At 37.4% G+C, this 144,179-nt stretch overlaps 10 protein-coding genes, 1 long non-coding RNA gene and 1 other non-coding gene across 19 annotated transcripts; 7 read left to right on the forward strand and 5 right to left on the reverse strand.

Moving 5' to 3' along the window:
- Positions 1-18,367: 18,367 nt before the first annotated feature.
- On the forward strand, positions 18,368-22,194 carry LOC141693729 (membrane magnesium transporter). The gene is made up of 4 exons (XM_074498888.1): positions 18,368-18,551; positions 18,655-18,707; positions 18,908-19,008; positions 21,811-22,194. Exons 1-4 carry the CDS (start codon positions 18,479-18,481, stop codon positions 21,899-21,901), a joined length of 318 nt encoding a protein of 105 aa, XP_074354989.1. The 5' UTR covers positions 18,368-18,478; the 3' UTR covers positions 21,902-22,194.
- A 2,223-nt stretch (positions 22,195-24,417) lies between these two features.
- Positions 24,418-26,370, reverse strand: LOC141690374 (transcription initiation factor TFIID subunit 8). The gene is made up of 2 exons (XM_074495180.1): positions 26,168-26,370; positions 24,418-25,934 (listed from the first exon to the last, which is right to left on the reverse strand). Exon 2 carries the CDS (start codon positions 25,873-25,875, stop codon positions 24,772-24,774), a length of 1,104 nt encoding a protein of 367 aa, XP_074351281.1. The 5' UTR covers positions 25,876-25,934; positions 26,168-26,370; the 3' UTR covers positions 24,418-24,771.
- Positions 26,371-26,603: 233 nt separating this feature from the next.
- On the forward strand, positions 26,604-28,769 carry LOC141690377 (uncharacterized). The gene is made up of 3 exons (XM_074495183.1): positions 26,604-26,800; positions 28,302-28,380; positions 28,502-28,769. The coding sequence occupies exons 1-3, from the start codon at positions 26,649-26,651 to the stop codon at positions 28,565-28,567; spliced, it is 297 nt and encodes a 98-aa protein (XP_074351284.1). The 5' UTR covers positions 26,604-26,648; the 3' UTR covers positions 28,568-28,769.
- Positions 28,770-28,969: 200 nt separating this feature from the next.
- Positions 28,970-32,231, forward strand: LOC141690375 (thylakoid lumenal 15.0 kDa protein 2, chloroplastic). Its single transcript, XM_074495181.1, has 6 exons — positions 28,970-29,566; positions 30,191-30,294; positions 31,083-31,173; positions 31,293-31,361; positions 31,495-31,604; positions 31,961-32,231. Exons 1-6 carry the CDS (start codon positions 29,365-29,367, stop codon positions 32,051-32,053), a joined length of 669 nt encoding a protein of 222 aa, XP_074351282.1. The 5' UTR covers positions 28,970-29,364; the 3' UTR covers positions 32,054-32,231.
- Positions 32,232-33,260: 1,029 nt separating this feature from the next.
- Positions 33,261-33,602, reverse strand: LOC141691734 (auxin-responsive protein SAUR71). The gene has a single exon (XM_074496493.1). The coding sequence runs from the start codon at positions 33,600-33,602 to the stop codon at positions 33,261-33,263; it is 342 nt and encodes a 113-aa protein (XP_074352594.1).
- Positions 33,603-35,050: 1,448 nt separating this feature from the next.
- On the reverse strand, positions 35,051-35,961 carry LOC141690376 (uncharacterized). The gene is made up of 2 exons (XM_074495182.1): positions 35,651-35,961; positions 35,051-35,568 (listed from the first exon to the last, which is right to left on the reverse strand). The coding sequence occupies exons 1-2, from the start codon at positions 35,858-35,860 to the stop codon at positions 35,302-35,304; spliced, it is 477 nt and encodes a 158-aa protein (XP_074351283.1). The 5' UTR covers positions 35,861-35,961; the 3' UTR covers positions 35,051-35,301.
- A 4,863-nt stretch (positions 35,962-40,824) lies between these two features.
- On the forward strand, positions 40,825-53,223 carry LOC141689736 (uncharacterized). 6 transcript variants are annotated; one of them, XR_012562496.1, is made up of 7 exons: positions 40,825-40,982; positions 42,128-42,383; positions 42,494-42,623; positions 42,740-42,939; positions 43,027-43,122; positions 51,916-52,108; positions 52,637-53,223. It is a non-coding gene; the product is annotated as an uncharacterized LOC141689736 (long non-coding RNA). The 6 variants fall into 6 exon arrangements; XR_012562498.1 differs by lacking the exon at positions 51,916-52,108; XR_012562495.1 differs by lacking the exon at positions 52,637-53,223 and having other exon boundaries at positions 51,916-52,335.
- Positions 42,038-45,034, reverse strand: LOC141689734 (glucomannan 4-beta-mannosyltransferase 1-like). 2 transcript variants are annotated; one of them, XM_074494090.1, is made up of 9 exons: positions 44,738-45,034; positions 44,111-44,209; positions 43,783-44,035; positions 43,486-43,596; positions 43,245-43,381; positions 43,045-43,158; positions 42,724-42,923; positions 42,420-42,617; positions 42,038-42,297 (listed from the first exon to the last, which is right to left on the reverse strand). In XM_074494090.1, exons 1-9 carry the CDS (start codon positions 45,032-45,034, stop codon positions 42,144-42,146), a joined length of 1,563 nt encoding a protein of 520 aa, XP_074350191.1. In that variant the 3' UTR covers positions 42,038-42,143. The 2 variants fall into 2 exon arrangements, with proteins under 2 accessions (XP_074350191.1, XP_074350192.1); XM_074494091.1 differs by lacking the exon at positions 43,486-43,596 and having other exon boundaries at positions 44,738-44,869.
- A 7,441-nt stretch (positions 53,224-60,664) lies between the features above and the next one.
- LOC141691735 (uncharacterized) lies at positions 60,665-66,337 on the reverse strand. The gene is made up of 8 exons (XM_074496494.1): positions 66,071-66,337; positions 65,444-66,019; positions 64,046-65,266; positions 62,910-63,310; positions 62,438-62,786; positions 61,755-61,960; positions 61,208-61,349; positions 60,665-60,748 (listed from the first exon to the last, which is right to left on the reverse strand). Exons 1-8 carry the CDS (start codon positions 66,335-66,337, stop codon positions 60,665-60,667), a joined length of 3,246 nt encoding a protein of 1,081 aa, XP_074352595.1.
- Positions 66,338-69,427: 3,090 nt separating this feature from the next.
- On the forward strand, positions 69,428-75,848 carry LOC141693586 (transcription factor-like protein DPB). 2 transcript variants are annotated; one of them, XM_074498729.1, is made up of 9 exons: positions 69,428-69,853; positions 70,243-70,319; positions 70,435-70,478; positions 72,476-72,538; positions 72,657-72,803; positions 73,192-73,260; positions 73,759-73,857; positions 74,542-74,612; positions 75,345-75,848. In XM_074498729.1, the coding sequence occupies exons 1-9, from the start codon at positions 69,657-69,659 to the stop codon at positions 75,580-75,582; spliced, it is 1,005 nt and encodes a 334-aa protein (XP_074354830.1). In that variant the 5' UTR covers positions 69,428-69,656; the 3' UTR covers positions 75,583-75,848. The 2 variants fall into 2 exon arrangements, with proteins under 2 accessions (XP_074354830.1, XP_074354829.1); XM_074498728.1 differs by having other exon boundaries at positions 69,429-69,853; positions 70,240-70,319.
- A 31,158-nt stretch (positions 75,849-107,006) lies between these two features.
- LOC141694773 (small nucleolar RNA R71) lies at positions 107,007-107,113 on the forward strand. Its single transcript, XR_012564056.1, has one exon. It is a non-coding gene; the product is annotated as a small nucleolar RNA R71 (small nucleolar RNA).
- A 14,423-nt stretch (positions 107,114-121,536) lies between these two features.
- LOC141691737 (uncharacterized) lies at positions 121,537-122,268 on the forward strand. Its single transcript, XM_074496495.1, has one exon. It carries the CDS (start codon positions 121,537-121,539, stop codon positions 122,266-122,268), a length of 732 nt encoding a protein of 243 aa, XP_074352596.1.
- The last annotated feature ends 21,911 nt before the right edge of the window (positions 122,269-144,179 follow it).

Here is a 144,179-nt window from a genome sequence, read left to right on the forward strand (position 1 = left end):
TCCAGATTAGGTAACAAAGCTAATAGACCACATAACATCTACTTTGCTAGATTCTTTATATTATTGGCTAACCATGTTGCTGAAGGTTTGGTTATATCCAATGAGAATAATAAACTCAAATGCTGGGCACAAGAGAAAAGGGTCCTTGCAGACCTTTTGAGAATGAACCTCAACATCCAGGTGTCATTGGTATACTTGCCAATCATGAATGCACCACAGGTAAGTGAGGTAAATGTTTCTATAACTCCTACAATTTCCAACCCCAATGTTTCTTTGCCTTCTAGTGTGGCTATGGAACCTGTGTCATTGTCCAAACAGGCTCCTACCAAAGCCACCAAATCTAAAATCTCCAAAGTCAAGTCAAAGAAACCTACCTCTGTTGTTTCTCAAAAGACAACAGTTATAACAACTACCATAAACCCTGAAGGGAGTGAACAGGGTGTGAGTGGTGAGGGGAGGGGTGAACATCAAAAAGCCCCAGGATAAGGTGGGAGAGGTGAGTGGTACCCAATCCAGCCAAGCCACAGTCTCTCAAAAGACTGTAGTGGTTCAAAAGAAGTCCAGCACATCCCTAGTTGCATCCTCCCAAAAGGATGTAACTATTGAAAATAGTCCCCAACCAGGGACACAGAACAAAAGAGGGAGGGACACTGAAGCTACACATTCACGAATTCAAGCCTTTTCAAGGAAGAAGAAGGCCAAAACCCTAGTTTCCACACAGGGGACACACACAGCACAGATACACCCACCAGTATCTGTGCCTTCTCAAATTCAGCTTGATGTGATTCCAGCAAATGTGGAATCACAGCCCCATTCTCTCAATATAGAAACACATCATTCCTCAAACTCTCCAACACCCTCTCTGGATGTGGATATGATATTCACATCAATTCCTGATTCTCCCTCATTAAAACTCAGGGAGGAGCCCCACTCAAAAACTAGTGATCATCGTCTTTTAGATGATTTGTTGGATCATCAGCCAATTCTTTCAGATGTAGTTGCAGAATCTGTGTCACCACACTTAAAATCAATCTACACAGATTCAACAATTATATCACTTTCTATCTCTACATCATTTCCTTCTTCAACGGATATCTCTCATCCGTTGACAAGTGGTTGTTCTTCAACGGATAAGCTTAACAACAGTTATCCGTTGATACCATCAGTTTCTACTTTAACGGATACTCCCTATCCGTTGATGGCCTCTACACACTTAACAGAAACAACTCCAACTGTAGAGGACATGGCAACTGTACAATCACTTTTAGGCTTGAGGGAAGGGAGTGATTTTTTGAGTGAGAGGCTGGGTTGCTCCCAGGCAAAAGGAGAGGTTGAGCGTCACCAAATGCATGCTATTTCTTCCAGCATGGCAAAAGTAAGTGAGAGGAGTGCCACCTTAGAAGGTGAAGGTGAGGGTGTGAGGGTGTGTGTGAGCCAGGGGGAGCCCCTGATGCAAGAAAAGAGAGAAATTGAGAGAAAGGCAGGTACAGAAGCTATAAGGGTGGATCCAGCCATTGCTAGTGAGTTAATGAAAGTGGATGATGCAGATAAGGAAAGACAATTTCAGCAACACTACAAAGCTGTCATTGATAACATTTCCTTGGATGCTGACACTTTTACTCACCCTGTTTCAGCCTATCAATTATTGGCTGCACAGGGCAATGTGGAGGCAAAACAGACACTACACATTGTACACACTTCAGAATCTCTTCTCAGAGACAAAGTTGCTGTCAACAGGTTGCCTTCTCAAGCTGGTGAGCCATCTGAAGAATTTGGAGTAAATTCTAATGATGATGACTCTAATTCCTTGAATGAGAGCATGAACTTAGGGGGAGTAGCAGGCCCAAGTTCTGTTCCTAATCTTCCTGCATGGGCATGGGCAAAACCATCAACACCAGGAGAGTTTGGTGTCACTTTGGTCAAACAAGTCATGACAATTCAGCAGGCCATTCAGGAGACTCAGGATGCTGGTACCAAGGCAATTCTTCAAGCTCATCTGGAATCTCTGCATCTCTTGCATTTGCAGCATTACCAGCAAAATCTAAGTGTGGATGAGCTCAAGCTGGACATTGCTGATCTGAAATCCTACAATGCTGAGAAATTGGATTCAGTTATACCCTATGGTACTATGCAAGATTTGTTGGGGAGACTAAGGAAGGCCTCTGATGCTGACAAGAGGCTGGCCAGATTGGAAGATAGGGTTCAAATCATTGAAGACTCTATGGTCACCATTCTTCAGAATCAACAAACTCAAACAAATCTACTCATGCAGCTGGCACAAGCACAAGGCTTGACCCCTACCCTTGATGATAACAAAAAGGGGGAGAATAAAAGGGAAGGGGAAGGAGAGCCATCTACAACAGTTCAGATTTCTCAAGTGCTAGTTCCTGTCATCACAACTTCTCCACCAATTCAAGTCAAAGGAAAGCTAGATGGAATTGATCTAATCCAGATAGCAGCAGCTGAATTGCAAGTCAAAGAGCAAAGGAAGAAGATTGATGAAAAGATGCAACTAATATTTGGTTCTACAACTTCTCAATCACAATATGTGAAGCATAGCACAAAAGTGGAATCAATTATTATGGAACTCAAGCCATTAGGGAGGCATAAGGATGGAGAAACTTCTTCTAAAGATCTGCAACCTATGGTTCTCAAGCCCAACAACAGATCCAATAAGGACTCTACAAAGAATCCTCTAAAAGAGGTGGATTTTCCTCTTTCAAAAGCTGATGAGGACAAGCTTTTAGGTAGAAGTATTGCATATCTCAAAGAGACCATGGATGAGGCTGTAAGGAGAAACATGGCTATTATCTTCAGAGAGGGAAAGAGCATATGTGTGATGCAAGGACATCCCAAATTCTCAATAGCCAAGAGGGAAGAAACCAAAAGGTTGAAGGAAGAAGCCAAATAGCTAAAGGCTGACAAAAGAGCACAAACAAAGCTTGAAAAACAGCTAGAGTCAAGTCATGCTGAAGAACAGAAAGAATTGAAGACAAAGGTGAAGATGAAGCTATGGGGGACAAGGTTGGTACTGAGATGGAGGAAAGAAGTAAGGAAGAATGGCAGAAAGGGAAAAGAAAGAAGGTCAATGCAAAGAGAAAGAAGGTAGATAAGACTGAAGAAACCCAATCAATATCCAAACCACTACCCTCTATTCCTGAACCCATTGTACCTGACCCCTTCATGAACATTCATGGTGAAACAATCATTCCCAAGGAGGAACCAATTGATTGGGACACCATCAAATTGCCCACCTTCCTAACCTCTTCTCCACCATCAAAGAAGCAGAAAAGAAGAATCAAATCAACACCCTCCAAAGCCTCAATCAAATTCACACAGAAATCTAAGCCTAAACCTCAAACCTCTAAAGATGATTATGTTCACATCTGTGACATAAAAGAATTTTCAGACATTGAACTCTATCTGGATGAGCTGGAGGATGTAAGGGGAATAGCTGCCTACAGACAGCTACCGGAAAGACTAGTGTTCAAATACAAAGGAGCTGGGGAAAGAACATGGCCTCTTCACAGAATTCTGAATGAAGGCTACTCTACCTTGATTAGAGTCTACTCAGCCATACATAAGGATTCTGGCTTTACCAGAACTGCCAGGACTGAGATTCTCAACAAGATTGCCATCATAAGGAAAACTTGGAGGGAGCCCAATGCCTTGCCTAGAACTTTACTCATTCAAGAGAGAGGTATTACAATTCACAAATCACCTCATTGGTTGATGGAGTTCAGAGACAACAAAGGAGTCAGAAGATTTTTCAGAATTGAAGATCAGCTAAAGATTGCCAGTAATGAAACTCTCAAGGATATGCAATCTAAGTTAGATATCAATGAAGAAGATGAAGCTGAATTCTACAGACAACTTCAACTTCAAATAGAGGAGAATGACAGGAGGCTAGGAAAGAAAACCAGGGATCAAAGGAAAAGAAAGTAATTTGCTCAGGCTAAAGGAGCACCCTTGGAAACAATGTATTTCTTCAATTTCATCTCAGCATATACACTTTTGCAGCACTTTTGAATTTCTGCTTTGTTACAGTTTATATATTTGTTAAGTGTTTTGTTATCATCAAGCTAAACCCAAATTTATGCCTACAGTTCTATTAGACATAAATAGGGGGAGATTGTTAGGAATATGTGTATTAGTTTGATGATAAGTTCAGCAAAACACTTGAGTAGAAATCTAGTGTTTGTAGCCTCAACGGATAAGACCATCTTGTCTATCCGTTGAAGGAGTAGCCTTACTTAGCAATAAGTTTGGTATTGTAGCACATCTCACTTTCTAATTTCAAGCTGTAATTCTTAGATGTTATTAGGAGATAATCAATCATGTTGACTGCTAATGGATGTACAAATAGGAGGGCTAATTGTAAATATTTTATGTCTTGTAATTTTGTATAAGTGAAGAAGTGTCAACGGATGTTGAAGACCTTCAACGGATAAGAAACTAAGCTTCAACGGATGTCTCTAATGCTTCAACGGATAATATCCATCAACGGATAAGTGCTTCAACGGATAAAGCTTCAACTGCTAGAGCATCAACGGATAAAGCCATCAACGGATGAAAGCTTCAACGGATGCACTGCTAGAGCATCAACGGATAAAGTCATCAACGGATGAAAGCTTCAACGGATGCTCAGTCTCATAGCAGTTGATAGTGACAGTTAACAAAGCTGACAGAGGCACATGGATTGACAGAGATGTGGTAGCCTATTTCAGGAATAGCAGAAAAAGCAGCCGTTTTTAGTCTGGTTCATAATGAAAAGTCAACAGATAATTCCTTATTACACTGGATAAAAATGGAACAGAAATAAGTGGAGAACTATTGTCTTATTGTACTTTATCTTTGTCTTCACTTGTAAACTTGGTATTATATAAACCAAGTAGTAGCTAGTAATTAGGTATGAATTTTCCCTGAGCTGTTTAGAAATATCAAGAGAGAAAATCATCTAGTTTGTACTAGGAAGCAGCTGTGATTTAATTTTGAATCACAGATTTTCTGAAATAACACATCTCTGGTGGAACAACAAATCCACCAGAAAAGTTTTTAAGTTCTTTGTGTTCATTACATTTGTGTTTAAATATATATCTGTATGCATCAGCTCCAAGCAATTCACACACATTTGATCACTCAAACACTTAGTCTTACAAATTGCTCAAAACTTGAAAAAGTTTTGAGATTTACATTCAACCCCCCTTCTGTAAATCTCGTTGTTAGTCCACTGGGAATAACAGAGAGATGAAATATGCATCACAGATTACAGTGAGCACGGGACTGGCCTTGGATGCATACAGTAACCCCTGAGAAACAGTTGTGGACAAGTAACAAACTAACTTCAAGGCAGCATGCCAGTGAGTAGACTGTAGAGAATTCATGTATTGGGCAAGTACATGGATCGAGTAATATAGATCAGGACGAAAAATAGTAAGATATATAAGTCGACCGATCAATCTTCTACATGCAGTAACATCCTCAAGGTAAGGACTATCAGAAGTATGAAGTAAAGTATAATGTTTTTACATTGGTATAATAGTTATAGTTGTGCAAATGGACTCAAAATCCTTAATAATATCAGCCGTATAATTTTGCTGATTTATGTAAATACCAGTTGTAGTACGAATAACTTGGATACACAAGAAATAGTGCAAAGGACCAAAATCCTTGACTTTAAAATGAGTGCTTAGAAAATCAGTAACCTGAGATATGAGAGAAGTGTCACTCCCTGTCATGATCATATCGTCCACATAAATGAGAAGATAAAATTGAGTAGAATCACGTGAGTATACAAACAAACTAGGATCACCCAATATTTGAACAAATTCAAATGATAAAAGGGCATGTGACAATGCAATGAACCATTGTCGATGCGCTTGTTTAAGGCCATATCATGATTTAAGTAATCGGCACGCCAAATGATGATTAAGGTACTTAGCCCAGATATGCTCAGGAATTGTATAACCTTGGGGACATGACATATAAACCTCTTTTCAAAATTACCATGGAGGAATGCATTAGTAACATCAAGTTGAGTAATAGACCAGTTAAACATGACAGCAAGGGCAAGTAACATCCGGAATGAAGTCATCTTGGCAACCGCAGCAAACGTCTCAAAATATCAAGATTTTGAGTTTGAGTAAACCCCTTGGCAACCAAACGTGCTTTATAGCGATCAATTTTTCCATCTGGTAAGTATTTAATCTTATATAGCTACGTGCATCTGACTGTCTTTTTACCAGGAGGAAGAAGAGTAACTTCCCACGTCTCATTAGCCTCAAGAGAAGCTAATTCAACGTTCATAGCCTCACACCACTCTATCACATTAATGGCATGCTTGTAATGTTGTGGTTCATCAGTAGGAGTGCTGGGCGCAGAGGAATTAGTTGATGATAAAGAGGTACCAATACAGAGATTACAATGATGAGTTAAACTGGAAGGAAAACCAGTGAAATCACGAAATTTAGCTGGAATGGTCTTAGAATGACGAGGCCTGGTAGATAGTATAACAGGACAAGGAACTGATGCAGTATGTCCTGAATTATCTGCAGACGGAGCTGTAAAAGGAGTCGGCTCATCAGAATTATCTGCATATGACACAACATAGGAAGTCCCAGTGAGCTCATCAGTAGTTTCGAAAAAAGACAGAACAAAGTCATCACTCGTTGAAACAAACTCAAAAGATCCTCATCAATAACCAACGAAGTGGCTGGAAATAACTGATGCAGATCAGCAGCTGTGGTTGTTTTAAATGGAAATATATTTTCCATAAATCGAACATCACGAGAAATATGCATTTAATTCATTTCTAAGTTTAAAAGTCGATAACCCTTAGTACCATATGGGTACCCTAAAACACCCATTTAACAGCTCGAATGGCAACCTTATCAGGAGATTGTGGTACCACTGTTGCATAACACGGGGAGCCAAAAACACGCTACTCATCATAAGATGGGAGTTTGCCTAACAGAATCTCATATGAACTCTTATCAAGAAGTGTAGCAATATGATGTTGGATTTTTAACGCAGCGGGACATGGCAAAATACTTTTATACATACAAAATCCAAATAAAAGCATATAAATCGTGAATAAAAATTCGAGGGATCGAATCTAACCTTTTAAAATAATTCGGAGACAACGATCAGAGATCCTTAGCAGTTGCTCCTCAAGTGTGAAGCACTCCACCGGTATCCACCAAGAAAACGATGTTAAGGAGGAGGAAGGAGGTGGAGAGAATTGGGTTTTCCAAACTTTTTGGGTTTTCGGGTTTGATGTGGGTTAGAATAAAATAGGGTCTATAATAGTGTATTTATAGGAAAAAATTTCAGCTGAAATTTTCCCATAAATAATATTATTATTATCCCATTTATTATTCTCATTAATAATTAAAACACCTTTTAATTATTAATCCTTTTTCTAAACACTTTAGAAATAATTCTCTCTCATGATTTAATTTTCAAAAATTAAATCCTTAATTAATAATATTAAGAACTTTTCTTAATTAATTTATAATCAATTAAATCTCATTTAATCAATTATTAAATTTACCAATTAATTATTTACTTCACAAATAAATAATTATTAGCCATTATTAATTAATTCCTCCACCATTAAATCATTCTCTTTTTATGGTGTGACCCTGTAGGTTCAATATTAAGCCGGTAGTAGAAATAAATAATAATAAAACTATTTTATCATTATTTATATAAATTCTCTAATTTATTAAATATGATTAATTAATTAATCACATTTATTCTACATCGTGAGGGATACTTCTCAGCATATCGCGACTATCCGGATAATATGAATTCACTGCTTAGAATACCAAGAACCTATTCAGTGAATAGTTACCGTACAATAAACTCCTTCTACCCTACAATGTCCCGATTAAATACAAGGCATGGATCTCGTGTCAAGCCTATCTAATTCAATCACTTTGCTTACCATTTATTATGCGTAGTTCTATGCAAATTAGAAACTCCTTTCTAATTTCATTTACTCTGGCCAGAGATTCCTGAACTAGCATAAGTGGATCAGCCTTGAACATTCGCTTCCTTCACTGGAAGGGGTAGATCCTTTATTGATCATACACTATCTTCGTGTACAAATTCCTATACCTAGAAGAGCCCTAATAATTGTCCCTGGAGACTAAGAACTAAACCAAAGCATAGTTCAGTGTACACAAGATGACTATGATGACCTCAAGTCTAAGGATACTTGTACAACTATCACTATGTGAACAACTGCTGACACGTGAGTGAACTCCATCAGTTGTTCAGCTGTGCGAGTCATGTTCAGTGAACTTATTCTATAATAAGCACCTACATACTAGCTATAGTGTCACCACACAAATGTCTATGAGAACAGACATCCTCATAATGAAGCAAGCATAGTATGTACCGATCTTTGCGGATTATTAATTACCAGTTAGTAATCCTATGACCAGGAACTATTTAAGTTTAGAGTTATCATCTTTTTAGGTCTCACTATTATGATCTCGTCATAATCCATAAAAATCTTTACTCTAAACTATGGTATATCTTATTTAAACACTTAAATAGATAAAGCCCGTAATAAAAACAAAACAAGTCTTTTATTAAAATCAATGAAATCAAAACAGATTACGTAAAAGTTATTCCTAAATCCTCATACATGATTGGACTTAGGACATATTTCTTTCAATCTCCCACTTGTACTAAAACCAATCACTCTGGTATCTAATACCCATCTTGTCTTTATGACGATCAAAGTGACTTTTATAAAGTAGCTTTGTGAGTGGGTCTGCTATGTTGTTATGTGTGTCAACTCTAATTCAATACAATACAAGAATGTTATCGCGCTCCCACTAACCCTTTTGTAGACGCATGGTTCATCTGCGTTTTTGATAAAATCAAACTCTTTGATTGTCTCATCAAAACGAATGTTCCATCTTTCGAAAAGCTTGCTTTAAACCACACATGGTTCGCAGCAGCTTATACACTAGGTTTTCATTTCCCTTGGAAAAAAAACCATCTGGCTATATGACAGATCTCATAGTCGTAGTAAGCAGCAATCGCAAGCAAAATCCGAACTGATTTTAACAGGGCTACAGGTAAAAGGTTTCATCAAAGTCAATCCATTGCCTTTGTTTGAATCCTTTTGCCACAAGCATGGCCTTATAGGTCTCCACCTGGCCATCTGCTATAATCTATCTTTTGTATACCGTATACATAGATTCCATTGTGGATTTCATGGCACTATGCCATTTCTCTGAGTCAACACTACTCATAGCCTCATTATAGGTTACATGGTCGTCATCATCAATGATCGATAACTCATTGTCATTCTCAATGACAAGGCCATAATACCTCTCAGGTTGGCGAGACACTCTCCCCGTTCTATGAATGGGCTGTTCCACAAAAGGTTGTTCAGTCAGAACAGGTGTTTCCTCTTGATCCGTAGTAGTTTGTGCTTCTTGAACTTCATCAAGTTCAATTTTGCTCACACTGTTTCCTTCTAGGATAAACTCCATTTCCAAGAAGGTAGCATGTCTGGAGACAAACACCCGATGATCGGTGTAAAAGTAATACCCTAAAGTCTCTTTAGGATATCCCACAAAACTACATTTTACGGATCGATATTCCAGCTTATCTGGGTCAACTTTCTTGACATAAGCTGGACATCCCCAAATCTTAACGTGTTTAAGACTCAGTTTCCTTTCTTTCCATATCTCATACGAAGTTTGAGGAACAGATTTGGAAAGCACCTTATTCAGTAAATATGCTGAGGTTTCCAATGCATAACCCCATAGGAATACTGGAAGATTTGCATAACTCATCATGGACCGAACTATGTCTAACAAAGTTCGATATCTCCTTTCAGATACTAATCTGGAGGAGTCCACTGTGAGACTATACCATTTACTTTGAGATAATCCAGAACTCTCCATTCAAGTATTCACCACCTCGATCTAATCGAAGAATTATAATACTATGTTTGGTTGTTTCTCCACTTCATACTTATACTCTTTGAACTTTTCAAAGGCTTCAGACTTGTGTTTCATCAAACACATATCCGAATCTAGATCTATCATCTATGAAAGTAATGAAGTATGAAAATCCACCCATGGCTTGCGTAGACATCGGTCCACATACATCTGTGTGTACCATTCCTAGCAAATTTGCAACCCTCTCTCCATGTCTACTAAATGGAGACTGCAGTGCCACAACGAAGTGAGATTTTCATCATCCCTTTTCTTTTATTAGTTTGTTCAATCTGAAGTAAATTATGTCACATATATTCAGACCATTATTTAAAGTACCACGTCCATAAAGAATATTATCTCTAAGAATAGAACATTCATTATTCTCAATAATAAATGAAAATCCAGCCAAGTCTAACATGGGAATAATATTCCTCACAATCGAGGGAACAAAATAACAATTATTTCAAACAATAGTCTTGCCCGTAGGCATATGTAAATGAAATGATTCTACATTTTCAGCAGCAACTCTTGCTCCATTTCCATCAGTAGAATCACCTCCTCTTCCTCAAGAGTCCTACTTCTCCTTGGTCCCTGCAACAAATTGCAGATTTGAGAACCACATGCGGTATCTAATACCCAAGTAGAAATTTGATTTAATGACATATTCACTTCTATCATGAACATTCATGAATCAGAAGCGGTAGTCTCACTACCCTTCTTCTTCTTCAATTCTGCAAGGTAAACCTTGTAGTTACTCTTCCAGTGCCCCACCTTGTTACAGTGAAAGCAAACAACTTTGCTCTTGGGGTCTTCAGCTTTTGGTGGAACCGGCATTTTTTCACCTAATTTCTTCTTCTTGGAAGCGTTCCTCTTCCTTTTCTTAGGATTGGAACCTTCACCAATTAGAAGAACAGAACTCTTCTTAGGGGGAAAATTCGATTCCGCAGTCTTCAACATGTTGTGGAGTTCAGGCAGGCTGACATCCAACTTATTCATGTGAAAGTTCACAACAAACTGCGAGAACGAACCCGGAAGCGATTGCAAGACCAAGTCTTGGCTCAGCTCCCTATCCATGGCAAAACCAAGTTATCCAAGACGTTCAATCAAATTGATCATCTTAAGTACATGGTCATTCACAGATGATCCCTCAGACATCCTACAACCGAACAACTCCTTCGATATCTCATATCGAGCTGTCCTCCCCGCCACATCATACAACTCTTGTAGATGCATGAGGATTGTGTGAGCATCCATATGCTCATGTTGCTTCTGTAGCTCAATGTTCATGGAAGCTAGAATGATGCATTGAGCAACATTTGTATCATCTATCCACTTACGATACACAACATGTTCATCATTATGTGCATCACTAGCAGGTTCAGTAGGCTTAGGTGAGTCAATCACGTATTCCAGCTTCTCAATCCTGAGAACAATTCTCAAGTTTCGAAGCCAGTCAGCATAATTAGGACCAGTCAATTTGTGAGCATCTAGTATGCTCCTGAGTGATAGTGCAGAAGACATAACGTACAAAGTAAATCTGTAAATGATAAACACATAACAACATTTAGCAAATATTCAATTTCATTTCAAAACACTATATGAATCGGGTCTTTATTCATAAGTGGCTCCCACAAGTTTTCCTAATTTATTCAACCCCTTACGTGAAAAATTAAGCATTCATAATGCTAGTGGGAATAGGGATCCTACATTCCATTACACAACCCCGGCTGTAGCACGAACCGCCATGCAATGTTCAATAGGCAGACAACTCTTGTCAATTACATCTCATGTTATTCCCTAATCAAACTTTAGCCTCTTGAATAATTGAGTCTCGGCTGTAGCACGACAAACTCAATATTTTAAGTCAAGTCTAACCCAACATTCCGTACAGTTGAATCAGTCCCCAAAGGCCCACGGCTGTAGCACGTACTGACCTTTAGATTCTTATTCAATGTACACATCTCTATGTAATAGACAAGTATTTCTTATTTCGAAATCAAAGCCCTCGGCTGTAGCACGAACCGACAATGATTCAAAAATAAGAACTACTTTTCTATCATGTTGGAAGGCTATGACCGACACAAGCCCATTGTGTCATTGGCCAATTACTACTTGATATTATTTAATTTTAGAGGGATTATATTACGTTACAATCATAATCATATTATAAAGAAATTCTTCCTTTTAAATTAAATATTTCAAATCAATAATCAATAATCAGATGATTCCCAGATCGGGTGGAGCATTGTCAAGAGGCGTCACTTAATAACCCTTTCTTACAGATAGAAATCTGTTGTTGACAGAATCATCCTTTCTCTCATATCGAAAATTCATATTCAATTACGTGTTTCATAAACACAAGAATCTCATGATTGTATTCATAATATTGTTATTAAGGTTATGAAAAAATTTCACTATACTAGGTTGTCTAACAAACGCCTTATGTTCATTCAAGTTCACCTAAATCTATCATCGCATAATAAACTAAGCATATATCACATATATCAACATGAATAAACATTAAGGTAGGCATGTTACATCATCTAGCACATTAGTCTAAGCATTATACATCTCTATGTATCACATGAAGCATTTAAAAGCAATTAAAACAGTCAAAAACATCTTTAAAACACTTTATGGAATATAATCAGTTCAAAACTTTTATATAAAGTAAAATTGATCACTCCATTAGATCCGTCTCGGAAAAACAAATCCAACGGTATATTGTACGCCTAAAACGGAGTTACGAAACTCCCAGAAAATCAATTTTAATATGGACAGTCGGGCTGTAACGCATTACAGGAACGCGTTACAAGCCCTGTAACGCATTCTGGTAATGCGTTACACCCCTTTTAAGCCATTAAAGGGTGTAACGCATTCCGTGAATGCGCCACAGGTGTGTAACGCATTACACCCCCTATTTTTTTCAGCAGCCGACAGCTTATTCTTCTCGAACGCCGTGCATCTGACTTCTCTGTCTCTTTCCTGCTGTTCTTTCCGTGCCGCAGCAGAGCAGATGTATATAGCAGACAATAGTACAGATATATACAAACATATATATATATATACTTTATATACATATATTTATACTTATTTAATTACGAATTTAATTACAAGAACTTTAAAAATTCATAATAAAAAATCTATACATCATAAAATTATGAAAAAAATACCCAGACGATCTACAACACTTGTAGAACCCAGATCAACATTCAAAATTATTATGAGAAACGATTTCTCATCAGACAAAATTAATCCATAATATAACTTGTAAAAATCATAATTAATTCATAAAAGCACATAAAATTCTGAAATTTTTACCACGGATCTATATGCATACAACCTATGCTTTGATACCATTGTTGGATTTTTAACGTAGCGGGGCATGGCAAAACACTTTTACACATACAAAATCCAAATAAAAGCATATAAATCGTGAATAAAAATTCGAGGGATCGAATCTAACCTTTTAAAATAATTCGGAGACAACGATCAGAGATCCTTAGCAGTTGCTCCTCAAGTGTGAAGCACTCCACCGGTATCCACCAAGAAAACGATGTTAAGGAGGAGGAAGGAGGTGGAGAGAATTGAGTTTTCCAAACTTTTTGGGTTTTCGGGTTTGATGTGGGTTACAATAAAATAGGGTCTATAATAGTGTATTTATAGGAAAAAATTTCAGCTGAAATTTTCCCATAAATAATATTATTATTATCCCATTTATTATTCTCATTAATAATTAAAACACCTTATAATTATTAATCCTTTTTCTAAACACTTTAGAAATAATTCTCTCTCTTGATTTAATTTCCAAAAAATAAATCCTTAATTAATAATATTAAGAACTTTTCTTAATTAATTTATAATCAATTAAATCTCATTTAATCAATTATTAAATTTACCAATTAATTATTTATTTCACAAATAAATAATTATTAGTCATTATTAATTAATTCCTCCACCATTAAATCATTCTATTTTTATGGTGTGACCCTGTAGATTCAATATTAAGCCGGTAGTAGAAATAAATAATAATAAAACTATTTTATCATTATTTATATAAATTCTCTAATTTATTAAATATAATTAATTAATTAATCATATTTATTCTACATCGTGAGAGATACTTCTCAGCATATCGCGACTATCCGGATAATATGAATTCACTGCTTAGAATACCAAGAACCTTTTCAGTGAATAGTTACCGTACAATAAACCCCTTCTACCCTACAATGTCCCGATTAAATACAAGGAATGGATCTCGTGTCAAGCCTATCTAATTCAATCACTTTGCTTACCATTTACTATGCGTAGTTCTATGCAAATTAGAAATTCCTTTCTAATTTCATTTACTCTGGCCAGAGATTCCTGAACTAGCATAAGTGGATCAGCCTTGAACATTCGCTTCCTTCACTGGAAGGGGTAGATCCTTTATTGATCATACACTATCTTCGTGTACAAATTCCTATACCCAGAAGAGCCCTAATAATTGTCCCTGGAGACTAAGAACTAAACCAAAGCATAGTTCAGTGTACACAAGATGACTATGATGACCTCAAGTCTAAGGATACTTGTACAACTATCACTATGTGAACAACTGCTGACACGTGAGTGAACTCCATCAGTTGTTCAGCTGTGCGAGTCATGTTCAGTAAACTTATTCTATAATAAGCACCTACATACTAGCTATAGTGTCACCACACAAATGTCTATGAGAACAGACATCCTCATAATGAAGCAAGCATAGTATGTACCGATCTTTGCGGATTATTAATTACCAGTTAGTAATCCTATGACCAGGAACTATTTAAGTTTAGAGTTATCATCTTTTTAGGTCTCACTATTATGATCTCATCATAATCCATAAAAATCTTTACTCTAAACTATGGTATATCTTATTTAAACACTTAAATAGATAAAGCCCGTAATAAAAACAAAACAAGTCTTTTATTAAAATCAATGAAATCAAAACAGATTACATAAAAGTTATTCCTAAATCCTCATACATGATTGGACTTAGGACATATTTCTTTCATATGAGTCATGTTAATCAAGTATGTTATTGTAACACCCCCAAATCAGGGGTCGGGGATTCGGGTCGTTATGGTCTTTATTCCCATTCATAACACTTTACTTCAATTAAACAAATAACTACACAATGTGACCCCACAGTAATACTCACGCCACAACACGTTGTAGTCTCAGAGATGAAACTGAAATAGGTAATAGTCATTGAATCCATAATTTATAAGTTACTACAACCCAAAATAATTACTTAATAAAATTACAGTTCTTTGCCATAATCCAACAAAAGTTATAATTATACATAAGTTGATTTCCCCAAAAGTTGACCGCCTAAACTACAAATAATTTTACATGTGCAGCAATGGCGACTAGGATATCAACGAGAAGACGATGGGCGCTTCCCACACTCTTTTGGTGAGTCTGCTTTAGAATGACCATCCTTCCTAACTGTTGTTGTGTGATGAAGAAATGAAGAAAGAGTGAGCAATAAAGCTCGCAAGATAATATATACTTTAATCAATAATACAAGTATCTTAATCGATAACTTACTGAAAATCTTTATCAAATGTAAGATAATTACTTACTAGATATAAGCTTAAAAAGATGAAGTTACAAAATACTAAAATATACTTATATCTTTTTAGAAAAACTACTTTAACTACCATTGTTCAAACTATAAGAAGTTTTCAAAAATTCATCATATAGATGAGGTTACAAGATAAAGCTTGTATAAGATCAATCTTTAAAATATCATTTAAAAGATGAAGTTACGAGATACTTTAGTTTCAAAACATCATTTTGAGAAGAAATTCTTTAGAACCTCTGTGTGAAAGTAAACACAAGATTTTGTTCAAATACATTTGGGAGAAGAATACCACTGGAATAACGTGATAACTTTACTGATCATGCAATGTATCACTCTCTATAATTCTCTACTAGTAGAAGGACGAATTCCTTTTGAGTCATCACCCTGGCCACATGAGGGCGGCCACATGAGGGCATTATGCTGGACTGTCCAACAGCCTCCTACGTTTTGATGGACTGTCCCATAGCCTCTTACACTTTGATGGACTTCCCCGCAACCTTTTACACTTCCTCTGGCACACAAGGTGCTAGCCCATTCAAGTTCCTTGAAAACCCTATCCTTATAATTGGAATCCGAATTTAATCGACATTCCCCGAGTGTATAATAACTCGTTGATAGGTACAATATTATATATATACAACTACTTCCCGAATGTGGGCAAGTAACCAAAACTTTCTTTTATCAACACAACAACCTCGTTGCGAATATAAAAATACATCACGGAGTCGGATCCCTCGAATTTTTGAGCGAGTATTTAAATTGCCTTCGAAAGGAAGATTTTAAATTTGAAAACAAGTTTTAGGACCCGCTCTATCTTTTAAAATCATTTTGAAGACTTAAAAATATTTTTGAAAACGTTTGGGATAAGGTTGATCTAATAAAATAAATCAGTTTCAAAATATTAGAAAAATATCTGAATATTATTCTTTAAATAATATTCAAATAAAAAATAGTTTTTATAAAAATAAATGAAGTAAAAGTTATGAAATTAGTACTTAACTAAAGAAAGATATACTTATACGAAAGTAAAATCTTTATTTAAAAAATCGAAAATAAAGTTTGATTATTATTCAAAACTATCGAATATACCTTATTCGATTAATAGTTATAGAAAGCTATATATATAATATACTCGGGAAAATCGTCTCCCAGTTTAGAAAAATGTTCAACTTTGGATCCCCTATACTAAGGGTATACGCAATTACTGCTTATCTCTAGCATATGTATTATTATGCAGCTTATAAGCAATTGTATTGATAGTGAAATATCAAGATTTCAAAACATGCATGCATATATATATATATATATATCATATCAACATGTTTACCAAAATATACATGCAACAATATATCGCAAGATTTGTTAACAATACTCATGCATACTGGGGGAATTAAGCAACCAAGAAGTAAGCATATTGTTGCATCTCAACCAGTACACTAAAAGAACAGATGTACTAACAGGCTTGACATATGAACCATCGATAAAACCTAATTTCAGTTTTGAAAACAACGCAATTTCCATAGATCGCTGACATTGATAATTATTACTCTCGGTAAGTACTACAATAATAATCTGCATTCCCGGGTTATCTGATGGATGCAGATAGTACGGATGGTGACAATCAAGTGTGTTTGGGAGTGAAGTAGAACCTACTGTAACTGCGAAATATGATGCACTTGTAGACATACTTGACTAAATAGACACAATATGTGTTCAAGTAGAAGCAATCGCTAATTACACACCGAGATAACAATTCAATTGACAGTTCAATTGATGAATATCTTCATGTAGTAACAAAGAACTTACAGATCGAGTACCACTGAAATCAGAAAAACTCACAAATCTGTCATTGATGACGAAAATTAACAAGTGTAATCAGCGCTTTTAACACTAAATCTGATCAAGTGAAGCTTTGATACCATGTTACAATACACAATCTTCATCAAACACTTCATCTCTATTAATTTTTCATACCGTAATCTATTAATTAGGGAAGGAGGGAGAGAGAGATAAAATATCTATTTTTTATAAACTGAATTTGTTACAAGCCACATATTGAATCTGTATATACACTATGTGGCAAGTCTAACATAATTAGATGGGAATAACTAGATTGGTAGACTTCTAAATTCCGGCTATAATGTCATGTCACTAACAAAAACCCTAACTAAATTCTTACATGCTTGTTACCGAATAAATTTCTTGAGAAAGTGGTGTCAAACATGCTCAATATGAATACATTATTATATTTTAATTTATGAAAAAATAATAAAATATTCATAAATAAGAAAGTTTGAAATTAAAACAGGTTCATAAAAGGTTCGGTAGAGTCTCGAATCCATCTCTCCCTCTAAAATTTTTGTTTCCCAGTAATTAACTTTTTCCAAAAAAAGGTAATCAACACAAAACTAAAAACCACTCTAATTTATTATAGAGAAAATCTAAACTATATCGAAATGTGATATATTTTGTTTTAATAGGTATTCCCTTATTTTGATTATTAAAAAAATAAATAAATATCATTATACACATGTTTAATTATTAATTTGTTAAATTATTAAATATAATCTCTTTATATCGTTAAATTACGATCAAAACTTATTTTACTAAATAAGGATCACAGTTCATTCCTAATTTTTATTATTATTTTTACCATAAATTTATAATTACAATATATTTATATAAATATAATGAAATTAGTATATGATTTAATAAATAAAATTTCAAATTTTTTATTTAAATATTAACGGAGGAAGGAGCGCATTGAAGCTGGTATAAGTAATAAGTAAAATCGAACAAATAAAAAAGGAAGCAGTAAAGTAAACTAATCCCCCTCTGTCTCTGGATCTATCAAACAATATAATCTGAATAAACGGCCGGCGATCCAAGTGAAGAAGCAGGGATGAAAGTGGGTTTTATCGTCGGCGTTGTAGGAGTTCTGTTTCTCTCTCACGCTGCTTTTTCTACCATTCAATGTATGTACTCTTATCATCCCCCATCCTCCACTTTAGTCCTCGTGTTTGCATATATGTATTCATCATATTCACCTGTAACTTCTTGTTTTTTGATTGATTGCAGATAGAGCTTTGCTCAAGATCACTGAAGATGACTTCTCTGGACCCCCTATTCATGTATTCTTACTACCCCTTTATGCGTTCTTGATTTTTTGTTACGAGATTGTTGAGTTATTTGAGATTAAGGGCTTTTATTAGTTCTCCTTTATCCCTAATTCATGTAAAGCTACTATCTTTTTATTTCATTCTTGATGGGCATATAGATTTTGTTTACTGATGGGATCTGGTTTTTTTATTTTGATTAATTTTGGGGGCAGGTGATCGGTGAGTTGATATTAGGCTTGGTTTTGTGCTTGTGGGCTGGCCTTACCGTGCCCGGAAAATTCCTTTCTATACTTCCCGATTCTGATGAGAACAGGTACTTGTTGCTCTTTTGTTTTGGTCTCTATTATTACTTGACTATATTATCTTATTTTACTTAAATTTTAGTTTCTATCACCTTATTTTTTTGGTATCTGATGTTTCAAAGTTAGTTAGCTTTTAATTTCATTGTTGAGTACCGTTGAGATTATTGGAGCTAGAGATTTCAATGTAGATTTATAATACTTTTTTTAGATACATAGGCTTGATGAATTGATTGTAGTTATGTGTTGGCTCAATTTTATTTGAAGTAGTCTGAGAATCCTGATACAGGATGGGATTTTTCTAATATGTACAAAATCATTAAAATTTTAGTTTATGTTTTTGCACTAAAATTCTTTATAAGAATCCGAATTTTTTAAGTACCCCCTACACATACGATACACTTCTGATTATGTGAATATACTATTTTTTAAAAAGGTGATACCTTTGATGCTATAAAACAAAAATACAAAACTAGTAAAAGGTTATTGGCTTTTGTTGGTTGGCTTATTTAGTGAGTTTAAAAGGTTATGAACAATAGATCCGCAAGCTCAGCTGAGTATATGTAACACCCCGTCCCACATCGAGGAGATTTGGGGCTTCTGTTCAGTTTATAAGGTGAAGTATTACTACTATGTGCACCAACAAATCATGATCTTTTGGGGGACTGTGGTGGGCTAGTCGTTACCCAAGTTGGCTGCATTTGGGATAGTAGGATTCGACTTATTTCGGACTCGGAATCGGGACTTGATCCGATTTTCGAAAAAGACTCGGGATTTGACCCGGGTTGTCACATATGGTATCAGAGCCGACTCTCGAAAGCTTGATGCGTCAAGTTGCCGGAGGTGGGGACACGAAAGCTGGTGGTATTATCCCACAATGGCAAGAGGTTCGGAGGTGGGGACACGAAGCCAGCTGGTATTATCCCACTATGGCTAGAGTGGCTAGAGAGGTACGATCTTGGACCTATGGGATGTCTGTTTCGGCCCTGACGAGGACGTCAGGAGTTTAAGTGGAGCAGTTTGTAACACCCCGTCCCACATCGAGGAGATTTGGGGCTTCTGTTCAGTTTATAAGGTGAAGTATTATTACTATGGGCACCAACAAATCATGATCTTTTGGGGGTGTAGTGAGCTAGTCGTTACCCAAGTTGGCTGCATTTGGGGCAGTAGGCTTCGGCTTATTTTGGACTCGGAATAGAGGCTTGATCCGATTTTCGAAATCAGAGCCGACTCTCGAAAGCTTGATACGTCAAGTTGCCGGAGGTGGGGACACGAAAGCTGGTGGTATTATCCCATAATGGCAAGAGGCCCGGAGGTGGGGACACGAAACCAGCTGGTATTATCCCACTATGGCTAGAGAGGTACGATCTTGGACCTATGGGATGTCTGTTTCGGCCCTGACGAGGATGTCTGGAGTTTAAGTGGGGCAGTTTGTAACACCCCGTCCCACATCGAGGAGATTTGGGGCTTCTATTCAGTTTATAAGGTCCCACTATGGCTAGAGAGGTACGATCTTGGACCTATGGGATGTCTGTTTCGGCCCTGACGAGGACGTCAGGAGTTTAAGTGGGGCAGTTTGTAACACTCCGTCCCACATCGAGGAGATTTGGGGCTTCTATTCAGTTTATAAGGTGAAGTATTATTACTATGTGCACCAACAAATCATGATCTTTTGGGGGTGTAGTGGGCTAGTCGTTACCCAAGTTGGCTGCATTTGGGGCAGTAGGCTTCGGCTTATTTCGGACTCGGAATCGAGACTTGATCCGATTTTCGAAAAAGGCTCGGGATTTGACCCGGGTTGTCACAGTATATGTTTAGGAAGTTTGTTTTTTTAATTCATAATGTTTTGCGATGCAGCTTGTTGCCATGTAAGTTTTCCCAATATTCTATTAATTAATTTAGACATTATTTGAAAAATAGATTTATTTGTATTTAAAGAAGAAAATGAAAACAATGTGTAAAGATGAATTTGCTATCTTCCACTAGCTATAGATATGAAGGCGGAGAATTTGTAAATACAGATACCAAAATTAATACCGAAATACAAGTTGGACCATGTTATGTATATAAGCAGATTTTTAAACTCTGATGCATGTGGTAGCTGCAAAAGTGTTTAATCTTTTCACAACCCGTCATCATTATTGAGATGCTGTCCAGCCAATATTTTGAATCATAGTGAAGTATTGATTGCATTACAATAACATTGTCTAGGGGAGAACTGCATTACTTTGGGGCTTAGAGTTAACATTTTTCATTTGGCCTTTTGTTCAGAAATTAAAGAAAGAAAAGTAGCTTCTTTTGTTGAGAAATTAGCTTAAATAATGTTTATTATGGCTTCATGAAATTAGAGAAGCAATTGAAGCTCAAATGTGTATGTCATATTGGAATACGCTCCTCTTGTTGTAGATGGTAGATTCAGCATACTATAGCCTGGCTATTGCTAATTTTGTCACGGAGTTCTATCTCCAGAATAGTTTGCAAATGTACCAGTTAACCAGCCTTTTTTTTGTGGGGCAAAACCTTCTGATCTTTGTCGGGGCAAAAAAAGATAATGCAGATTCGTTGGTGATTTATGATAGTATTTTTAAATCAATTTTACCAATTCAATACGTGTAAATCTTGCTATATAAAAATTAGTTGGACTTCGGTTCATACAAACGTAGCAGGTATACAAGTATATAGACAATGAATGTACTTAAATAGAATTTGAATAGTACCTGTGACAAAAGTTTTTTAATCACTAGTTCCATTTGTTTTCCTATCTGTTATGATATTTCCATAGTACTGATGTCCTCCTCACGATTTTTAAAATGCAGAGTGGTCTCTTTACCCGCCAATATGGATTTCATGATATTCAATCATCGTGGAAGAGCATTCCCATCGGCACTTGATCTCAAATTGAAGTGATAAAACTCAGAGTCGGGTTGAGTTGCACGGAAGAAAAATTACCATTTTTCTCTTTAAACGACGAACCACTTTATGTTATTTTCTTTAGTAATGATCACAGCATTTTAGTAAGGATATGTTTGCAAATCGAACTGCAAATAGAACTGTTTAGTTTGTATCAAATGGCAAATTTGTGTAGTCTTTGCCTACAAAAGTTTCAGTTGTATTTTAATACAAATTATAGCCCTGGACAATAATTTGCAAAATTCTAATTCGTATAGGACGGATTAATTGGAGTTACATAACTTTTTATATGCTTTGGAAGGTATGAAACAGCCTATGAATACTTCTGAGTGTTTCAAGTCGCATCGACTTAAAAGTTAGACAGGTAATTGTAAATCTGATTCTCAGTTTGGGGAAAAGCCTTACTTGGAGCTAGCAATCTGTCAACTGCAAAGAAAGGACAGTTCTGGATACCCACAATATGAAAAAACGACTTCAAGTAGAGTCTGCAAACCGCCTTTATTGTCCTAATCTTTTGCCAAGTAGTTTGCTAGGTGTTTGTTATTTGCCACAGGCTGCAATTGGGTTGAGACAATTAGCTAGGAGGGTAAAGAAGAGAAGCAAATAATTTTACTTTACTACAGCATTCTCCAAATTTTCTGTTTTGAAGATGAGAGCAAATTTTGAAAAAAAAATGAAATGGAGGGAAATATTTTGAAAATTTATGTGAGAGCTTCTCCTTAACATCCCATTTTTGGGAAAAACTTTCGGGGAGACATTTCCCTATTAATCTTTTATCTTAACCTCATAAAACTCATTAGCACAAGTATAAAAGAAGATTTTAAAAGTTTTTTGCCCTTCACTTCTTTTCTTTCTAAATTTTAATTCGAGAGCATAGCGTAGAGGTAACATGTCATTTGTTATCTTTTTCCGATCTTAGTGCAACTGCTATCTTTGAGGGAGCAAAAATAGAGTTATGCATGTAGACCAAAGATTAAAATACAAAGAAATTACACTGCAGCAACCAAGTAGCATGGAGATAGTCAGTGCCTTGATGAAAATGGTCAGGGCCTTGAAAGATAAATCTGAGTAGCATGTAGTATCATTTTACAGGCATCAGTTTATACATTAAATATCCTGCAGTCATGCTTATCTACTTGCGTATACAAGAGACTCGGTCAAACCGAAGGACTCAGAGACTTGTTTCTCCACCTATGATACAATGTCATGTGATGGAGCCATCCTTTTCCCCAGATTGACAAAATTTCTACCAAACTCTAATTGCCATATTCTCTGCTAATACAAATCTTTTGTAGTTTTTGGTGGCTACCTCAAATAACACCATGACACAACATCAAGAGGATAAAGTTGGTCGTCACAACTGATTATATGGAAATCTCATTTGCTGCTGTATCTAGTGTTTTCGAAAAAAGTGTTTAGCAACCTAAATGGGGACTATGCAACAACGAAGATGCTGGTGAGTGAGATAAAACCAGAACAAAAGTGATATGGATTGTGTTTTAGTCAAGGACTTACCATACTTATTTACAACATAATGCCTCTTCTATTACTTCTATATTCTCCAGAGCAAACACGGCAGTACCTGTTCTCACATGCTGTTGTTGCACACGCAGATCTCTAATCAGTGGTAGACGAAAACAATGACCACGGATTCTGCACATCCTGCTTTTTTCTGTCAGTTAGAGTCAAGGATAGTCTTACGAAAATCTGCTTTTCTCTAGACCGACAATGCATTGGCAGAAAAGCACCTCCTCGCATTTTTGTCTCAACGCACAAACTTTCTTTACTTCAGAAGGACATGCTCCCCCAGTGTACTTCCTCAAGTTCCTAGACTAAGCTAATAATACACAAATCGAAGGTTTCAGACATGCTGCTATCCCTAGGAAGGCAAACAACAAAGTAGAACAATCCAGAACTAAGTAATGGCACTATCATCTACAACCAAAAGATACCAGTTACTTGCCCTTCAGTTACATGTTGCAATTAAGTAATTAACAAAGTTGCTTGAATTTGTTTATATAGAGAATTGGGGCTTTAACTCAAGTCGGCCTGCTATGCTTAACAATACTCGATTTGGCTCAAGTATGTGCCAAACTCGATGAAAGCTTAGTTCAAACTAGAAAACTCGGTTTGAACTAAAACAATATATAATTTAAATTTCTTTAAATTGGTCTAATTTCTAATTTATTATAAGTTTAATCATTTCAATTGCTGAGCAGCATACACAACTCAACTCAAGAGTTTTGAACTCAGCTTGACTCGATTTAAACTCTCTCAACTTGACTCGATTTAAAACCGTGCCCCCAGCCCTATAGAGAATATTTATATAAATTTCTTAAATTCTATATCCTATGATAAGATGAAATTCAAACTAAATTAATTGTTTCCCTCCAAAGCAATATAATTCCACAATCAACTAATAACATAAAATAGCATATGATTATAAGCTACTGATCTGGAACATTAGTTGTCATAACACTAAAAGTTCTTGGTATGGAAATACAATACAATACTAGAACCAACAACCATCACAATTAACATTATCTCTAAAGACCTCTGTGATTTCCGACAATCTACCACTATGGGTTTGGAAAATACATGCATAGGCCATAGTTCAACAACATAGAGCGAAAAGAATAAGCTACAAATTCAATTACTAAAGAAAACCCTGAAGCATATAAAATGCTAAAAGGTCTAAGAAACACTTTCCTACCTTGTAACTCTGGGACTACGAAATATATCTTTAGTAATAATCAGAAAGGCTACTTTGTAACTACAATACAATTATGACTATCGACTCCCTAATCCGCTGCTACATTTCTGAAATCCACAAGTAATCTGGAATAAGCACATGATTTAGAACTAATTTACAACTGAGTAAGCTCCTGTGGGTTATCCATAGACTGTCTAATGATTAACTCAGCTCTCCTCCTTTTGTCATCCCTGTCTTCATCTCTTCCAAACCAAGATGATGATGCCTGTCCACCTTTGTTCAGAAGGCTCAAGTCCGGAGATTCACCTAAAAATGTTTTTCTAGCAGATTTGAAGTTCAAGCGAACAGCTAGCCTCTTATCCGAGACACTAGTTCCGGCACCATCTCCAAATTCTCTAACACCATCCTTTATTGCTTCAATAGCAGGAGCGAATGTCTCTAACAGAGAGGAATGCTTATTTGCATGCCCTTCTTCCAACAGCTTAGATGGCATAACTATCTTTGAAACATCTTTTTCTCCGGCTTGCAAGGGAGCAGCAAGAAACGGGTTTTTGCTTTCACCTTCCACGAAACCATTGTCCAACTTAGCCGAGGTAGAAGCTACAGCTGAGCCATTGCACATTATTCTCTGTTGCAAGTTCAATAAAGAACTCTCAGCCTTTCTCCGTTGCCTAGCAAGCTCAATTTTATCAGCACGGGGATCTGTCTTTCTCTCATTCCACATTGGTGTATGAATATATGTATGGGGATCAGGAAACGCGGGCAACCATGCAGGAACATGTTTAAAAGCTGGCGTCTCACCCATCTGCACAAAACTTGGTATTCCACTTGGTTCCCTGACTATTGGAAAATTGGGTACTGGCTGAACAAACGGAACTTCCTCCGCTGATTCAACATACTCTATAACTCCTCTCACAGTTCCCGACTCTGCTAAACAAACACTATCTCCCGAGGCACCCAAAAATCCAGTTGAAGCACTCAAATCCTCCAACCCTCGAATTATATCAAACACATTACACTCTGACCTACCTGCTAAATTAGAATTAAAACTAGCCGCCCTTCCTAAATCACGAAGGTACCTAACCGCAATATCAGCAAGAGCATCCAATGCCGACTCATTAAAACTCTCAAACCCCACACTTTCACAAATCTGAGCAACCGCAATTCTTGAAACTGCGCGACCAAATTCGTCTCCACCTGCCCTCCTACTCAGGTTTCTATTCTCTCTCTTACTCTCCACTACACCTTCATCTCTCATATTCAAACACCAGTATCATCTAGTGTTTTGCAAAACAACCCCACCATTCACCTCAACACCTGTAACAACAATGCAAATTTAAAGTTCAAGAAAAGCCCAAGAATTCAATTAATTTGAATTCATCTCATCTAGGGTTTATCAAAACAACCACAACCAATAATCTAAACACATTCATTCAATCACAACAACTCAAAATTAAAATTCAAGAAAAACCCAAGAATTTCAATCATGTAGTGCACAATTTACATACAAATCTTCAATAAAATACACAAATCTTGATAAAAATACTTACTTGAACTTAGTAATGCTCCAGAACCCAATTGTCACTAATCAAGAAGAGTCTAATCAATACAATCTTAAAAAAAATAGGGTTTTAAAATCTGAGAATTAGAAAAAAAAAAGGTTTAAAATTTGGGGGTTTTACAATTACAGACTAGTATTTGTAAAAGGGTAATGGAGGGATGAAAGAAAAAAAGAAGAGAGACACACGATAGATATAGATCTTGAATGGGAGCCTCGAGGACTTTATATATAGGCAAGGCCATACAAAAAAAAGGCTGAAAAATAGAAAAATAAAAGAAAATAATATAATTCTTAGCTGGCAGTTTTGTCATGGGTTTAAATCTAACCGTTGAAAATATTATATAACATATTAAATTGGAGGGCTAGGATGAGATATGAGAGTAGGGTAATCAAGAAAAGAGGATAAGTAAAGGAAAGGTACCATTTTTACAAGAAGTTGAATTGAATTAGTAAAAGAGTGTGAGAAGGAGATGGAGAAGTATTTTGGAAATGCTTATAGAGGTGACCCGGGAGTTCCACATGCTGACCCGGAAAGATTTATGAATATATGGATTGGTTCAGCTGCTTTCAATGTCTTCACCTTCTTTAATCCTTATATGTGGCAGCTCTCTAATCAATTCAAGTAAAGTTTTCATCTTTTTTGCTATCTGCCCTCTTTTATTATATCTGGAATTTGTTAAATGTGTGTGTGTGTTAGTGGGGCAGTGGTGAAGTGGGTTTTTCTTGACGGGTTTCCAAGATTGTGTATGTGTTTTGTATTGTGTTTGAAATAGTGATTAGTTTTTGTAATATAGTGTGAAATTGTGTTGTGGGATTGTGAAATTGATACCATATGCATTTCGATGAATCGTAAAATTGATGTGAACAGGGCAGTTGGGACATGGTAATTGTTTCTGCATTTTAACTGACAGAATTCTTAGTGGGATAATTTTGGGTTTCGGGGTGGTGTACGATGAAAATGATCCTCGTTGTTTTGTGTTGGTAATTAGTAAAAATATATGATCAAGTACTTAGATCGTGCAAGTTTAGCATGTACTAAATATTGTAGAGAATATATGATTTGATATGTAATTTATACCCTTGATGGTTTGTGAGTTGAATTGCAAGACAGCAACTGCAGTAGACTATAAAGTAGGATTGTTGTGGTGGTTTGTAGGCATAGCATAAATGCACATATAAAGAAGAAAGCTGGACATGTATAGTGACAATGTTGATATTCATGAAATTGACTTATTTCAGTTTATGGTTTGACTCGTTATACTTGACGAATTTAATCCCCAATTGTAATTGCTTCAAGCTCTTTAAATAAACATTGAGCACTTCCTACAAGTCCACTGCCTGATTTATGAGTAAAAATCTACTATCTCATACATGTACAATCTCAGAGTAAAGTATAAACAGTTTCTGTCATCACCTAGGAATGGATGAATGTTAGTCAAGAAAAATTATGCAAGATTTATTACTTCATATGCCTTTAAATCTTTCACTTGGTTGAGTATATTTTCGTGTGGAAGCTTGACAAAAACTGCAAATACGTTTCCACCTTATCAATTTCATGAAGTTCCCCCCATATGCTTATATGAACATCTAAAGGAATTTTTTCAGTCTTTTATAAAACATTTGTCACCTAACTTAGCAAGTAGTTGATACTCAACTTCATCGCTCAAGAAACTGAATCTCAGTGCATTCACAGTTTCACATATAGAATGCCCTGACGCCAACATAGTCTCAGCACTAGTCCAAAGCAACTTAATGAAATGCTCTACTAATTCTTTATAGTACGTGCTTAGGGCTGTCCCCCCCCCCCTAAAGATATATGACAAGCTTCTTAATAGGAATCATGAAAGAGTATAAACCATCTCCAGTTTGTGATTTAGCAACCATGCGGGTTTGAATCAATAGGATATTTTTCTCATGGTATATAACACTTTTTTTATGTGTGCAAAGATTTATGGTCTATATTTCAACTAGCTGGTCCGCTTTTTTTTCCTTATGCTGACTGAGCTGCTTTGCCCTGTTTCTTTAACTCGAAATTTTATTGATTTACTTTGATTAATTTTCTTAGCTTTGTGTAGAATAGAATTGTCATCCCTGTAACACCTATTCCTTTTTCTAATTTTCAGTTGGCATGACAAAGCAATGCAATTTGAACACTATCACTGGAAAAAGGCACTAGAGAAGAAGCAGCCTTATAAATTTAAGGTAAAAGTCACATTGATCTGATTTATTGTTTTGTACTCAAGCTTTTGATCAATATTTGAAGTGAACCCGACTTTGTTTCGATTTATGTTGTGACTTGTGATATTTTTTTATTCTGTTGCAGTGGAACCAGCAGAGCAAAGCATTCAGGGACTCGTACTACTACAACTGGCCTGTATATTTTCCCTAGGGCCTTATTTGGAATCACAATTTGCATGATTTCCTTTGGATCCCCAATCATAATAGCTTTAAACGAACCTGTTGCTGTTTGATTCGTGTTTGTTAGATAAACAATTCATTCAGTTTCGTGTTAATTATGATGCATTATCCTACTGGTCACAAGTCTTCAAATATGTTGCTCCTCTCAGTTGTGCAGGCAGTTTGAAGTTAGATGCTCTTTGGCTTTGCTATACCAGTACTTTTAACAAGTTTCCTACCGCACTTAAAATTGATATATTTCTTCACTGATCTAAATATCGAATTAATTTTAAAACAAAGAAATTTCTAGTCAGAAAATAGAAAAGCTTATTGTACAGCTGAAGAAAGCTTGTGTCATTAACTTTAAAACCTTGTGCTACCGGTACCAGTTACCCGGGTGGTAGCAAAAGCAAGCATTTTTATTGTTTAAAGTTACTGATTGTGTAATAATATAGAGAATGTATACTTAAATAATAGTTGCTTGCATATAATATTTTTGTGGTTTAGATGGATTTAATTATTTTAGTCAGATTTCAAAGTGAAAAGAGGGAGAAAGAAAACTTATGAATAAAACTTTTAGTAAGAGGAAAAGAAAATGGCAAGTGAGAGTAAAAGCACGCGCCACTGGGCAGTTTGGGATTCAAACAATGATGATAACGATCCATCCTATCCAAACAAAAACACAAACATAAACTACATACAAATAACCAATGTAATAACATAGACAGTGTCTGATACATGCAAAGGTTAATCTGAGTGTGTCAAAGTGAGGTTGAAAAGTAACTAGCAATGGTGGGCTTTCTTGTACAATCCCCTTGTTGTATTCCAACTTCAAAATCATCTTCATTCAATCATCCTGCTGTTGCTTGTGTTGATTCAGACCATTCATTAAAAACCCAACAACATTTCACGAAAAGGGCTGCTTCTTTTCCATCCAGGTCGTTGAGTTTTGCACTTTCTACCACTCTTGCTATCTCTCTATCTCTCTCAGGTTTGTTACAATTATCAACTCCGTATGGTCTTACTTTGCTTCATTATTAATTATCTTTCCGATATTATGCTGTGTGATCGTAAAAGAAATGTTTAGTGGATGAATTCTCCTTGGAACACTACTTTTAATCTACTTATATTGTAGTATGAGTGATTTTGCAAATTACAGGTTCAATGTGCTTTAATCGGACTGAATGAACGACTCAAATACGTAGATGTTTGTGTGTCTTGAATTTGTTGTCCTTCTGTAAAGGGCCTGTTGTAAGGCTTATATTGCAACACAGCTTGTAATATCTCCCGTGTCTCCAACAATCAGGCATTTCTGGTTATTTTGATAACAGAACACTTTTTTATTAGGCACTTCTTTCTCGTTTTGAAGATATAAGCATTGGATTTTTCTTCTCAAGTACCTCCTTGAGATGAAACTATCTATTTGCTTTTCGTTTGTTGAATATTTGTTACTGGCACACTCATGCCTCCACTGAGGTTCAACCCTCAACCTCATTTTACCAAGAACTATATTTCTTGTTCTGTGACTATTTGCATACACTGATATAAATGAAAATCTTGAGTTAGTTATATTGCACGCCTATGAGACTGAAGATTGTTTAAGAAAACTTTGCAGGAGTTGGATTTGCTGAGGCAAAAGTTGGGGTTAACAAGCCAGAATTGCTCCCTAAAGACTTCACTCCAGTTATTGATGTTGCTGGTTTTCTCTCAGAAGGACAGGTACGTATCTTTGGCATGATTTGCTTATTGTATGCAATATGAACTCTTAAGTAATGACTCTACAAATATCTGGATTACCGTTTTTATTTTCTTTTATTTTCATGGTAAATTTTGATAGCATGGGCCATCGTAAATTTTATAGGTTGGGTGCTATTTACTTGCAAACGTTATATTACAGTAATGCATCAGTTCACGGAGCATAAAAGTTTCATTTTATTTTAGCTCATATACATTACCTATTCTGTGCATACCTATTGATCCCTCCAGTCTATTTCTAGGTGGCTCAGAAACCAAAGAGTAGGTTGAATCATTCCTCTATAAAATTAAACCAAAGTCCTTGTCTTGTAATTGAAACGTTGTCGGGAAAGATTTCAGCCCAAATTATCCTGGTACTGATTTTGAGCTCGCAGTCTGTTAAAAAAAGCTCCTCAATACTCCATCTTTTGTTCTTGATATCTCCATTTCTTTTAATTTACATTTAAAGATATTCTTTGGTCTTCATTGTTTACCTTTCCCACATAAATATGAAGGACAGATTTTCTATATCCGGTTGCTTATTCCTTACTTCTTAGTGGGGTTATAAGGCAAACACTCTATGAGCTTGAACTTCTGTTGTCTGCGTTATTTGTCCATTCTAATTATAGTCACAGTGATGTAATAATAGTACCTGTTTTTATGAGCTTTTAAATAAAAGAACTGCTTAAATGATAATGCCTGTCCTATAAAATGGTCCCTCTTAATTGCATGTCAATGTTAGAACAATGTTTATAGCAATTAAGTAATGGCAGGAAAACAGAATTGCACAGGAGATTACTGCTATTGAGAAGGACACTGGTTTCAAGTTGAGAGTTCTTGCTCAGAATTATCCTGATACCCCTGGTATACATGCATGGTGAATTGTCAAGAAAATCCCGGATTTAACAGAATTTCTTCAACTATATCTATTCGATTAATTTTGCAAAAAAATTGTTCGTAATAGATATTTCTATTCTCTTCAGGTTTGGCAATCAAAGATTATTGGCAAGTCGATGACAGAACTATTGTTTTTGTAGCTGACCCTACCTTCGGTAAATAACTGACATATGACACATAAACTTCACGTTTGTTTCCCTCTCAACTTTGTAGTTGACCGTGGTGATTTTTGTTCTATATTTTTACATATCATCTATGACAAGAGATGCACATCCTTTTTATTCTCAGGAAACATACTGAACTTTAATGTGGGAGATTTGGTCGATCTAGACATACCACGTAGCTTCTGGAGTCGCTTGGCTGGAAAGTATGGAAACATGTTTTATTGGAAGGAGAAGGTAAACCTTTCAATATCGTTTTTCAGCCATTTTCTCCTTTTTTTATTGCTATATTTTAGATGGCCATTTCTCACAAAACTTCAGGAGAAGGGCCACTAAGAGGATCTTATACTTAACCCCCCCCCCCCACACACTTAAAAGCCTCCGTTTGGGAGTGATGATTGCATCGCTACAACCCATATTTTGGGGAGAAAATTTGACCTCAGGATCTGAAATGATCTTCAGGAATACTGAGGGTATACGAGCTTCAACTTTAGATATCTTGGTATACCTGAAATATGCTAGATGACAATCCCTACCAAAATATTAATGTGCATAATAAATTATTATGTTCATAATTTTATGTGCTGATTCAGGGTGAAGATGCATCTATAGAAGCGGCTGTCATGGCAATATCAAATTGCTTAAGAGAACCAGTGGGACCAAACAATTGTTCGGAGATAAAATAAGGTGCAACTGCAGTAGTTGATTGCGTAATTACATCAGTAATTGTTACTGTACTGAAGTTCATTTCATGCTATAGTTGTATTGTAAAATTAGTTACTCTATACATGTATTTAAGAAGATATATTATACGGTTTAAAAAGAAGAAGATATTTTATAAAACAGTAAAATTAATTTTGACAATTGTAGAGTCAAAGAGTGTTTTCTTTCCCTTTGATGATCCTATCTTCAGTTACTAGCTCTCGAACCTTAAAGTTGCTGAACATTGTTGTTGAAGTAAGAGAAAAGAACAAAACTATACAGTAGGTAGGCAGACAAGTGAACAGACAAGATTAATGAATATTTTTAGAGATTCTGTTGATCGGGAGTTTGGTCTTGCTCATTTACGATTAGAAAGTGAGGTTGTTGAGTATCTACATATAGGGTCGGTCATATTCGGTTACAACCTCTTAAAATGTAAACTCTACGAACTTTCAGAATTCACCACATCAACAAATAGAAAACTAGGATTCACCAAAAAAATCTGAACCTAAAATTTTGCTTGTAACCTATAGAACAATATTCGGTTAATATAACGCACAATTCACTAAAAAACAAATGCTATTTACCTGGTTTGTAGTTTGTATTTTGCTTCAAATGCTTTGCTTTACATTATGTATCTAGTGATGGAACCAGGTACTAGCTTAGGCTGAAGCCCTTCTGGTCTTAAAATCTGAGTTGAAAATATGTCATGTAGTATTTTAACATCCCCCAGGTCTTTCAGAGTTCTGGTTCTGCCACCTTTAATGTATATGTTGATGGGTGATATTAGATTCTTAAAGAATTAGGAGGGTTAAATTGTTTCTGGGCCTAAATACCCTCTGATTACTAAACCTATCTGCCAAGTGAAAGCCACGGAATAACTGACCCTCAACCAAGATTCTGATTTTCAAGGAACGTGGCGACACGGATTAAGATCACTATTCTGATTCAAAGTCTAGCTGTAACATGTCAGTAAAGAGTAAACACATGTATATGTATAGTGGCAGTCCAATGAAGGAATCTGTTATATTTTTCTTTGGATAATCAGAATTTGTTGTAATCGTTTATATACATAAACAAGTGATTGCTAATTTACAGAAGAATTGATCTCGTTCTCCTAGTAAATAATTATCACACAACTATAATGACAAACTCATGCAGTACTGTACAGCAGTGGCCGACATCATCCTACTAGATCTCCTTACTGTCTTGTAGGATCTTCTCTAGTTCCTCAGCTTTACAAGGGATTTTAAGAACTCCTTTCTGTTGGAATCCATATTCCTCTTCAGCTTGTTCCAATAGCCTCAAAAATGCAGCACTGCTTAGGCAGCGCAGATTGACGACAAATCTCTTTGGCACCTCACCCTTTGCTGCAAAAACAGCAAAATGACCTTCCTTTACATCATGAGGCAGCTTCTCTTTTTTGTCAAGATCTTTGTCAATGGCGATATTGTGTAGGTTTAAACTCCTTTGCAGCAATTTGATGAAAAGCTGAACCATTGCCAACTGAGTGTTCATATATTTAGACACCATAATGTATGTGAATTGTTTTCTCTTTTTTTCCTTCTAATTTTGCTGTTGTTGCTACGGCTGTTTTCCCAAGAGCGTAGGAGGGGATTTTATATATAGCTGCTTAGCTTAGGAGGTGGAAAACAGATGAAATTTCTAAGATGGTCATGGGTCCATTGTATTTCTTAAAAATCCTTGCCATTGATTGTATTATTGCGAGGTAATTTCCTTTTCCTAAATCTGTTAATGCATTGGGAACCTTGAAAAGACATTACGCTGGTAAAAGTTGCGCCGACCAATCTGTAAAACCGTACTATTAAGTTGAAAATTCTAGAGCGGTGGTCAGTAGCTTAGAGTTACGAAACTAATAGATAAGTTCTTAACTAGCAGAAAACAAGACACATGGGTATTGTCTGCTACCTACAAGGCCACAACTATCAGTGCTATGTAAATGTTGACTGTTAATGGTTCTGCAATTTTGGGAATTAGTTGTTAGCAAGCAATGAAATGAATTTGTTGCGGAATTTGATTGACGCCAAGATTGCACATTTATTATCTATAGTACTTGGTGCAATTTGAACAGGGAGTTTGGTACATGTTGAAATTTGTTGTGTGTGGTCCGTTCAGGTTGGTAGAGTTTGTTACAATTTTGTGTGGTGTGTTTAAGTTTGTAGAGTTTGCAACATTGTACTAAGTAGGTGGTTATGCACCACATACAAGGTCTGAAATCACATTAGAGGCTTGTATTATACAGGAAACACGGCATATGTTTTTTTTAAGATTATGAATATAGTCATGTTCTTCTTTTAGTGCTTTAAATACATGTGTACTTCTTGTATCACCAAGAATACATTTGTCATATGTTTACGCCAAGTACTGGTTTACGCAACTCAACAACCAACAGGGCATTCCCGTGTGTGTGTGGAACAATCTGCACTTCCAGTTTTCGCAATCTGCTTTAGCTAAAAGGCTTTGCAAAACAATCTTGGGAAGTCAGTACTGCAAGAAATAACAACAAGATTTACAGTTAAACACATTTGTCAATCATAGTGACATTTCTGGTTCTAGTCATATGTTCTATTAATTCTTTCTGACCTTTAGTCGGCATTTGTTTTACAGTAACGAATGTTATCAATGAGGGAATGCTTCTGGAAATTTGGTGAAACTTTTAATTCTTTAGTACAAATTTTTGGTACACCCAACTTCAACTATCCATTTTCTTGGACAATATCAACTACAAAAGTTTTAAGTATTCATGCTTACATTTGTCTTTGCCAATGAGTGTCAAACTCTCGATCTTTGGAGTTAAAGACGAGAGATATCCGATAAACTACAACTGTTTATCGGGATCTCAGACCTCAATTTTTGGCAATCTTTGATAATCATCCGCTAGACTAAATCCGTCTTAACCGAGACTCAGACCCTCGACAAAGTAAATTGTAGTCACTGACCAGGTTGCTCGCAGGCAGGACTTACAATACCAAGCAAACATAATGCATCTTTTATTGTAACAGCCGTGTATGAAACTATGAAACACATATGGGCTAAGGCACAGCAAATGGTTGTTGTAGTGGTTGAGCTCTTTTCAAGAGTATGAGTTCGACCCAAGTGTAATTGTAACCCATTAGCAAAAAAAAAAAAAAAATACACATATGGCACTGACTAATTCATATTCAGTCCGCAATTGCAATATTAGATTTATGTTGTACAGTTGAGCAAACAATCAAACAGTTGGTCTGCGCTGAAAACCAGAGACTGGTTGATCACTGCTAGGAAAAGAGTGGAAACTAGTTACAACCGCGTGCTGAGGGCCACGACGACATCGTTGCTGCATCTCATCAACCTTATGAGAGTCCCCGGAGAACAAAGCTTCAACTGAGCCATCTCTTCTGTTACGAACCCACCCGTTTACACCCAACTGACTCGCATTTTCAACTGTCCAGTCACGAAAAAACACCCCCTGTACCACTCCTTTTACTTCAACTCTCACCTGCAAATTATCAACAATAAATGCTTACTCGAATTACAAAGAAAGTGAGGATTTCTTTTTAATTGGGTTTATTAGGGTTTACCGTTTTGATGGGGTTGTTGTTTGAGTTGGAATCGGACATCATGTTGACTGAGAAACGACGTCGGATAGGAGGGGGAGTTGTGAGGCGGGAGAGAAATGGAGCGGAATGGATTGGAAATAGCGACGCTGACTTGCTGGTAGTGGCCGTAATTTTACATGTCGCTGGACTTGTTCCCAAAAGTAAACGATTCTTAGACAACAAATGTGCCATTCTTATTCTCACTCCACAGTATACACCGTCACATACCACTTCTCCCTATTCTTTTGGGTAAAACGTTAAACGTTTATTTTATCACCCTAGTATTTAATAACTTGCAAGTCCGCCATTAAGTTGAAAAATAAATCAGTTGCATCATAAAATTATAATTATTTTACCATTATAATACTCTGTTATCCAATTGTTAAGTTTAGTTTTATAATTTTTTTAAAAAATTCAAGTTTCAATCAGGTAAATTGTTGAGATTTAAAATTGTTAGTTTACAATTACTTGATCATATATTTCCATGATCCGCGAGATTGATAATATGATTTTTTGAAGTGGTCATGTCATGTGTAGCGCTGAGAACCGGTTATGTTTTGAACTTGTTAACGAGTAACTTAACTCCCTTTAAAATACATAAATTGTAGCTTGTTTATTCAATAACTGAATCGGCTCGTATTACATGGTGAATTATTGATTGATCATCAAACTATCATAGTTTAATTTGTTTCGTAGAGAATTTTAGATGATTATCAATATATAAGTTTGTATTCTACTAAGAGAACATTAGATAAATTTGATATGAATATGAATACATTCATGTTGAACAGTTCGTTTGTGTATATGACCCAATTTTTGTGTTTGAAGTTTGAACTATAGATGCATCTCTTACACGGTCGAGGCCCAACAAATCTTTGGGTAATCAATGGGCTTGTGAGACAAATTTTGCAAATGATGCTACATACAATAATATAGGGCAGGCCCAACCCAATAACTAAGAAGCAGCAGGCCTGTCAAAAAATCCAATGCAGGGTACATGGACATCAGGATGAGCAATGCATTTTGACAAATGTTGAACAAGCTTAATATAGAAAAAAGGCTTGGAAGAAAAAGACGAGATAAAGAAAGGATGATGAGACGCAGAAAGAAGAAGATAAAGATGAGAGAGTAGGCTATAGAGATTAAGATAAGAATGGAGCTAGAGATTGTAACGAAGAGAAGTGAAGCATAAGAATTGAAGTGCATCATCATAAATCATCATAACCTCTTAAAAACAGGAAATGCGGCCTAAAAGATGAGGATGGGGATGGGGATTTGAACATATATAAGGAAGGAGAAGTGTATCACTTGAAATTGAAGTCTGTGTTGGCGAGGACACCCGGAAGACATGCAAATATGCAATGCAAAGTTGTAAATTACTCATTCTTCCTTATGTTAGGTGAGGCCTAGCTGTGAGTTTTGGCATTTCTCGCCCCCCAATTATCATATCATGCCAACCTCCCCCCCCCCCCCCCTTCTTTATCCTCATCCGAGGTAGGTCTCTTCTGTTTTCATCGTTTCCATCTCAACTTTTTTTTCTTTATTTTGTCAGCATCCAGACACTAGAAAGCTGTAGTGTACTCGGGGTATCAGCTTTTCACTTACATATCTGGCGACCATGATGCTAAGGGGGAATGGGTCTCAATTCTTTTACCTCGTATTAATATATTATTAATTTATTATAAGTGTATATGAGTTAAGGTGTGTCTAATATGGGCCCATGACAAATTCTAATAAAGTGAAATGGATGAGTTTTAAAAATTATTTTATGGACACCTCATCAATCACTAATTTTTGGTGTACACACACTAGAAAAATCTCATGAGTTAAGAGCATGTTGAATAATTATATTATATTTTTATATATAATAAGCCTATTATATTCTTATCTATTTATACTATCTATATTATTATATTAAAGACGAAATAATAAAAGTTTGTTTAGTAGTCGGCCCGATAACTTTAATTATAATAATATTTAAAATAGAATACCTTTATTAATAGATATATATTCATAAGATAATTATAATATGTCTAATGGTTTTCGTTAAAACAAAAATAATATATAAAATTCACTTCGCCGGGATAAACAAAATTATACCATTTATCTAATTTTAAATACAAAATAAAGAAAACTACGTTGTATAGTTAGTTGGATTTGAAAAATCGGACTAAAATAAAATAATAAATATTATTCATCCCGCTAAAAACATTATATTATTGAATGGGACTATAACAAAATAAAAATTTGAAAGGAAATTAGTGGAGTCGATATAATGGCATCAAACTAAAATAAATTAATACATGTTATCCACTCGGTCTAAAATAAAATAATAATCACCTCGGGCTAAATTAAAAAAAAATATTAAGTATAATTAGCTGAATTTGATTGATATAAAGGGCCTCAGGCTAACATAAATTTTTTGTAATTGACACATAAAATTTTACTATTGATCCAGGTTTGAACATATTAAATTGACACAAATCTGAATATAGTTAGTTGGATTTGGACGGTTAACAGACTAATGACAATTCGATTGATATCACCTAAAATTTACCTTTAATTAAATATAATAATATTTCGTAAACACACCTATAATTTTTTCAATATAAATATAAATTTCAACAATTACATTATTTTTAAAACCGTATTATCACTAACTTATACACCTATGGGTGTATATTAATAAGTATGATCAAATCATATTATTAAAAATTCAAATAAATAAATTTCATAACTTAAAATATTTATTTCAAATTAAATTCAAAAAAAATGTAAATTAAAAATAATTCGTGCATCGCACGGGTTTTAGGCTAATATATAAATAAGTTTAAAGGACTTTTTATCCAAAATTTTGATAATGTACCTTCAAAACAATCTTAAAATTTAATGTAAACAAATTAAATTGACACAAATTTGAATATAGTTAGTTGGATTTGGTCGGTTAACAGACTATTCGTATACTATTGATATCAGCTAAAATTTACCTTTAATTAAATATAATAATATTTCGTAAACACACCTATAAATTTTTTCACTATAAATATAAATTTCAACCGTTACATTATTTTTAAAACCGTAGTATCACTAACTTATACACCTATGTGTATATTAATAAGTATGATCAAATCATATTATTAAAAATTCAAATAAATAAATTTCATAACTTAAAATATTTATTTCAAATTAAATTCAAAAAAATATAACTTAAAAATAATTCGTGCATCGCACCGGTTTTAGGTTAATATATAAATAAGTCTAAAGGACTTTTTATCCAAAATTTTGATCATGTACCTTCAAAACAATCTTAACCATTAATATAATTTTTTTAAAAGTAGTTGATCAGGATTATATCTTATAATTAGTGATTACATATTTTAATAATATTCAAAAATCTGGATGTAATATAATGTAAATAATCCTAGATAGAAATTATGAATTGAAATATGAGGATAGGTTCAAACAATCAAAAATATAAAGGGGTTATATTATTTTACTAATATTCATACACCCAAATATGATAAAATAATATAATCATATGATTAGATATTCTATTACATATAATTATATAATATACATCGTCAAAAATTAATTTAATTCAACATCCATATTTATTTTTTCAATATCTATACATATTTGTTGCAACAATATTGTAACAAACTATCCAAAATAAAAATAATATTACAACAACATCCAAAGTAAGAATATATATGTAAATTAAAAATTATAAAAATAAAACCATAAAATTATAAAAAATTAAACAAGTATGATTTTAAAAAATCGTACATCGAATGTACTATAAACTACTAGTATATATCAAAAGCAGGGGAGTACCTGCAAAATTTAGGCAAGAACACTTTAATGGAAAAAAAGATTTTAAAATTAACAAATACCATTTTAACTTTGGGAAAAAAGATGTGTAATATGTCTCCGAAATAACACCAAATACCTCAGGCCATCTCTAAGAGTTACATTGGCTAAATTTGGACTGATTTGGCTTCAAATCTACTCAACAACGGTCTATTGTCGTGTTCCAATTTAGGTTAATCAATAGTGTCGTCCTAAATTTACGCCGACCAAATCACCAACCTAAATTTTTTTAATAATAAAATATTATTTTTTTTATATTTTATATATTCGTTAATTTGTTTATTAAATATTATTATATATATTAAGTAGTTGTTAATTATATTTTTTTAATTTTCACTTATATATATAATAGTTAATTAATAAAAATATATTAGACACATTTTTTTTTCATTTTTCTTGTTTAAGTGTAATATTTTTCTAGTTTAATAAATTTATTAAGTTTGAAATTAATATGATCTTATTTATTCCGCGTCCAATTGAATTAATAGATATGTGAATTACTATCAACACATTAAAATAACAATATATTAATAATTGAAAAAATAAAATATTAATATATAAACTTAAACCAAAATTTAGACCAAAATGTTGGAATAGAGAGTTAGTCTCGGTCCAAATATAGGCCCAAAAACCTGACCTCTATTGGAGTTGACCTTTGAGTGATTTGACTATGTAAGTAAAATTAATATGTTCAACAACCCAATATTATTATTTAATATAATTAAATATAGGCCCAAAAACCTGACCACTCTTGGACTTAGACCTTTTCACACTGTTCTTACCCCAATATCTATTTTTTATACATTAAAAATTAATGTATCCCACCACTTCACACACTTTTTTTTCTCACGGAGACTCGTGAAGTGAAGTGACAACATATAACTAGGAACATTTTAATTTGCTAGAACAGAGTCAAGTTATTGTATTTAGAACCCGAGAGCATGGTTGTAAAAATCGGTAATCGGTACTAATCGGTTTAGGTACCGATTAGGGATTAATCGGCAAATCGGAGATTAATCGGAACAAAAATCGGATATATTTAAATATTTTAATAATATTTAATATATTTACCTTATTTATTATGAAATATATAAATCAAAAATAATTTATAAATATTAATCGGATTTTAAAAAATAGATCGGCCAAATATTTTTTAAGGATTAATCGGGGATTTTTTTTAAAATCGGGGATTTTTAGAACACTGCACACGATGCACGGTAGTAACAAATTAAAATTCGTTCCTATTTTTTTTCTAATTTATTAAAATTTAATTGTAGCCCAGCCCAATACTTTAAAAACGCACCCGACCTGCTAAGTTGAATCGCTAGTATATAACCGCACACCGATCAAATTCATAAACTGCGCACGGCGTCGCCACGAGCAACGACTCCATTCCCAAGGCGGCGGCGCCGTCGCCGGAGAATTTCATGCCAAACATCTGAAGGTGAACCTGCTATATCACTTTGTAATTTTACTTTCTTAAAATTTATTTCATCAGTTTACTTCCCATGCTAATATATTCATTTTGTCAGGTTAATATTCCTCTATTGCTGTGAAATTTAAGCTAATTTAGGCAATTTTGTAGTGTATATTTTCATATAAGACTTTAATTCGAGTCGTTAAAGGCCTCAAATATCTAAGTTAGCATAAGCAAATTTATTATTAAATGTTAATTTTAGTATCGGTTTTTCTACTGTGTGCCACATGATAAGCTCGAAAATTTATAATTTTAGGTCAATTTGATTGGTGGAGTGGGTATGAATGCAGGGGTCCACCACTATTTTAAAAAATGAACCAATCAAATTGGCTTTAACTGTAAGTTTTCACGTTTATCATGTGCCCAGAGCACATAATAGAAAATCCGTTTTAGTATTATTGATAATCATGTTGAGTACACATTGCTCGTGTTTTATGAGCAGCTATATTTTGAAATCAAGCTGTTAACTTCTATCAGTTTTAAAATTAGTATGTATGAATTTTTTTATTACAGTTCTTTCGAAACTCTCCTCTGACATAATCACATAGTTGTTTATTAGGTTGAACAATACATGTTTCAGCAGCATATAAGCACAAAACTTCTATCCGATTTTTACCTTTTTCTAAGTATGGTTTATCAGTGCAGTTTAAGGATCTTTCAAAAGGTTTGTGATTCGGTTTGATCTCGACCCAATCCGTTATCAACCCAGTTTATATATTTTGTTTTTTTTCAAAAGTTATAATTTTATATACGCCGAGTAGATGTATGGACAGTAATGTGTTTGCGTTTTTGTGTATTACCTTTTTTAGGTTTTATTATATTATTTTTTATACATTTAGTGATTGATCGATAATTAATTCTAAGGTATTTTCATTTGGCAATTGTGTGTTGTCATGGGATTTTCTTATCAGAGAAGTATCTCATTAGAATCTTTCAACATGATAATTATTGATAAAATGCGAATCTCTTTGCCGTTTATTAATGCAAATTTGAGATAACTTGCATAGCTTCCACACACACCCTCAAACAGAATACAAATGTATTTATTAGTAAAGATTATCATATACAGAATTTAACCGTTCCATTTTGCTTCCTTTTGGTTTTATTTCTAGACATTTACTTCGTGCTCTAGACAAATGTGCCAACAAAGCCAAACGCGATAGTAAAAAATGCCCCTGATTGCAAGAACAGATATATGAACATGTGATCGTTGCAATACGACATGTTGTAAAGGGCACAGTAGAACATGAAGATCCCCATTACAAGCTCCAGCTTATGGATCCTGCTCAAAACCATTTTATGAGTTACAGACAAGAATGGAATGAATATTATTGCCCATGATTAGCAGTTGGCTTGCACTGCTTTCAGGTAAAAAATAGTGAAGTAGCAGTAACTAAATAATACCTTTCTCCGCATCGGAATCTAGACCTGAAAAACCACACTTTGGATTTATTGATTTGGTTATTTGTGTTCCCTAGTTTCTCGGTTACAATCCATTCATTAACCCGGCTGGCTTCGAGGAGTCCAATGATGGCAGCCTTGGTACGATGAAGGGACATCACATTTTCGAACAGAATCCAGAAAACGAGCAAGTGCAGGGATCTGCTTGTCAGTATAACATTTGTATTTTTATATTAGTATAAATTCTAGATACTAGGATGACAATTTTTAAAAAAAAACAGGTTAACATTTTTTGAATTTGTATTACCTTGGAGTGCCTCCAGTGTTCAGCAGGGTGATGGTCGCTGGGATATATATTGCCAATGCCTTGGGAAAAGTGACTTCTGGGACTAACACGCATGCTGGAATTACGACGCAGTAGAAGATAAAGGTAACCCAGTGTGCGATTATCTTCCTAACGAAGAAGAATCCATACACAAGATGAATCTTCTTCCAGATAGAAACCCGCTGCATAATAAAAAAGGTAACTGTAATATTCCTCGATGTTATATTATAGTTGCATGTAAAATATAGGCTTTTGCTTTTGGAGTTACTAATTTTGGTGTAATAGGACCGAATCTTTTTTTACCGGGCAAAGCATGATTTCCCTTGTCATTTTCTTAAAAAGATTAGCTGGACCACATGACCAACGGTGCTGTTGAAATCGGTAAGCCTTAAAGGTGCTCGGAAGTTCATTCTTTACCTATAAAAGAATATTGAGATTATGAGTTTTGACCTTGCCACATCATCTGATGGAAGAATAAGAATTGATGTTGAATTAGAAATTACCGACACATCTCCTACAAAGACAAATTTCCAACCCTGTAGACTGGCTCTGACTGCTAGATCCATGTCCTCGACTGTGGTTCTCTCTTTCCATCCACCTGCATCCCTAATTGCTCGAATTCTCCACACCCCGGCAGTACCTGCCAACACAACAATCAAGAGCTTTATTAAAAAAATAATTTGGAATTGTTTTTACTTGCCAACAGGTTTATATAAAGTCTTATAGGTGGGGGTTTTGATTCACCATTAAATCCGAAAAATTGACATGTCGTGGAGCCCACTTCTTGTTCAACAGAGAAGTGATAGTTGAGTGACATCTCTTGGAGCCGGGTCATTAGACATTCATCCGCATTAACTAGATGAAATAATTTATTGTTATGGTGAAAAAAGGAGAAACAAAATGATATTGAAGCCTTGAAAATTCCAGACATATTAAAAAAAATGCAATGTGCTTAAAGGATCAGTTAGCCATATAACTAATTTCTCATATCTACGAGGTAAATTAGGAGATATACAAGGAAAATAGTGTCATAGGTCTTACCAAACTTCCATCTTGCCTGAACCATACCCAGATTTTCGTTCGCAACAAGATAAGTAATAGTTTTCTTGAGAAAATCGAATTCAGGCTGAAAATCTGCATCGAATATTACCACATATTCACATTCATTCACGTACTGCTTTTGTAATCCTTCTCGCAGAGCTCCTGCTTTATAGCCATTTCTATTGGCCCTATTCTCATACTTGATATTCAACCCTTGATCTTGATACTTTTTGCACTCTGCCATTACATTTTTCTGCATATAAAAATTATATTATGCAGCTCGCCTCTAACCCATTTAGACAAATATTAATTGAGCTGTATCCAGTACCTTAATTGTTTTATCAGTGGAATCATCAAGAACTTGCACAACTATTTTTTCCTGTGGCCATGAAAGTCCGCAGACAGCTCCAATTGAGAGCTTGTAGACCTAAGAAAAAGAATTTGAATATGTGGCAGATTTTGTTAGAGCTCAAATGAAGTGATAAATTAATCTGTATTGTTTCTGTGTTCTGTAACATCACCTATTCTGATGTAAAAAATTGAAGTTGTTAAGCCTAGGAAACAGTGACTTGGTATAATCTCAGTTAGGTCTATTTTATTAAAGTTGATATACGTGTATGTGCTGGGATGTGTATGAAGTTGAAATTCTTTGTGCTAGATATACTTGAATCAATGAAGTGCTTATATGTACATGAAGTAAATTCTTTTAATTTCCTTCCTTGAAGAATCTGCTGATAGTTTAAATATTAATGATTAATCCAGGTGCTGATTTTCTGTACTTAAAAAACCTCGTTGCTGGAAATAAGCAAATTATATGGATTGTGTATTTTTCAGTGATAAATTGTTTGAAATGAATGGGTCATAGAATTTTTCTATGTTTGCTTTATTATTTTAGAATTGATTTTCATACATATATATTGTTAAATGAAGCATACAAGAAGACTTATATTTTTACCTCACGTTCATTGTACATTGGTATCTGGACCAGGACTCTCGGATGCGTTCCATTTCGCTCCATATCTTCTAGCACAACATCCACCTCGTACTGTGCAGATCTTTTCTTCCCCAGCATTTTAACATACAGTATCACAGCTGTCATGTAAAGACGTTCGATAAAAAGCATAAGGGACATAGCCACACATGTGTAAAAGGAAAGATAAAGAAATGGCACAATAAAGTTCACGTGTAATTGCTCCCAAGCAGCACTTAGGCTCCCTGTTAGCTCAGGCTCATGGAAAACTGTATTCCTCATAGTTTCTGGGATGTGTTGTTGAAAGTGAGGCTTAAAGGAGAAAGGAGAAAGGAGAAAGGAGAAAGGAGAAAGGAGAAAGGAGAAAGGAGAAAGGATATGGAGAAAAATGAGGAAGATGTGGTTCTTTAGAGATGAGAGCAAAGGATAACTACTAAGTGCTTCGGATGGGTATTGTGCTTGGGCGGATGCATAATAAGCTTTAAGTAGGAAAGGTACAAGGTAAAGATGAGGATGGATTATAAAAGAGGCGTGTACCACTGAAATTGAAGTAAGAGGCGTGTACCACTGAAATTGAAGTCTGTGTTTCTAGGACACCCGGAGGGCATGCAAGTAATGATGTTGCAACGTATCAACATCTTAGCTGGAGATTTGGCATTTAGTGCTGACATTATAATATGGAAGCCTTAAAATCGCTAATCTAAGGTATTGCACTTGTTATATGTCTCCATCTCAGTATACTTATTACTGCATTAAAGTGTTTGCATAATTTGTAATGCTTTAATTATTTTAGCAAGTATACATGAATTAATTCACACAAAACTTGTGTTACTACCGGCAGAAGGATTTAACATTAACAAAGTGGTTTCCGCTCATAATTAATTAACTAGCATAAAAGTCTGTGCGAGACACGGGCCTATACATAAGTAGAAATAATTTCTCGTACAGACTGCGCAAATACCGAAATTATTTGTAATTAGACTGTCAAGAATAATTTTAAATTTTATCCTACATTTGTATAGTAATTTTATAATATTTGATAGTGTTTTCATTAACCTAATTTTTCTAGTTTAATTAGGTCGTATAATTTGGATAAATATCTATACTACAAAATATACATGATTATTTTTAATGCTAAAATGTTATTTTTGTTTTGAATGGCTCAAAATGAATTTATCAAATTAAATTCTGTGTTCGTATAATTGTTCGTGGATAACATGGGCATATGTGAACTCACCGTAATACATATTATTATATTTGTAAGATATGAAATTGGTCATGTATGTAATATCATACTCTTTAACATATTACAATATTTGTTAATTTTTAGTAAATGTCGTCCTTACAATTTTTCTTACCTCTTTTTTATTTATGCATATATACATATAAATACATAATACACTAAAATCAATTGTTAGTTTTTAGTGTACTATTTATTAAATAATACCTAATATTCTATTTAAAAAAAATTAATATATTTTAGCCAATTATTATTAAGAGTCGATAATGAGTATATTGATCAGTTATAATTTGGTTAATTACATGTTATAAAGTACCCTATTTTATAAAATCTAAATCTTTGTTAACTCCAAAATATATTATAATCAGTTTATTTTCAGTATACCATGCGTTATCAAATTGTTGATAACTATTTCAACGCAGTTATATAACTATCAAATTGGTTCTCTGGCTCTCTCTGGTTCGCTCTTTAAGAGGGTTCTCCCTTGAACCATACATATATATATATATATATATATAGGCAAATGGTCAAATAGAAATAAAAATTAAAATAGAAACTAGAAACACCTTATTTCACAAGACCCAACCCACTTCCCCTTCACTGCACCCCGACACTCCCAATATCATAATCCCCACTTCACTGCACTCAGTATCTCAAATCTCATCCCTAATCTGATCTCACCTCTACCGCCGCGGTCATCGCCCTCTTTCTCTGTAGCTGCCCTTTCTCAACCCTTCTTTCCATCTTCCCCCCTTCATCTTCCCCGATTTTTTATACCCTTCATCCTCTTGATCTTTTTTACTTACGGCCTCTTCCCCACTCTTTCCCCCTTCTCTATACACTTCTATATGCACTTAGTAATAATTGTGAATTTCGATTGAAGGTGGTGGTGATGGTGAGACCGGAGGTGTTGTTATAATGGCCGTATATAATTTATAATTATGTATCAATTTTTAGTGATTTTTACGAAATAAGTTGGTGATTTTTATAGCACATGTTAGTGATTTGTGTAATATAAAATATTGATTTCAACATTAACCTAGTATTTCAGTAATTTGTCTAATATAAATGATGATTTTAGTTTAATCTCGGCAGAGTTCGTAAGAATTGTGTGTATATATCGATTTGGGGTCAAATTTTAGTGATTTGGTGTATAAAATAATGAATCTGCGATTGATGAATGGAGGAGTGGGTAATTCGTTTTGTGTGTATATACTGTATATATATGTTCCGACTGTTGATAAAAAGGGGAGGATGCTGGGCCGCTACCAAAAGACAGGTGTTTGGTTAAATTTTGTAGGGCTAAGCTTGTTTCTATTTTTCTATTCTAGTGTTGTTTCAATTTGATCAGGACCCTATATATATATAGGGAGATGGTCAAATAGAAACCAACCTTATTCTAAAAACTGGAAACCAATGACAACCACTAATTTTATAGCTTCAATTGAATCTCCACCACACAAGTTTTATCTAATATTTTCTCTCTCCTCCCTCCAATTCCAACTGTCCCTCTGTACATCTATACTACGTAAGTACTTTTATATTTGTTTTTAATTTAATATTTTCATTAATCGACAAACGTTTTTTGAAATCCGACTTCGCTATATTTTTCTCCATCTCCAAATGATTAATTTGCATACCGTACTTGTTATATTCCGACGATAAATCACTATTTATACTTAACGTAATCACTAAACCGGAATTACTATAATTTCAGAACTTTCTTTATTTTAGTGATTCTCGTAAGTATAATTAGTGATTTATCGCTTTTCTCCTGTACCACACCTTTCTCCACCTTTCTCCTGGTATCCCATCTCTCTCCCCCGTCATACACCATTAATCTCCTAGTATACGTTTTTATCTTTTACACACAAAATACTGGTTTAGTGAATAACATGTGTAATATAGTAATTTTTTATCTTTTTCACTGTCCTCTTCTTCCACTTGTTCATTTTTGGTTTCTTGTTTGGGTTTCTTGTTTGGTTCTTGCTCTTGAAATTGATCTTGACTTTCTTGTATTTTAGTTTCTTCAAATTCCATTTTCTCATCAACATTATTTTGAATAGTGTGTTTTGTCTGTTTACAAAATTTAATAATTCAAGATATAGAAATTACTATCTAAAATTTAAATTGGAACTTAATTTAATAGTTGTTAATTTTTTAGGGTTCACCAATTTCTTAAATAGATTTTAAAAATATTTAGCTCTTTCTAATAATAAGAAATTAGTTGATAAACATTATATCTATTTAGGGTTTAGGGTGTAGGGTTTAGGGCCCTAGAGCCTAAACCCTAATTTAGTCTAGGAACCCTAGAAACCAGACCATGTAAATTTCTATGTACAATATAGTGATTACTATGTGTAATTTGGTGATTACTATGTACAGTTTAGTGATTGTCATCATACGATTTAGTGATTGAAGAGTATATCAGTATAAATATCATACCCACAACAACGTTTTGTCTCCCCCTTTTTAATTTCTTAGAAACCAGACCATGTAAACAGTGATTTCTATGTACAATATAGTGATTACTCTGTGTAATTTGGTGATTACTATGTACAATTTAGTGATTGTCGTCATACGATTTAGTGATTGAAGAGTATATCAGTATAAATACCATACTCACAGCAACGCTTTGTCTCCTTTTTAATTTCTTTTTCTGCTCTCGGACATTTTCTAGTATTATTTATTTATTTATTTGGGTTTAATAAAATCATAGCCCACATAAGTGGACCAAGCCCAACAAAGTTCAATATCTCTATCTGTTCCCTTTATATTATTAGTTAAATTAGCTAAATTTTAGTGATTCTTGTAAGTATAATTTTATCGTCGGAATATAGCACATATGGTATTTATACAGATCGTTAAACATAATCAATATAACACCACCACCTATCTCACCGTCATCACCATGACTGTAACAGCCATAATATCAAATAGAAATCATTAACTTTAACTATTAATACAATAATTAACATATGTAGAGAGGTGGAAAAAGAAAAAGCTCAAAAATAAAAGTTCAGAAAATATGAATGGAGGAATATGTGTCGTAAATGAAAAGTAACGAACATGGATGATGGTAGTAACGAGGGGGTGATGGTGGTGGCAGAGGTGACGATGATGGTATGGTGGAATAATGAGGTACGTTTGAATTGAGGGATTTTGGGGGAAGAGTCGGGGGATAAGGTATAGGGAATTAAAAGTAAGGTGGGTCAGGGTGGATGGTACTAAAGTAAAGTGAGGTGGGCTGAACCTTAGTTTCCAGCTTTTATTTTAAGGCCGTTTTTATTTGAACAACCCCCTATATATAGAGAGAGCTGGGCGAGCTGGATTCAGTGGAGACCAATATTATTTGGAGACCCGGGAGACCTATATAACTGCCGTTAGATTTTGTAAGATTGTGCGGTTAGAAATGAATGCAAAGTGAGAGACAAATTAATACTTATAAACCTAAGTCAAAAATATAATGTAACATGTATATAAATATTATGTGAAAAATATATTAAAAAAATTGAGTGCTGAATTTTATAAATAGAGTGTAGTAGTTTAAATTATAAAGTGTAGTACATTTAAACCTAAATAAAAAAAATAATGTAACAAGATTACAATCTTACATTAAAATTTTATTTAAAAAAATAGAGTGCAAAACATATCGTACAACTTTATAAATAGAGTGTAGTACTTCAAATTATAAAATTTAGTACTTTTAAATCTAAATAAAAAATATAATGCAACATGCAGAATAAAATATTATGTGAGAAAATATATTAAAATAAGTGCAAAACATATTGTAGAACTTTATAAATAGAATGTAGTACTTAAATTTATAAAATGTAATACTTTTAAACCTAAATAAAAAATATAATGCAACTTGCAGAATAAATTATTATGTGAAATAATATATTAAAAAAAATGAAAGGCAGAACATATTATAGAATTTTATAAATAGAGTGTAGTACTTCAAATTATAAAGTGTAGTACTTTTAAACCTAAATAAAAAATATAATGCAACTTGCTGAATAAAATATTATGTAAAAAAAACATATTAAAAAAATAGAGTGCAAAACATATCGTAGAACTTTATAAATAGAGTGTGATACTTAAAATTATAAAATGTAGTACTTTTAAACCTAAATAAAAAAATATAATGCAACTTGTAGAATAAAATATTATGTGAAAAAATATATTTAAAAAATAGAGTGCATAACGTATTGTAGATCTTTTACAAATAAATTGTAGTACTTTAAAATCTAAATTAAAAAGTATAATTTAAAATAAACAAGTAATATGTGAAAATTATATTCAAAAATAGAATTCTAATATATAACTTAGCCTAATAAATTTTATAATGTAATATATTTAATATAGAGTAAATGACAAAAAAAAGTTTTTATGCATAAATTAAAAGTTTTTATAGATAAAAAAATTTATGTGGAATAAGGAAGAAAGAACTACATATATGTAAAGTAGGGGCCGTTAATTTTAGGTTTTATTTTATACACATGTAATGTAATCTGAGACCTTCTTTTCATCCCATCTAACGGCCTATAAACGGGACTCCATGTCTCCAAATAAAAAACGGACTCCACTGAACTTTTGTCTATATATATATATATATGATAGATTAATGGATAGGATCGACCTAAATCCATATCTAATTCATTTATTGTTCTGATCGTCCCTATCAGATCGTTATGGATCGTGTTCTGGGTCGGATATTTTTAAGGTCAATCCGTATCCATTTAAATCAGTCTGGATTAAATCGGATATCCGATCAATTGACAGGCCTAATTGTGAAGTTCCTGATCCTCAGCGTTTATATGCTCAGTACAGAGGAATTCCTGTCACCGGATTAATTAAATTGATACCTTGATTGGTTTGAATCTATAACGACAACTGCTAATCACTATAATAGTAGTAGCCTGTAACCAAACTAAAAGATACCTAAGCTTAAAAGCTACAGATACATTAATTGAGTGAGATTCTAGAGCTCATTTCCCAGTTCTGAATTAATTGGGTGAGATTTTCCGCAAAAGCATATTATTAGTCTGTCTGTAGAACTGGCTACATCTCTGACACCATAAGGTGGACTGAAAATTCGGGTTGAGGTATAAGTTAAGGTCACTATTATGAGCAGTAATACACCATAGTTATATATATTAATAGTTCAGTAACTTAACAAGGGAAAAGTGGGTGAATTCTTAATTTAGGCAGATAATGAAGAAGAATCCTTATCAAGGAAATACTCAATTGAAATCATTGGCAGGTGACTGACCTAGATGCAGCTGAGGTAGTGTCACAGAGCATGTCGAGTTCTTGGATGCTTCTTAAAAAATGTACCTAATGCAAAGTAATCAAGTCCTAGTACTGAAAGCACTAGCATTACTTTAGGTTACCTCCTTATTTAATTGTTAAATTTGCAGAATTTTAAATTTCGACCTTAAGAACTGTGTGTTAATTAGAAGTTAGTATGCATTCAACTTACTTAGATTTCTTTTTTTTGAACCAAACTTATTTAGATTCTTACTGTCACAGATAAGTCCAGTGTCTTCATCCTGCTGAACTTTTTCTGCCCTGGTCTGTATACTTACGCTGTAGGGTACAGAATTACGTGATTCTTATTTATTTGTTTCATCTATATCGATATTAGCAATATTCAGTTTATATGTGAATTTTTTGATTCAATTATAAAGTCTGATGAGCTACTAGCTGTTTAAGAAGAGAATAACTCAAAATCAAGTCATCATGACTAGTAGGTTACTCTTGAAAATTATGAATTATGTTTAGTTTTTCATCTTGATATCTGTGATTTATATGTCGTGCTTTAACTTAACTTAATAGTGAATAGACATCTCAATACTCTTTCTCACACATTGCTCACACAATGCACTATTCATTTTCCCGGGAAATGGCTGGTGTTAAGGAATCAACAAATTCAATGCTAGAAAGAGGGGCGGGAAGTAATAAAAGGAAATGGACAGAGTATGAAGATGAAAAACTAGTTGAAGCTTTGATGGAACTTCTGAATGCCGGAAATTTTAAGGCAGACAATGGGTTCAAACCTGGATCTCTGACCTTTCTTGAGAATTCACTGCAAACCAAGCTTCCCACAGCAGGTATACAGGGAAAGCCTCATATAGAGTCTGGAATGAAGACATTGAAAAAAGACTTAATTGTTGTGTATGATTGGACTATATATGTACTCCCTGTTACCGCGAGTAATCGTTAAGATCAAGCAGTAGCTGTGTAAGCAAGATTGTTTATAGTTATACGTTGGAAACAGACTCTTACTAAAAATGCAAATAGTTTGTAATGATGTGTAATTTATAGATGGTTTGTGCAAGGTGCAAAACTCAAACTAATTAGAGTACACCAAATTAATATATAATTTATAACAAAGTCGAAGTTTAAAAGATTATGTGAAGCCTGATGTTTGGGTCAGATGATCAAATTATTGTCAAGTTTAGTGTTGAGAATTTGATGGGTATGCACCTGATGAAAAAGTTTAGATCTTTATTCAAAAAGAGCCTAATTTTAAAATTGTAATGCATCATGCATATGTTTACTCCCTTGCTTCATCACTGAGTTGTCTTGGTTCTGAAACTATCCACAAAAAGTTGTTGAATACTCTTTTGCCTATGCAGTTTCATCCAGGAGCAGCTAAATGGTAGAACACTGCTATAACATTCTTCAAAGAGCTTCCTATTATCTTCGGAAAAGATAGAGCAGCCAGAAATTTGGCTGAAAATCTTGAAGATGTTGTAGAAGAAATAAACACGGAAGCTGCTGATGAATTATCTCTACAGGAGGAAATGCAACCGACTAACCAAGCACACATTCAGATAGTCAACTAGAAAAAAAGAAGGAAATTTGGATTCTTTGTTGGAGGCTGTCTATGCTGCGTCGGACTGGATTGCTAATCAGTTTGAGGCTTCCACTAAATTTACTTATTGCAGCAGAAGAAGAAATGATGTTGAAAAAGAAGCAGTTAAACCAGAAATTTCGAAGATTCCAAATCTTGAAGTATTGCAGAAACTTCAAGTCGCAAAGAGAATAACCAAAGATGAATATCTTGTGATGCTGTTTTTTCAGTACATGCCTAGGAATAAATCCTATTTGTTAATGGTATTTTAAGCAACGACATTTGAGATCAAATTGTGTTGTTAATCTCTCTCGTTCCCTTTTAATAACATCTGATGAAAAAGTGTTCAATACCAGTTTTTATTTTTTATTTTTGTTGTGTATGAAGATATTTTTTTCCTTAATCACCCCGGATTCTTTCATGAATTTATCTTGAATTGGGATCTTTCCCAACTAATTTAACCTTATGGTTCTTCTTGAATGTATTATATACAGTTTTTTTTTGATAAATTCGTATTTGCATTAATTAACACGTCTAGGAGTAAGGTTACAAAGAATAAAATCAGGAGGTACATGAAGCCACTCCTGTGGATAAGCAGCCTGCGAACAAAGATAGTTAACACTTTCTCATATTGTTTAAGGAACTCTTTACAATCTTGCACAAGTGTCAAAAACCGATTTTTCTCGACTATTGTGAATGGCATCCACTAATAGCTTGGCATCTGATTAAAAAATACACTTGTTCGTACTCCACTCAACGCTTCAGCCTCTCATGCAATTCACAATAGCTCTTGCTCGAATAAACTTACCCGTCATCTAGCACCATGCAGCCTACTCCCACGTATTCATTCCCAAGTCTACATGATGCATCTACATTTATTTTCACCCATCCCTCCGGAGGTTTATACCACTGTCTAGCACTCGGCTGTGCAGTAGCTAGGGTTTTACCAAACAATCACGGGGTATTCACTAGTTCTATAAATAAAATGATCGTGCCAAGATTATTGAAAAAGTTCATGTTCATTCCATTCATTTAAGGAACCAAACAACTCAAGAGAAAGATATGGCCATTCCATTACCAAACATGACCCCAACCACAGGGTATGTAATTCTTTTTTAACCAGTGTATTAAATCTCTTCAAACAACAGTCAATTTCAAATTTCTCATGTACTAACGTAGTTCAGCAGGGTGGTTTAACATTTTTGTTTGCCAAATTTGAGGAATTGTTTTGATTCAAATTATCAAAAGTTTTGAAAATATAATTAATACAATGCTAATTTCATTTAAGTTAAGCCGCTGAACTAAGCGTTTCCTGCCCATTATCCATGGGTGTATTCATCTTAGATTTTAAACTATTGACAATAATTATAGATTTTAAAAATTTTGTGTTAATTTTAATTGATCGTGAGTTTTGATGAACTTGATAGAAAATTTTAGAGGGGTATATTCAATCAAGATTATAAAGGATTTTTTGGATTCTTGAAATCAAGACGTATTCAATTTGGATTTTAAAAAATTATTTGAAATCTGATGGTATTCAATATAAATTAAAAAAGTCTTTTAAAATCTGAGTGTATTCCATTCAGATTTTTAAAAGTGTACTGAAATCTGACGGTATTCAATTAGGATTTTTAAAAGTCCATCAAATTCTGATGGTATTCAAAAATCCGTGGTTTTTTTTTATTTGAAAAAGTTGAGTATTTTAATGAATTTGCTAATTCATTTTTAATGTTTTGAAATTTTCTTTAAAATACATGAGATTTTGAAGAATTTATGGAAAACTTCACAAAATCAGCAAGATTCTGCAAGATTTTTCCATCAACTCTGTCAAAATCCACGAACAATTAAAATCAACGAAAATCTTCCAAAATCTATGGATTATTATCAATCTTTTAAAATCTGAAATGAATACTGTTGACGGAGGAATTTGGTAACAACAAAGATTGAGGTTTCTCGCCGGAATTAAGATCTGTGACGGTGGTTCTTTGTCGGAAGCCTAAACGGTATGTGGTTGATTGTGGTTGTTTTAGGCTGAGATTGATCAGAGTAAGTGGTGGCTCTCTTATCAGCTCTCAACTTCTTACCCTCTCAATGTGCCTACGTACCCTTTATATAGGGATCAAGCCTGACGTAGTTCTCGTAGAACAAGAAGTCTAACGCGTTGAGACTTCTTACTCTTAAGCCCAATAGAAGCCCATCCGATATCCATCTTCCACTAGCTTTAGGAATGTCCAACTATGAGGCCCAACCGCGAAGGCCCAAGGCTCGTCCGTAATCGTAGGACTTCACGGATAGTGCATCTCCCTGCGCAAGGATAACACTCCGCTACAGCTATCTCCCTTGATTTACGAACGCAGGTATAGCCACGGTTCACCCCAAGTGCCAGACGCGTCCCTGTCCCCCGAATGAGGATAACCCACCAGATAGCAGGACAGGTGATCCCAAGCTCTTGGGTGCAAAGTGCAGGATGACTCCAAAGTTCTCCAACGAGGACACCCGTTGAATACAAGAACAGAGCTCCCAAAGCACACACCAAAGTAAACCCCACATCCCCAACGAGGACACCCGTTGAATACAGGAGGAGGCCTTCAATCATCAGGTACACCCTGGAGGCCTTCAAGCTTTTCACGGACATCCCCCTCCTTGACCGTCTCAAGGAGGGAATTCTTCAAAGAGTACCTGCAACAAATATGTTAGTAAAAATACCTCTTCATTGCTCCTTTCCATGCGTGCTTTGTCCTGAGCTCATCCTTGAGAATGCATTTACCACACAGAGGACGCGTCCTAAGACATTGGGCGCGTCCTGACCTTCATGAAACCTGCATTGTTTTTTCCAACAACTACTTCTCACAACATTCCATAGAGACAGGACGCGTCCTCACCCTCTAGGCACGCTCTACACTAGGTAGGTGCCTCTAAACCTCCTTTCCGCAAAATTAGTCTTTATAAACATTTCCACAACAAGTGGGCGCGTCCCACGCTCATGGGCGCGCCTTCTCCTTTCAATATCTTTCTCCCCATCTCTTAACACAACCCAAGGTACAATCTACACAATCATGGACGCGTCTTAAGACTAGGATGCGTCCTCCCCTCATGTGTTGCGGCCTAAAACCTAATCCTTCATCCTTTTGTCCCAATTCAATTCCAATTGACCCGTACTTGACCCGAGACGATCCAGTACCAAATTTTGGCTATAACAACTACCCCCCAAATTCCATTTGCAGTTAAAAAACAAAATTGGAATTTCTTTTCAAGCGAAATTTGGCTCAAAACATGTGGACGCGTCATGACAGGAAGACGCGTCTTACTTTCACCTTCTGCATGTGTTGTGCAGCTGTCATCCTTAGGGTCGTCCTTCTTCTATAAATACCCTAGTGGTACCACACCACCACTACCATCTCTTTTTCTCTCTCATACAACCGCCATTGCCACCTTTTCAAGCAGGAGTTTCGAAGTCCAAATTCCGGTGATCTATCCAGCCATTTCCCTATTTCTTTAGCTGAATCCAACCGCCAACTCACAAGGTATACAAATCTTCTTTTACTTTCCTATTTAATTAAGTAAATTGAGTTTAATAAGCAAAAAACCCGTTCATATACTTCGAGTTCCATACACCATTCTTTGCTCTCCTTGTATGTATATGTGTATATATCTGTAACTATAACATATTTTGCTTCCCTGATCTCCCAATTACATGTTTCTAGGATTTCATCATATTTCCCCCAAATAGTTAACGGTCGATTAACATTCCGCTATTATAATTATGTAGGACGCGTCTTCCTGTTAGGGCGCGTCCTGTACCTTCTAATTTAAGACATGTTCAAGTTGTCCCAAACAAAGGTAATATAGGACCAAAGGTTTATTAGGACGCATCATTATAGCACACCCCCCTGCGGTAGATTTTCAGGACGCGCCCTCCCAATATCCTTCTTCCATCCTTCCTTTTCTTTTCTTTTTTTTTTTTTTTTTTTAAACATGGACGCGTCCTCAAATTTTTATTCATTCTTTTGCAGCTGGAGGACGCGTCTTCTTCTTCACCATTTCACCCGTTTAAAGCACTCAACAAGCGTATTGGAACCTATTCCCCACACCTGATCTCTTTTAAACCCGACTTTCCCAACATCCACAGGACGAATTCCTTCCTTAGAGCAGAAAGACGCGTCTTCCGTTCTCTTAAATCAAAAAACTCAATAATGTCTTATTCTAGCTCTGACTCCATGGACCATGTTCCCATAATTTCAAGAATGGAAAAGAAGGGAGTCAAAAGGCAAAGAACTTCAATTCTCCATTCAAGGGCTGCCATTGAAGATTGGACGGACGACGAAATTATCCCTACAACAAGCCACAAACCTCAAGGAATGGCTATTTCTGATATGGACGCGTCAAACACACAGGACGCGTCATCTTCCCAGGGCGCGGCTCCTTCCGAGGACTTGTCCCCACACAGTGTAAGCGAATTCGAAAGAAGGATTCCTGACCCTGAGACGTATCCCGTATCTCCTCAAAAATCTGATCCTCCCCTAGAGCATTGGGAACCTTCAGATGTGGAAATAGATTGTGACTGGGCGAGGCTCGGTACCCTTACTGAAGCAGAGAAGAACGCCAGAAGGAAAAGAGAGGGTAAGCTGGCATGCGTAGCTCTTGACTCAACTGCAACCGACTGGGAAATTCAATGGCACATGAAGTACTATGACATGGAGGGCATCTGGGCGCGCCCTCTTCGAACCATGAGGCCGCATATTTTTAACGTCGGGAATCAAAGGATCCCCCGAATGGTGCTTACTCCAAAGCTGATTTCCCTAGGCGTGGGTGCGCCCTTACATCCATACATTAAGAGAATTCTGAAATGGTACGACGTGGCTCCAGTCCAACTATCACCAAATTCATACAAACTAGCCTGGGCTCTGTACATTATGTACCATAACTTGAGGCTGGGCGCGCCCTCAATGAAAGAGTTCAGCTTCTTTTACAGCATCAGGAAATCAATTCCCGGGTATCATTTTCTGGTTGTCAACAAATGGTTGAACAACAAAGGATTTAATGAAGGCAAAATTAGCCACGAGAGAGACTGGAAGGAACCATTTTTCTACATTTATGACGTCAAAAGGACGCGCGTTCGCTTCAATTTGGAACCAAGTGAGTTCAATGTTCTGGACGCGTCCTTCCTTTCAGGACGCGCCTTCCCTTTTATAATCCTTTTTCTTTATCTTCCTTGTTGTAACCGATCATTCCTTCTTTTAGACAAAAGGACCCAGAAAGAGCTTACGGGAAAGAAGAAGAAGAGAGCAGAGAAGGTTTTGCAGTATGCTGAAAAACATTTCAACCTCAGAGACATGATTACCGAGGAGAATTTGAAGAAAATAGGAGCCTTGTCCCCACGGGTGGGTTCTCTCTGCAAATTTCGAGATTTTCATAATGGGAAACCCATCCTCACCGCTTCTGAAAAATCCAAAGGGCTCCAAGCCACAGAAATTATTCAGCCAGACGTCAACAAGAAGGTGGATTTAGAGCAAGGTAAGAAATCATTATACATAAGACGCGTCATGGCTTTAGGATGCGTCATATTTATGCTCACTATTTCCCTTTAGTTTAGCATGATTTATAAACGTTACTTTATTTATGCACTATCACCTTGGGCGCGCCCTACCCCCCGGGCGTGTTCCTTTATTACAGAAAATGTCTTAGGCAAGACACGTCACTTCTTTAGGACGCGTCATCCTCACAATCATCTATACATCTTTGCATTTTTCTATCTGTCATGCACGTAGACCTTTATATTATGGTATGGGCGCGTCCTAATTACAGGACGCGTCTTCTTGTACATAACTAAACCTCTTTTATGTTTACATCGCAGATATGGCCTCACTCCCCAAAGGATTTGCAATTGGGGCTTCCAAAAAATTAAGGGCAAGAAAACAGGCTCCTACGAAGGTCGATTCAAAGGCAAAAACCCCACCTCCTGTTGTAACTCCTTCTCCTCCTCCTAAGATAATCGACACCACTGTGCTAGACATTCCCGAAAGGATGGAGGACGCGCCCTCTAAGCGTCAAAAGGTTGTTCCTGATGACCAGTCTTTCGTTCTCAGATACCTGGGCGCGTCCTCTGTTGGGGATTTCACAGAGGATGAAGTCAGAGGTTGGACTTTTAGATCGGAGCAGCAAACAGAAGAGGCCATGGTGAGGGCGGCAGCTGAGCTTCACCTGCATGCCAGACAGAGTGCTAATATGGCCGCCAGGCTCAGGGCGCGACTTGCCGTTACTGACACTGCAAAGAGCCAGGCCGAAGACAAGGTCAAATCTCTGGAAAAACACATTGCCCTGCTTACACAAGAAAAAGATACTGAAATCAGACGCCTGGAGGGGGAGAGGACGCGTTTAGAAACAGAAAAAGCTGTTTTGGAAGGCAATGTCTCTGCAATGGAAAAGCAAGTGGACAGCGTCATCGCCCTGAACTCCACCATGCAGCTGGAGCTTGACACCCTGAATGATGATAGGCTGCATGGATGGACAGAGGAGAAAAAACTGGTTTATCAGCACGGCTTCCAGGCTGGATTTGAAGAATGGTGCTCTGGGTTCATTGCCAACGACCCAGAGTATACATTCTCAAAGTTTGATGCAGATACCCAGATATGGGTAAACGATTTCAGGGTCAGGGCCGCAGAATCCATCAAAAACAAGAGGATTTTTCTGGGCTTAGAAGTAGAGGACGCGTCTCCTGAGCCTGCTCCGCTCCAAGCTCATCCTCCCCCCGCAAATGATCAAGACAAGCCCCAGGACGCGCCTCCTGCCTAGGACGCGTCCTATGTTTTCTATTTTTCCTGAACTATTTTTTAAGGGCACAGGCCCCTTAAAGCCTTGCAAGTTGTAAAGACTATTTTTGAACATTCACTCACTTGCACTATCTCTTTTTTTACTCAATCATTTACATGGGCGTGTCTTGTGTTTAGGGCGCGTCGCCCTCGACTAATTTGTTATTATTTTCTTGTCAAGCAAATATCCATTGTGGGCGCGTCCTCTCTATTTGGACGCGTCTTTGTTTGTCTTGGAAAGTACATGAGCACGACACTACACTGTACTTGTGTGTTTAACCAGGGCACAAGGCACGATGGGGCACGTCCTAACTGTTTGACATGCCTTAACGTTCTCTTGGAAATATTTTCTCATGGAGGATGCGTCCTCAGTAGGGACTTTCCTTTAATTTTAAATTAAGAGCATCAACCAATATTACTTGGGCGCGTCCTTGGAAATAATACACTTCCTAGTTACATTTTTACTCAAGTTCTATTGTTCCTTTTAGCAGCCACTACTTCAGTTAACATCCAAATAGAACTGTCAATCAAGACGCGACTCACATTTGATCCAAAATACATCATCCTTCACGTAGGACGCGTCTTTGACAAGCACTTTTTCTTTTTTATAGTAACATCTAGTCTAAAGGAGCATCAACCAAAATAACTTGGGCGCGTCCTTTAAAACAGTATTTTTCTTGAGTTTCCTTCATATAAAACCCTAGCTTAGGGCGCGCCCTATACTTAGGACGCGTCATGAGATCAAACAAATTGAGCAAATATCCTTTGGGAAAGTTTCAAAATTTTATTTATAATGCGCTCTGATGTCAAAAGTGCACCAGTCCCACGGCTACTATGCTCTGTGGGGAAATTATTTCTAAAAAATGACCTTTCAACTAGTCCCAAGGTAAGTAGCACATGCACTACCCCCCTAGGCTAGGAGGAATTTATTTAATTCTAGCCTATAAACTGGGTATAAATCAAAATGATAAAAGAAATACACAAGGGGCCTAAGCCACACCTTACTGGTAATACTTTCGGAGATGTTCCGCATTCCACGCTCGCGGAATTAGCTTCCCGTCCATATCTTCAAGGTGATAAGTCCCCTTCCACAGGATAGACTTTATTCTGTACGGTCCTTCCCAATTAGCTCCAAACACTCCATGCTGGGGGTTCTTTGTATTGGGCATCACTTTCCTAAGTACCAAATCCCCCACCCTCAGCAACTGTCCTTTTACCTTCTTGTTATAATACCTTGCGACGCGCTGCTGATATGCTGCTAGCCTTAGCTGAGAATTTTCCCTCATCTCCTCTAAGAGATCTAAATGAAGCCTTTGATTAACCTCAGCGTCCTCTTTCCCGTAACAATCTCTGCGAAGTGATCCCGATCCAACTTCCACGGGGACCATAGCTTCGTAACCGTAAGTCAGCATAAACGGCGTTTCTCCCGTAGTAGATCGTGGTGTAGTGTTGTATGACCACATCACCTTCGGGAGTTCTTCAGGCCAATTCCCTTTACGTTCCTCCAGCTTGGTTTTGAGGGTATGTTTTATTATTTTGTTAACAGCCTCTGTTTGTCCATTGCTTTGAGGATGATAGACCGCCGCAAACTCCTTCTTGATTTTCAACTCCTCACATAGCTGTCGCAACTCCTTACTATCAAACTGTTTTCCATTGTCGGAGACCAGCTTGTAAGGGATTCCAAACCTACATACAATTGAGTTGAAAACAAAATCTCTGATTTTCTTTGCGGTGATAGTAGCCAGTGGCATAGCTTCCGCCCATTTAGTAAAGTAATCGACCGCAACCACTGCATACTTGACGTCTCCTTTAGCTTTCGGCAATTCTCCGATAAGATCGATTCCCCACATGGCGAACGGCCATGGGCTTGCCATAGGCGTCAAGAGTGTAGCCGGCATAGACGAGTAGTTTGCAAAGCGCTGGCAGCGATCACATGCCTTGACGAAATTTGTAGCATCTTCTCTCATTGTGGGCCAATAATACCCTTGGCGCAACACTTTCATTGCCAACGAGCTACCCCCCGAGTGATTGCCACAGATTCCTTCATGCACCTCTCTTAGGATGTAATTTCCTTCTTCTTCTTCAACACACCTGAGTAGAGGTTGGTTGAACCCTCTCTTGTATAGGACTTCATCGTATATCACATATCTTGCGGCTTGATAACGAAGTCGACGAGCCATAAACTTATCTTCGGGGAGTGTTCCCTTGCGAATGTAAGCTAAAATGGGCGTCATCCATGTTTCTTTGGGAGCTTCATCCACTTGCATAGTTTCTATATCTGGGATACTAGGAACCTCCTGGATTTCGAGAGGGATGGATCCTAATAATACAGCCTCTTGTTGTGACCCCATTTTTGCCAAAGCATCCGCGTTACTGTTTTTCTCCCGCGGAACGCATTCCAATCTAACTTCTTTGAACACTCCAATCAGGCGCCGTACACATCTCAAGTATAATTCTGTTCGCGGGCCTCGCGCTTGAAACCCCCCGTTCACCTGATTCACTACCAACTCTGAGTCACTTCTTGCAATTAAGTTTCGCACCCCCATTTCCAGAGCGATTTTCAGGCCATTAATCAGCGCCTCATACTCCGCATCATTATTAGTTGCATAAAACTTGAAATGAATTGCGCTCATCAGGTGGTGGCCTTCCGGAGATACAAGTACTATGCCCGCACCTGCTCCTCCATTGTTAACCGCCCCATCCACATGCAAGATCCACCAAGGATGCGGAAACTCCTCCAAAGACTCCTCGGCATGAGGGGGATATGGCATTACCAAAGCCTTATCATCAATTTCAGAATCAAATTCCAGCAAGAAATCGGCTAAGGCTTGCCCTTTTATCGCTGTTCGAGGCACATATTCCAAATCAAACTGTCCCAACTCCACAGCCCATTTCAGCATTCTGCCTGATGACTCGGGTTTGTGCAGGACCTGTCGCAGCGGGTATGCTGTACGAACTTCAACTCTATGGGCTTGAAAATACGGCCGCAATTTTCTTGACGCAAGAATCAGGGCGTAAACCAGTTTCTCCATATTTGTGTAGCGAGTTTCCGCGTCGTGCAACCGCTTGCTCACGTAGTACACTGGTGATTGCTGCCCGTCTTCCTCTCTTACCAGAACCGCACTGATCGAATATTCAGACACTGCGAGGTACAGTATTAGATTTTCCCCATCCAATGGCTTTGACAACATGGGAGGATGTCCCAGTTGCTCCTTGATTCTTTTGAAAGCCTCTTCACATTCTGACGTCCATACAAAGTCTTTCCCAGCTAATTTAATCGCCTTGAAAAACTCCTTGCATCTATCAGACGACTTGGAAACAAATCGATTTAACGCGGCGATTCTCCCAGTCAAACTCTGCACCTGTTTCACATTGGTAGGTGACTTCATATCCAACAATGCCTTGATCTTCGCGGGGTTGGCCTCAATTCCCCTGTGGTTGACAATGAACCCGAGAAACTTTCCCGATTCCACGCCGAACACACATTTTTGCGGATTTAATTTCATACGAAACCTCCTCAAAATATTAAACATCTCCATCAGGTGCTTGATATGGTCAGTTGTCACCTCAGATTTCACCAGCATATCGTCCACATACACTTCCATGGTTCTCCCGATTTGGTCTTTGAACATCATGTTTACCAACCGCTGGTAGGTCGCGCCAGCATTAATCAAGCCAAACGGCATTCCTATGTAACAGTATAACCCCCTGTCTGTAATAAAGGATGTATGTTCTTGATCGGGGCCATACATCGGAATTTGATTGTATCCGGAGTATGCATCCATAAAACTCAACAACGCATGCCCTGCCGTCGCGTCAACCAACTGATCAATTCTTGGCAGCGGGAAGCTATCCTTTGGACAGGCCTTATTGAGATCCGTGAAATCCACACATGTCCTCCACTTCCCATTCGGTTTCTTCACCAGTACTGGATTTGCAAGCCATTCGGGGTAGAACGATTCTTTGATCAACCCCACTTCCAGCAACCGGTCTACTTCTTCTTTTAATGCTATCGCCCTTTCTCCACTTACTGGGCGGCGTTTCTGACGTATGCCCTTGCAATTTGGGTGGATATTCAAACGGTGACACATTACTTCCGGGTCGATCCCTATCATATCTGAATGACTCCATGCGAAAACATCGAGGTTTGCAATTAGAAAGCGGGCAAGACCTCCTCTCATCTCCTCATCCAACTGAGATCCCACTTTCAAAACCTTGCTTGGGTCATTTTTATCAACTGGAATAGATATTGTGTCTTCGGCCGGTCCCGTTTTTTCGATAAGCATAGGGATCCTGGGATCCAAATCGAAATCAAAGTCTCGGGGGTCTTCAATTTCCACTTTTTCATCTGAGGGCGCGTCCTCTTTTGGAGGAGCATCAACCTCAACTTCATTCAAGGGCGCATCCTTCTTTTGAGGAGCATCAACCTTGCAGTTATCGCCGAGACCTTGCAAAATCTCACTTCTCCCTTCCAACTTTTCCCCGTTAACCTCTTTCTGCGTGATTCCCCCTGTGTGACTCACCACCACTTCTTCGACACTACGGATTTTCGAAACACGTCCCTGCGTCACGAAAGAGTTCCCAGAGGTATTGGTTTCTTCCTTTCCGGGGTTCTCAACAAAATAGTGGGCATGGACCTCTCCACTCGGTTTTGTATGAATATCTTCTATATCTTCAAATGGGAGACCTTTCCCTTCATACCTTCTTCTGCGAAATTCCTTGACAGCCTTGTGATAGCAGTCACGTGATTCATACTGTGACCCTCTCAGGCTGCCAACTCCGTTTGGCGTCGGGAACTTTATCATCAAGTGGTGTATCGAGGTTATCACCCTGAACGCACGCAACCAAGGTCTGCCGACCAGTACGTTGTGCGCGGAATCCTGATCTAGCACCTTAAAATCTATCATTTGAGTAACCGACAAAGCCCCTTCCCCAAGCGTGACGGGAAGCCTGACTGAGCCCATAACTCTCACTGCTTCCCCCGTAAAGCCATAGACGTGCGCATCTTCAAAATACATGTCACTATCTGGGAAACCCAGCTTTTTGTAGGTGCTATAGTATAAGATGTTTGTAGAACTCCCATTATCCAGGAACACTCGATGTACGTTCATTGCCCCAATAAGCATGGTAATCACCAGCGCATCGTTGTGAGGATGATGCACCCACCTAGATTCTTTTTCCCTGAATGTAATATCAGCGGACTCCCCCTTAAAGACCTTCGGGGGTCTATCCTCCAAGCTGTGGATGTTAGTGAGCGGTGGATGTCGCGCTTCTCTCGCGTTTCTCTCAAGTGCTCGATTACTGTCACCAACAAAAGGGTGTCCTCCAAAAATTGCCCTGATACTGCCGGCCCTCTGAAACTTGACCTCCGCTGTTTTCTCAACATCCTCCGCCCGCGGGGGTTGTCTTTCATCTTTACCCTTGTCATCAAGTCCCCTGCGTCGCTTCACCTTGTCGATCCATTCTCCTAGGTGTCCAGCCTTGATCAACTCCTCAATCTCATCCCGCAGGTGATGACACTCGTGGGTGTCATGGCCAGTAGACTCATGGTAGTCACAGTACTTCTTTTTATCTCTGCTTTGCCATGAAGTTAGACGGTCGGGCTTCTTGAAGATTCCCCTGTCCTTATTTACCTCGAAGATATGATCAATGGACGCCGCCAGCGGGGTATAATTGCTGACTCTTCTCTCGTAGTTCGATGGTGGGCTCCATTCTCTTCGCGAGCTCACAACGTTTACCCTGTTAGGGCTTCTGGCGTTTCGCCGATAACCCGGACTTACAGATCTGTCCCTTCTCTTGGATCGCCCCTTGCAGTTATAGGTATTATCATTCTTTTTTGTTTCTGCAAGCGACTGCTCGATTGCTTTGAACGACTCCGCCTGTGCGAGCACATCAGCCAATGACACTGGGTCTTTCCCTTGTAGGTGTTTCCAGAAATCCGTCCCCACACGCAACCCAGCTATAAGCAATATTTTCAACGTTTCGTCAGTTGCCCCCCTCACCAAAGTAGATTCTGCATTAAACCTCTTGAAATATGAAGTCAAACTTTCTCCTTCCTTTTGTTTCACATTAGCCAGCGTGGTAACAGGTGGTATGTACTTCACCGCGGCTTGGAATTGTGTCAAAAACAAAGTTTTCATTTGTTCCCAGGATGTAATTACACCTGGACCAAGCTTTTGGAACCACTGCTGAGCACCTTCTCTGAAAGTGGCCGCCAAGAGACGGCATCGAGCCAAATCAGGTACTTGATATACATCCATTTCAATGTTAAAACGCCCCAAGAACTCCACAGGATCAGAGTTTCCGTGGAAACGCAAGTCGTTGGTTGTGTTCCGGTATCCCGCGGGCAATTGCGCCTCCCTCACAACAGCAGCAAAAGGAGAAGGAGCTTGCGCTGTCGCCGTTACTCTTCCTCCCTCAAGATGGTTGAGTAACCGCTTGAGGTCGTTCACATTAAACGTCCCTACCCCAGGAATGGTTTGAACATTAGGCTGCTGGGGTTGCTCTGCGACTTGCTGAAATTCCCCTTGATTACCCCCCGGGTGTGGCGGAGGATCTCGCCGCCCCTCACCTTGAGGCTGCGGCGGTGGCATATTACCATTTTGGTTCTGAATGTTTTCCCGTACACGAGGTTCATCCTGACCGTGTCGCGGAATTTCATCATTTTTCTGCATTCTTACTTGAGTCCGCCCGCCGTCCTGGTCATGAGGACGCGTCCCAGACCTATTACCAGTGACGATTGTAAGGGGCTCTTCCATATTGATATCCCATTCTTCCCCGTCTATTCCTCTGATATCCCCGGTAGTAATTCCCGGGCCTTCCTCGCGGGGAGGCACGCTCGTGCTCGCGGTGCCGCGCCCCGTCATCCCTTTGGAATGCAGGGGGCACACGCGTTGTGTCACGGGGCCTCGCCTCTCCAGCGTTTCCTTTCCTTTGCCATTCTAGCAGCAACATCCTCAAATCGTCATCCTCCAACCTTATGCCAAGCCTCCTTTTCAAGGCTGAAAGATCCCTTCCTTCCTCGTCTTGGTTTTGAGCGTTCTCCGCACGACGACGCTCGTCCATCGTACGCCCAGACCTATGCGGGTGTGGCACTACCTGGTTGCCTAGGCTAGGCATTTCTCTGCCTTCAGTGTCCTCATCCGCAAGCTCCACAATAGGTTCTACATCATCCGAATACTGCAAACGCCGTGGAGTGATTCGCGGGTTATCCCCGCTCCCCTGTGTATCTCCCTCAACTACAGGGGCTTTCCCCAAGGCATGACCATGACGGGGGAAACGACGACCTCTCCTCGTCTTTCGGCGCTCCACCGTATTCAGTCTTGAGTTAAAACTGTTAAGAGTATCCCCCATGCGATACAGTTGCTCCAATATATCAGCGTTGCTGATGAGAATTGGAGGTGTTCCTCCCACATCCGGAGCCCTCGGTGGATCCGCCATGTTTCTGGGAACGTAAGGTTCGTGGCGAGCATAGCGCCCCCCGCCTTCTTCTTCAGACCTGCTGTCACTTCCATCATAAGAACTTCCATCACGGTTGTAAGACATCTTTTCCTCCTAAGATTGCGATCTTAATTAGCACCCCTCCTTCTAGCGCCAATTTGTTGACGGAGGAATTTGGTAACAACAAAGATTGAGGTTTCTCGCCGGAATTAAGATCTGTGACGGTGGTTCTTTGTCGGAAGCCTAAACGGTATGTGGTTGATTGTGGTTGTTTTAGGCTGAGATTGATCAGAGTAAGTGGTGGCTCTCTTATCAGCTCTCAACTTCTTACCCTCTCAATGTGCCTACGTACCCTTTATATAGGGATCAAGCCTGACGTAGTTCTCGTAGAACAAGAAGTCTAACGCGTTGAGACTTCTTACTCTTAAGCCCAATAGAAGCCCATCCGATATCCATCTTCCACTAGCTTTAGGAATGTCCAACTATGAGGCCCAACCGCGAAGGCCCAAGGCTCGTCCGTAATCGTAGGACTTCACGGATAGTGCATCTCCCTGCGCAAGGATAACACTCCGCTACAGCTATCTCCCTTGATTTACGAACGCAGGTATAGCCACGGTTCACCCCAAGTGCCAGACGCGTCCCTGTCCCCCGAATGAGGATAACCCACCAGATAGCAGGACAGGTGATCCCAAGCTCTTGGGTGCAAAGTGCAGGATGACTCCAAAGTTCTCCAACGAGGACACCCGTTGAATACAAGAACAGAGCTCCCAAAGCACACACCAAAGTAAACCCCACATCCCCAACGAGGACACCCGTTGAATACAGGAGGAGGCCTTCAATCATCAGGTACACCCCTGGAGGCCTTCAAGCTTTTCACGGACATCCCCCTCCTTGACCGTCTCAAGGAGGGAATTCTTCAAAGAGTACCTGCAACAAATATGTTAGTAAAAATACCTCTTCATTGCTCCTTTCCATGCGTGCTTTGTCCTGAGCTCATCCTTGAGAATGCATTTACCACACAGAGGACGCGTCCTAAGACATTGGGCGCGTCCTGACCTTCATGAAACCTGCATTGTTTTTTCCAACAACTACTTCTCACAACATTCCATAGAGACAGGACGCGTCCTCACCCTCTAGGCACGCTCTACACTAGGTAGGTGCCTCTAAACCTCCTTTCCGCAAAATTAGTCTTTATAAACATTTCCACAACAAGTGGGCGCGTCCCACGCTCATGGGCGCGCCTTCTCCTTTCAATATCTTTCTCCCCATCTCTTAACACAACCCAAGGTACAATCTACACAATCATGGACGCGTCTTAAGACTAGGATGCGTCCTCCCCTCATGTGTTGCGGCCTAAAACCTAATCCTTCATCCTTTTGTCCCAATTCAATTCCAATTGACCCGTACTTGACCCGAGACGATCCAGTACCAAATTTTGGCTATAACAAATACACCGCCCTTAGTCTTGATGATTTGATGAAATCCTACAAAATCTCATGCATTTTAAAGAATTTTAAAAGTTTAAAAATGTATTAGAAAATAAAATCCATGGATTTTCAAATACTATCGAATTTGATGGATTTTGAAAAATTCAAATTGAATAACTTCAGATTTTAATAGATTTTTTAAAATCTAAATTGAATAGACTAAGATCTTAAATACTTTTTTCAATCTTTATTAAATATCATTAATTTTAAAAAATTAAATTTAAAATTTAATATCTTTTAATTTCAAATCCTTTACGAACTTGATTGAATGTCCCAGATCTGTTTCTTTTTTGTTTGGGCTTTCAAATCAAACTTGTCTGGGTCCGACGAGCCCTCTAAAGTCCCGTTGATGGGCCACAAGTAAAAACAAAAGAAATATTTTCATTTTTTTTAACTAAATAAAATTAAATTCATTTTCTTAGTTTAATTCTATTTTATAATAATCCAATCAAAATTCCAATTTCAATCCTCTGAGTATTTCGAAGGTGTTGGTTTGAGCACTCAATATCTTTTCATACAAAATTCTATATTACCCTTGTCACGCATAAAATCTAAATTCACAAACATTTGTTACAAAAATATAAAAGTATAATAAAACAAAGATTTTTAAAAATAATCATTTTTGAAAATTAATAAAATTTTGTTTTTATGATTATTAAAATACGGTTACCATAATAAAAATAAATATTAGTACAAATTATAAGACTGTCAACACTATTTTCAATGGGAAAAAAAACTCTCATTTGTTTTCCCTCTAATTTTCCGTGCTTAGTCGAGACGTTTTTTTCCCTCTAATTAGATTTATAAAAATACTAAAAAGTATAAAATACAAATGCACAAAATAGAGACACAGGCGCAAAAACACAATTACATATATCAAACCCTCACTCAATTTCCCTCCCTTTAAGCACTACCATTCTCAATTGTTCATCAGATCACTCCCAACACTCTTCAATTTCAAATCTTTTCTATTTTCTTGGACAACCCAGTTTTTATTTTCCAATTTTATGATCCGGGTTGTGTTTATCTATCTATCTATCTTGAAATTATAAAGGGGGGGGGGGTGATGATCAGTGGGAGTAATAGAGAAGGAGGAGGAACAAGCAAGTCCAATGGCTCCGGGAAATCGGTGTCGAATAGCGGCAGTGTCGAGTCTCCTAGGAGTGAAGCGGTGGTAACTACTCCTCCCAGTGACAAGACTTTTATTAGGCTTAATCATCTTGATGTTCATGCTGATGATGCTGCTTCTCAAGGCACTGATGTGTGAGTGTTGACCTTTTTTTTGTTAATTTTTTCAATTATAATATTATGTCGTGTCTAATTGTTTGATTTTGCAATTGAGATTGGATTATGTTGTGATTTGATTGTTTTGTTAGGATTTGGAACAATTTTGTTGTAAATTTTTAATTAATTATAGAATTTATGCAAGCGGTGATCGTGTTTTGTGTGTGTATGTGGAATTGTTGAGTTTTGGTGGTACTTTGGTTGGAGACTGGTTAGGTTTAGGTAATATTAGAAATTTCTAGTTTTTGGGAATGAATTTTGCTAAATGTATTTATCAAGTGCTATATATGTATAGTTTTACCTTGTGAAGAGATAGTCGTATGGATTTTATTTAAGATGTGAACTGATTACAAGTTGCTAAACAGTAGTAAAAAGAAAAAAAGAGGTCAACGAGCAGTTGGAGGGGATAAGAGTGGCAGGGGACTTCGCCAATTTAGCATGAAAGGTTTGTGGACTTTTTCATTCTTTATTGTTGTATGTATGCTGGTTAATATATGTTTGATGTTAAACCAACAGTGCTGTTATTGATGAATTTATTCATTGATTTGTTTTGTCTATAGTTTGTGAGAAAGTGCAAAGCAAAGGAAGAACCACTTATAATGAGGTCAGTCAATTTTCGAGATTGTTTCCTTCTTTTACGATCTTGTTCTATACTTAACTTGTACCTATTACATGACTGAATACTGATAACTGGTGTATCTTAGCTAAATTTTATATGTTGGCCCTAGAGTTCAAGTTGCCTATAGAAAAAAACTGGTAGTCTTCTTTAAAGGGAGATGAGTTGCCGACTTGCTGATTATATCATTATGTGATTCTGGTTCTGTAGCTATAATGGTATGTTTTTTTCTACATTTGGGCTAGTTGAGAATTACGTGCGTGAGGATGAAAGAATTTACAGATTGTGTTATATTATAGTAAGTTTTGGATAATTTTCTGGTCTACTGGTGGAAGAGTGAGTTTTCCATATGGCTTGGATTTGAGCAAAATAAAGATATTTGCAATTGGAGATAAGGATTCTCTGGGTTTTTAACAATATTCATGAATCATGAATAGGTTGTAGTTTAAGGTCATCTCTCTTAGGGTACTCCGGAAACGTCTTCTTTTATGTCTTAAATTAACATGGCTAATTAGTGGCGATTACATTCCTCTGCGAAGATATTTTTTTTTTCATATTTTTTCTGTTAATGCAAGCATAACCTGATTCTTATTGAGAAGAAAACAAGTACTATAAGTAAAATAACTAATTTTGTTAGTACTTGGAGTTACCTTTTCCATGAGGTATGGAGGAACAAACTCAATGATGTAGTCTCTCCATCTCAGTTTATTGGTCTCTTTTGGAAACTTCACATATATGAAGAAACTTTAGATATCATTTTTGTTACCGAAACTTGCCCGCAATTATTGTTAACTCACAATTTATACGAGGACATAGTAAATGACAAATAAGTGAGGGTAGTTCTGGAATATCGTTCACAAATTTGTGTTGAATATAGAGATGGACAAATAATATAGGATAATTTTTTTCCCCAAAAGTCTGTAACTGGGGTGATAATTGTTAGTCTTGGTTTATTCACTTTTAATCATAAACATATCAACTGACGCGAATGTTCTTTGGTGGAGCATAAGGCAAACACAAGAAAAAAAATCAGGGATGAGGAATATAAATGAAATGCTTTTAGGGTACTTGGGTCGTGGGGTGGATCTGACCAGTAGAGATTTTTTATCAATGGGATTTGCATGCTAATGTGTTCTTTTTTGCATTGTGGGGTTACTATGAATCATTTTATTGGTAAGGGATTCTTATTTGTGATAAATTGGAGTTTTACTGCACTGCAGTTTTCAAGAAATGAATGTAGTAGACATACACTCGGTGCTTATGCCGAACATTTTGGGTAAAGAGAAAAAGCAGATGCTTCAGAGACAGTGAGGTCTTTTATGAAATTTTTTCTATAAGTCAGGTGTCTTAAAGGAAACAGGTTCTGTACTCTTTGGAGTAGGAGTAAGCGTTGTGTACATTCTACCCACACCAAGGCCATGCTTTTGAGTGTGACACTGCATATTTTTGGTTTGTATACAGTATCTGAGACAATGTTATAAATCTGTAATATTTAATAAATATCTGTTTCAAACTTTCAGTTAGGACTCTGCAATCAGTGTTTTAAGAGATTATGTTAAAAAATGCCTGCTTTGTTTCTTATTAACTTATAATGGCACATGACCTTGATCCTGCAACATATTAGATCGACCATCTTTTACTGTGGCTTATAATTTCATATTGTACATGGAAGATACTTAAATAGTTAAATGTTGGGAATTCAATTTAGCACATGATGATTTCCCCTTAGATTGCAAAATTTATTTGCAATGAATGTGAATGTTTGTCTTTCTGTACGACCTATTTTGGATGTTAGATTATTGTTAACCCTGTGTGCTCTATATGTGGTCATGTTGATATATCTGAAATCTAATTTCAAAAACTGCAGTCAGAATAAAACTGAAATTCTTGCCAACTAGTGTTGTTTATTGGTTGTATGCCTGTTTATACCTTTAAGATCTGTTTTCTGTTGTGTTATCTAAAGTACAAAAATTTAACTAATGCAGGTTGCAGATGAACTTGTGGCTGAATTTGCTGATCCTGGGAATGGTATTTCATCTCCAGACCAGGTTTGTCATTTTCTACTGAGGCCGATGCTGATGCCAATGCATACAATGTGCACCTGGATTTGTCTTTGATCTAAAGTATCCACTGTAATAGAATTTGTATATGTATGATGTATTACAGCAACAATATGATGAGAAAAACATTCGTCGAAGGGTATACGATGCCCTCAATGTTCTTATGGCTATGGATATTATATCCAAGGATAAAAAGGAGATACAATGGAGGGGTCTGCCTCGGACTAGCATGAACGACATTCAGGAATTGAAGGTATCTGTCCTCCAAAAAACCACACAACCGCTACAGCACATTCTCGTATCCTTTTATATTCAAAATTCATTGTATGCATGAAATGTAATTCCAGAAAGCTGCTAGCTGGCTTCTACAATTAAATATTTCAGAAAACTAGTAAAGTGCATGTCTTTTTTGATTAATGGGAGATATATATTTAACTGCATAGATTAGCAGCAAAGGACCTTCTTGCCTTTAATAGAAGTATACGTCCTTATTAAAGTAGTTTGTGTTTCTTTGTTATTTATTTGTGATATCTGTAAATCATGTTGTGAATTTTGTCTTTACTTAAACAAAACTAGTTACATGCCTTATGACTAGAAGGAATAGATTGAGTTAACTAACTCTATGATTGTGACAATTGTAGTGTGAGCTACTTGGACTGCAAAATAGGGTTGAAAAGAAAGCAGCATATTTGCAGGAGCTGGAGGAACAAGTAAGTATTTGGTTAAGACTATTTAATATCTCCAACTTCCTCCATTCCAAAATATAAGAATGATATTGACATCTGAGAAGTCAGTCTTGTAACACACACACAGTGTGTGTGTGTATAACAGGAAGTATCCTTTTCTCGAACTTATCAGATCATACCTACTGACGAAAGTTTTACTACGCCACATGACTCATATCTTGTATAATTCCATGCAATATATAATATTTATGCTGTCCCCTTCAATGTAGGACTGTTGAATCATGAAACAGTGTGCCCCCTTTTTACTTTGAATAGACCATATAGTTTTTACTAATACGGTTATAATGATGTAAACAGTCATACTGATTTCAAAACTGATGTATTAAAGCGGACTGTTATTGATCTCATAGTTTGGATTTGAGGGAGTATAAGCTTTCAGTGTTTAATAATTTAAGTTTTTTTTTTCTTTTCTTTGTTTTGCTATCCAATATCTTGCTAATTTTACCTTTTCTCCCACCAAAGTATGTAGGTCTGCAGAATCTTGTACAACGGAATGAGCAATTATACAGTTCTGGGGATATGCCTAGTGGTGGCGTGGCCTTACCTTTCATATTAGTGCAGGTATACTTGGATGGCTGTTTTCTTGTTTAGTTTTGTAATTCTGGTGATTCTTGATTCCATTACCATTAGTATAGTTGCTCCACCGTCTCAGTTGTTTTAAGAAGGGATAGTTCTATCAAAAAATGAAAATGTCTCTAGTATATATCTGATTTCTGCATCATGTAGCCCTCCTTTATAATTCATATGAACCTGTGTGCAGCCTTAATAAGGCATGAAAGTCAGATGTAAATTAAGAGCCACATCCCACCACCATTACTGTAAACATTAGGAAGGAGAAGGGTAAGGCTAGATTTTTTAGCTTTGAAGTGTTTTTTTGACGACTACTTGGTGGATGGTCTACTCTGCTCTGTGGTAAAAGCATTAGACATTTCTCAATATCATGAACTTGTAGCAAGAATGAGAACTAGTTTCTTTGCTACAAGTATTTGTCTATTTATCTACAATCATTTGCCAAGAAATTTACCATTTTTTAGTCTACCTTTTCTTATAAATTTTGTACAAATTTGTAGACTCGTCCTCACGCAACTGTTGAAGTGGAGATGTTCTCAATATCATGAACTTGTAGCAAGAATGAGAACTAGTTTCTTTGCTACAAGTATTTGTCTATTTATCTACAATCATTTGCCAAGAAATTTACCATTTCTTAGTCTACCTTTTTTTTATAAATTTTGTACAAATTTGTAGACTCGTCCTCACGCAACTGTTGAAGTGGAAATATCAGAAGACATGCAACTGGTGCATTTTGACTTCAACAGGTAAGATGATCAACCTAAATCATGTATTATCTTCATATTGCCCTCATCAATGCTTATTTTTAGTTGATGAAGAATTAGATATTTAGATCTACATAGAAATCAGATACCTGAGGGATAGAAACAACTGATTAGGTCCAATTAGAAAGAGTTCTGATATGATCATTATCAATCAACATAATGAAATTACAAGTAGTACTCTATTATTAACTACCACTCTAGTCAGAGACAATTACTCTTCCCAACACTTATGTTAATATACAGTAGAATCTCGACAAAATGACTATTCTGTTGATGAATAACTTTGTCATATATATATATATATATATATATATATATATATCTTTCGGTACCAACATAATAGGAAATGTGTATTATTAACTTCGATTAATGAATAAATTATTCGGTCCTAAGCGTGTTCATGATCGAGGTTTAACTGGAGTCTAATACATTACTAAAGGTAAATACTGCAATATATTAAGACATAACAAAAGAGGGGATCACATTAAATATATCAACAATATAATTTCCTATTTTACTTTAGTCTTGAATTTGCACATGCCTACTACTTAATATATGCTGGTTAAGTAGTATGCTTATTGACTTTCTAAACATCCTTCCACTTGCATTTATAGCATGTTGTAGTTTCAGAATGTTATGTTAAATCCTTAGCAACGATGATATATATGTGAAACTCAATCCTCCCTTTTTAATCAAATTATTGAACTAATGCAGCACCCCTTTTGAGCTTCATGATGACAATTATGTTCTCAAGGCTATGAAAGTTTGTGAAAGACAACAGGGTAATGAGACACAAAATTTTCCCGCCGATGGAGGTGAAAGCTCCAGTGTTCCGGTGTTCCAACCTCAAATTGCTCAGCCTTCCAGTTTAAGCATACAACCTGGTAGACCTCCCACCTCACCTCCCCTTCCTGGGATTCTAAAGGCCGCCCGTGTAAAGCATGCACAATAGTCTTAATTTTACAACTAGAATTATTGTTAGGGTCATATTGTGTGTATATTGTGTACTATATTTTGCCAGTAGTGGTTTTCCCGTTCTTGTTCTTCTTCCCTGTCACAGATTTAGTGCGCCTCTTGAAGTTGAGGAAACCAAGACATGTTCCTTGTAGTTGTAGTAGTAGCTGTTGGAGTTGAATTTTCTTTGCCTTTTTTCTTTTTCTTCAAATATCCTCCGTTTTACATACTTGTAGTAGGATAATTTTACCTGGCTTTTTGTTACCTGTCATGTATTAGATATATTCTGCCCTTTGCTTCCTGAAATAGGAGAATGCGTTAAATCTTCTGCATTTATCCACAATTTTTAAAGTTTTGATTCTGTTCAGTCAGAAATAGTATTTTTTTTCGTACAAACAGATCTAGTTGGCAGTAGTAGTCCTTCCAATTTTTTTCTTGAAATAACATGTTGAGACTTGAGATGGTGAAACGTGTGTTCCTCTCTTTATTCTCCCTTTTGTATTGTTGCCTGCCCTCTGTTTGTTTTCCTCTCCGGTTTGAATAGTACTAAAAGAATTTACGAAAACATATATCACTTCATTGTAGCTCACCCTTAGATAGCACATATACCATGGATATAAGTGTGCTGTTAATAGAGAAACAAAAATACAGGATGCCATGGATAGAAGTGAAATTAAAATAGCACTGGTACTATTGAGAATAGTTCAAATAGATTTCCTTTCTGTGTACAAACACAGGCATTTTCTCCTCACATCTGTCTCTTTTGGCATGTCACAGTTTTCTGATTCTGGCCTTCTGGGTAGGAAAACATAGAGGTTCGGCAAGTACACTAGATACACGAACGCAAAATTCAAAATTCATGTTCTTGATTCTTATAATCGAAAGAGAGAAAAATCACTTAGCTACAGAAGTATACTTTTACTATTAACCGTTTACGGATTCCATCCGTTAAGTGAATATTCATTTCCAGTCATATATTCGGTGATGATATAGCAATAAGATGATAATTGTGGCACAGAGATCATAGCTTTCGTCTTTCGTTTGACACGAATGAACGTATAAGCACATGTAAAATATCTAATATTTCAATCAAGAGCCTGTGCAGATTGCAAGATTGCACTCACAAAATGCAGAAGAATCAAGTGTATAGCAAATGGTTAATGATTCTTGTTCCAACTATCCCAACATAATGTTAATTATGCCTCATCTAGTGCAATGAAAAAGGATTCAATGTAGCCATTGGAAGTGATGGGGGCAACTTTTGTGTTCCCTCCTATAGTCTTTGTGCACGGGTATTATCATGGATGTATTCACTATTGCAGAGCACTGTCTGTGGTAATAATAACAGGCATTACAGTTGTGCATCATTTCAGTCATTCTGAACAAGTCAAACGCCTTGGTGAATGTTGGAGAACAAAGCCTGGGATTACTCACAGTTCGCCCTATTGGCATGCAAGAGACTGCAAACTCAGAGATGTAATAATCCAGTGCCTTCCACTATATCAACTGTTACTTACACCAGGAGATTCAAATTTTTTAGTTCCCCCATTATATTTTTTTCTACTTTTTTCATAATTACACTTATACACTCGACTTCTTGTAATAGCAAATGAAATACCGTTAGACCAAGAGGTCGTTGGTGAATTTGTGAACCTCGTTATAAATTTAGGTCCGTTAATTAATTATTGGTGAGCATTTTTGGTGTATGGCCTTGTAGCGTGACAATAAAAGATGCAATGATTCAAGGCCCTCCTGTATCTAGTTGGTGAAGAGAACAAAATGTAGAGCTTTTATGCTTTTAACCTTTTAAAACATGTCTAGATAAGATTTTGGTATTCAGAATACAAACATTAGGTAGAAGTTAATTTTCATGGCTACATGGTAGGCCCTGGAGTTTAAATTTGTGGCACCATACAGCTCTCAGTGTGACGGCCAAAGAAATGACACAAGATGCTTTTCTTCTTTTCCTTTTTCTTTGTTTCTTTCTCCCCCCTTATTTTGTTTTTGACAGAAAAAATAATGACTAGTTTACTAGCATGTAATAGTGCTGATTTAGTGATTAATGTTCTATTTGGTATGCTTTCAAGGACAGTTTTGTCTTTTCACGTTAACTTTGCTCTGGAAATAAAAATTCAGCTCCGGAACATTTCCCTTTCACTATTTCAGCCTTTGGTAACAGTGGTATGGGACTGTGAGATGCTCCATCTGTGTATGTTGTGCTTGTGATTGTAGATAGCACAACCGGATTTATATCATTACCTCAGCGCTTACATGGTAAATGTTTCGCAGGCAAAAGCGCGCGAAGGCGCGTTGTACCAATTTATACTAGTTCTTGTCCCGCGAGAAAGGTCGTTTTGCAGGTCAAAATGAAGCGATAAATTTTTTACAAATTTCATTAACAAATTTTCCTGAGCACAACAGAGAAATTGAAAATCTCGTAAACTTCCTAACCAAGTTTATGCGCTTTTTTACGTATAATTCTACCAGGAAGCTAGAAGCAATTGAATTATCACTTAAGAACAATAAGGTAGCTAAAATTGCTAGTAAACAAGATTAAGTTTCAGTTTGGTTTTCGATCCAGCACCTAATTTGAACTCAAACATGAAGTTGCTATCATACCAAAAATACAAATGAATGAACATGCTAATTTGTATCATGCATCTAATTGCAGGATGTCAACATCTACCCATGCATATGAGGTCTAATCTAAAAATTGTACGTGTTATATCACGAGTCATTACCAAATGTCGTTGCCCAAGCATGTGGCAAGGGGCCAGGTCTTGTTTCCAACGGCTCCAGAGTATGAACTGACCCTTTGATAGCTTCGTCTGTACGAACCGCTCAACTCCATTATCAACTCAATCGTGTTTTGCGGATAATCATTAAATGGGGTTGGGTGCAGATAAACAAAATTTAATCACTAATTTACGGTTTGAATATGATTTGTTATACCATAAAATCGTCATGATTATTTTATCAGATCTTTAAGGAAATGAGTCGGATCACCACCGAGTATGAAGACGAACGCGCTCCGGAGACTCGCTAGGGCGCACCCTATATCAGGATCGCTTACGACAACTATTGACGACGAGAAGTTATAACGACAATTGGTGAAGTGTTATACGAAGGTTTACGATGACCATCACATCGAGAGATTACAACAACCATAGTGAAGGCAGTGCGCGACAAGCACTACGACGAAGATCCCACGACGGTCGCTATAGTAGAAGACAACGAAGAAGAACAAGTATTGATAAGGAGTTTATAAAGGATAATTTTGAGCCAGGGGAGAAAGATTGAAATGATCAAGGAACGAATAATGATCCGTGCTCAAGAGAAATGTCCCCGGACCCCCCTAGCGCCCCGTGCTATATGGCCGGTGAGATGACAAGGAAGAATTAGCAAGGAGGTTGCTCCCACAATTAAACTCGGAAGTAAACAAAGCATAAGGATCATAAAATAGAAGAAGAGGAGCCTCAGAGGAGCTCCCTGTGCCTAGGCGCGCCTAGGCACAAAGGGGGCCTCCGGAGGACTCTAATCCTTCTTAAGGCGCGCCCGAAGAAGAAAAAGGGCCCTACGGGAGCTCGTCTTCCCGTAAAACATGTTGAAGGCGTCGTTCTGTAGTCTTGCGAGTTTTCCTCGTAGAGGAACGGTCGTAAACACTTAATGTGTGCTTTGGGAACCCTGTCTCTACATTCGTCGAGTTATCCTTGCCGGGAGACTTTGGGATTATCTCGCACTTTGCACTTATACGCTTGGGTTCACTTTTCCTGGAGTCTGGTGGGTTATCCTCATCGGGGGCAAGGATGCGCTTTAACATTTATGGTAAGTCATGGATATAACTGCGGTTACGACCAACGAAAATCGCGGTAGCGAATGGGATATCCCCCGGTCGTGGAGTTTCCTTATCCATAAAGTTCCGACGTTATAACCGAGCCTTGGCCCTTTGTGACTAGTCCGCATCGCTGGGCACTCCTAAAGCAAATCAATGTTCGAGTTATAATAGAAAGTTGGTTCGACAACTCCTATTGGGCCGCTGAATGAGAACCCAGATCCATTTAGGTTTCTTGTTCCCCAAGAACTACGTCCGGCTTGATCCTCTATAAAAGGAGGTACGTAGACACATTGTGAGGGGACGTATTTTAAAGCTCTGAGAATGCAAACATAAACCCTAGAAATCCCCGCCATTTTTTAAGCACAAAGCAATGTACTCCGGTGTTTTCCCTGATCACCGACCGCCGCTACAGATCTTGATTCCAGTCGCGAACCTCAAATCTTTGTTAATCAAATTCCTCTGTTAACAAATTATTTATAGAATGAGGGACTTGAATCAAATCGAATCTTAGGAGGAAAATATGTCTAACAATGGCGGAAACTCTCGCAACTACGGCTACAACTCTTATTAAGATGGACGTTACACGCAAGATCAACATGAAGATGGACGCTACACGCAAGATCAACATGGAGATGGACGCTTCAAGCAACATGGAGATGGACTCTTAAACGCAAGATCAACACGGAGATGGACGCTTCAAGCAACATGGAGATGGACGCTTCAAGCAACATGATGATGATCGCTTTAAGCGGCATGATGATGAACGCCTTAAACGGAAGATTAATGATCGCTTTAAACGACATGATGATGAACGCCTTAGACGGCAGACTAACAATCGCTTTAAGCAACATGATGATGAACGTCTTAAACGGAAGACTAACTATCGCTTTAAGTGACATGATGATGAACGTCTTGAATGGCAGACTAACGATCGCTTTAAGTGACATGATGGTGAACGCCTTAAACGGTAGGATGACACATGCTTTAAGAAATATGAGGATGAAAAGCCACCATTATGGTTTAACAACGGTGATTTATTGGAACAAATTCATTGGATAGAAGATTCTTTAAAGCACTTTAGGAAAATCTTGGATCTGAGCGAGGGCGATGAAAGTCAACACCGCCCTCGAAGATATCACTCCAAAGAGAAATCAATTGACGATGAACCCAAGATGGTTCAATCCAATGACTTAAAAATCGGAAAAAATCAAGAAGAATCTTTATCTTCTAGTATAAAAGCCCGTTGGGGTAAGAAATAAATGATGAAAATCTAAAGATGTTGATTGTGAAAACACAGATGAATGAAGATCAATTCAAGGAAGATCTCCTTAGATGCACCAATATGCTGCCCAAAAAGAGGGAAAAACCTTTTGATGACAAGCATGCTCTTCTAATACAAGATCAAAGAAACTCCGATTACGAGCAAAGAAACGGTCATTGAAGTGTTGAAGATACTCAAGAAGGTCTTCAAGAGGAAGTTAGTCGTAACAAGAGATACATGAAGACTCAGAGAGGGCTTAAACACGACTGAGGATGGAAAGATGAACAAAGAACTGATAACACCAAAGTGAAGGGTTTTCGCACACTCGGCGAGAGATCTAGCATATGCACTTGCATGCTTCCTGAGAAAAGGAAGAGACTTCGTGACGACGAATGCATGAAATGCAGAGGAAGAACAACTTACCAAAAGGTTGAGGGTGTACAATGGCATAGGATAAAAGTCCGAGAAACTTCAAATCAACAACGATTAAGGAAAAGAAGAGGAGAAGAAAACAAGGAAGCCAATGTTGATCCCCTCATCGGATTGGAAAAGACTCGGCATAATCAAAGTGTATAAAATAAGAAGGATGATGATGTCAAGAGAAGATGTGTCAATATTATCTTTGGAAGACCTCGCCGTATGGACGACGCCTATAAAGCTACCGACTACCATGCGAGGGAAATAAGAGAATCTCTCCCACCGACACAAAGAAGGGTTGGAAGTACCACCTTCGTAAAGAGAGAAGCAAATCGTATACGTCTTCCTCATTATGATGCCATAGTTATAAGAGTCAATATCGAAACAGTGAGTTTCTGCGGAGCATTCGTCGATAATGGGAGTTCTGTCAATGTTCTCTACTATGACGCATACAAGAGGTTAGGGCTGCGAGATAAGGATATGGATAAATAAGAAAGTTGCGTTCAAGGATTCTGCGAAGAGGTAGTGAAAGTAAAAGGAACCATCGACCTTCCAATAACAATCGGAAGGCTCGAGGTGCGCCCTAGACGTAATAAAAGACCCTGGGATAGCTCCAGGCGTAGCGACGGTCCCAGGAGCGCCCCAAGAAGATCAAAAGGGTTTTGACTTTGACCTTGACCCTCGTATGCCAGTTGTAATAGAAAGAACTGGTCAGATGGAGGATACGATTGACATCATTGTCTCTCATGAAGACGAGAGTAGAATATTGAGAATTTGATCGTAACTCAGATACCCATTGAAGGAAAAGCTCATGGATTTTCTGAAGGCTAATCTAGATGTATTTGCATGGAACCATGCAGATATGATGGGGCTAGATCCAGAAGTAATGTGCCATCATTTGAATATAGACCCCAAAGTAAAGAGTGTGAGATAAAAACATCATCCTGTTAGAGGAGAAAGAGTGCAAGCATTAAAAGAAGATGTCGATAGACTGTTATGGGATTGATAAAAGAAACTTTCTACCCTGAATGGTTAGCCAATCCGGTCCTAGTAAAGAAGCCTAATGGAAAATTGAGAACTTGTGTAGATTTCACTGCCTTGAATAAAGCGTGTCCCATAGATAGCTTTCCATTGTTGTGCATTGATCAATTGGTGGATGCTACAACATGACATGCTCTCCTTAGTTTTATGGACACTTATTTCGGATACAATCAAATCCCTATGCATGGTCCAGATCAAGAGCACACCTCTTTCATTCCTGATAGAGGATTATATTGCTATACTGAAATGCCGTTCGGATTGATCAACGTCGGAGCTACATGTCAGAGATTGGTTAACATGATATTCAAAGAGCACATTGGTAAGACTATGAAGGTCTACGTGGACAACATTCTTGTAAAGTCAAAAGAAGCCGTGGATTATGTCAAACATTTGGAAGAGATGTTCAACATTCTATAAAAAATCCGGATGAAGCTGAACCCCCAAAAGTGTATTTTTGACGTGGAATCGGGGAAGTTTCTAGGCTTTATGGTGAACCATCTTGGTATTAAAGCAAATTAGGAAAAGATCAAAGCCTTGTTAAACATGAATTCACCCGCATATGTCAAACAAGTTCAAAGTTTAACATGGAGGATCGTTACATTAAGTAGGTTTATTTCCAAGTCTTCGGAAAAATGCAAGGAATCCTTCAAATCTATAAAAGGCGCGGGGAAGGACTTTATGTAGACGGAATAATGTGAGGAAGCGTAAAAGGACAGACGATGGCGAATTTCATAATGGAGTTCCCTCCTGAAGATTTTGATGGACAGAAAGCATTAGTCGCAATAGAGCCAAATAATGAAGAACGTCTAGATAAGGAAGAAATCCCTGAATCTTGGTGGACATTATATATTGACGAAGCCATTAATAATGATAATACTGAAGTTGGAGTAGTATTGGAAAGTCCCGAAGGACATCAACTCATGAGTGCGATACACTTTGCATGAAAGGCTACTAACAACAACGCTGAATATGAAGCTTTGATAAGTGGTTTGAAGCTAGCTTTGGAAATGAATATTGCAAATCTAATTGTTCGAAGCCATTCCATGCTGGTTGTACATTAGGTGAATAGAGGATTTCAAGCTAGGGGACCACAGACAGAGATATATCTAAGATATTCACAAAGCCTTATACGCAAGTTCAGAGAAGTGATAGTTGAGCAAATTCCAAGAGGAGAGAATAGTAATGTCGACGCTTTGGAAAAATGGGGCTCTCAAAAGGAAGCAACTTTGCTATGCGTCATTCCTTTAGAAATCCAGGAAAAGCCTATCATCCCGTCTGTGAAGGTTATGCAAGTTAATAGCTTACTCGAGGAAACTTGGATGACTCAAATATGAGAGTACTTGAAGAACATAACACTTCCAAAGGATAGGATGGAAGCCGGGTGACTCCGATACAAAGCAACACGATATGTGGAATACGATGGCGAGTTATACAAAAGAGGTTTTAATCAACCTTCACTGAAGTATATTGCGAGAGAAGGCTGTCGTAATATTGTAAGAGAAGTACATGAAGGAATCCCCGACAACGACTCGGGGTGGATCACTTGCGGCAAGGTGTTACGACAAGGTTACTACTTACTACTGACCAACTTTGAGGGAAGATTAATTTAAATTAGTTAAAATATGTGATAAATGTCAAAGATTCGCAAACTTCTCCAACAGACCGGCAACTCATCTGACCACTATGGCAAGTCTGTGGCCATTTTCCATGTGGGGGATTGACTTGATTGGGGAACTCCCTAAAGCTAGAGGGGCCATCAAGAATGCGATAATAGTTGTGTATTACTTCACAAAATGGGCGGAGGCTATGCCCTTAACGACAATTAGGGAAAAGAAGATAGTAGATTTCATCTACAATTCTATAATATGTTGATTTGGGATTTCGTATAAGTTAGTCTCTGATAATGGAAAATAGTTTGACAGCAAAGAATTGAAGATGTTGTGTGAAAACTTGAATATTTGAAGATACAAAAAGATTTTACTGTAATATATCATCCCAAAGAAACGGACTGACGGAAGTTATTAATAAAATTATCAAGCACACGCTGAAAGCCAAATTGGAGGATTGCAGGGGAGATTGGCCAGAGGAGCTTCTAGAAGTTCTGTGGTCATACAACATTACTCCTAGATCTACTATAAGGGAAATGCCTTTCATGTTTACATATGGTTATGAAGCCATGATACCGGTAGAAGTTGAAGCTAGATTTATCTGCATAAGCAAATTGTGTTATGAAGACGGTGAAGTTACACAACGGATTCAGTTAGACCTATTGGAAGAAGCCGAAGTGGCTTCCCCAGTAAAATTGGTGGCTTATCAGCAACGAGTATCCAGGTTTCACAATAGAAAGGTCAAAGTACGACCATTGAAAGTTGGTGACTTGGTATTAAGAAAGGTCATGCCTCACACCAAGATAGCTAGCCATGGAGTTTTTGGAGCTAATTGGGAAGGAGCTTACAAGTTTCGAGCATTACTTTGGGAAGGAACATATTATCTCGAAGACTGAAACGAAAAGCCTATTCCTCATGCTTGAAATGCAGAGCATCTGCAGAATTATTTACAGTAAGGCGCGGGTTTGGCTCCTTACTTACTTATATGAATTATAGTTGACTCAAGTAGGGCTTAACCTGAATAATAGACTCGCAACAATAAAATTCTTCCTAGCATAGAGGGGTAGTGCATATACTATCTCACTTAGCGTTAGTTATAGGATGTTTACTTTCATTTGTTCCTTTTATTCCCCAACCGACAATAGTGTCGCTTGAGATTAGTGTGAGTTTTTGCACCAGAGCGCATTATTAATAAAATTTTGATTTTTTTTTTATTTCAAAGTTTTTTATCTTGAAGATATGAAGAACAACTCTTATCATTATGATAAGTTTGAGTTATGGATTGCTTCCAAACAAACTGAAAGACACAAAGTTTGCTGACGAAGCTAAAAGCTTCTTAGGGCACCCCATAAAGGGGATTCCCCCTAGGAGCAAAGGTAAGAAGCTCATGTTATGGATCAGTTGATCATTGTCTTGATCCTAACTTCTGGAAGAATAAAAACAACTCAAGAAAAATAACCTACAAGAAAAGATGGAGAATCGAGAATTCCTAAAGAAAGTCTACCCCTCTTAGGGCGCGCCCTAAGAGGACTTCCTCCCACAATAAAATTGCTTAACTTAAGTTCTCAGAGCTATGAGTTCATTTATTGTCTTGTTTTAGTTTCATATTTCAAAAGTATTAAGAATTGTTCCCTGGAACGCAAGAAGGTGTAAGACCTCCCGATGGAGCCATACGCCTCATTGGGCACACCCTGTGAAGGGTATCCTCCCAAGGGGAAGGTTTTAGAGTTACATACCTTTACTTACAAGTTTTCTTGTTGATTGGTATTCGCAAGATGAAAATAATCTAAGAAAAAATTGAAACGACAACAACAGGGTACATAATATGGAGTCTAGACGCGAAGTGATAAGTAAATAGGTCTGTACAAGCTACAAGGATTTTACAGAGGCCCATACCTCAAATAATAGTCGATGTATTATTGAAGTCACAGGGAAACACATATAAAAAGCGTAAGATGTAGAGAGCCTAAGAAGCACACCCCCACTCTCGGGGTAGACATAATACAATATGTACGAGGAGAAGCCGTAACGGAAATAACGTCGCTCGCATGAACATCACCCAGGGAAGCAACATTATCCCGAGGAATAATGACATCGATCGTCTTAGTTACGACTCCTACCATACTTTATATTGTGATAGAATAGCGACGATCAAGTCCTACGACAACCCTCCTAGCATCTATGGCTTATGCATTGTCCCTCTTGAAGTCAGCAACATAGGACAATGTCTCCGCATCAAAGGAGCTAAAGTCATAGGAAGGATTGCTGCCAAGAAGGCAGTGAGAAGCAGAACGAAGCCTTTCTCAATACCCGTATAGTAGGTTTTTTCCTTTTCCTTCTTCCATCCGTTCTGCTGATCCTCTCAGAGTGTGTTGACCTGATATCGAAGCTTACCTCTCTCAATAAGGGCTGCATCCCAAGAATTATGCAAATCATAAATAATATGACCCTTTCGTTTTAATTCCTGTGCATGTTCAGCAATGGTAACATCCTTATCCTTGCTTATTTTCTTCATATCTTCTTCAGCATTAGTGGCACGATAAATTAATTTGTCCTGCTCCATGTCAAGACTATTAAGATGAGCCATATCCTCAGGAGCTCTGGAAGCATCCTCCAAAGAAAGGAATATCAATTATACAACAACCGTGACTCTTGCACGATCTATTTTAGTTGATGACAAATTCTTCCAAGAAGTTAACTCCTTAGCTCTGAGAAAAGACGCAACCAAAGGGCCCAAGTGAGATTCTACTTGGGAAAGAGAAGAAGAAGCCTTCACCTTCTTTGAAGTACCAACTTTCATGCTAGCTCTAGTACGCTTCGGTGAAAGGACTGGAAGTGCCTGAACAAATTCAATAAGAGAAGAACTAAGACGTGCATCGTGTTGTGATGAATGCTTAGTAACATCCCTTTTGGGCACTGTTAGTCTCTAAATATGTGTTAATAATACACGCAAGTATACACGTTCGTAAGTAGTATAAGATGTAAATCAGATTCGTTCCCACAGAGATTGGCTTGGCTAACTAATTAATTTATACACTTAAGCAACAATGTATGGTTATTATTCAATGCTAAGACGATAACAAATTGAGGTTGATTATAACTAAGAATTAAACTAACAATTATAACTATGGGAATAAGATTGATTGAATTAATATATATGACAAATATGGGATTCTAACTTCATTAAATACTTCATTCAATAGCATTTTCGTTCTTAACCTTAGCATGTAATGGTGATGACACTAATCAGATAACACGAAACTGATAAATGTCAACTTTCGTTGCACGAATACCATACTACCAGACATCCACAAAAGAGATAGAAGTTGAATAGACACCAATTATATTGAGACCCTATATGTCTATAGAATTTGACAACATAACGGTTTAAGCACAAGTTATCTATCTTGATTACATAGGACAAGTAAGATCGTTAAAATTACCTACACATCATGCATAACAAATACATGAACCTATGGTAGCATGGCAAGTTCTAAATCCTTAAATTCATTTTCGCTTCATTAAGAATTAACACACTATCTTATAAGTTCACGACGCTCATAAGACGAATAAGCGCAACCGATACTAGGTTATCATACAATCACCATACACTAAGGCATCGAAACAAATCAACTAAAAAAATCCATAAATAAATCCGCTAGAACCCCACGATAATGATTAGCCCATAATCGGACTCATCATCAACGTGGGTTCTGATGAAAGTATGGTATAATAAACGTAGTCTTTATAACGAATAACCAAACAAAGTTAACACAAGAGTATAGGTTCAACAAAACAAGAAACGGGCATCCAAGATTACAACTCAAAACAAAGATTCACAAGAATAAACTAGATCGTCTTCGCCTTTCTTGAATTGTGTTATAGGTCTCTTGTTGTCTTCTCCTTAGCTCTAATATGTCTCTGACTTGATATCTTATGAAAAACGACCTAAATTAGTTTATATAGCAGCCCCATGCAATGTAGAAGTCTTTCTTTCAAAAGCCAAGTAGAAACAGGATTCTGCTATCCGGACACAGCGCGGTCGCGCGCTTGATCAGCGCGGGCGCGCTGGCTCTCTGTAGTTTGGGCGCGGCCGCACGCTTGATCAGCGCGGTTATGCTGGGCTTCTGCCAAAACTTTGACTTCTTCTTTTCCTTTGCAGATTCGAGCCGGTCTTCGCGAGCTTTATTCCTTAGACATCATCCTAACACCATATTAGCATCAAAACAATGCTAATTCACCTGTTTCTTAGATTAACGCCTGAAATGTAAAAATACTAGAAAATACATTAAAACACCAATAACTTGAGTACAAATACACCAATTCAAAGCTTAATAGAGCATTATAAAGTATCATAAATGCCACTCAACATACCCCCAAACTTGAATCGATGTTTGTCCTCAAGCATAAACAGACTCAAAAAAACAAGAAATACAAATGCATGAATGCAACTAAATGAATGCAACGATCCCCATAGAATAACTAAACCAATCAACAAGAAACACCTCAGCAAATGCAGTTATTCGTAGAAAGATCAACCAAACCTCACAAATCAATCTACAAACCAAAGACGTGCGTGTGTGCAACTGCTTATAGATATACTATCGCAACTAGATCAACAATCATGACTCACTACCTATCAAAGCAATCGCAAGTTTATAAATAAATAAAAAAGCTAGACTCAAAATAACTTATAACACTTCAATTTTTATATCGGAGCTTAACATGGATTCATGCTTTTATTCTCAACAAAACACACAAGTATGCTTATTTGATCGTGCAATAAGTGAGGTCCACAAAAGATTTATACAATAGTACCCATATAGCGAGCGTTAGGTTAGCGGATCCCAGACTATAAAAGCCTAAGGTCACTAGGCACAAAGTCCCCTAAGAACTTAATAACTCGAGTACTAAAGAGCCCAATCGTGATCAATTATACATACACTTTTTTTTCTTCTTTTTTTCTTTCTTTTATTTTTTCTTTCTTTTATTTTTTCAAATTTCTGAATGAGTGTGTTTCGCTCCATCTTGCTCAACCCTAGACTACTCATATACATTTGAGCCGGCTACTAGCCATTTGACACCTAGCCACACAACTAGCAATAAAATCCAATTTTCTCCAATTTTTTAAATCTCCATGCTAATTTCTTATTAAGAGAATATCCTAAATTCTAAATATAAACAAGCGATTAAACCTTGACAAATAAATAAACCATGACCATGATCTAGCACTCTATCAATCTATAAGACTTAGTGAAATACAAATGTCTCTAGCATGCAAATTAATTCGATAAGACTTAACATCACTAAATACGACATCACTACACTAGCATCGATGTCACAGATTAATCGGAAAAATCATTTAAGGGATCATGTTATTATGCACATGCATGCAACTACATGAACAAATTATTATAAAACTACCAAAAAATAAAAAAAACTACATGGAAAAATATGCAAACTATATGCACTAAACTATCATGAATATGCAAACTAAATGTGACTCACACAAACATATTCCTTCAACAACTACCCCTAAACTTAAAATATTCACTACCCTCAGTGAAGATAATAGTAAGGAATCAGACATACCTACTGCGAATCAGAATCATCACCCTCAACGGGTGGAGTGTCAGGTGTGTCATGAGGCGGATACACGGAATCCTCACCAAATACTGGCCACTGGATGTCAACACCGGTGGCTCTAAAAGCTGTCCCAAGTGCCTGGGTGAGATCGTATACAAACCGACTATGGATGTCGTGCATCGCATCCATCTTCCTCTCTAGATGCCTATACTGCATCAAACTCAAACCAGCTCCAACATCTGCTCCAGCCTCTTTCTGCTGATGCTGCTGTGACGAACCAACCTCCTCTCCTAACTGAGCTCCCCATGCTGCTCGACGGGCCTACGAAGAACCTCCCGCAGTAGCCTGATCCATAGGTACACCATCTGGCAGATGAGCATATGAATAACCAAGACCTTTAGGATCGGGCTTCCCTCCATACCACTCCTGCATACTCAACAGCGTAGAACTGTCGATAGGAGCACTGGGAAGCTGAAACTGCTCATGTGCGGGCCAATGAACACCAACTGCCACGCACAGCTTCGTCACAACGGACGCATAAGGTATATCACCTGTAGTACCTCCTCTCAAGAACCTCAAAATCCACTGATAAATAACCATCCCCAAATCAATGTAATCACCCTAAAGAATACCCCACAACAGACTAGCACGCTCCATAGTAATCTCATGCACATGCGAAGATGGCATGATATTAGCACAAATAAATGAGCTCGACGCCCGTGCAAACCTGTTCATGCACGACGCAGGGAACGTGGAGTAATCAATAGTGCCCCTCTTGAACTTCTAGTGTGTCTTAGGCACACACAGAGTTGCAGCGATCAGATCCAAGTCGAAGTCCTCAGGAGTCTTTTCGTTTCACGTGTCCTGACCGGGCTTCCTCGTGGGCTGCTCAATCACCCTCTTAATGGCATCAGCACTGTACTCTACAGTCATCCCCCTAACCACCGTGAAGCCATTCTTCTCCGTCTTAGCGTTATTATAAAACTCCCACACAATACTCATGGGCACAGCAGTGGGAGCCTCACAAAAAGGAACCCAGCCCATCTCAAGAATCATCTCTAACAGCTTACCATCCTTCCCTGATGAAAGAAAACCTCGCTCCTTAGCAATAGGCTTCGAGAGAAGCCTCGTGTACTCCTCTTCAGCCTCAGGAGTAGAAAACCTTGGCCTCACACCACCCGCAGATGAAGAATCGGTGGTACTGCTGCCAACTTACGTTCTTTGCCTCTTGGGTGCCATTGGAGTTGAATAAGAGAGAATAAAACTAAGTGTTTAGAGAGATTTGTGTTTGAGAATTTGTGAAGTGGTGGAGAAGTTTGTGTATAAATGTGTGTATTTATAGGTGGTGAGATGAGAATTAGATATGGAATAGAAGTGGGAATTGATTATCGGAATCGTGGGAATAATGGGTTTGATTTGGAGAGGGAAATTTGGGATGTGGAAGAGTAAAATTCGGTTTGAAATTGATATTGTGATTAAAATCCCGAAATTCCCTTAAAAACTGCTGTTTTATTTTTTTCGAACAAGGACCCGGCGCGGGCGCCCGCGGGCGCGCGCTTGGACAGCGCGGGCGCGCTCACCTTCTGGAAAACCGGTGTGGGCGTGCGCTAGATCAGCGCGGGCGCGCTTACCTTCTGGAAAAACAACGAGGCCGCGCGCTAGATCAGCGCGGGCACGCTTGGCTACTGAAGTTGTCCCTGATTTTTTTTCTTTTTCTATTTTTTTGTGTTTTTCTCCTTTTTTCTAGCTTCCTTTACCTACTAATGTACAACAAACTTGGGTTGCCTCCCAAGAAGCGCTTCTTTTACGTCGCTAGCTCGACGTAGAATTTTGAGCTCAAATGGACAATAGAATGACACTAACCATCTCGTGATTTTCCGTGTCACCATAGTAATGCTTCAACCTCTGACCATTTACCTTGAATGCTTGGCCCGGATCACTTTCAAAAAATTTCACCGCTCCATGCGGAAACACGGTTTTGATTATGAAGGGCCCTGACCACCTTGACTTCAACTTTCTAGGAAAAAGACGGAGAAGAGAGTTGAACAAAAGAACTTGTTGCCCCGACACAAATTATTTGAGCACTTATACCCGATCATGCCACCTCTTGACTTTCTCCTTGTACATTTTGTTGTTCTCGTAAGCTTGAAGTCGAAACTCGTCGAGTTCATTCAATTGAAGCATCCTCTTCTTTCCAGCTGCATCCAAGTCAAGATTCAATTTCTTCAAAGCCCAATATGCCTTATGCTTAAGCTCCACCGGTAAATGAAACCCCTTACCATAAACCAACTGAAACAGCGACATTCCCAATGGAGTCTTATATGCTGTTCTATACGCCCAAACAGCTTCATGAAGCTTCAAAGACCAATCTTTTCTCGATGGACACATAACTTTCTCTAAAATGCGCTTGATCTCTCTGCTAGACACCTCAGCTTGACCGTTTGTCTGAGGATGATAAGCCGTAACAATGCGATGATTCACATTATACCTTTTCATCATAGTAGTGAACTTGCGATTGCAAAGATGCGATCCCACATCACTGATTATGACTCTTGGAGTTCCAAACCTTGTGAATATCTGCTTGTGAAGAAAATTAAGCACTACTTTCACATCGTTCTTTGGCAACGCCTTAACTTCAACCCATTTTGACACATAACCAACCGCCAACAGAATGTATTGATTGTTACAAGATGAGACAAATGGCCCCATGAAGTCAATTCCCCAAACATCGAAGACCTCAACCTCCAGAAGCACATTAAGAGGCATCTCATTCCTCTTAGACATATTACCCAAACGTTGGCATCGATCACATTTCAAAATGAACTAGTGAGTATCTTTAAACAAGGTTGAACAAAAGAAACCTTCTTGCAGAATACGAGATGCTGTCTTTTCTCCACCATAATGTCCTCCATAAGCCGTTGACTGGCAATCTCGCAAGATCCCCCCCCCTTTTTTGTTGTAAGGAATACATCTCCTGATGATTTGGTCAGCTCCTTTGTTAGGTAATGAATCACACACAGGGGGGGGTGAATGTGTTTTTTTGATTTTAGGCTTTTCTTGATAGATAACGGTTGAATAAAGTAAATTAAATCTTGTATAGAAAAGTGTTCATGCAGAAATTAAACTTGCACAAAACAAAGAACACATATCTTCAAAACTCACTTAATTTTTGTATTAAAAATTAAGATGTTTTGCTACAAAATTTCTAAGTTATTCGAAGTTAAAGAGCTCAGCTTCTTCTCGAGAGTGTTACAAGAATTTTGATCTAAATTGTTACTTTTAACTAGAGGACCAGTGTTAACTTTATAACTCAGTTAACTGCTAGTTTACACAGTGGATAATAAACATGCTATTAGCTTTTCTAAATTGTCACTTGTCATTTCTATTTATAGAAAAGCAAATCTTCCATTTCTGGCTTAGCATATCTTTAGCATCCCGTGTTTACTTTAATCTTCCTCTGTCAGTTAATCTTTGCCATTGATCTTGCACACTCTTCAAGCTGTTTTTTGTAGACTTGTCAATCCAGCTGTTGGATTGTTTGTTGATTGTTAATCTTGGATATTAAATTGATCTACAATTCTGTACTTTGAGACTGTACTTCGAGATCTCCAAATTGATTCATTTGAACACTTGATATCTCGATAAGTACAAAGGCTTATCGAGATATCTAGTACTCCATAATGAGTTTGGCTTGTAGAGGTCTTCAGCTCATCGAGATCTCTAGTATTCATAACTTCACTTGACTTGTAGATATCTCTGAGTTCTCGAATGGATATAGACTTGTCGATAACTCTGAGTTCTCTAGTGAAGGAATGACTTGTCGATATCTTTTTGAGTTCTCGAGTAGCTTTCCTAACTTCTCTACTCCCGGTGGATATTGCTTATCCGTTAAGTAGATATTTCCCATCCGTTGAGTAGATTTATAGCTTATCCGTCAAGTAGATGTTATTCATCCATCGAGTGGATATATAGCTCATCCGTCGAGTAGATATTGCTTATCCGTCAGTACTCTCTGGAGTTTGAATGACTTCTTGATAAGTCATTCTGGAGTTCTCAAATGACTTCTCTATAACATTAAATCTGTGACTTGTAGAGATCTTGACTTAGAACATTTTTCTCCAAACAGATTTATTCAACTCCAAGCTTCTTCAAAATTCTTCTGAGGCATGATCTTCTTGATCTTCTTCCAGATAGAATCCTTAGGCTTGATATTATTTTAAGAAAAAGACTCCAGTATGCTCCTTTACATTTTTACAGACTTTAAGTGTTACAAGTACATAATATAAATTTAGATAACAATACAACTTACTTAGGGTTGGCTCCAAGCTTAACTGATTACTGAAAAGAACTATTCATTAATCTTCCATTCAGATCATATATGCTAATGACATTGTTAGCTCCATTAATCTTTGACATCATCTATTATATATTACAATCTCCCCCAACTTGTTCATTATGAAATTATGCACAAGTTCTGATTGATGATGTCAAAACTTTATTTAAATGCAGAACCCAAGAACCCAATTTTCCCATCTGATCTTCTTGTGTGAGTTGCATTTAGATTTATTCTTCCTTCTCCCCCTATCAATAAAGGAATATTATTATATGGCAACATTCATTAGATGTTTTGGCATTTAGATATATTCTCCCCATTTTTGACATTATCTTCATGAAGAAAGATCCAGCTAGATGCACATTGTTCAAGCTTTTGTTAATGTTCATGTAGAACACTATCAGCAGCTTCAAGTTTTAGTGAAGTTTGTAGTGATGAGTTTACCAAGTAGATTAGAATAGGAAAATCCTAAGCTCTCTGTTCTTTTGAATAAGTAGTCTCACTACTTCTCACTGCACTATCCTCGTGACTTTTAACAGTTAGAGTAACCTCACAAGGATTCCTAAATCCATACACTCATTATACCTCCCCTTTTGCCAGGAAGGATCCTGCCTCTCTTATTTTCTGTTTTTCTCTCAATCTTTTCTCTCATTCTCACATGAAAGACTCAGTAGAGTTTGACTTACAGAAATAAGAGGTGGCTGAGAAGAGTTATCTGTGATCATATAATTAGGGGTAATCCATATATGTCTAATCATACTCATTTCATCAGAGGAGTGAGTTCATGAACATCTGTGACTAGGATCATAGTTAGATTCACAGATTGCTCTGTGGTTTTGACAGTGTGTTGTCCTCCACTTATAGTGGGAACCTCCAATTGAATTGGAGGGAATTTGACTAGGTTACTGTCATGTGCACCAGCCTCAAACCCTTGTATGTCTTGCAATATACTGGCACTTGAATGTGCTATGCTTGCCTTTCTCATGACATTGTCATAGGCAATTGTTCTTCTAGCTTTGACTGCTAAGGCAGCTTCTGCTAGAGTTATGAGGGGGGTTGTTCCTTCATAAGGAACCTCCAATTGAATTGGAGAGGATTTAGATAGCTCCCCCTCAAGAGTACTACACTCAAACCTTTCAGTCTGTGAGGACTGTTTTGCACATAAAGGTGCATTAGTGATATTCATGAAAAACTGATAAGTTTCTATGTTTGTGATACCAGTTCCTTTTTTTCAAACAACAAAACAACTGAAGAACATTTTGGTGATTTTGTCCTTTTGTAAAACATGTTCCTTTTGAGAGTTACCTGAGTGGGATTGTGTTTGAGTTTGTGTTTATGTTGCTATGCCTGGGTAAACTGCAGTTTGGTTTTGAAATATTTTAGCTGCAGTTTTAGCACAAATACCTGTGAATTGATTATTTGAATTCCCTGTTGATGTCTTGTATTAGACCTGTAATGCATTGAACAAATGTATCTTTTTGGAATTTCATTAGACAAATATATTGTAAGATATTTTAGTTGCAAGCATTATTGCAGAGAAGATAAAATTCAATATAGATTTAAGCACATACGCATATTTGACAGTTAGAAATGACTAGTTACTATTCCCCATGCAAGTACTCAAGAATATTAGCTTACTTTAGAGAGTGACTATTCCCCATGCAAATAAGCACGTACTCCCTATTTCCACGTAAACAAGAAATCATATAAGCATGTAAATGTGTCAATAAGTCAGAGAAATTAAAGACAAAGTATGTCAAAAGTATTTTTCTGAACATAATATATGAATTAAATTTGTTTAGTTTTTCATACTTTTTACTTCTTTTGATCTGTTATTTATTAATTTCATATACTGAAGATATGAAGTAATAAATATTCAGTTTACTTAGAATTTTGAAAAATTCCAAGTTCAAATTAATCGAAAAGTCTGGGTATTTATAGTGAAAGTAGATGACTTGTCGAGAGCTCAAAAATAGACATTTGGAGTTGTCTATCGAGAAGTCATTTAAAGAAGTGAAGTACATGTCGAGAAGTCATTTTAAATTACTCTTATAGAGAGCTCAAACTTGACTTATCGAAATGTCAAATAAATACCCAGTTTGTCCAAAAAGTGGACTAAATTAAATTCTAACTTTTATTTGAATAAATTTGAAATAAAATTAGAATAAATTTTCCAAAAGTAATTTACCAAAATAATTTATTAATTTAAATTATTTCAGTTCTGAGTTATTTATAAGTCAAGAATTGTACTTGTAGAGAACTCTGTGAATGAACATTATTAGAGAACTCTACAAGGACTTGTCGATAAGTCATTTTAAACTTATCGAGAAGTCACTCGAGAAGTCAGTTAGTTGACTTATCGAGGACTAACTCGAGAAGTCCTAAAATGACTTGTCGAGAAGTCAATTTATACTTATCGAGAACTCAGTTTGCTAGATACTTTTGGTTATTGTAATTCTGCCTTGTGTTAATTTTACATATGAATGATGTAAATTAACAACTAAGCAGTTTACTCAGAATTTGAAAATTCCAAGTTAATTGAATTTGAAAAATAAATATGCAGAGATTTCTGAAATATTTATAATTCATATTTCAGTTAATTTCCAATTTAATCAAATTAACTTTGAATTACAGGAGATTAATCTGCTGCAAAACATTAGCTGAGTTATTGCCTTAGGATGAAGAATTGAGCATTCCAATTTCACCTACAAGTCTAGTGAAAGTTGCTTCATCCAAAGGTTTAGTAAAAATGTCAGCTAGTTATTTTTCTGTTGGTACAAAAATGAGCTCAATGGTACCATTAGTAGCATGTTCTCTAATGAAATGATACCTCACATCAATGTGCTTTGTCCTAGAATTATTTACCGGATTAACTACTATAGATATAGCACTAGTATTGTCACACATGATAGGAATTTTGTGTAACACTAGACCATAATCCATTAGCTGATTTCTAATCCAAAGCACTTGAGCACAACAACTCCCTGCAGCTATGTATTCAGCTTCAGCTGTAGAAGTTGATACAGATTGTTGTTTCTCGCTGTACCAACATACAAGTCTTTGTCCAAGAAATTGACAGCTTCCACTGGTACTCTTTCTGTCAACCCTACATCCAGCAAAATCTGCATATGTGTATCCAACAGCTTCAAAACCAGTTCCCTTAGGATACCATAATCCCAAGTTTGGAGTTCCCTTCAAATATCTGAAAATCCTCTTTACAACCATCAAATGTAATTCTTTTGGATTAGCTTGAAATTTTGCACATAGACATGTTGCAAACATGATGTCTGGTCTACTTGCTGTTAAGTAAAGCAATGATCCAATCATCCCTCTGTAGCTTAAGATATCTACACTCTTGCCCTTTTTATTCTCATCCAACTTTGTTGCAGTAGACATAGGTGTAGATGCAGGTGAATAATCAACCATTCCAAACTTTTTCAAAAGATCCTTGTCATATTTAGTTTGGCTGATGAAGATACCATCACTTATTTGGCTAAATTGAAGTCCAGGGAAGTAACTCAGTTCCCCCATCATACTCATTTCATATTCACTCTGTATAAGCTTGGAGAATCTTTGGCACAACTTCTCATTAGTAGAGCCAAAGATGATATCATCCACATAGATCTGAACTAGGATCATATCTTCACCATATTCCTTGTAGAAGAGAGTCTTGTATATGGTTCCTCTAGTAAAACCATGCTTCAGTAAGAAATCTGACAATATGTCATACCAAGCTCTAGGTGTCTGGTTTAATCCATATAGTGCCTTGAGTAACTTATACTCAAAGTTAGGAAATTTTGGATCCTCAAAGCCAGGAGGCTGTTGTACATAAACTTCTTCTTCTAACTCACCATTCAGAAAGGCACTTTTGATATCCATTTGATACACTTGGAAATTTGAATGTGCAGCAAATGGTAGAAAAATTCTTATAGCTTCAAGTCTTACAACAGGAGCAAAAGTTTCATCATAATCAATTCCTTCTTCTTGTGAGTAGCCTTTAGCAACCAACCTTGCTTTGTTCCTAGTAACTATACCATTTTCATCCATTTTGTTTCTGAACACCCATTTTGTTCTAATAATGCTTCTATTCTTTGGTACAGGAACTAACTTCCAGACTTTGCTTCTTTCAAACTGATTCAGCTCTTCCTGCATGGCAGATATCCAGTCAGGATCCAATAGAGCTTCATCAATTTTCTTAGGCTTTACTTGGGATAGAAAACATGCATGTAGGCACTCATTAGCAGTTGCACTTCTAGTCCTCACACCAGCAGTAGGATCACCAATAATTGCTTCTCTGAAGTGACTTCTATCCCACTTTCTTGCGTGAGTGTGTTGACTTGTGCCTTCATCATTTTCTTCATTATTGGTGTGATTGGTAGATCCTTCTTCTCTTTCTCCCCCTGAGTTTGTGCCATCAACTTCTGGTGTTTGAGATGAGCTTCCATTCTCATGATTTTCCTGTTCGGTAGACTCTTTATTCATCATTTATTGTGCAATACCTTCATCTTCTTCATCAGAATCACTATCAATGTTGAGGTTTTTAAATGCAATGTTTCAGCTTCATTGTCATCAAGGCATTCGAAGCCTGGACACTTGTCATCATTAAAGGTCACATTTGTGCTTTCCATGATCTTCTTTTGATCAATCACATAGACTTTATAGGCTATTCTTTCCAGTGAATATCCCGGAAAAATTGCTTCAAAGACCTTTGAGTCAAATTTTCCCACATATTCAGAATTGTCTTTCATAATGTAACACTTGCTTCCAAACACATGAAGATGCTTTACAGTAGGCTTCCTCTTGGACATGATTGAGTAGGGTGACTTGCCATGTGCCTTGTTAATGAGATATATGTTATGTGTATAACATGCAGTATTGACAGCCTCTTCCCAGAAACTTGTTGGCAACTTGGCATCTTGCAGCATTGTTCTACCAACTTCAACCAATGTTCTGTTTTTTCTCTCAACTACTCCATTTTGTTAAGGTGTCCTGGCAGCTGAGAACTCTTGAATAATGCCTTTGCCTTTGCAGAATCCACTTAATGTAGCATTTCTGAATTCTGTTCCATTGTCACTTCTTAGTCTTTTCACACAATTGTAATCCTCAGCCTGTTTTTCTATCTTCTTAATGTGCTCAATTATGATATGTGGAGTTTCATTTTTAGAGTTCATGAACTATATCCAAGTGTATCTTGAGAAATCATCCACCATCACAAGTGCATATATGTTCCTTGAAATAGATAAGACATTTACTGGGCCAAACAAGTCCATGTGAATTAGTTGCAAGGGTGCACTAATAGAATTCACAGTTTTTGACTTATGACTAGATCTTTTCATTTTTCCTTTCTGACAAGCTTCACAGACTTCAACTTGAGCAAACTCCAGCTTGGGCATGTCTCTCACTAACTCCTTTTTGACTAAGTTGTTAATTGCCTTGAAATTCAAGTGAGACAGCTTTATATGTCATAGCTTGCTTTGTTCTTCTGATGCCTTGGTGTAGAAGTAGCAAATACCATCCTTATTTGTTGAGTCCAAGTCTGTAACAAACAAGCTTCCTTTCCTTGCTCCTTTCAGAGCAATTTCACCAGTTTTCTTGCTGATAAAGGTGCATTCTTCTTTGTTGAATAAAACTTCAAAGCCTTTGTCTGCAAATTGGCTAAAATAGAGAAGATATACCTCAAGACCAGCTACTAGTGCTACATCATCAATGACAATATTTTCAGAAATAATCTTGCCATATCCCATTGTGAATCCTTTAATGTTGTCTCCAAAGGTCACCAATGGGCCAGCTTTCTCCTCGTACTGTGATAGCAGGGCCTTATCACCTGTCATATGTCTGGAACATCCACTGTCAATGATCCATATGACTTTCTTAACTTTGCCCTGTACACAATGAGATTCAGGTGTTTTTAGTAACCCAAACAGTGTTGGGTATTTTCTTCTTGTTAACTGATTTAGCAGAAGTAGAGTGATTTATTTCAGATAAAATAGAGTTCAATGATTGTTGTACATTTTCCCTTTCTGATGTAGACTCAGTTTGTGTTTCTTTTAGGTCTACTCTCAGTTTTTGACAACTTTTCATCACTTTCAAGTTGCAAGGGATGCAATCAAACTTATCCCAGAATGAGTAGGGATCTTCTAAATCTGCTTCATTGTATTTGCAAGTACTTCAGTTGGTTTACTAACACCCTTTTTACAAAGATGAGTTAGATGATTTGTAGAACTACATATTCCACACTTCTTGCCAGGAATATCTGCCACATAGTCCAGATTATTGCTTTTGTTTTTCCCAATTCTTCCACTTCTATTTTTCTTTTTCTTTCTTGCATATTCAATATTGGTTTCTTTGATAAGAGTCTTGGTACTTTGGTTGTCCATAAGATTTTCTTCAGCCTTGGAAGATTGAATTGAATCTGCATTCTTCTTTTCATTATCCTCATCTGCAATTTCTTGCTTGATAATTAATTCTTCTTCACTGAAGTTTACCTCACAAGTCTTAAATACTGGTGACCCAACATTTTTCAACAATACTGGAACATTTTCAATCTTTCTTGTTTTTACTCTGTAACCAGTGGTTTTCTTCTGGTTGTTTAAGGTATTCTAATCAAGACCAATGGCAATGTTTGCACATGGTTTATTTTTTCATGGTATTGACCATCCAATTCAGATGCATTCTTGAAGGACTTCAACTTTACTTCACTTTTCTCCAGTTTTTCTCTTAGCACAGATTCAATCTCATTTGCACACTTGAGCTTGTTTTTCAGATAGCCACTTTCTTGTTTCAAGGCTTCAAGCTCCACTATTAACAATTCAGCTTCTTATTTTTCACTTTCAAGCTTCTCATTTAACTTTGTTAATCTGTTAACTTCTTCATTAGCAGCAACCATGCTTGTATGAATGTGAAACATTTTTGTGCTCATCTTTTCAACAGTTTTCTTATATTGATTCACATTTAAATCAGTGGAGGTAGGAGTTGGTACCTGTGATTTAGATGAAGATGATTCTCCTTGCTCCAAGGCCTTGAGTGCATAGTTTCCAAGTTCTTCATCTTCATCATTTTCAGAATCATCCCAACTTTTACCTTCTGCAATATAAGCTTTGCTTTGTTGTTTCTTCAGAAGAGCTTCATACTTTGCTTCAAGTTCAAGATAAGCCTTATCTTTCTTTTCCTTCTTGGTTTTCCTGCATTCTGTAGCAAAATGGCCTAGTTCATTACAGTTGAAGCACCTTATATTAGATCTGTCAACAGATCCAGTTTTGTAACCACTTTTGCTATCAGAATTGTACTTCTCTTTCTCTTTCCAGCTGTTGTCTTTGTTAAAAGACTGTCCTTTGCTTTTCAAGTATCTTGGCTTCCTTACTCTAATGTTAGAGAATTTTCTAGCCAGATAGGCCATTGACTGATCTAGCTCATCCAGTTCTTCAAGAGTGTAGAACTCATCCTTTTCCAATTCTAGTATGACTTGCTCCTGTGAATCAATTGTTCTCTGCTCACTTGTTGAGGCAACTGAGATATGAGATCTTGGTTCATCATTGGATGTTTGGCTTTCATTAACGATTAGATCACTTGAGCCATCCACAACATGTCCTTGACCTGATCTCAGCGATTGCCTTTGAATCATCTCTAGTTTATAGGTTTTGAAAATTCCATATAGAACTTCCAGAGTTATCCTTCTCAAGTCTCTCCCTTCCCTGATTGCTGAGATTTTCTGTTCCAAATATCAGGAAGAGTAAGCAAGAACTTTAGATTCACTTCTTCAGCTTCACAGTACTTGTCATGAAGTTGCAAGTCATTTATCAGCTTGTTAAATCTTTCAAACACTTCAGTAATGATTTCCTTGGGCTTAGCCATGAAACCCTCATACTGTGAAATCAATATCCTTCTTTGATTAGATCTAACTTCCTCAGTTCCTTCACAGAGTATTTCAATCTTCTCCCATATTTGCTTAGCAGTGTCACAGTTGACAATGTTGTTGTACATCACATTGTCAAGTGACTCAATCAATATCAGTTGTAAACTGCTATCCAGGGAAACCTTCTCCTTTTTAGGATCAATATACTCAGCAGGATCTTTTGGAGCATAATGAGCTGGTATGACAATGTCTCCATCTGTAGATTCCTCAACCCTTACCACAGGAATGAAGGGTCCATTCTTGAGGATCTGAATGTAGAGTGGATTGGCCATCTTGATAAACAACATCATTTTCTTTTTCCAAAGAGTGTAGTTAGCTTTGTCAAAGGTGGGAATTTTAATGCTACTAATTTTCTGTGTATTCATTCTTCCAAGATCTTGAATCTGTTTTCTTTCAGATTTGGCTCTAATACCGCTTGTTAGCTAATGAATCACACACAGAGGGGGGGGGGTGAATGTGTTTTTCTGATCTTAGGTTTTTCTTGATAGATAACGGTTGAACAAAGTAAATTAATTCTTGTATAGAAAAGTGTTCATGCAGAAATTAAACTTGCACAAAATAAAGAACACAGATCTTCAAAACTCACTTAATTTTTGTATTAAAATTAAGATGCTTTGCTAAAAAATTTCTAAGCTCTTCGAAGTTAAAGAGCTCAGCTTCTTCTCGAGAGTGTTACAAGAATTTTGATCTAAATTGTTACTTCTAACTAGAGGACCAGTATAAACTTTATAGCTCAGTTAACTTCTGGTTTACACAGTGGATAATAAATATGCTATTAGCATTTCTAAACTGTCACTTGTCATTTCTATTTATAGAAAAGCAAATCTTCCATTTCTGGCTTAACATATCTTTAGCATCCTGTGTTTACTTTAATCTTCCTCTGTCAGTTAATCTTTGCCATTGATCTTGCACACTCTCCAAGCTACTTTTTGTAGACTTGTCAATCCAGCTGTTGGATTGTTTGTTGATTGTTTATCTTGGATATTAAACTAATCTGCAATTCTGTACTTTGAGACTATACTTCGAGATCTCCAGTTTGATTCATTTGAACACTTGATATCTCGATAAATACAAAGGCTTATCGAGATCTCTAATACTCCATAATGAGTTTGGCTTGTAAAGGTCTTCAGCTCATCGAGATCTCTAGTCTTCATAAATTCACTTGACTTGTAGATATCTCTGAGTTCTCGAATGGATATAGACTTGTCGATAACTCTGAGTTCTCTAGTTAAGGAATGACCTGTCGATATCTTTTTGAGTTCTCGAGTAGCTTTCCTGACTTCTCTACTCCCGGTGGATATTGCTTATCCGTTGAGTAGATATTGCTCATTCGTCGAGTAGATGTATAGCTTATCCGTCAAGTAGATGCTATTCATCCATCGAGTGGATATATAGCTCATCCGTCGAGTAGATATTGTTTATCCGTCGGTACTCTCTGGAGTTTGAATGACTTCTTGATAAGTCATTCTGGAGTTCTCGAATGACTTCTCTATAATATTAAATCTGTGACTTGTAGAGATCTTGACTTAGAACATTTTTCTCCAAACAGATTTATTTAACTCCAAGCTTCTTCAAAATTCTTCTGAGGCATGATCTTCTTGATCTTCTTCCAGATAGAATCCTTAGGCTTGATACTGTTTTAGGAAAAAGACTTCAGTCTGCTCCTTTGCATTTTTACAGACTTTAAGTGTTACAAGTACAGAATATAAATTTAGATAACAATACAACTTACTTAGGGTTGGCCCCAAGCTTAACTGATTATTGAAAATAACAATTCATTAATCTTTCATTCAGATCATAGATGCTAATGACATTGTTAGCTCCAGTAATCTTTGACATCATCTATTATATATTACATCCTTGTCAAAAAAGAAACGGCTCATCCCACATATACCACTTAACTTCATGTAGAAACTTCTTCCTTTAAGCATAAGATAAGTTGGGAAGCATGATATTACTCACAAGGTAGTTCACAATGTCTGCAAACCACGGTTCTTCTTCTTGCACTTCAAAAAGCTGCTCGTCAGGAAAAGATTCATTTATCCATGTCTTATCCAATGAAGTAGCATTAGGGTTCTCTATACGCGAGAGATGATCAGCGACTTGATTTTCAGTCCCCTTTCTGTCCTTGATCTCTAGTTCAAATTCTTGAAGCAAAAGAACCCATCTAATCAATCTAGGCTTCGAGTTCTTCTTTGAGACGAGATAACGAATTACAGCGTGATCAGTGAAAACTGTCACCTTAGTCCTAAGTAGATAAGATCGAAATTTCTCAAAACCATAGACAATAGCCAAAAGTTCTTTCTCCGTAGTAGTATAATTCAGTTGAGCACCATTTAGGGTCTTTCTAGTGTAGTAGACCACATGAAATATTTTTTTCTTTCTCTGTCCAAGAACTACTCCAATTGTAAAGTCACTTGCATCACACATCATCTCAAAAGTTTCATTCCAATCATGTGCAGTTATGACCGGTGCCGTGATTAAACTCTTCTTCAATATCTCAAAAGCTGCAAGGCACTCATCATCAAACTTGAAAGGGACATCTTTCTCTAGCAAACTGCACAACGGCTTCGAAATCTTGGAGAAGTCTTTGATAAAACGCCTATAAAACCCGCATGACCGAGAAAACTGCGAATTTCCTTAACAGAAATAGGTGGAGGAATATTTTCAATGACCCCCACCTTGGCTTTGTCCACCTCAAGACCCTTACTAGAAACCTTGTGTCCGAGAATAATGCCCTGTCGCACCATAACATAACATTTCTCCCAATTGAGAACCAGATCGGTCTCAACACACCTCTTGAGAACGTGTCCAAGATTTTGCAAGCATTCATCAAAAGAATCGCCAAATACAGAGAAATCATCCATTAACACCTCCACATTCTGGCAAATCATATCGGAAAATATGGCCATCATACATCTCTTAAATATGGCTGGTGCACCACACAGACCAAAAAAAACTCATCTGAAGGCGAAAGTACCAAATGGATAAGTAAAGGTAGTCTTCTCCTGATCTTCAGGAGCGATACAAATCTGATTGTAACCCGAATAGCCATCCAGAAGACAATAGTACTCATGACCAGCCAATCTATCGAGCATCTGGTCAATGAAGGGAAAAAGGAAGTGATCCTTCCTAGTGGCCTTGTTCATCTTCCTGTAGTCCATGCAAACTCTCCACCCCGTGACTGTTAGTGTAGGAATAAGCTCATTCTTCTCATTTGCTACCACAGTAATTCCACCTTTCTTTAGTACACATTGAACTGGGCTCACCTATGAACTGTCAGAGATAGGATAGATGATCCATGCATCTAGCCACTTAAGAATTTCCTTCTTCACTACATCCTTCATGATTAGATTAAGTCTTCTTTATTGCTCGACCGTAGGCTTGCTACCTTCCTCTAGCAGAATTTTATACATGCAATAAGAAGGGATGATTCCTTTGATATCTGCTATAGTCCAACCAATTGCCGATTTGAACTCTCTCAGAATCCTTGGAAGCTTTTCCTCATCACTACCTGAAAGGTCAGATGCAATAATAACAGGAAAAGTAGAAGCATCACCTAAAAACGCATACCTCAAATGCTCAGGTAAAGGCTTAAGCTCAAGAGTGGGAGCTTCCTCAATAGATGGCTTGAGGCTTTTAGAAGCTTTGTTCAATTCCTCCATTCCAAGAGATTCAAAAGGCATATCAATCTTCCTCTTCCAGGGAGAAGCATTCAAATATTATAATTATTCTTCACCTTCGTCATCTTCACTATCTGAATTCCCCAATAAGGCTTTTTTTAAGGCATCAGACCTAAGCAATTAATCAAGTTCTGAAGTAACCATAAAATCGACCAACTCCACCCTTAAGCACTCCTCATTTTCCGTAGGAAATTTCATAGCATTGAACATATTAAAAGTTACATCCTGATCCAGCATTCGCATTGTGAGCTCACCCTTCTGCACATCTATCAAGGTTCGACCGGTCGCCAAGAAAGGTCTTCCCAAAATAATGGAAATCTTCTTATCCTCCTCGAAATCAAGAATGACGAAATCAGCAGGGAAGATGAGTTTATCAACCTTGACCAAGACATCCTCCAAAATACCTCGCGGATATGTAATAGAACGGTCGGCCAATTGTAAAGTCATATAAGTCGGTTTTGGATCAGGTAAGTCCAACCGCTTGAAGATTGACAAAGGCATCAAATTGATGCTAGCTCCCAAGTCACATAAGCATCTTTCAAAAGACATTTTTCCAATAGTACACGGAATAGTGAAGCTTCCTGGATCCTTAAGCTTCGGAGGCAACTTCTGTTGCAGCACAGTAATACATTCCTCCGTGAGAGCGACTGTCTCTAAATCATCTAGCTTCACTTTCCGAGAGAGAATACCTTTCATAAACTTTGCGTAACTAGGCATCTTCTCAAGAGCCTCAGCGAAAGGTATGTTGATATGAAGTTTCTTGAACAACTCCAGAAACTTCTCAAATTGCTTGTACAGCTTTTTCTTCTGCAGCCGCTTAGGAAAAGGCGGTTGAGGATAGATCTGTTTCTCCCCCGTATTACCCTCAGGAGGAGTGTGCTCAACAGTAGTCTTCCTTGGTTCCACTTCTACTTCCTGCTACTCTACTTCTTTCTCAGCCCCAGCTTCTTCTGTCAACACTTGAGTTTGTTCGGGATTCGCAACCTTTCCAGACCTCAAAGTGATTACATTTACCTGCTCCTTAGCTTCCCTCTTTCCTGGCACTTCAGTGTTACTAGGTAGTGTACCAGGATGACGATTTATCAACGCATTGGCAATTTGCCCAATTTGATTTTTCATGTTCTTGATAGAAACAGCTTGACTCTTGCACATAAACTTCAACTCTTCTAATTCAGACTTTTCATTAGCTTGTTGCAACTGAAGTTTTTGTCTAGGTGCATATTGCGGTTGCTGAAAATCAGGGGGGTTGTACTGTTTAGCTGGATACTGCTGATAAGGCTGTTGAACCACATTCTGAGCGTTGCTCCAACTGAAATTAGGATGATTGTGGTTGTTGGGATGATAAGTGGTTGGCACAGGTTGCTGCAAACGCTGAAAGTTGCTCACGAACTGAGCTGATTTACTAGAAATTGCGCACTGATCAGTCTCATGAGCATCAGCACTAAGCTCACAGACACTAGCGATTTGATTAACTCCATAATTAGCCAAAGTGTCCACCTTCATCGTCAAAGCCTTAAGTTGGGCAACTATAGCAGTTGCTGCATCCAACTCCAGAATTCTGGAAACTTTTCCCTAAGTCAGTCTCTGGGAAGGATTCTGGTACTCATTAGCAGCCATCAGTTCAATCAGTTCATATATTTCATCATAGCTCTTATCCCACAAGGCTCCTTCTGATGCCGCATCGAGCATGGGTCTAGAAGTAACACCCAATCCATTGTAAAAACAATTAATAATCATCCAATCAGGCATGCCATGGTGTGGGCACTTTCTTATCATCTCCTTATATCGATCACAAGCCTCACACAGAGATTACTCAGTTTGCTGAGCAAACTGAGTAAGAGCATTCATGATTGCAGCAGTCTTCGCCATAAGGAAGAATTTAGTGAGAAACTTTTGAGCAAGATTTTCCCAAGTGGTGATAAACCCTGCTGGTAGAGAATGTAACCAGCACTTAGCTTTATCCCTCAGAGAGAATGGGAAGAGTCGTAGCTTGATAGCATCTTTAGTCACATCATTGAACTTGAAAGTATCGCGGATTTCGATGAAATCCCTGATGTGCATGTTGGGGTCTTCAGTAGGAGAACCCCCAAACTGAACTAAGTTTTTGTATCATCTGAATCGTGCTTGACTTGATCTCAAAAGTGTTAGCCCTGATTAGCTTTTGTTAATATATTATTTAAACTGGTTTAAACTAGGTGCATCGCACGGATTCCTTTAATTTCTATAGACTTATATGTATATTATATAAATGTTCTTAAATTTTTTGATATAAATAATTAAATATTAAATAATAAATATATAAATATTATTTTAATTTGAATGTGTATAATTTCAAGATTATATTAAATACTGAAATTGCATATGATTTAAACTTAAACTATAAAATTTATTTTTAACATTATAAATAATATAAATACTTGTCATATTGTTATTTAAATATGAAAAATATAAATTTTTGTTGTTGGAGTAATAGTCTGGGGAGTGCATTATATTAATACTTATTTGTTTCTCTATAAATAATAATATTAATATTTATTATTATATTAATTCGAACTGCTTAAGTATTGTATTATAAATGAAATAATTAAAATAGAAATTGAATTAAATTAGATCACAACGATTACTATAGCTTAGTATATATTTTTCATTATAAAAACTAATCGAACACTGTTTACCTTTCCGAACACCCGGTTTCCTCGTAAACTAAACCCAGGGAGAAGAAGTCGTCTTTGGTTGCTTCATCACCCCAAAGGAAGTCTAGCTACTGGCTTAGGGACAAAGATTTCCATAATCCCAGGTATATACTGCTGTGCTGTTATAGCATCCCTAACCAACGGTAATTACTTTTTTTTTTGAAAGCAAAGCAAAAACTTTCATTAAGGAGAAGCGTCATACATGATAGCCTCCACCACACAATCTGGAGGAGACGCAAAACAAACATGGCAATGAACTAAACAAGGATATCGAGCTAAGCTATGAGCTACCCTGTTAGCACTTTTCCGAACAAAACAAACTGAAGCGTAGCGGAGATTGTTGAGCATATTGCAGCAGCTGTCAATAACCTCTCCCACTTCCAAGTAATTGACTTCCTTCCTGTGAATGGCATTAATCGTAGTCAGTGAATCAGATTCAATGACGACATTCTCATTCTGCAAATTATTATCATAGATCCAAGACAATGCCTCACGAACACCTATTGACTCTGCCTCAAACACCGTATCTGCAGCACTGAAACGACTGGTTTTGCCTGCTACAAAAACTCCATCATGACCTCGAAGGACCATACCAATCGAAAACGAATTCACTCCTGGCATTACTGAAGCATCAACATTAATTTTAAAACCTCCCTGCTCTGGTGGTCTCCACTTGCTGCACTCTTCTGTTCTCTGGGAAACTGGTACAGTACTTTTCACAATCTTTCTTGCCTCCCTCCAAGTTGTAAGAGTTTTGAAACTCTCGTCCATAGCAAAAGCACCTGTGACTGATTTATTGTCCCAGACTTTCTTGTTTCTCCAGTTCCAAATTCCCCATAGAACCATACTTATCTTTTCAAGCTCCTCTACGGATGCAGTGGCCAGTTTATCGAGAAGCCAGCTTGGCGCAACTTCAACTTCTGTCATATCCTGCATTATATTAGCATGAGCCCAACAATCTGCGGCAAAATTACAGTCAAAAAACAGGTGTAGCATATGTTCAACGTCATTGTTACACATAGGGCAGGTGATAGGAACTATGATACCCCTCGACCTAAGTCGCCATCGAAATGGCATCGTATTACGACAAAACCGCCATAAGAAGATTTTCACTTTATGAGGAATATTCAATTTCCAAATCTTCTTCCATCCTTCATGCTGATGAATCACATTCGACCCCAAGTTGCGTTCCACCCAGTAGTGATATCCAGACTTAGCCGTGTACTGACCAGTCTTGGTGCCTACCCAAGCCACTCTATCCTTAACTTCTCTTTGAGGGATTGGCGTATTAACAATAGCCAGAGCATCCTCCTCCAAAAACAGATCCTGAATAATATTAACACGCCACGATCTCGTATCTGCATCAATGAGGGTAGAGACTAACTCTGATCGACCTGCATATCTGTGCGAGTCCTCTACGACAAAATTTGCCTTTTGTCTCAACCAAGGATCTTTAGTTGCCACTATATCTTTACCAACTCCAAGCACCCATCTAAACCCCTTGACGAGTTCTTCTTTTGCTTGCCATATTCCTGTCCAGATAAAACTAGAACCCTGACCCTTCACGGCCTTTAGAACAGTAGTGGAGGGGAAATATTTAGCTTTGAAAACCCGAGAAACCAAAGAAGAAGGGTTATGCATGAATTTCCAGCAGTGCTTCCCTAGAAGTGCGATATTAAAACCGTATAAGTCCCTGAATCCCATACCTCCAGAGCTTTTCGAGTAGCTCATGTTTCTCCACGAGAGCCAATTTAACCCTCTCATCTCTACCTTACCTGAACTCCACCAATAATTATTAAATTTACGTTCGAGTTCCTGACAGAGAGTCTTAGGAAGGAGAAAACACGACATGGTATAAGACGGAATTGCCTGCGCCACATTACGCACCAATACCGATTTGCCAGCTCGAGAAGTAGGCTTTGGCTGCCAAGATTGAATCCGAGCACTAGCTTTGTCTTTCAAGTACCCAAAAACTCGTTTCTTAGAACGACCCACCAGCGACGGAAGTCCCAGGTATTTAGAATTTGACAGATCATTAGACACTCCTAACACCGCTGAAAGTTGATGCTGCAAGTCTCTTCTCATATTAGCACTATAAAAAATCCCCGACTTCAAGAAATTAACTGATTGACCTGAGCACTTTTCGTAGTTATTCAACATAGTTTTTACGGTGTCTGCCTCCTCCAGCGTTCCTTTGAAAAAAAGGAAACTATCGTCCGTGAAGAGAAGATGAGAAACTGTAGGAGCTGTAGGGCTAATACGACAGCCGTGAACCCTCCCTTCCCTACTGGCCTTATCAATTGCGTTTGAAAGTCCTTCAACACAGAGTAAGAAAAGATAAGGAGATAGAGGGTCTCCTTATCTTAACCCCCGCTTAGGTATAATCGGACCAATATAATCACCATTAAGACAAAAGTTGTATGACACAGTCTTGACACACAACATCATCCAAGCAATCCATTTATCACAAAATCCCATCAAAACAAGCCTATGCTGTAAATATCTCCAGTTAACCCGATCAAAAGCTTTGCTAATGTCAAGTTTGAGAGCAACTTCACCTTCATTTCCCCTGTTCTTTGTCTTCATGTGGTGAATCACTTCAAAAGCTACCAGGACATTATCCGTAATGCTTCAATTCTTAACAAACGCTGATTGATTCTCTGATATAACGTCTGGTAAAACTCCTTGTAGACGATTAGCTAAAAATTTGGCCACAATTTTGTAAAGCACGTTGCACAGTGCTATAGGCCTGAGGTCTTTCATACACTCTGCATCCTTTTTCTTCGGAATAAGAATGACATTCGTACAATTTAATTCCCCTGGGAACTCAGCTGCGGTTAGCCAACCCTTACAATAGACGAATATCTCCTTTCCCATTACAGTCCAGAAGCGTTGATAGAATGCTGGATTAAGCTCGTCCGGGCCTGCTGCCTTATCAGGATGCATTTGCTTTACGGCTGTAGAGAATTCCTCAAAAGTAAACTCATTAACAAGCATCGAGTTCTGCTCTGGCGAGATCAATCGCACCTCTTCTTCCTGAGTTAAGTCCCCTTCCTCTAAATCACTTGTGAACAGTTCTGTAAAATACTTACGAACTATCTCACTCATTCCTTCTTGATCGTCAAATCTGTCACCATCTTCTCCCAACAGATGGGTGATTTTATTCACTTTCTTTCGTGCAGATGCAAATGAGTGAAAAAACTTTGTATTTTCATCTCCCTCTGCTAGCCAATGAAGTTTGGCCCTTTGTTTCCAATATTCCTCCTCTTGAAGCAGCAAAACATTAATCTCTTCCCGTTCTTTCAAATATTGTTGGACACTGTCGTGATCAGTACAGTCAACTAGACGACCCAATTTAGCTTTATGAGCTTTCAATTTCTCTCGAAATTTATGAAAGAATGTCTTACCCCACTTAGCCATAAAAGAAGAGACAGCAAAAAGCTTAGGTAGCAGGTGAAACTTAGGGAGTTCCTCCCACGTTTTAGTCACTTCATCTACAAAGCCTGGCTCTCTTAGCCACATGTTTTCAAAACGAAACCTGAAAGTTCTCGGGGGGATATCAATGCGAAGCAAGTCTAGAAAAATAGGTTCATGATCCGAGGTAGAAGTATGCAGCACCTTTAAATGACACATAGGAAACTTCGACCACCAACCCATCGTACCAAAAGCTCGATCCAACTTTTCTCGTACCCAGTTACTACTGCCTCTGCTACGCTCCCATGTAAACTTACCTCCAAAAAGTTCAATCTCGGACAACTGACATTGCTCTATCACATTTCGAAAACCGTCCAATAGATACTGTGGATGAGGGATATTCCCTTTCTTGTCCGATTCATACATCAAGTCGTTAAAATCTCCCCAAACACACCACGGAAGTGGTGATAAACCTGCCAGAGTTCGAAGAAAATTCCATGACTCCCGTCTTCGTTCTCGTTCTGGGTAACCATAAAAACAGGTTAGACGCCACACTTCTATATTATTTTCAATAAACACCACATCAATGTGGTTCTGAGAATAGATGGTAATGTTGCATTGAGCTGGAGATTTCCACATAATAGCTAACCCACCGCTTCTACCCACTCTATCAACAGAAAAACAATGCTCAAAACCGTGCTTAACTCTGAGATTTTCTATTCTACTAGCAACTGAAATAGTTTCAATCAAAAAAACAAACTGGGGACTATGATCTCTAAGCTGATCACGTAAGTTACGAACTGATCGAGGTTTCCCTAAGCCTCGACAGTTCCATCCTAAGCATTTCATTTCGACTGGCTAGCTTGCATCGCAAGCTTAGCCATTTCTGAATTGTTGGTATCTGCCCCATCAAATGAGAAAAAAGCAGATTCCTTGTGAGAGATATTGTGTGACATAGCCGTATCAGATAGTCCATGGGCCTCACTTCTTTGTCTTTTCCTTTCCTCTAATTTAAGCCCAACTAATTCCTCATCGGCAGGCCCATTATTAAATGTATTTCCCTCCTCATTAGATAACATTGAATTCAAACAAAAGTTGCCTTCCGGGTTTTTTGCCTTATCAGTTACCTGATTGCTGTTATCTCGCTGCTGCACCAAATTCGATTTTTGAAATCCCGAAAATTTCTCATTGTTTGTTCCTCCGTCAATCTTGCTACCCCAATCTCCATCACCTTCCTCCCGCAGCCACTTACTCCGACTACTCCCGCCAGCTCTACGCGGTGGTGCCCTTAGCCAGCTTCCCCATTCCTTGTTAACTGACTCAGACTCAGCAGTGCTCCTCTTTGAACAGAACCTCTCCGTGTGTGTTAGTAAGCCACAAACGAAGCAGAGATCACCTAGCTTTTCATACTTGCAATGAACAATGACATCGGACTTATCCTTTTTACATATCTTCTTTTTACGCTTTAAGGGTCGACGCACATCCACTTTTATACGAATCCTCATGAATTCCCTCCAGATGCTTTTGTTATTACTTGAATCATATTGCACGAAAGTTCCGAAAAAATTCCCCAGTTGTTTTCCAATTGATTCAGACATATATCCCACTGGCAAGTCATAAATTTGGATCCAGAACTCGACCTCATTTAACAAAACTTTAGTTGGATCTTCTCCATTGCCCACTGTGTTAAACACCAAAATGGCTCCGTCAAAAGACCAAGGCCCTCCTTTAACCACCCATTGCATATCATCCTTGTGGTAGAATTGAAAGAGAAAGAGACCAGTTTTTATCTCTTTGATGTTGATACCCCTTGCAGGACGCCATATATCCGCCATCTTGGATTTCATGGCCCGCACATTGATGTTCTTCTCCGTCAAGAACTTGCCCACTAGACATAACTCGAATTTGTTAACATTCTCCTCTACACCTTCGTCAATTATTAATTCCTCATTTTCCTCGTTTTCGATATCTAAATCCTCCATCTGCATTTCTATGTCACGAATGTTTGCCATGAATGACAACTCTCACAAATCTAGAATGATTAGACTGGAGAGAAAACTCGACCCTCTCACAAAGGCTGGAGAGAAAACTTCACATCTGGCCAACTCACACAGTTATGCAACACATAACGGTAATTACTTGTTAGCTAAAATGTTTATGTTAACTATAATTATAGATATTAACTATTTCATCTTCTATATTTGACGGCCGATATTCTGTTATATTAAAATTATTTTTAAAAAAATATTTTGAAATATCTTAATTTGAATTTTATGTATTAATATAATATTTTTAATACATAATAATCAGAGTATAATAAAATTATAAACACACAAACTCAAAAAATAATATTACCCAAACTACAAATATTGATTATCAATTTTTTATTAGATATTAAAATATAATAATGAATATTGGTGTAAATAAAATTAATTTTGAATAAGATAAAATTAGTGAAGAAAATATAACTACTAAAAATTATTAGGTTAAGAATATAAAAATGAGTAATAAAGAGAATGAGAAATAGGTTAGAGAGAAATGAGAAATAGGTGAAGAAAATTAGTGGAGGTAATAAATGAAAAATAGAGGTTAAAAGTAAATAAAATGAGGAGGAGATTGTTATTGAAAGATGACATCAGCATAATTGATGAGAATTTGATACGTGCATTTGATGATGTAAACTCTTTAAATATGACTATACATACATACATACTTATATTTATATAATATTTAATACACATGACTAAATTTTTTAATTTTTATATAATAATTTTAGCTTATATAATATTAAATATAAAAATATTTTTTTCTTATTAACCAAATTTATTAATTATTTTGACATACAATTGCATATTTATAAAAAATAGTAAAAAATCCAATATCATAAAATATAGTATAACTATATATTTTATAAGATATAACAATTTTAATTAATTAATTTTTTGTCATATTTAAATGTGTTATATATTTTGAGTTTTACTATTTATTAAATTACAATTATATTCAACATCTTTTCATTAACTTAATATTTTATTTACAATTTTATTAGATTAAATATTAAATAAATTTATTTTATCATTTAAAATATTTATATGAGAACTTTAAAAATACGAATAAAATATTATTTTTAAATATAGGTAATGGTTATAAGTAATATCATTGAAATATATATCTTTATACATTCTAACAAAATTTTAAATAATAGTAATAATTTGACTAACTAACTAATATAATTAGAGATGCTGTTACTTAACACGACTAAACAAAACATTATTACTAATTCAATACTGCCAATTAGGAGACAAAGTACTACCAAAATTCGATTTGGTCAAACAACTATATTATATGATTAAATTAGTAACACTACGATGTAAACTGGTACCCTGATTTCAAACCACTGACAACAAAGTCATAGTTGAAATTGAAATTCACGGCACAATTCATATATTCTATAATTTAACTGTTAAGAAAATTGAACAGTTTCTTTATAAAATTGAACGGTGTATTTTATAAATGAAACAAACCATTTATGAATGAGATGGATTATCAAACAAATTCAATTATTTTTACAGAATATAAATTATTGAAATATAAATCAAATTCTTGCCACAATCAGATGATAAATACACTTAATGTATAAAGATAAAGATTTGAGCTTCATAATATGAGTAAGCAACAGGAAAGACACCAATGCGAGCTCCTTAAAAATCTAATCACAAGCAAAAAAACATAACATCATTATGGAATAATCTCTTTTCATTCAAAAAGAATAATGTTGTACAAGTAATACTAAATTCCCAAACCACAGGCAAGACAAGAGGATGAAATGATGAGGGTGGCGTGCATCACTTTTTCAGTCCGCATTTGATTGCTTATTATTAATCCCAACTACTACTGCACACACACTACAACTCCACTTCTTCCCTTCTACACTTGAACCTGATATCAAATAGGAGGAAGAGATGATATTTTAGGGGATATGCCTTTTGTGCCATCTTTTGACTTGTTACACTCCCTTTTCTCCCCAGTTTTTTGCCCGGTAACCTGCATGCTAATATTCTAGTACACTTGTTAAATATTTTTACTTTGACTAATACTATCAAACTGGTAACCTGAATTACACTAAATACGCTATCCTTCGGCGACTCATTAGCTGAAAAAATCGAACCAAAAATATAAACGAAAAAAATTAATAAACCGCATCAAGAAAAACCAAACAGAAAAAGTGAATCAATAGTGCGGCTTTGATTTCAATTTCAATTTCTAATCAAAACTGAACCGAAATTAACTGAATAATATATAGATAATTGTTCAAATGAGACGCTCAATTAAAATTAAGATATACACTAAATATCAGCCACCCATTATTTTAGATGCCTTTTGTTAGACCCAAAATTTGACATTGGTTTGACTGGGGTCAAATGCAGATTAATTGCAGTCAAACTCGGTATTGTATTGTAGAAGGAGAGTACGCGTCCAGACCCGCAGGACGCGCCCAACTTGGAGGAGGGTGCCTCACAAGGGATGGCCTTATAATAGGAAAACTTGGAAGCGACGCGCCCTGGAGCTTTGGACGCGTCCAATGTGCTGGAAACATTTGACAGTTATGTTTGTCTGGCAGTGAAGGTTGGATAAACCGCTCAGAGAGAAAGGACGCGTCCTGATATGCCGGATGTCAGGGAAGGTAGTTGCTGGAAGAACAAATACAAGTTTATGGGGGTTAGGGCGCGCCCAATGTCTTAGGACGCGTCCTATGAGTGGTAGATGCATTCTCGAGGGTGACTTCAGGATAAAGCTTGCATGGAAAGGAGCAGTGGAGATTATTTTTACTAATGTATTTGTTGCAGGTACTCTTTGAAGAATTCCCTAATTGAGACGGTCAAGGAAGGGGATGTCCGTGAAAAACTTGAAGGCCTCCAGGGGTATGCCTGATGATTGAAGACCTCCTCTTGTATTCAACGTGTGTCCTCGTTAGGGATGCGGGGTTAACATTGGTGTGTGATTTGGGAACTTTGTTTTTGTATTCAACGGGTGTCCTCGTTGGAGAACTTTGGAGTCATCCTGCACTTTGCACCCAAGAGCTTGGGATCACCTGTCCTGTTATCTGGTGGGTTATCCTCATTCGGGGGACAGGGATACGTCCGGCACTTGGGGTGAACCGTGGTTATACCTGTGTCCGTAAATCAAGGGAGATAGTTGTAGCGGAGTGTTATCCTTGCGCAGGGAGATGCACTATCCGTGAAGTCCTGCGATTACGGACGAGCATTGGGCCTTCGCGGTTGGGCCTCATAGTTGGACATTCCTAAAGCTAGCGGAAGATGGATTCTGGATGGGCTTCTACCGGGCCTAGGAATAAGAAGTCTAACCCCATTAAATTTCTTGTTCCACAATAACTACGTCAGGCTTGATCCCTATATAAAGGGTACGTAGGCACATTGAGAGGGTAAGAAGTTGAGAGCTGATAAGGGAGCCACCACTTACTCTGATCAATCTCAGCCTAAAACAACCACAAACCACCACACACCGCTTGATTTTCCGGCGAAGAACCACCTTTATAGATCTTTATTCCGGCAAGAAACCTCAATCTTTGTTGTTACCATATTCCTCCATCAACAAATTGGCGCTAGAAGGAGGGGCTGCTGATTAAGATCATAATCTTGGGAGGAAAAGATGTCTTACAATCATGATGGCAGTTCTTATGATGGAAGTGATAGCAGATCTGAACGAGAAGGCGAGGGAGACCACACTCGTCATGAACCCTACGTGCCCAGAAACATGGCAGATCCCCCGAGAGCTCCGGATGTGGGAGGAACACCTCTGATTCTCATCAGCAACGCTGATATCTTGGAGCAGTTGTACCGCATGAGGGATACTCTTAACAGTTTTCACTCAAGGTTGAATACGGTGGAGCGCACAGGACGAGGAGGGGTCGTCGTTTTCCCCGTCGCGGGCACGCCGTGGGGAAGGCGCCCGTAGTCGAAGGAGATGCTCAGGCCAGCGAAGAAAACCCCGAATCACTCCGCGGCGCTTAGAATATTCTGATAATGTAGAACCTATTGTGGAGCTTGTTGATGAGGACACAGACGGTAGAGAAAGGTCTCGTCTAGTCAATCAGGTTGTGTCATACCCCCATAGGTCTGGGCGTACGATGGACGAGTTTCGTCGTGCGGAAAATACTCAGAATCAAGATGAGGAAGGAAGAGACTTTTCAACCTTAAAAAGAAGGCTTGACATAAGGTTGGAGGATGACGATCTGTGAATGTTGCTGGTAGAATGACAAAAAGAAGGAAATGCTGGAGAAGCGAGGCCCCGTGACACAACGCGTGTGCCCCCTACATACCAAAGGGATGATAGGGTGCGACCCCGCGAGCACGAACGTGCCCCTACGCGAGGAAGGTTCAGTAATTATTACCGAGGCTATCAAAGGAATGGACGAGGAAGGATGGGATACCAACATGGAAGGGCACCTTACAATGGTAGGAGAGATGGCGCACCCTCCACTGAAGAAGCTCTTGTTGTTGTCCCTGTAGCTTCCCACAGTGTTACGGGCAATGGGTCCAGGAAGCGTCCTCATGACCGAGACGGCATGCGAATTCAAGAAAGGTTGCAGAACAATGAGGAAATACCGCGATGCGGTCAGGAGGAACCTCGTGTGTGGGGGAATGTTCAAAATCGAGATGGTAACATACCACAGCCGCATCCTATGGGCAAGGGGCGGCAAGATCCACCGGTACACCCGGGGGGGGGGGTAATCAAGGGGAACAACAACAAATTGCGGAGCAATCCTAACAACCTAACGTTCAAACCATTCCTGGAGTAGGGACGTTTAATATAAACGATCTTAAGAGGTTGCTCAACCATCTTGAGGGAGGTGGGGTAACGGCGACCGCGCAAGCTCCATCCCATTTTGCTGCTATCGTGAGAGAAGCGCAATTGCCAGTAGGATACATGAATACAACCAGTGACTTGCGTTTTCATGGGAATTCTGACCCTGTGGAATTTCTGGGGTGTTTCAACATTGAGATAGATTTATATCAGGTACCTGACTTGGCTCGATGTCGTCTCCTAGCGGCCACCTTTAGAGAGGACGCTCAGCAATGGTTTCAGAAACTTGGTCCAGGGGTGATCACATCTTGGGAACAGATGAAAACCTTGTTTCTAACTCAGTTCCAAGCTGCGATGAAGTACACACCGCCAGTTACCACACTGACCAATGTGAAACAGAAAGAGGGGGAAAGCTTGACCTCATACTTTAAAAGGTTCAATGCAAAGTCTACTTTGGTGAGGGGCGTAACTGATGAAACACTGAAAATACATCTTATAGCTGGTCTGTGTGTGGGAACAGATTTTTGGAAGCACCTGCAAGGAAAGGACCCTGTGTCGTTAGCTGATGTACTTGCACAGGCAGAATCATTCAAAGCGATTGAGCAGTCGCTTACAGAAATAAAGAAGAATGATAACACCCACAATTCCAAGGGCGCGAGCCAAGAGAAGAGATAGATCTGTGAGCCCGGATTATCGGCAGAATGCCAAAAGCCCTAATAGGGTGAACACCGTGAACACGCAGAGAGAATGGAGCCCGCCGTCGAACTATAAAAGGAGGGTAAGCAACTACACTCCACTGGCAGCGTCCATTGATCATATATTCGAGGTAAATAAGGACATAGAAATCTTCAAGAAACCAGACCGTCTGACTTCATGGCAAAGTAGGGATAAGAAGAAGTTTTGTGATTACCATGAGTTCACCGATCATGACACCCATGAGTGTCGTCACCTGAAAGATGAAATTGAAGAATTGATCAAAGCGGGATACCTGGGGGAATGGATTAACAAGGTGAAATGACGCAGGGGAATGATGACAAGGGGAAAGATGAAAGGCAGCCCCCACGGGAAGAGGACGTTGAAAAGACAGTGGAGGTTAAATTCCAAAGAGCTGGTAGTATCAGGGAAATTTTTGGAGGACACCCCTTTGTCGGTGATAGTAATCGGGCGTTGGAAAGAAATGCAAGAGAAACACGACACCCGCCACTCACCAACATTTATAGCTTGGAAGATAGACCTCCAAAAATATTCAAAGGGGAATCGCCTGATATTACGTTCAGGGAGAGAGATTCAAGATGGGTACATCATCCCCATAACGATGCACTGGTAATAACTATGCTTATTGGGGAAATGAACGTGCATCGGGTCTTCTTGGACAACGGGAGCTCTGCGAACATCCTGTATTACAGCACGTATAAAAAATCGGGTTTCCCGGATAACGACATGTATTTTGGAGATGCACACGTCTATGGCTTTACTGGAGAAGCAGTGAGAGTTATTGGTTTGGTTAGGCTTCCTGTCACACTTTGGGAAGGAGCTCTGTCTGTCACTCAAATGATAGATTTCAAAGTGCTAGATCAGGACTCCGCGCATAACGTGTTGGTGGGCAGACCTTGGTTGCGAGCATTCAGGGTGATAACCTCGATACATCACTTGATGATAAAGTTCCCAACACCTAACGTAGTAGGCAGTCTGAGAGGGTCGCAATATGAGTCACGCGACTGCTATCACAAGGCTGTTAAGGAATTCCACAAGAGAAGGTATGAGGGAAAGGGTCTTCTATTTGAAGATGCAGAGGACATTCATACAAAACCAAGTGGAGAGGTTCATGCCCACTATTTTGTGAAAAACCCAGAGGAAGAAGAAACCCATGCTACAGAGACCCCTGTTTTGATATTGGGGAATGTTTCGAGGATCCGTAGTGTGGAAGAAGTTGTGGTGAACCATATGGAAGAGATCATGTAAAAGGAGGTTAACGGAGAAAAGTTGGAAGGAAGAAATGAAATTTTACAAAGTCTCGAAAGTAGCCTCAAGGTGGATGCTCCTCAAAAAGAGGACGCACCCTTGAAGAGTGAAAATGGAATTGAGGTTGATGCTCCTCAAAATGAGGACGCTCCCTCCACACCTGCATTGCACAAGATCATGCCTTCTCCTAAGGTAGATGCTCCCACATATGGGGACGCGCCCTCATATATAGGAATGAGCGTTGAGGACCCCCGAGACTTTGATTTTGATCTGGATCCCAGGATCCCTATGCCCACCGAGAAGACGGGGCCGGCCGAAGACACAATATCTGTTCCGGTCGACAAGGGTGACCCAAGCAAGGTTTTGAAAGTGGGATCTCAGCTAAGTGGCGAAATGAAAGAAAGACTTACTCATTTTTTGATTAAAAATCTCGATGTCTTCGCATGGAGTCATTCGGACATGGTGGGAATCGACCCCGGTGTAATGTGTCATCGGTTAAACATTTTCCCTAATTGCACGGGCATACGATAAAAGCGTCGCCCAGTGAGCGGGGAAAGGGTGATAGCATTAAAAGAAGAAGTTGACCGACTGTTGGAAGTAGGGTTGATCAAAGAATTTTACTACCCCGAGTGGCTTGCAAATCCAGTGCTCGTGAAAAAGCTGAACGGGAAGTGGAGGACGTGTATAGATTTCTCAGATCTCAACAAGGCTTGTCCAAAGGATAGTTTCCTGCTCCCACGAATTGATCAGTTGGTTGACACGACGGTAGGGCATGCCTTGCTAAGTTTCATGGATGCATACTCTAGCTACAATCAAATTCCAATGTATGGTCCCGATCAGGAGCATACATCCTTCATCACTGATAGGGGGCTATACTGCTACATAGAAATGCCATTTGGATTGATTAACGCTGGCACGACCTAACAGCGGTTGGTGAACATGATGTTCAAAAACCAGATTGGGAGAACCATGGAAGTATATGTGGACGATATGTTGGTAAAATCCAAGGAGGCGAATGACCATATCAAGCACTTGATGGAAATGTTTAACTTTCTAAGGAGGTTTTGCATGAAGTTGAATCCACAAAAGTGCGTATTCGGCATTGATTCAGGCAAGTTTCTTGGATTCATTATCAACCATAGGGGAATTGAAGCCAACCCCGCAAAGATCAAGGCACTGCTGGATATGAAATCACTCACCAGTGTGAAATAAGTGCAAAGCTTAACTGGGAGGATCGCCACGCTAAATCGATTTGTTTCCAAATCGTCTGACAGATGCAAGGAATTCTGTAAAGCGATTAAGTTGGAAGGGAAAGACTTCGTATGGACACCAGAATGTGAAAAGGCTTTTAGAAGGATCAAGGAATAATTAGGGAACCCTCCCATGTTGTCAAAACCGTTAGATAGAGAATCTCTAATATTGTACCTCGTAGTGTCCGAGTATTCGATCAGCGCTGTTCTGGTAAGAGAGGAGGATGGGCAACAGTCACCGGTGTATTATGTGAGCAAGCGATTGCACTATGCTGAGACTCGCTACACAAGCATGGAGAAGCTGGTTTATGCTTTGATCCTTGCATCAAGAAAGTTACGGCCATACTTCCAGGCCCATAGAATTGAAGTTCGTACAGCATATACGCTGCGACAAGTCCTTCACAAACCAGAATCATCGGGAAGAATGTTGAAATGGGTTGTGGAGTTGGGACAATTTGAATTGGAATACATGCCCCAGACAGCAATTAAAGGACAAGCCCTAGCTGATTTCTTGTTGGAATTTGACTCTACTGTTGATGATAAGACTTTGGTGGTGCACCAGCCCCTCAACAGTGAGGAATCTCTGGAAGAATTCCCACATCCCTGGTGGATCTTACATGTAGATGGGGCAGTTAACAATGGAGGTCCAGGGGCGGGTATAGTACTCGTGTTTCTGGAAGGCCATCATCTGATTAGCGCGATTCACTTCAAATTTTATACGACAAATAATGATGCAGAGTATGAAGCATTGATTAATGGCCTAAAAATTGCTTTGGAAATGGGGGTGCGAAACCTAATTGCAAAGAGTGACTCGGAGCTGGTGGTGAATCAGGTGAATGGGGGGTTTCAGGCGCGAGGCCCGTGAACGGAATTGTGCTTGAGATGCACGCAGCGCTTGGTTGGAAAGTTCAGGGAGGTTAGGTTAGAATGTGTACCGCGGGAAAAGAACAGCAACGCGGATGCTCTAGCAAAAATGGGGTCGCAGCAGGAGGCTATGTTGTTGGGATCTATACCTTTAGAAATCCAGGAAGTTCCTAACATCCCGGAGATAGAGACAATGCAAGTAGATGATGCTCCCAAAGAAATATGGATGACACTCATTCTTTCCTACATTCACAAGGGAACACTTCCCGAAGATAATTTCAAGGCTCGGCGACTCTGCTACCAGGCTGCAAGGTATGTGGTGTATGATGGAGTTCTGTATAAGAGAGGATTCAATCAACCGTTGCTCAGGTGTGTTGATGAAGAAGAAGGGAATTATATCCTAAGGGAAGTGCATGGAGGAATTTTTGTTAATCACTCGGGGAGTAACTCATTAGGAATAAAAGCTTTGCGCCAAGGATATTATTGGCCTACGATGAAAGAAGATGCGGTGAATTTTGTCAGAGCATGCGATCGCTGCCAACGCTTTGTAAACTACTCATCTATGCCAGCGATGCTCTTGACATCTATGGTAAGCCCGTGGCCATTTGCCATATGGGGAATAGATCTTATTGGTGAGCTCCCCAAGGCTAAAGAGGATGTCAAGTATGTGGTAGTCGCGGTTGATTACTTTACTAAATGGGCAGAAGCAATGCCGTTGGCGACTATCACCGCAAAGAAGATCGGAGACTTTATTTTCAACTTCATCGTGTGCAGGTTTGGAATCCCTTACAAGCTCGTGTCGGATAACGAAAAGCAGTTTGACAGCAAAGAATTGCGACAACTATGTGAGGATCTGAAAATAAAGAAGGAATTTGCAGCGGTCTATCATCCTCAAAGCAATGGGCAAACAGAGGCCGTGAATAAAATAATAAAGCATACCCTAGAGACCAAACTGGAAGATCGTAAAGGGAATTGGCCTGAAGAACTCCCGAAAGTGATGTGGTCCTACAACACTACTCCACGATCTACTACGGGAGAAACTCCATTTATGCTGACTTACGGCTATGAAGCTATGGTCCCCGTGGAAGTTGGTTCGGGATCGCTTCGCAGAGATTGTTATACGGAAGAAGATGCAGAGGTTAATCAAAGGTTTCATTTGGATCTCTTGGAAGAAACAAGGGAAAATTCTCAGCTGAGACTTGCGGCGTATCAACAGCGTGCCGCAAGGTATTATAACAAGAAGGTAAAGGGACAGCTGCTGAAGGTAGGAGATTTGGTGCTCAGGAAAGTGATGCCAAACACAAAGAATCCCCAGCATGGAGTGTTTGGAGCTAATTGGGAAGGACCATACAAGATAAAAGCAATCTTGTGGAAATGAACTTATCACCTTGAGGATATGGAAGGAAAGCTGGTTCCGCGAGCGTGGAACGCGGAACATCTCCGAAAGTATTATCAGTAAGGCGCGGCTTTGGGTCCTTACATATCTTTTTATTATATACTTAGGGTTGTGCCCAGATTATAGACTAGAAGTAAAATAAATTTCTCCTAGCCTAGGGGGGGTAGTGCATGTATTACTTACCTTAGAACTGGTTGAAGGATCATTTCTTCGAATAAATTCCTCACAGAGCATAGTAGTCGTGGGACTGGTACACTTTTTGACACTAGAGCGCATTATTAATAAAAACTTTGAAATTTTCCAAAGGGTTGTTTAATTGTAAATTTTCTTGGCTCTTTGACGCGTCATAATCACAGGACGCGCCCTGAGGAATAGTTCTATACATATATTGGTAAAGGCAATGATTGATAAAGGGAAAGGATGCGCCCAACTAATCATGGTTGATGCTCCTTCAATTTTGTGCTCTAATTTTGGCACTCTATTATTAAAAACTCGAACGCGTCTCCAAGAAGGACGCGTCCAGTCTGAGAAATTGAAAATATCTTTAGAAGTAAAGGGTAGACGCGTCAAGACACTAGGACGCGCCCCTCATGCTTTGTGCCTTATTTAAAATACACAAGTACAACATGATATCATGCTCGTTAAGAATATACTATCCAGAAAATTCAAAAACAAAACAAACAAAGACGCGTCCAATTGAAGAGGACGCGCCCATTAAGGACATCTATTTATTTTAAACATGTGATAGTAAAGAAAATAATAACAGGATTTAAAAGGTGACGCACCCTCAACATAGGACGCGCCCAGATATCTGATAAAACAAGATAGCCAAGAAAGTAAAAATCTGCATGATTGAGGCAAAAAAGGCTTTATAAAAATACAAGCAGATGCAATCCAGAAAACGACAATCAAAGTTTACAACTTGCAAGGCTTTAAAGGGGCCCGCACCCTTAAAATAGTCTAGATAAAAAATTTCGTAAATAGACATAGGACGCGTCCTAAGAAGGAGGCGCGTCTTGAGGCTTGTCCTGGTTGTCTGTTGGAGGAGGCTAAGTGTTAAGGGGAGAAGGCGCAGGAGACGCGTCATCCTCTTCCAGACCAAGGATGATCCTCTTGTTTTTAATGGAATCTGCAGCCCTGATTCTGAAATCACTTACCCATTTCTCGGTGTCTTCATCAACTTAGAGAAAGTGTATTCTGGGTCATTTGCTATGAAACCAGAACACCACTCTTCAAAACCGGCTGCAAAACCATTTTGATATACCAGCTTCTTCTCCTCCTTCCATCCATGCAGTCTGTCATCATTCAGAGTGTCAAGCTCCAGCTGCATTATGGAATTCAGAGAGATTACATCCTCCATAGCCTTCTCCATAGAGGTGACATTGCCTTCCAGCACCGCTTTCTCACCCTCAAGACGCGTCATATCCTCCTGCAGGCGCTTGATCTCGGCATCTTTTTTCTTGGGCGAGCAAATTGATGTGCTTTTCTAATTATTTGACCTTGTCTTCATCCTGGCTTTTGGCAGTATCAGTGACGGCAAGGCGCGCCCTGAGCCTAACAGCCATGTTGGCACTTTGCCTAGCATGCAGGTGGAGCTCGACTGCAGCCCTTATCATGGCATATTCTGTTTGCTCCTCTGTCCTGAAAGTCCAGCCTCGAACTTCATCTTCAGTGAAGTCGCCAGCTGAGGACGCGCCCAGATATCAGAGAACGAAGGATTGTTCATCTGACACTACTTTCTGACGCTTTGAGGGCGCGTCCTCCTTCTCAGGGATGTCCAATACTGTAGTTTCAGCAATTTTTGATGGAGGAGAAGGAGTCACAGCAGGAGTAGGGCTCTTAGCCTTTGGATCAGATTTCACATGAGCCTGCTTCCTGGCTCTCAGTTTTTTGGTAGCTCCAATAGTAAATCCTTTTGGAAGAAAAGTCATATATGTGACATAAACATGGAAAAACGTTAGCCAAATAAGGTAGACGCGTCCTGATAGTAGGACGCGCCGAGAACATAATTTAAAGATTTTCAATGCATAAATGTCAATTAGAATGGATATAAAGACATGTAAATGCATAAAGATATGTCAGGAAAAATGTGTGCAAAGACATGAAGAGTGCATGTATATATGTGACGATGACGCGTCCTAAACATGCGACACGCCCTACTGAAGGACACATTAACTATAACGTGGATTATGAGGAAAATATGAGTGATATGCTAACAATGTCAGTCACAAATATTACAGGAAGACGTGCCCTGAAACTAAGGCGCGCCCAAAATAAAGACATGTATTAAGGAAACGCCTGTAAATCAGATTAAGTTTTGAGTGTAAAAGGAAAGACAAACATATGCATGATGCGTTAAAGAAATATGACGCGTCCTACGAATTTTGGTGAGTTGGTACTTTTAAAATGAGAAGCTTATTATGTAGCTTTGGATGCGTCCAAAGACGGATGACGCGTCCTCTCTCATATATATTTACCTTGTTCTAAGTCAAATTGCTTACTGATATCAATCTCAACCACTTCTGCGGCACTAAGGCCCCTGGCTTTTTCCGAGGCTGTGAGAACAGGTTTGCTATTATGAAACTCGCGGAATTTGCAGACAGAACCAACCCGGGTGGACAATGCGCCCACTAGTTTGAGGTTGTCTTTTGTGATCATATCTTTGGATTGAAATGATCCTCAGCTATTTTAAAACTTTCTCCGCTCTTTTCTTATTTTTTCCTTTTAGTTCTCTTTGGGTTCTTTTATCTAGAAGAAAAGAGAAGAAAAGTGAGTAATACAACGATGTGGGACATAGAAGAGGACGCGTCTTAAATATAGGACGCGTCCACAAAATGAAACTTACTTGGCTCAAGGTTAAAACGAACACGGGCTCGCTTTACATCAAAGATATAGAAGAAGGGCTCCTTCCAGTCTCGTTCGTGGCTGATCTTCCCCTCGTTGAAACCTTTATTATTCAGTCATTTGTTGACTACAAGGAAATGATAGCCTGGGATGGATTTTCTGATACTATAGAAATAGCTGAATTCCTTCATGGAGGGCGCGTCCATTCCGAGATTATGATACATCATGTACAAAGCCCAAGCAAGTTTGTAAGAGTTAGGAGATAGTTGTACAGGGGCTACATCGTACCATCTCAAAATTTTCTTGATAAATGGGTGTAAGGGCGCGCCCACACCTAGGGAGATTAATTTTGGTATAAGCACCATTCTGGGAATCCTTTGATTTCCAATGTTAAAGATGTGTGGCCTCATTGTTCGAAGTGGGTGCGCCCAGATGCCCTCCATGTCATAAAACTTCATGTACCACTGGATCTCCAGGTCAGTCATAGTGGAGTCAAGAGCTACGCAAGCTAGCTTGTTTTCCTTTTTCCTTCGAGCATTTTTCTCTGCCTCAGTTAGGGTATGAAGTTCTTTCCAGTCACAATCCACTTCAACATTTGAGGGTTCCCGGTGTTCTAGGGGAGGATCGGATTTTTGAGGAGACACGGGATATTTTTTAGGGTCAGGAATCCTCCTCTCGAATTCACTTACGCTAAGAGGGGACGCGTCCTGAGAGTGTGACGCGCCCTGAGAGGGAGACGCATCCTCAGTAGCTTTATGTTGTTGGGGTTTGCTAGATGATGGATGGATTTCATCATCGGTCCAATCCTCCATGGTCGCTCTAGTATTGAGGATTGGGGTTCTCTTACGTTTTGTTATTCTCTTTCCTTTTCTAGAGCTTAAAGGAACATGATCCATAGAGTCGGAGATGGAATCTGACATTATAGAAATCTTTGATTTGAGAAATTCAAAGACGCGTGTTTCTCCTTCAAGAAAAGAACTCGTCCTGTGAAATTCAGGGAGTTCAGGTTTGAAAGAGATCAAATGTGGGGAGTAAATCCCAAGGCGTGTGTTGAGAACTTTGAATGGATGGAAAGGTGATGAAGATGACGTGTCCTCCAGCTGAAATAAGAAGGAAGAAGATCTTGAGGACGCGTCCATGTTTATAAAATATATATATATATACTGAAAATATGTAAAAAAAATAGCAAGGGTGAAGGAAAGATTGTGAGGACGCATCCTAAACGTTTATCGCAGGAAGTATGTTAGGGAGATGCGTCCTAGGTGAACAAGTATGTCCATGTAGTTCTTGGTTGAAACAACTTAAATTGTAGTAAAATATAGGACGCGCCCTGAGCAGTAGACGCCTCCACAACCGTGGGGACATAGCAAAATATGAAATGATTATAGTCAATTTGGAGAAATTCAATTAAAATCTAGAAATATGCAATTTCGGAATCAAATATGCAAAATATGATGCTTTGATAGGTATATACACATATACATACAAAAGGAAATGAAGAATAGTTAAAGTAAAAATGAAGCATATGAACGGTTTTTTGCTTATTGCGGTTGGATTACTCGACCAAATAAAGAAATAAAAGATTATTTACGTACCTCGTAATTTGGGGGTTGGATTAAGCTAAAGAAATCGAGAAATGGCCGGCTGAATCGTCGGAGTTTTGAACCTAAAGCATAGGGGCGGCGGCGATGGCGGTTTCCTGAGAGAGAAAAGAGGAAAGTGATAATGATGTGGTATGTTAGGGTATTTATAGGAAAGTAGGTGGATGACGTGTGTGCCAGCTGTCACGCAACGGTCAGTTGTGAAAACCTCTGGCGCGTCCAGGGTGTTAGGGCGCGTCCTGATGTTTAGCAATGGAACAATCCAAATTTCGGCTTATGGTCTTAAGTAATATTCCAATTTTGTTTTCAACAGCAAATGGAATTTGGGGGGTAGTTGTTACATCCAAAATTTGGCATTGGTTTGACTCGGGTCAAATGGGGATTAATTGCAGTCAAACTCGGTATTGCATTGTAAAAGGAGAGGACGCGTCCAGGCCTGCAGGACGCTCCCAACTTGGAGGAGGGTGCCTTATAAGGGATGGCCTTATAATAGGAAAGCTTGGTAGCGCATGGATGCGCCCTGGAGCTTTGGACGCGTCCAATATGCTGGAAATATTTGACAATTATGTTTGTCTGGCAGTGAAGGTTGGATAAACCGCTCAGAGAGAAAGGATGTGTCCTGATATGCCGGATGTCAGGGAAGGTAGTTGCTGGAAGAACAAATACAAGTTTCATGGGGGATAGGGCGCACCCAATATCTTAGGACGCGTCCTATGAGTGGTAGATGCATTCTCGAGGGTGACTTTAGGATAAAGCTTACATGGAAAGGAGCAGTGAAGATTATTTTTACTAACGTATTTGTTGCAGATACTCTTTGAAGAATTCCCTCCTTGAGACGGTCAAGGAGGGGGATTTCCGTGAAAAGCTTGAAGGCCTCCAAGGGTATGCCTGATGATTGAAGGCCTCCTCCTGTATTCAACGGGTGTCCTCGTTGGGGATGCGGGGTTAACATTGGTGTGTGCTTTGGGAACTTTGTTCTTGTATTCAACGGGTGTCCTCGTTGGAGAACTTTGGAGTCATCCTGCACTTTGCACCCATGAACTTGGGATCACCTGTCCTGTTATCTGGTGGGTTATCCTCATTCGGGGGACAGGGATGCATCCGGCACTTGGGGTGAACCGTGGTTATACCTGCGTCCGTAAATCAAGGGAGATAGATGTAGCGGAGTGTTATCCTTGCGCAGGGAGATGCACTATCCGAGAAGTCCTGCGATTACGGACGAGCCTTATGCCTTCGCGGTTGGGCCTCATAGTTGGACATTCCTAAAGCTAGCGGAAGATGGATTCTGGATGGGCTTCTACCGGGCCTAGGAATAAGAAGTCTAAGCCCATTAGATTTCTTGTTCCACAAGAACTACGTCAGGCTTGATCCCTATATAAAGGGTACGTAGGCACATTGAGAGGGTAAGAAGTTGAGAGCTGATAAGGGAGCCACCACTTACTCTTATCAATCTCAGCCTAAAATAACCACAAACCACCACACACCGCTTGATTTTCCGGCGAAGAACCACCGTCATAGATCTTAATTCCGGCGAGAAACCTCAATCTTTGTTGTTACCAAATTCCTCCGTCAACACCTTTTAATCATAATCATACATTTTTTATTATTTCAATATTTAGACAAACAAACTCTTCACGCAAATTTACCCTATTTTACTCTTCGCTCACTCTCTCACTTTCTCTCGTCAACATTGAATATGACTTCTCTCTTAGTCTCTTTGTCATCAATCTCATCTTTATTTTTATGATATTTATTTCTTCAAATCTTCTCTTTTATGTGTAATATTTTATGCGGGTCTTCTGTTGGGCACACTTGTACCTTTACACTTTTCAATGACAACAGTCAACTACTTTTTTGATTATTCCCGTACACTTTCATGTTCTCACTTTTTTATTTTAGCAATACTTAACCCTGGTTGACATGTCTTATTTCAATTTTTTCTAATCTGTTTGTATAGTTCATGTGTTCTTTTTTTTATTCATTTATCCAAATTACATATTTTTATAACAAAATGATTTGAGCACTTTAAAAATATAAAGAATACTAACTAAAAAATATAAATTCTAGAATAATGTGGCAAATGTTAATAATATTGTCATAAAAATAGAATTTTTTTTACAATATCAAAAACTCTAGTGAAATTTTTATTTTCATATCCTAATTTTTTAAATAAAAGTAAACTACTGTTAATTTTAATAATAGTAGATTGGCCACCACTATTTATAAATTGACATATTCTAACTTTTTTAATCATCGATTATTTTATATATAAATATAACAAAAATTAAAAAATGAACAAAAATGTTAAATAATTTTAAATGCAATGTTAATAAAAGTGTAGCGAAATAGTTTCATATCATCTTGCATGAAAAATTCAACAAAAAACTAATTACTTCTAATGTTTTCAAAATTTAAGATGATAAATTGGATTCAAACTTTCACTTTTTGCAACAATTTTACTCTGTTTCTGAGGTCTTTTCAAGTGCATATGGTTTTCTTCCTCTTTTTCCTTGTCTGGACATGTACTATAGGTGTGACCTTGTTTCTTGCAAAATCTGCATAATTTTACTTGCTTCATATTCACCTCTTTTCCTCCTTTTGATCTTTTACTCTTTGGACGCCCTTTGATCTTTGATTTAGGAGGGCAATAAACAGGGCAAGCTAAATTAGCATCTTCTTCAAAAATATTGCTTTCTCCCTGGATCTCACTAACCACATCCACCACCCTCTCTTGATCAAATATTATCTTACTATGCCAACGCAATGGAAAGTATAAAGATGGAATAGTGAACACATCTTGGTGAAGGAACACACTCAAAATGTGACGGCAAATGATTCCCCAAAATTCAAAGTGTTTACATGAACACATCAACATTTGTCCACTCTCCATAACTTCATGCTTTTGTGTATCACCTTGAGCATAATGCTGCACTACAAATCCCCAACACTTTTAGTGTGTACAGTATAATGAGTAGGTCTTTCTAACTGTTCTTGAAATTTTTTGAAAGAGAATGGAGTCAAGACTTTCTGTGCTTGCTCTTCCAGGGGAGACAAAGTACGCAGGGAAGCTCCTCTGTATTTCTCTAACATTCTAGCTTGTAACTGATTTTGTCCAATATCTTCGATAGCCAAATCAACCTATAAAAATATTAAATCACAAATAAAATTACATCTTAATAAATAATGTTATAAAAAATAATAAAAAAGATACTTACATTTAACCTATATTTAACTATATTTAACAATATTAATATTAAAATACTACTATATCATAATCAAACTATAACAAAAAATTAAAAAAAATACTTACTTGCTTTATACATTGGCTTAAACATATACGTGAACTTGTAAATCTCTTGATAAATGCATTGAAACTTTCAGATCTTCTAGTTGTGGTCATTCCAGCAAAAAAATGTCACAGAGATAAGCAGGTACCCTAGAATGCCTTAGTATAAACCTAATACATGTTTGTTCTTCTCTAGCTTATATTTCTCAACCACTCCGGGCCATCTATTTTCATACTCATCATAAGTATCAAGTCTATACAAACTATAGAAATCTGAACACCAATTAAAATATTGTTTACGGAGGATTCTGTGAACCCACTACTAAATTTTGATGTAACGTGCCATAAACAAAAGGCATGTTTAGTTAAAGGCATTTCTTCTGCAATAGCTTTTGTCATCCAAAAATCTTGATCAGTTAATAATGATGTAGAAGGCATATTCATTAGGGACACAAATGTCTACATATAATATACATACACAAATAAATAAACAAATAAATATATATGTATTTTAATTAAAAGGACAATTATATATATATATAAAAAATGAACTTACCCTCTTCAACCAATAAAATGCATTTTTAGTCTCATTACGGAGAAGAGCACATCCAAATAATATAGTACTACCATGTTTGTCTATTCCAACAAACATACCCAATGGCATGTCATAAGCATTAATCTTGTAAGTTGTATCAAAGATCACAACATCTCCAAATGATTGATACCAAGTAAAACAGTGAGCTGCGACCAAAAAATATGTTCCACTTTTCTTTCATTATCCTGTGTAACAAAGTACTGAAAAATTTTGATTCTCCTCTTTAGCTATATTGCAATATTCAAAAAAATCCAACACGTCATTTTTTGCTTGCTCACTACGAATTTTACTAAAAAAATTATGAATATCTTTTGAGGTGAATGAAAGGTGACCATGTCTAACATTCCTTTCAAACTGCATCACAAACATGATTTGTTTCACACTAAGACCTCCATCTTTCAACAAAAGAATGCGTTTTTCATCATCTTTTGTCATAAAACGATAAGATCTAAGAAAACGTACCTCTTCTTGTAAAAAAACTCATGATTATGTGTAACAATAAATTCAGTGACATGCCATTATTCTGGAAAAAATTCAAAATTTTCTTTATGTTACCCTCATACGAGCTTTGCAATCACACCTACTAGATGGAGTATTTTGTTGTTTCAGCATTGGATCCACCATCTTTGAAAGTTACAAACCATCACGATGACACACAAAATCTCTTCTCTTGATTTCTCCATTTTTATTTTTGTCAAATTTTGCTTTACTGGTGATAAAACAAGTATGCTTCTTTTTCACTCAGGAAACATTGGCCAATGAAAGGCTCAAAGCTGATATTTTTATTTTCTTGTTCTTCTTCTTCACTAGCTTCTTGTTCTTCATCTTTAATGGCTTTTTCACAAGATTTGTTTAGATCAATATTATTCCTATTCATCTTGTGAAGTTTTAAGAAAAGATAGGGGTTTAAGAAAAAAAAAGGTGAGATAGGCTCACTGAGTGAATATGAAACAATTATGTTTGAGTACAGTTATTTATAATAAAATAATAGCAAAATAAAGTTAGGTGACAAATTAAGCTTAAAAGAAAGTACACTAAAATAGTATAAATTTATTAAAATTAAGATAGTAAAAAATTATTATTAGGTAACAAACAAAACTTTCATATTAAAATTCATATCAAAATTAATTTTATAAACAATTTTGTAATATTTTTATTTTTATAAACTTTCATATTTTGTAATTTTATAATATTTTTTTATAAACAAAACTTATAAAAATTATTATTAGGTGACAAAAAAACTTTGATATGAAATTTTATTATTATTTTATAATTTTATAATATTTATCATCATACAATGTTATTGTCTAATAATTTCATGTCTTTTTAATTTTAAAAAGAGAAAGCAAAATTCTAATATGGAAGCAAAATTTTTACTAAGGCCATTGATATTGAAAAAAAAATTGTATAAATTTTTTATGATAATATTATTGTTACAGTAGGTTTAATTAATATTCTAAGCTCTTTTTTATTTTTAAAGTAGCCCAGTTATTTTATTATAAAAATATGTGATTTGGAGAACTGAATATATATATATATATATATATATATAAAAGAACACATTACAAGAGGTATGATTAATATAGAATAAGACATGTTAATCATGGTTAAGCATTGCTAAGATCAAAGAGTGAAAATATAAGAGTTAATACTTTCTACGGGAATAAACAAAAAAATAGTTGACTGTCATTAAGTGTCATTGAAAAGTGTAAAGGTGTAATCCTTAGCGTGTGCCCACGGGCACAAAGAAAAAAACCCGTATTTTATATTATACGATTTCTATTAGTTGTTGTACTTGAATTGAGCTTTCATTTTGATGTTTTAGGCCCCGTTTGGTATTACTGTTGCAGACAGCTACGAAAGCTTTTTGTTCAAAATTTGTCAGAAAGATGTTTGCTAATTCTAAAAGTTGTTGTCTGGAAAAGCATTTTTGTTCTAAAAGCTGCTGTTAGCAAAATCATGTTCTCCCATACTTTTGAAAAAGTTGTTTTCAGCTTTTGCAGGAAGTAACTATCAGTTTCATCATCAAAATTTCTCAAAAACATTATTTTTATATATTATATCTTAAAATATGCATAAATTAAAAAAATATCAAAAAGTCATCTAATTTTCCTGACAACACTTTTACCACCATCAATTTTTCTAACAGTGTAGCAATTTTCAACAAGACTCCCAAACAGAGCCTTAGTTACTTTTTCGAATCTAAATTTCATATTACCATCAATTGTATATGGCATGTATGTGGTAAGTGTTCTTCAAATCTATTAATTTAACGGAAGTGATTATGGCGATTACAGTAGTATTAGAAATTTGGGAAAAAATATTTTGTAGGAGATGGTAGTTATAGTGATGTTATGTGTGGTAGAGATTGTAATTTTTAGTGATTTGTGTTAACTTTTGAGTGACTTGATTAAAAAAATAAGTGTTTTGTGTTAAAATTTAGTGTTTTGTTTATTTAAGTGATTTGTTTCAAAAGTTTTAAGTGTTTGATGTTAAAATTCGGTATTTTGTGTTAAAATTTTATTACTCTGTTAAAATTCAGCCCGTAAGGGTTGGATGAGTTGGTTAAAAAGGTGATAAATATCCTCTTGGTCACAAGTTCGAATCTCACAGGGGGAGAATTTATGATTATGCCTCCTGAACCAGAGTCTGTCACTTAATTGCGGTTTATCTTGGTTCACGTGGTTTACAAGCTATTACGTGAGCCCGTGGGGTTTACCTAGTGCGCACCCGAAGGGTAGCGACTGCGGGTTCCCTACGATAAAAAAATCAGTATTTTGTGTTATTTTTTATACTGATTTAAGTTTAATATGATAATTCTATATGTGACGAAAATGATGATGGGTGGTGATATATGTTACTCGGACTCTTTATTTTATTATCGAGTACTCGTGTCGGATATTGACGACTTGAACACTTATTTTAAGGCAAAAATATGTGTTTTTTATAAAATATTGGCAAGTATGATATTTAAACACGTATCCATGTAAAACATAGGCGGTAATTATTATATGTTATGGAGATGATAGTAACGACAGATGATGCAGTGATTATTATCATAACTTTGAAAATAATTTGTCTTGAGATGTCCATATTTAACTAAAATTAGTAATAGTAAATTGTATAATATGAAACCATAAACTACATATGATTAATATCGGAATTATTTTAAATCATAATTTTTAAATTTATGTATTAATCAATTTGTATAACTTATTTTAATATATTATTATTTTCATTGTTGCGAACATTTGTTCTTATTATATTTCTTATTTCTTATTTAAGATAATATGTATAAGAAGACAACTTTATGAAATAAATTTAATTTATTTTACAAATTTTACGGTGATGATTCTTGAGTATTTAATGTAATATTATTACTGACCTCGAGGTTATTTATTTTATCTAATACATTACTAACAAAATATTTGTACAATTAAAAAGGAATAAAAAATTAAATAAATATCAAAAGCGATAAACAATTAACAGAATTCGTAAAAAAATATTTTGGATGGTTTGGTGACGGTTAATAGCAACTAAGTGAACCGAACCGAGAGTATTGGTTTGTTAACGATTGATGCAAGAAATCACACAAGACCGCAACATGCACACCCCTATATTTACGAATCACGATCGCTTAAAGTATTTCCGGTGATATTGCTTATATTTAGTTAGCTATAATTATTTTAGCTAAGGATTACTCTAATGCTCCAATGTTATTTTTTTGAAAAATGCAAAAATCTTTCATTAATTTGAATATAGCACAACCGGGACAAACCCCCAATTGGCGATACAATCAGGTGGTAAAATAAATAACATACTAAAAATAATTAGATGATTTGTTTTCCGATCGTTTAACACATAAAATTTAAAAATTATTGAAGCTAAAAACGAAATCAAAGACATCCCATGCGATCTAAATTGCACCAACATCTCTACAAATAGCAACATCGTAATTGACCATATCACATAAAAATTATTGTTAGCCCAATGTTCAGAAACACCAGTCGCATAGACTGAGATTAGACAAGCGGCACCACGACTATCTACATGTCGGACACCAGCTATAGATATGCCGAAGGCACCCCAACAATCTATATGCCGGATACCAGCTATAGACATGCCGAAGGTGTTAACCGGTGAAGGATGAACAATCTTTGATTGTGAAAGGTGAGCTCTTGCAATAATCACCACCGCCGCAGATTCGATGCATGCTTTACAGATCACCAAAAATGTCAATAAACTCTTTCTCAACAGATCCAACACCAAATAAACCCAACCATGACTAAACAAAATCATAACAAAACACTTCAAAAGAAGAGATAAAACACACACTCCAAAAGGAGAGACACAAAAACACCCAAAAATTTGAGTTTTATTTAAAGGAAATTAACGAGAACAAAAGAGAATGAAGGGGTTGAGGCTTTTCACTGGAGAAAACCAGTGGAAGCCCCTCAATTTACTTGAAAATAGAGAAACCCTAGGAGAGGAGAGGAGGGAGGCAGTTACTCTACCTTCCCACTTTATTGTAAAGTCTTACTGCTCCAATGTTGCTACGTACACTATTACTCAGGTAAAATTATATTCTCTTCGTCCCACTAGGTTCTTAACATTTCAACTACAAAGTTCGGCACACATTTTAAGGCTCTTATCTAATATAGTTCCATAACTTATTTCTAAAATTTTCTTTTTCTGAATAAAAGTTCAAATATTAAAATTTTATTCATGAAAAGAAAATTTTAAAAATGAGTCATAGAACTATATTAGATAAGAGTCTTAAAATGTGCGTTGATCACTCCATTTGAAATGTTCATAACTTTGTGAGACGGAGGGAGTACCTAAAAGGAAATTGAATTTAACAAATATAGCCAATTATAAATGATTATCTAAACTTTTTGTTAAGGGGTATTGTGCATTGCAGCGATACAAAATTTCCATATTATCTAAAATATATTAGCCGATTTTTCAAAAAATGTTAATAAATATGTAAAAAAAACTTGACCGATTTGGTAAATCGCCGATAAATTATCATTTTTTTAAAATTTACACGTGAAATCACAAATCAGTACTTCACCGATTAGTTCTGATATCCATAAACATGTTAATAACATGATTTTATATTCTTTAACGCTCCCCCTAATCGTACGATACTTTTCGCTACGATTGACAACAACAATTATAACACCAATACCAACAACATATATTTAAATTAAATAAACGGGGGTGGGAGAACTCAAATCCATGTCCCTCCCTAAACCGAGCTCTGATACCATATTACGTAACCAGTCACACAAAAATTTTAAGGTGGTAAAAGAAGGCCCGAACATGATTTATCACTTCTAAGTAGACCCGACAATTTTGGACACAACACGACACGAAAATTTAGTGTTTGTGTTTGCATTTTTAGTACACGACACAAAAGTACACGGTCAAGATTTAGTGTCGGTTTTGTGTTTAATCTTCGAGTACACGACACGACACGAAGTATACGACATAAATAAATATTATGATTAAATTTTAATATTTTTGATATATATATGTAGAATTATAATAAATGTATGCATATTTATTTTTAAAATATTATTCGATTTCATTATATTGTATAAAATTAAGATCTAAATATATATTTTTAATATATTTTATAATTTTTTACCTAAAAATCTTATATTTTAATTTATATTAATATTAAATTTAATTATATTAATATTCAATTAACACAAAAAACATGACACGAAACTAAAGTACACGAACACGAATATACACGAACGCTAAACATGTCGGTTTTGTGTTTGACATTCAAGTACGCGAAATACGAAAATACACGACATGAAAGTATAAGACACGAATGAATTGTCAGGTCTACTTTTAAGTAACTATTTTAGGCCGAAAGTTAATGCCTTCTAAGTTGTTTCACTTCATTAAACTAAATGGTTTCACTTGCGATCCAGCGTATACAATTCGAGCTTCACATTTTTCCTTATTTTAACTGAAACTGAAATCCGAAAATTTAAAAGTTATAATGGTAATGCTCTTTATGTTGGAAATAATACTAACTATTACAACAACATAGAGTCAATTATATATTGTATTTAGCAAGTCAAGGCCAAGATAACAGTTAATAAAACAAAATATGTATGTAAACAATATGCAAATCAGAAACTGAAGGAACAAAGTAAAGTAAGAGAGCGTACCAGTAACCATAGATTTAACATAGAAAGAAAAGACAGAAAGCAGTGGTGTGCACTTGGTACAATGCAACAAGAAACCAAAATGAAACCAGCTGAGTCGCCAGGCCTTGCTCGAAACCCTGACTGCTCTTGAAGAGATTATTGCCCCCACCTGTTGCGTTGGATGCTTGCAATGCCTCCTCCAGGATAAAATAGCTCCGGACTTGATGTTCACAGCAACAACAAATCCAACTTCGACTAACACCTCAGTCGCCAGAAAAAAACAGCAGCTCAGAACTTGTGTTTTGGGAGAGAAAAGGGAGCAGAGAGGAGAGGAAGAGAATGTAGGTGTGGTGCATGAAACACAGCTACTTAGTCCTCTATTTATACTAGAGGCTAAGTGTAACTGGCCACCCTAATTAATATTAGAATTAAACTGCACATTAATTAAATAAATCAAAACTGATGAATTTTGAATTTAAATAAAATGTAACAGCCATCATTTATCTCACACATTATATCAGATTTAATGAATTATATCATCAGTTACAATGTTATTTGTCAGATGTCTAGGTTCAATGAATCTGACTAAGCCCACTTACAAAGTGACTTAACCCAATTCAGAAACCGAACCCATCCCAAACTGATAAATAAATTCTAATTAAAATATTAAATTACAAATAAATAAAATCCTCGCCCAGGTTACCTCGCGTACGCGAGACGCCGAGACATTCACCCAAATCTCCCTCGACCCGACCCGGTGCGGTGTGTGGCGGCGACGCGTGTGTGTGTGCGCGTGAAGCACACAAGAACACAATGCACCATCACACACCTTAGTAGTTATACACTACCCACGTGTGTGATACTATATAAAGCCAACACCCCCTTTATTTATTTTCAATATGGGACAAAACTATGAACTAAAATCCATTTTTTCTAACAATCCCCCACAAATCCATACAGAAATGCGATCAAGTTTTTCATCATGACTTATTTTTCAGAGTCGGTACCCTTCCGGGTTTGAACCCTCCTAAGTACTCTACTTCAATGGCTACCGGATTCAGATGGAATGTTTCACCTTGAATCTTAATCCATTTATTATAACCATGTTCCATAGACGACGACAAGTCAACGGCTATGGTGCCAATCTACGGCTTTGAGACATTAATGTTCTTGTCTCGATCTTGTTCATCGAATGCTTCAAGGAATAACCCTTTCCTCTAATTGTGACCACACAATTACATTCGCTTAGCTGGGCATCTCCAGAGATATACTGCCTCTATCTCGTCAAATGACTTGACCCCATTCAGAGTTTTTAACACTCTTACTTTTCTAGCAGTGTCAGTACCTTCTAGGTTTACAGGGGATAAACTCAGATATTGTAGTATCATCTATGTAGAAAAGATACTACCAATTCATCCTTACAGCTTGTTATTACCACATTGAATACACTTATGGGTTGACAATCCCATCCCTAGACTTGACTTGAGGACCACTGCAGGTTCCAGTCCTTTAGTCAAAGGATCAGCTATATTATTCTGAGTTTCTATAAACTCTATAGTTATAATCTTATCAGTCACTAAACCTTTTATAGACTTAAGTCTAACTTGGATGTGTCTCTTAGTTTTAGCATTATGCTTTTTACTTCTAATCTTGTCAATAGTTGTTCGACTATCACATTGAATAGCAATAGCAGGAAGCGGTCTGCTTACTACAGGTATCGCAGACAGAAGTCCCTGTAACCATTCAGCCTCCATCCCCGTGGCATCTAGTGCACACAACTCAGCCTCAAATGTAGACCGAGTCACTATAGTTTATCTGCTTGACTTCCAGGATATTGCTCCACCTGCCAAGGTGAACACATATCCAGTCACTCCATTGGAACCAGATTTCTTAGCAATCCAACTTGCATCACTGTACCCTTCAAGCACACCAGGAAATCTCCTGTAGTGTAAACTAAGGTACATTATGCCTTTTAGATATCTAAGTACTCTATCAAGAGCATCCCAATGAGTTCTGTTTGGACAACTTGTATATTTAGCCAATGTAGACACAGAATATGAAATATCTGGTCTAGTACAGTTAGCTAGATACTGCAAACTCCCAATAATCTGAGAATACCTTAACTGAGACACAGGCACTCATAAAGTATTCTTGACAAGGGCAACTTTAGAATCATAAGGTGTACTAGCGATTCTACACTGTGAATAACCATATTCCTCAAGTATAGATTTCTCTATACAATGAGATTGAGTCAAGGTTATTCCCTCAGCTGACTGAATCAGTTTGATTCCAAGAATCACACTAGCCTCACCCATATCCTTCATTTCAATGTGCCTTTTCAAGAATTCTTTTATCTCGTTAATAATCTCAATATTGGTTCCAAACAGTAAGATGTCATCTACATATAGGCACATGATAACACACTCACTACCTTTAACTTTAGTGTAGACACACTTGTCACTTTCATTAATCTTATAACTGAATGGCAATACAGTTTCATCAAACTTTTTATGCCAATCTCTGGGAGCTTGTTTCAAGCCATAAATGGACTTGATCAACTTGCATACTTTCTTTCATTTTCAGATGCAACAAATCCCTTAGGATGGTCCATATAAATCTCTTCTTCAAGTTCACCATGAATAAAAGCGGTCTTTACATCCATATGATGGATGATAAGACCATGGACGGAAGCCAATGCTATAAGCATTCAGATTGTTATCATCCTAGCAACTGGAGAGTATGTATCAAATTAATCAATTCATTCCCTCTGCTTAAAACCCTTAGCTACCAGTCTAGCTTTGTACTTATCTATTGAGCCGTCAGGGTTCAATTTCCTCTTAAAGACCCATTTGCACCCAATAGTAGAACACCCAGGAGGGAGATCAACCAACTCCCATGTTCCATTAGAAACAATAGAGTCAATTTCACTCTTCACAGCGCCCTTCCAATGCCTAGACTCCGAAGAATCCATAGCTTGTCGGAAAGTTAAAAGTTCATCCTCGACATTGTAAGTGATCAAATCACCTCCAAAGTCCTTAACTACCTTTACACGCTTACTTCTCATTGGCTCCTCTACTTCCTTATGAATAGAGCTACTACTAGGTTCCGCCCCCACATTTGTCATCTTTTCCACATGATCAGGAATAGAACTCGATGTGTGAGTAGGATCTTTCTCAGAAGTCATTTCAGGTCGAAATTCAACTATCGTGTTTGCCACTATGCCATCTATGTCAGATTTTAATACTAAAAATCTCATAACTTGAGTGGTTTCAAGATAGCCTAGAAAGATACAGTCAACAGTTTTCGAACCTAGTTTCTTTCTCTCGTGTTCAAAAAAAGTACCTTAGAAAGGTACCCCCACACACGAAGATACTTAAGACTAGTCATCATGCCTTTCCATAATTCCAAGGGTGTCTTATCCATGTGTTTCAGAGGGACTCTATTCAAAATATGGCACGCCGTATTTAGAGCCTCTCCCCACATGTATTTAGGCAACCCGGAGTTAATTAGCATACTATTAATCATATCTTTAAATGTTCTGTTCTTTCGCTCAGCAACCTCATTAGACTCGGGTGTGTATGGTGGAGTAACTTCATGAACTTTATCATTGTTGGCACAAAATTCATTAAAAGAATTACTCGTATACTCACCACCTCTGTCAGATCTCAATCGTTTAAGTACCTTACTAGTTTGTTTTTCAACTTCAGTTTTATATATAATGAATTTACTAAGTGTTTCATCCTTATGTCTAAGTAAATAAACATAACAATATCTACCACTATAATCTATAAAAGTAATGAAGTATCTAAACTGGTCCTTGGTCAACACACCACCAAATTCACAAATATGGGTGTGTACTAAATCTAACAAGTCTGAATCCCTAACAATGTTATGAAAATGTTTCCTTATTTGTTTAGCAGACACACATAATTGACATTTAAAATTCTTTTCTATGGTATGTTTTGGAATCAACTCTAAGTTCATCATATTCTTAAGAGCACCAAAGTTTAGGTGACCTAGTCTAGCATGCCATATATTCGAGGATTCAACAAAGTTAACAGAAGGAATAATATTATTATTCAAATTCCCGAAAACGGGTTCATCATTAATAACAAATAAACCATTTGACAAGTAAACCTTTCCAAAAAATGTACCAGTATGAATAAGAACTACTTTATTACACTTGAAAGAAATTTCAAAACCACTAGAAACTAAACAGCTTCCACTTATTATATTTCTACGCATGTCGGGAACATGATGCACTCTAGTCAGAGATAGTATACGTCCTGAAGGGAACTTCAGATCCACGTTTCCTATTCCAAGTACTTGAGCGGCACTAGCATTCCCCATATTCACAGTCAAGCTATGACTCTGTTGATAAGATACAAATAAACTAATATCAGCACAAATATACACATTAGCTCAAGTATCTATCAACGATTCATTTGACAGATAGGTAGAAAATATTACAGGGTTGTAAAATACATACCGGTCAACGTCGGTTTCAGAAGCCGTAGCCTCACCAACGATCATGTTCACTACGGGTCCACTTGCGGTTCCAAGCACATCATTCGCTTGCGCTACCACATCGGCTTTCTTCGCTTTCTTCGTAGGGCAGTCCTTACTCCAGTGCCCAACCTGCCCACAAGACCAACATGGTTTGTTTGCCTTGGGTTTCTTGGCCTTGTCCTTGTCACTCTTAGGTTTATTACTATTCACTTTCTTAGCAACAACCTTCCTTTTCTGTCCTACAGTTGCTACGTTTACCTTCGAGGTACCGTGCTCAATTGGCATCACATGTCCCTGTTTGGACTTGTGTTGTTCTTGGACCGAGATGTCCAACATAAGGTTGGTCCAGGTGATCTCTCCTTTCTGTCTTTTCAGGGAGAGAGAGAACTTTTCCCAAGACTTTGGGAGCTTTTCAATCACGCTCATAACCTTGAACTTCTCAGGGAGGTCCATTCCGGACTCCTTCAAAACATGCACTATCATCTTGAACTCATGCACTTGCTCAGTCATGGACTTATTGTCCACCAGCTTGAACTCAAGGAACCTTGCCACATAATACTTTTCCAGACCTTGTGAGTCAGTATTATGTGTCTGGTCCAGCTTCTCCCATAAGAGTTTTGCGGAGTAGGCATCAGAAGAATATACATCAAACAAAGTGTTTGTTAGAGCAGCCAAAATGGCCGCCCTAGCCACCCCATCCTTCTCGGCCCACTTCAAAAAAGCCTTAACCGTGTCATCCTTCTCTTGATCTACAAACGGTTTCTCATATTCCACAACCGGCCATTAACACTTTATAGTCAGTAAACCATAATTTCATCATTTTCTGCCAACGAGAAAAGTCGATGCCACCGTTGAATTTCTCTGGTAAACCAGTTAATTCAAAAGCTTGTGGAAAGCTAGAAGTGGTCCAATCTATGGCCCCAACAGTTGCACCAGAACTACTACCACCACCAACGGGAACCTCAGCTTCGCTTACCATTATTACGCTAAATAATATATAACTAATTATCTCTTCAAGAATGTTGGAAATATAACTAACTATTACAGCAACATAGAGGCAATTATATATCGTATTTAGCAAGCCAAGGCCAAGATAACAGTTAACAAAATAAAATATATAGGTAAACAGCATGCAAATCAGAAACTGAAGGAAAAAAATAAAGCAAGAGAGCGTACTAGTAACCATAGCTTTAACACAGAAAGAAAAGACAGAAAGGAGTGGTGTGCAACTGGTACAATGTAACAAGAAACCAAAATGAAACCAGCTGAGTCGTCAGGCCTTACTCGAAGCCCTGACTGCTCTTGAAGAGATAATTGCCCCCACCTGCTGCGTTGGGATGCTTGCAATCCCTCCTCCAGGATAAAACAGCTCCGGACTTGATGTTCACAGCAATAACAAATCCAACTTCGACTAAGACCTCAGTCGCCGGAAAAAACAGCAGCTCAAAACTTGTGTTTTGGGAGAGAAAAGAGAGTAGAGAGGAGAGGAAGAGAATGTAGGCATGGTGCAT

Source organism: Apium graveolens, chromosome 10, assembly GCF_009905375.1.
Source record: "Apium graveolens cultivar Ventura chromosome 10, ASM990537v1, whole genome shotgun sequence".
NCBI lineage: Eukaryota > Viridiplantae > Streptophyta > Magnoliopsida > Apiales > Apiaceae > Apium > Apium graveolens.

Coding starts and splice junctions, on each gene's coding strand:
- LOC141690375 (XM_074495181.1), top strand. CDS start 29,365: ATGGTGGGCTTTCTTGTACAATCCCCTTGTTGTATTCCAACTTCAAAA. Junction 31,362..31,494: donor TGTAGCTGACCCTACCTTCG/GTAAATAACTGA, acceptor TTTTATTCTCAG/GAAACATACTGAACTTTAAT. Junction 31,605..31,960: donor TGTTTTATTGGAAGGAGAAG/GTAAACCTTTCA, acceptor GTGCTGATTCAG/GGTGAAGATGCATCTATAGA.
- LOC141693586 (XM_074498728.1), top strand. CDS start 69,657: ATGATCAGTGGGAGTAATAGAGAAGGAGGAGGAACAAGCAAGTCCAAT. Junction 72,539..72,656: donor GTATTTCATCTCCAGACCAG/GTTTGTCATTTT, acceptor GATGTATTACAG/CAACAATATGATGAGAAAAA. Junction 72,804..73,191: donor ACGACATTCAGGAATTGAAG/GTATCTGTCCTC, acceptor TGACAATTGTAG/TGTGAGCTACTTGGACTGCA.
- LOC141691734 (XM_074496493.1), bottom strand. CDS start 33,602: ATGGTGTCTAAATATATGAACACTCAGTTGGCAATGGTTCAGCTTTTC.
- LOC141690376 (XM_074495182.1), bottom strand. CDS start 35,860: ATGGCACATTTGTTGTCTAAGAATCGTTTACTTTTGGGAACAAGTCCA. Junction 35,569..35,650: donor ACAACAACCCCATCAAAACG/GTAAACCCTAAT, acceptor GATAATTTGCAG/GTGAGAGTTGAAGTAAAAGG.
- LOC141693729 (XM_074498888.1), top strand. CDS start 18,479: ATGAAAGTGGGTTTTATCGTCGGCGTTGTAGGAGTTCTGTTTCTCTCT. Junction 18,552..18,654: donor TGCTTTTTCTACCATTCAAT/GTATGTACTCTT, acceptor GATTGATTGCAG/ATAGAGCTTTGCTCAAGATC. Junction 18,708..18,907: donor TCTCTGGACCCCCTATTCAT/GTATTCTTACTA, acceptor TTTTGGGGGCAG/GTGATCGGTGAGTTGATATT.
- LOC141691737 (XM_074496495.1), top strand. CDS start 121,537: ATGTTGTCAAAACCGTTAGATAGAGAATCTCTAATATTGTACCTCGTA.
- LOC141690377 (XM_074495183.1), top strand. CDS start 26,649: ATGGAGAAGTATTTTGGAAATGCTTATAGAGGTGACCCGGGAGTTCCA. Junction 26,801..28,301: donor CAGCTCTCTAATCAATTCAA/GTAAAGTTTTCA, acceptor TCTAATTTTCAG/TTGGCATGACAAAGCAATGC. Junction 28,381..28,501: donor AGCAGCCTTATAAATTTAAG/GTAAAAGTCACA, acceptor ATTCTGTTGCAG/TGGAACCAGCAGAGCAAAGC.
- LOC141690374 (XM_074495180.1), bottom strand. CDS start 25,875: ATGAGAGATGAAGGTGTAGTGGAGAGTAAGAGAGAGAATAGAAACCTG.
- LOC141691735 (XM_074496494.1), bottom strand. CDS start 66,337: ATGCAGAAAAATGATGAAATTCCGCGACACGGTCAGGATGAACCTCGT. Junction 66,020..66,070: donor ACCATCTTGAGGGAGGAAGA/GTAACGGCGACA, acceptor GTTGTGAGGGAG/GCGCAATTGCCCGCGGGATA. Junction 65,267..65,443: donor CCAAGAGAAGGGACAGATCT/GTAAGTCCGGGT, acceptor ATCTTCAAGAAG/CCCGACCGTCTAACTTCATG.
- LOC141689734 (XM_074494090.1), bottom strand. CDS start 45,034: ATGAGGAATACAGTTTTCCATGAGCCTGAGCTAACAGGGAGCCTAAGT. Junction 44,036..44,110: donor CCACTGATAAAACAATTAAG/GTACTGGATACA, acceptor TTTTATATGCAG/AAAAATGTAATGGCAGAGTG. Junction 42,298..42,419: donor AGATTCCGATGCGGAGAAAG/GTATTATTTAGT, acceptor GGTTTTGAGCAG/GATCCATAAGCTGGAGCTTG.